At 48.2% G+C, this 142858-nt stretch overlaps 3 protein-coding genes and 1 non-coding gene across 30 annotated transcripts; 2 read left to right on the forward strand and 2 right to left on the reverse strand.

The window, feature by feature from the left end:
• Window positions 1–7335: 7335 nt before the first annotated feature.
• Window positions 7336–18315, reverse strand: LOC118704257 (nucleolar MIF4G domain-containing protein 1). The gene is made up of 4 exons (XM_036411750.2): window positions 17931–18315; window positions 15027–15138; window positions 11434–11516; window positions 7336–7460 (listed from the first exon to the last, which is right to left on the reverse strand). The coding sequence occupies exons 1-4, from the start codon at window positions 18044–18046 to the stop codon at window positions 7376–7378; spliced, it is 396 nt and encodes a 131-aa protein (XP_036267643.1). The 5' UTR covers window positions 18047–18315; the 3' UTR covers window positions 7336–7375.
• Window positions 18316–22979: 4664 nt separating this feature from the next.
• Window positions 22980–46237, forward strand: MOK (MOK protein kinase). 9 transcript variants are annotated; one of them, XM_045571978.1, is made up of 12 exons: window positions 22990–23432; window positions 27550–27664; window positions 32986–33075; window positions 34493–34563; window positions 39904–39982; window positions 40109–40157; window positions 41846–42024; window positions 42700–42882; window positions 43387–43560; window positions 44060–44153; window positions 45470–45667; window positions 45754–46237. In XM_045571978.1, exons 1-12 carry the CDS (start codon window positions 23426–23428, stop codon window positions 45832–45834), a joined length of 1320 nt encoding a protein of 439 aa, XP_045427934.1. In that variant the 5' UTR covers window positions 22990–23425; the 3' UTR covers window positions 45835–46237. The 9 variants fall into 9 exon arrangements, with proteins under 9 accessions (XP_045427937.1, XP_045427934.1, XP_036267634.1 ...); XM_036411738.2 differs by having other exon boundaries at window positions 22995–23432; window positions 42781–42882; XM_045571981.1 differs by lacking the exon at window positions 45754–46237 and having other exon boundaries at window positions 22980–23432; window positions 43424–43560; window positions 45470–45617.
• On the forward strand, window positions 44979–45107 carry LOC118704293. Its single transcript, XR_004983366.1, has one exon. It is a non-coding gene; the product is annotated as a small nucleolar RNA SNORA33 (small nucleolar RNA).
• Window positions 46238–55321: 9084 nt separating the features above from the next.
• Window positions 55322–106804, reverse strand: WDR20 (WD repeat domain 20). Of its 19 annotated transcripts, none has more exons than XM_036411698.2 (4): window positions 106458–106778; window positions 70927–71109; window positions 67423–67515; window positions 55322–57959 (listed from the first exon to the last, which is right to left on the reverse strand). In XM_036411698.2, the coding sequence occupies exons 1-4, from the start codon at window positions 106704–106706 to the stop codon at window positions 56682–56684; spliced, it is 1803 nt and encodes a 600-aa protein (XP_036267591.1). In that variant the 5' UTR covers window positions 106707–106778; the 3' UTR covers window positions 55322–56681. The 19 variants fall into 19 exon arrangements, 18 of the variants coding, with proteins under 18 accessions (XP_036267591.1, XP_036267592.1, XP_036267594.1 ...); XM_036411714.2 differs by having other exon boundaries at window positions 57428–57700; window positions 106458–106788; XM_036411712.2 differs by lacking the exon at window positions 67423–67515 and adding an exon at window positions 60384–60539 and having other exon boundaries at window positions 57825–57959; window positions 106458–106793.
• Window positions 106805–142858: the final 36054 nt, after the last annotated feature.

The following is a 142858-nucleotide window of genomic DNA, read 5'->3' on the forward strand; positions in this document are numbered from 1 at the left end:
CTCTAGGCGGCTAGCCCAGCTGCCCACCATGGGCTGGGGGTACAGGACAGGCAGGCTCGGACACCACTTCAACAGAGCACCCGAGAGAGTCCTTCCCAGGGAAGGCGTGGGCATACCTGTCGACTTGGAACTGAGGGTTCTTCCGCTGAAATTCTTTTGAAATACGTGGAACCAGAACAGTTTTGCTCTAAATCTATATAAAATATGCCCAGCTCTTCTCCCCAATTCCAAGTCCCTTTCTAATTTCAACTCCTGAGACAAGTAAAATATGAGATTCGGAGTGTTATGTAAATCCCCTGAAATCATCATCATCATCATCGTCATCGTCATAACTGCCCGACTGGATTCAAGGGAAAGGTTTATACCAGAAAGCTCACATGACCATAGGCTCATAGACTCAATTTGAACACAGATGTGTCCTGTTTGCCCCACATCACGGTCTTTTTCAATTGAAGTTAATTAGTTCATCAATATTTAAAAAATGTTAAGTTTCACATCAACATTCAAATATCTAGCTCCTCAGAGGGTGGGAGAAAGCATAAATAAAAGGTGTGGCTCAGCAGTTCCAGCATCAGCCCATGTACAGAAAGGTCATGGGTTCAAGTCTCAGTCAAGGGAACAGAGCTGGGTTGTGAGTTTGTTCCTCAGTGTAGTTGGGTTGTGTGCTGTAGACATCCAAGAGATGTGACACTCTCACATCGATGTTTCTCTCCCTCTCTCTCTCTCTCTCTCTCTCTCTCTCTCTCTCTCTCTCTCTCTCTCTCTCTCTCTCTCTCTCTCTCTTTTTCTCTCCCCCCCCCCCCCCACCTCCTCCCCATCTCCTTCTCTCCCTTTAACTCTCCCTAAAAGTCAATGGAAAAATTATCCTGGGCTAAGGACTAAAAAAATAAATAATTAACAAAAGGATGACCTGGCAGCCCGGGCCTGCCTCCCAGCTCACAGCCCTCAGAGGGTGTGGATTCTCCACGAGGGTCTGCTCTCACGCTGACACTCCTTCCCCACCTGCTGGACCTGCCTGGCCACCAGAGGCACCTGAGCCTGTAGCCCCGATACATATGAAAACCAGGCTGTGGGAAGGAAGGCTTCATATGGTCCTGCCTCTGGGTTGAGACAAGACCTGGATTTGAATCCTGATTAAGAGCATGAACTTGAACAAGTTATTTAATCTCTCTGAGCCTCTTTCCTCATCTGTTTTTTGTTTTGTTTTTCAAGAAAAGGAATAACAATAGTGCAGTCAATTCTCATGATTCATGGTATAATGTCTTATCAAGCCACCGAGAACACTCATTTAGCGGATACTGAAACTGTCCCCGCCGGTTCTGTGTGTCTCTGGCCACATTTTTGTCAATGGTTCAGGTCGTCAAGCCGCCTTGTGTAATATACTCACAGCCACGAGCACCACATCTGGGACCAAAATGAACCCCATGTGGCGCTGCTTTATTCCCCGTGAGGCCCAGTGTACCCTTGCATTTGGGGACACTTCGGCACTCCATTTGGGGCCATTTCAAACAGCGATGTCGCCATCAAAAAGCACAAAACAGAACTCCATGGCACTCAATGGACCACAGAGGGGACTCTGGTTTGCAGTGTGAGAGCTGAAACAAGGCAGGAGCCAAAGGTCTTGTTCAACCTCATCTGCAAACGTGCCCATCAGGCGACTCCAGTAGCTCACAGTCTGGACAGGCCCATGAAAGGCCACGGCTACCGATTTGGGGTTCAAGTGCATTTCGGCGAGGAGGTGAATGCACCAATAGGGAATGCATGAATGCCGAGGACCGAGTCTCTCTCCCTCACGGGATGGCTGGTGTGGAGGATGAAGGGGCCCATGCCCGATACAGTCATCACCATCATCAAGGTGGGAGGGGAGGGCACCCAAGCCTAGACAATGCGGCATCCCAGTGTTGCTATCCTTCCATCCAGCCACCAGCTGGCGGGCCTTTACCTTGTGACCGTCCAGCTGTGACATGACAGGGAGGGGAAAGATACTCCACTGCCAGGAGACTGGCTTGAGCTTAGCTCAGTGTGCGGAGTGAGCTGCTCTGAATGAAACCTGGCAGAGGCGCTGCAGGGGCGGAGGCGGTTACCTGTGGACCTCCTGCTGCAGCCTGTGCTTCTCCTGCGAGGCCAGGGCGTTGGCCTCCTGCTCCTGTTTCAGAGCCTCCCTCTCGCTGCTCAGGAGAGTTCTCAGCTCCTGCAGAGCTGTTTTGTGCTGGAGCTGGTCCTGCTCCCTGAGGAGGGAAACACACCTCTAGGCACCCACAGACAGGAAACTGCACAGCCTCCGTGAGCGGCTTCTCTCTGCAGAGCTGAGGGAGGCGGGGATGGACACGGGTCTCCTCCAGCCCGGGAGCCGAGTGTCCCTCCTCACACCCGACCCTTCTCCAGGGTCCCTCCCAGTCCCTGTCTAAGCAGCCTCTCTCTGTTAGCCCGCTGGGAGCACCAACACTGTTTTCTGAACTCACACGTCTCAAAGAAGCTAGCATAGGGGTGTCGAACTCAATCAGAGAAGGGGCCAAAATCTAAAATCCAGCCTAAATCGCAGGCCGAATGGTTTACTGAACAGTCATAAACTGTCATTGTGATGGAAACGCAGCGGAGTGCAGTGATGACAGCGCAGTGCGGGCCACATTGCAAGGCCTGGCGGGACGGATTTGGCCCGCGGGCCTTGTGTTTGACACTAGCACATATTCAGGGAATTCTATCCACATGACAGCTTTCCCACCCCCGCCACCGGAGCCAGATGAGCCTCCGCCCTCCTCAGGAACAGAGCCAGGCAGCATCCTGGTGGGACCCCAACAGCTGCCAGGGGCCAGTGGCACACAGGCACGTGCACACCCACACACCCTGCTCCTCCTGGCACCCCAGTCCAGCCGTTACCCTCCCCTTCAGATCGCCCTCAGCTCAGGGCTTTTAATTCCTTCCTGCTTATCGGGTCCTCTCTGGAGGGCTGCAGAGAACAAGGGGAGTCCCTGACCTGCCCCTGGCTGTCCCTCCCACCTGCTGGAACCTCTCCTGTTCAGGGTGACTCAGCAGCCCCTCAAGAGTCATCCCTTCACGACTTGTATACATGCATATAAGTACAACCAATGGACATAAAACTATGGGGAGGGAGGGGATATGGGGGAGGGAGGGAGGGGGCAAAAAAAATCATTAAAATATGTAAAAATAAATAAATAAATAAATTTAAAAAAAAAAAAAAGAGTCATCCCTTCACTCATCACACAAAGGCAAATCCACATCCAGACCCCCTTCCTGACTTTTCCACACCCAGAGACAGGCTGACAGAGACCACCAGGGTTCCAGGGTTTGCAGCCTGTCTGCAGCCCTCCGCCTCCACTCTACCACCCCATCAGCTGTACTTGTACCATGTGCCAGGAGCCAAGACTCGGGGAAACTCAGACTCGGAAACCTGCAGTGACAGCTGCTGAAAGACGAGCCTCCAGTGGCTTCAGCTGCGGGTGGAGACTGCCCTGACGTGGGGAGGGGCAAGTGCGGGTGGGGGATCTGCCTGGCTCTCAGGGCTGTGATCTTTCTCATCCAGGATAACGATTCTGGAAAAAGTCATCCAGGTTTGACAAATAGGGCCATGGACCATAGGGTTCCCAACTCCTGCTTCCCTGTTGTGCCTTGGAAAACACACGGACCAAGCACATTCCAACCGTTGGTAACCACCCTACTGCAGGGCAGAAACTGCAAGTCTCACTCCCCACTGAGTCTCCGGGACGAGGCTTGACACCCAGGAAATGTGTGCTGGGGACAAAGTAGTGAGGGTGCCAGTCAGGCGTCCAGTGAAATGAACACAGAGCCACCAGCATGGGCTCCAGGCACCTCACGTCCCAGCCTGCAGCCCTGCTGCAGACAGACCAAGGGCTCCAGCTATCTGAGCAACCAGCCAAACCACGAGTAACACAGGAGGTCTACCAAGCAAGGAGCTACCTGCAGAAAGACAATGAACCCCTCCTTCAGAGCCGGTCAGATGCCACTTGCACAAACCTTCCCATGTGAGCAGATGTTAAGAATATCACTAGAGGTCCGGTGCACGAAATTTGTGAAGGGGGAGGAGTCAGAGGGGTCTCTCTGCCCAGCCTGGAACCTCTCCAATCCCAGACCCCTCAGACATCCCTCTCACAGTCCAAGACTGCTGGCTCTTAACTGCTCTCCTGCCTTCCTGCCTGCCTAATTGCTCCTAAACACTCTGCCTGCCTGCCTGATTGCCCCTAACCACCTCTGCCTGCCTGCCTGATTGTGCTTAACCACCTCTGCCTGCTTGCCGTATCACACCTAACTGCTCCCCTGCTGCTCTGATTGCCCCTAACTCCTCCCCTGCCTGCCTGAATGCCCCTAAAAGTCTTTGCCTCAGCTCCAGCACGCAGGATCCAGGCTTCCCTCCTCCGGAGAGCCTAAGGAGCCCAGAACCCTTATTTCCATCCCTCTGGGCAGCCACAGGCACCCAGGATGCTGATGGCTTATCTCAGGCCCCAGCTTTGTCAGGATCCGTCCTGGAGGATGTCTGGTAGGACTAATTACCCTATTACCCTTCTAGGGCCTGAAGGATAAGGCCTGCAGAGCCCGCTCGTCACCCCGACAGTTGCTGGCACCCACCTGAGACAGAACGCCCTGCTCTCCCTCTCTAGAGAACCACGCAGCAGGGTCTTGTGGAGGGTATGCTCCTGCACGAGGGCCTGGTACTGCCCAGACAGGTGCTCATGGAGCGCCCCCAGGCTCCCGTGGTCCTGCAGGAGGGCCTCATGGGCTTCAATCAGCTGCTCCAGCAGATCGTACAGCTCGTACAGCTCCTCCAGCTCCCTGTCCTTGGCCTCCTGCTGGTTCTGGGAGGAAGGCTCCACCTGCGGGAGGGAAAAGGTGATGATGCCTCACCGGGTGCAGGTCCCAGGAATCACAGACTCTGCATCCCCGCACCCCACAAGCAGTGAGGGGCCAAAGCAGAGCACGTTGAAGGCACCAAAATAACAGGGACCCTCAGGGCATCAAATCAGTTCTACTAGCACTTAAGGAAGTGTGCTGAGAGGGCCCAAAGCATAGATGGACTGTAGCATATGGTGCTACACTGAGTCTTGTGCCCCCTTTTATACACGGGACCTTTTTTGGGAAACTTGTGCCCTTTCTCTGCATAAACTCATTGGGTGCCCTCTCTGACTACTTTGAAAAGCCTACTGAAAAAGACAGTCATAGAAAATTAGTAAGGACACAGAATATCTGAACAACATTACCAACCAATTTACCCGGAGATTTACAGAACCACCATCCACCCAACACAGCCAGGAGACCTCCCTTCCCCTTTCCCAAGTCCTGCCAATCAAATCCAAGATGGCCAGTGTTCCTGGGGGGCAACACCTGTCCCTGTCCCCTTGCCACGGCTGAGAAATGCTGGTCTGAGCTGCAGCTGAACGAGGAACCTAGTCACCCAGGAATCACTGATCAGTGACCAGGACACAGCCGTGATCCCGACGCTCCCCCTCACAGGCAGGGGCATCAGGGGAGCATGTGCTCTGGAGGGCCTACCTGTGGGGCCTCCGCCTTCAGGTGACCAAGAGCATCGAGCACCTGCTTTAGATCTTTCAGCAGCTCCTTGTTGATGTCTGCCAAGTTCTGGCCATTATCCTTTTCGACCTGGAGTTGCATCTCCAACTCTGCCACCTGCAGAGCCAAAGACCCAGCCCGTGTGAGAGTCCATTTCATGGAGGGAACTTTAAAGCACAGCCCAAACGTGTCACCCCACAGAACACTTTCCCAGGCCTTTTCTCAAGGAAAAACCTTCCTACCCACTTGGGGGGGTACAACAGCCACTCCAAAGAGTGGCAGAGCAGGAAGAGGGAAGCCTAGCCCCTGGGAGGCGTCACTGAGCCACTGCCCCAGCGCTGGGCTGCCTTCCATGGCACTTGTGGTAGCTCCAGGCAGATCCGTCCTGGAGGTGTGCCAGGTTCTCTGGGCGACCCTGGACATATGGAGCGGGATCATTCTTTGTGCCAGGGCTGCTGGACATTCAGCAGCATCCCTGGCCTCACTGCAGCACAGCCAGGAGCACCTCCCCTCTCTTCCCCCAAGTCCTGTCAATCAAAAACGAGATGGCCAGTGTCCCTGGGAGGTGATACCTGTCCCCAACCCCCTGCTGCAGCTGAGGATTGCCGCTCTGAGCTGCAGGTGAGTGAGGAACTGGTCACCCCGGAATCACTGACCAATGACCAGGACAGGGCTGTGATCCCGGACGCTCCCCCTAGCAGGCAGGGGCGCCAGGGGAGGCCTACCTGCAGGGCTCTGTCCGCCTTCAGGGTGCCAACTTCCTTGAGCACCTGCTCTACTTCGTTCACGAGCTCCTCAGTGAGTGTCTCCCACTCCTGGCTCTTGTCCTTCTCCAGCTGCACTTGCAACTGCAACTCATCCACCTGCAGGGCCAAGACCAGCCGTGAAGCGGCCCCTCCGTGGTCCTGCACACACGGGCGTGGCTTCCACGACTGCTTCCCTCCCAGGCCCGCCCTGTGCTGTCTAACAGGGCGCTCGCTGGTCTCCTTTCTGTGAGCACTTACTATGTGCTCGGACCCTTTACCCACACTAACGCATACGGTCCTCACACCACCTACAGGGGCACACCATGAACCCATGTCACAGATGAAGATGAAGGCCATGGGGCACACAGACACCCACAGTGTCCGCTCCCTCTGCTGCAGGGCCAGTCATGCTGCCTCGGGACTCTGCTCCATGAGGACTCGTGTCCCGCTGCTGTGGCTGCCCTGCATTCCGCGCTTCTCCCAGCTGCGCATCCTCTCCGACACTGGGTGCTCCCCTGGCCACCTGCTTGCCCGTATGTTCCAGACACCACCCACGGGCACCTGCTTCCGGAGAAGCTGGTTCTCCTCCTGGAGCTCCTGGATCTTGACGCTCCTCTCCCTGCAGGAGCCACCCCGCACCTCCTGGGCCGTGCCCTCCAGGGTCTGTTCTTCTATTTTCAACTGTATGGCACTGTCGGAGGCTAAAGAGCAAAGTCCAGTCAGAGCCCAGATTCCGGGGCCTGGCTTCCACTCTCTGCCTCCGGCCCCGAGACAACCATCACCCCGAGCTGTCCACATGGGAGCTGAGAAATCTGGCAACACTTACTTTGTAGTTCATGTCCTGACTTCAAGGCTGCCAGACCCTTCATGTTCCCCTTGGGGAGAATTGCAATGAAACAGTTCCAATGGCCCTTGAGTAAAACCCTATTCACTTGGGGTGAGGATGGGCTCACACATGCGGTTCAGAGCCAAGCGCTCAGCACCCTGGAGGAGGGAGAAACCGCAACCAGCCTGGCTCCCAGGCAGCAGGGGCTGCTGCCCACCTTCAGAGAGCTGCTCCAGCTCCCAGCTCCGGTGGGCGCGTTGGTTCATCCTGGGCAGCTGTTGAGCCTCAAGGGCCATGCTGTCCCCCAGCAGCGCCTCAAGGAACTGCTGGGGAACGTGTCCACGATCCTAGTGCAGAAAGAGGGAGTGGTGAGGATACCCCCATGCCACCCTCTGGACAGGCCCCACCCCTGTGCACCCACCCTCGTTCCCCAGGATGAAGGGCTCCATGCACCTGCTCACTTCCCAAAACACAGCTGCACAGAAGTGACTGCAACACAGGGCCCAGCTGGGAGACCTACAGCCACTAAAAAACACGCTGACCCGGTGGCCTAGGTGATGAAGACACCCAACGTCTCTGAGTGGTGTCTGAACAAAGTGGCGCACAGCACAGGGCTTTAAAGCAGGTAATATGATGACGGGCAGCTCTGCGGTCCCTTAGCAGGTTTAACATGCCTTGGAATGGCTGTAGGAACTCCCAAAGCACAGCTCAACCCACATCCTAAAAACCGGTAGAGACCCTTTTTGCAACAGTCACTCACAAACACCCGTCGTTACAGAAAAGCAACACAGCAGTCAGGCCCTATCTGTTGTTTTGTTTGTTCCTTTAAGTATAAATATACACTAGAGGCCCAGTGCATGAATTTGTACACCAGTGGGGTCATTCAGACTGAAAATGGCTCTCAGGGTTTGCTTACATTCCCTGGATTCACCTGGGCACCATCTCTCTGCCCATCCTTGGCCCTGCACTGGGTGCCCTCTGTCCTTGCACATTCACTCTTCACAGCAGCTCCGAGGGGGAGGCAGGGACAGACCCTTCTTACATATGAAGAGGCTCTGCACTCACCAACTCCGCGCTCACCGACTCTAAGTTCACCGACTCTAAATCCACCGACTCTTCACTCACTGACTCCACACCCAACCGACTCCTCTCCCTCTGACTCTGTACCACACATTCTGCTGTTTCCATGTCCCCCATTCCCAACGGCCCTCTGCCCTGCATTCTAAACGGCTCTGCCAGCAGCTCACACTCATGCTAACTGCTTTGGAATAGACAAAATTAGGACACTCTCCTATGAAACTTAACATCTTGGCCAGCTTCTCGTTCTCATGCTCCATGCATGCCCATTGTACATAATTTCTCCCTGGTACACCTGCATTTTAAATACTTCTCTTTCCCTTTAATGTTATTATACATATGTTTTTATTTCCACACTTGCCAGGAGGTTGAGTATGGGCTCAGGGGTGGCGTAACAGTGTGGATATACTTAATACTATACTCCTGAAAATGGCTGAGATGAGTCAGTTTTGTGTGGTTTGTTGTTTTTTAACACAATGAAAAAATTTTTAAAAATTTTAAAAGAGTATAGACTCTGGATGCAGCAACCTGAGTTCACATCTTAGGCCCACCACTTACTAGCTGTGTGACCTTAGGCAGGTGACTTAACTCCTCTGTTCTGTTCTGTAGAGACCCTTTTTATAATACTCACTCACAAACACCTATCCTTACAGAAAAGCAACACAGCAGTAAGGCCCTGTCTGTTGTTTTGTTTGTGTGTTTGTTTGTTCCTTTAAGTATAAATACACAGAGGCCCAGGGCATGAATTTGTGCACCAGTGGGGTCCGTTGGCCTGGCCTGCAGAATCGGGCTGAAATTGGCTCTCAGACATCCCCCTATGGGTCCTGGATTGTGAGAGGGCACAGGCCATGCTCACTGACCCCACAAGTGCATGACGAGGGGTTTGAGGGGGAGAGAGGAGATGCCAGAGGTTGACCACCTGGGCAGGGAGCATGGGTGGGCACCAGGGCGTTTCTGGCCTGTCTCGCTCAGTCTCAATTGGCTAGACCCCAGCAGCAAGCTCACCTACCTGTTGGAGCATCTTCCCCCTGCTGTCAGTGCACATCATAGTAACTGGTTGACCAGAGTAGTGTCTCCCCCATGGTGGTCAATGCACGTCATAGCAAGCAGTTGAGTGGCCTTAGCATATTATTAGTACATTACACTTTGATTGGTTGAAAGGCCGCTAGACAACTGGACACTTAGCATAATAGGCTTTTATTATATAGGATTATATAGGATTTAAATATATTTTTACTAGAGGCCTAGTGCACGAATTCATGCACCAGTGTGGTTCAGAGGACGGGCCTGCAGGAATCGGGCTGAAATAGCCTCTCTAGCATCCCCTGAGGGGTCTGAGATTGGGAGAGCGTGGTTCCCAGGTGACACACCCCAGAACTGGTCTCCCTCCTCTCTGGTTCTGGGTGCGTCAGCCGAGAACCCCACTACTAAGTGACAGCAGCTCGGCAGCTCCTGTGTTGAGCATCTGCCCTCTGGGGGTCAGTGTGTGTCATAGCTAATGACCAGGCATCTGGTCCCCTTGGTTTTTATATCTATAGATGGATCTCAGAGAGGAAGGAAGAGGGAGAGAAACAGCAATGATGAGAGAATGATTGATTTGCTTCCTCCCACAGGCCACTCCTGGGCATGGAGCCTGCAAATGGGGCACTGGCCCCTGCCAGGAAGGCCCTGTCGGTTGCCCACTCAAGCTGCTGAGCTAAGCAAGCAACTCTTCAGCATCACAGGTCACTGCGTGGACAGCAACCCAAACCCAGTAAGAGAAGGGCACAACATAACCCTGAAAGTGCCCCAATCCGTTGTACACGTGGCGCGAGAGTGTCTGACATGCACAGCCCTGTCTATTGGACGAGTGCACTAGGCATGGGACTTTGCTGAGCCGTTTCCTTTGCAAGGAATGGGTTGGACTAAGGGTTGATCCCGGGGTTTCAGGGCTGAGTCTAGGCCTCTCGATTCCATAGTCACTCCACTGGTTGGGTGCTGGAAATAAATGGCTATTCGGGTGAGCTTTTGTTCAACACACAGTTCCTATCTGAACGGTTCACACATGTCCTCTTGGAAAGCCAACAGCTCTTGGCTGCTCTCAGCAGTTTCCTGGACATGAGGGCTAAGACACAACAAACAATACTGTGGGCCTCTGGGTGTTGGGCACATGCTGGGTGTGGGATGACATGGCTGGTCCCTCACAGGACCCCTCAAGGGAGGACTCTGCTGGACTTACTCCTGTCCCAGTGCCCAGCACACATGGGGAGCTGCTCAGCTCTTTCTCCTCATCCCTGCTCCCACCCCAGGAGCCCTTCCAGAACCACTCGGTGTCTTAGGGGCCGAGTCTCCCCTGAATGCCTTCACAGCCTGGGAACACGCATACATGGGATGTGACCATTGCTCTCAGTGGGCAGTTCTCCAAGGCTGGTCCCACTCATGGGTTCTAATGACTGAGAGTGGGCAGTAGCTGCTGCTTTTCCATCTCATGTCCATTTTCCCCACAGGGGCCAGAACCCAAGCTTCTGGGTAGAAGAGAAGCCGGGGACCTGCCATTAGTGGACACAGTTCTGATCAAAGCCTGGCAGCAGGAACGGTTTGCTCACAAACCCTGGATTCACCTGGGCACCATCTCTCTGCCCATCCCTGGCCCTGCACTGGGTGCCCTCTGTCCTTGCACATTCACTCTTCACAACAGCCCCGAGGGGGAGGCAGGGACAGTTCCTTCTTACATATGCAGAGGCTCTGCACTTACCAACTCCGCGCTCACCGACTCTAAGTTCACCAACTCTAAGTTCACCGACTCTACATCCACCGACTCTTCACAAACCGACTCTGAACCCACCGAATCTGCACACAACCAACTCCTCTCCCACCGACTCCACACACAACTGACTCCTCTCCCACCGACTCTGCACCACACATTCTGCTGTTTCCATGCCCCCCATTCCTAACAGCCCACTGCCCTGCATTCTAAACGGCTCTGCCAGCGGCTCACGCTCATGCTAACTGCTTTGGAATAGACAAAATTAGGACACTCTCCCTATGAAACTTAACATCTAGGTCTAGGATATATAAAATATAAAGAAACATAAAGGTTATAAATATATATCCTACATCAATGAAAATAAAAATTAACTGCTTAATTCTAATTTTGTCTATCCACATTTCTAAAAATTATTGTTCTCCCATCAGCCAAATTACAGAAGTTAGATCCATTGCTTTGAGATAACAACACATTCATTTTATTTTGTGGAATCTTACCTAGAGAGCTCAGCTCCCAAATTCTCATCATCAACTGTGAAAAGTTCACACATTAGAACACCTGAACTCCACCAGTCAACTGCCTAAAAAACAATTTGACAGAACATTCATTAATGTGTAGTTTATTAGCAAAATGAACAAAGTAAAGCTGTATATTCGGAAAATATTTTATTTACTTCCTTTTAGAATCATTGATCGGCTGCCTCCTGCGTGCCCCATAATGGAGACTGAGCCATGGGCATGTGCCCTGACCAGGTATCCAACAGTGATTTTCTGCTTCAGAGTTTGATGCTCTATCACTGAGCCACACCTGCTGAACTGGAAAATATTTTATCAAAAATATATTGTACATATAGTTCTCTGTGCAAGGAGTATTAAATTAGCACATGCAAGAAATATATTTAGAGGACACATATGCAGGTATCCTCAGAACAGAATTTAAACATTTAGGCTGTCAACCGATGTGCTAAGAGTGTTTTAATTATTTCAAAACTAGTAATAGTTTTACTTGTGTAATTAAAAAATTCATTCTTAAAATAAATTTTATACATTTTAATTACATGCAATATTTGGACTTATGGGGGGGGGGGGAGTAATGACTGGCATTATTAATTATCCAGTTCCAATAACTGTTAGGAAATTACTTAAAGTGAAACCGGACAACCAATAGGCCCAGGCTGCTGGTTTCTACTGGAACGAATGTAGCAGACACTGGGTTGGCTCATATATGGCGCTTATTCCATCAATGTGGGCAGAATGGGAGAGCAGCAGGTCATCCACAAACATCTGCTCTACTCTCCCCATAAGCCAGCTGCTGATGTTGGGTAGAATGACACAGATTCCATGGGAAAGTTTGAATTACACACATGGGAAAGTAGGCAATGTACAGTGGTTACAGGTTACATGCAATGTGGGCTGGAGTTGGCAGAGGCGGGTGCCTCAGGGACCAGCTTAGAGGCAACAAAGGTTAATCTAGGCCATTCTCAGGAGCTGCATTCCCATGTTGGCTCCCCTGCCCCAAGGCCTATAACTCTCAAACAGAATAGAACGTGCTTTCTCTAATCAAACAGAACAATCATAGTTAACAGAGCATGATTAATAGTTATTATTATAGCTAGTCCCCAATATTCTATTCCTATCCCTAACAAAAGAAAAAAAATGAAAAGAAAAATCCCGCCTAAAGGTGTTATTATTGCCCTAATCAGTTTGGCTCAGTGGATAGAGCTTCGGACTGTGTACTGGAAGATGCCAGGTTCGATTCTTGTCAAGTACATGTACCTTGGTTGCGGGCACATCCCCAGTGGGAGGTGTGCAAGAGGCAGCTGATTGATGTTTCCCTCTCATCAATGTTTCTAATTCTCTACCCCTCCCCGTTCCTCTCTGTAAAAATCAATAAAATATATTTTTTAATAAAAAATTAACGATGTTATTATTTCATAACTACCTCAACCAATTGCTCCTCTAGAACCTGTCTCATAAATGTAATAGTCTTAATTTATGGGAAGCATAATGAGACTTAAAATGATGTCAAACAGCCGAAACCAGTTTGGCTCAGTGGTAGAGCGTCAGTCTGCGGACTGAAAGGTCCCAGGTTGGATTCCGGTCAAGGGCATGTACATTGGTTGCGGGCACATCCCTGGTAGGGGTGTGCAAGAGGCAGCTGGTCGATGTTTCTCTCTCATCGACGTTTCTAGCTCTCTAGCTCTCTCCCTTCCTCTCTGTAAAAAATCAATAAAATATTTTTTTAAATGATGTCAAACAAAATGTGATCTAAAATTATTAAAAACTAGAGGTCTGTTGCACGAATATTCATGCAATAAGCCTTCCTTCCCCTGGCTGCTGGCACCTTTTTTTTCCTCAGGCACCCGGGACCCAGGCCTACACTCTGGCTTCGGCCTTTGGTCTTTGCTCTGGCTGGAGAATTCGCTGCAGCCAGAGCCTTCAGTCTTTGCTCCAGCCAGAGCACCACTCCTGTAGCTTCCTCTGCCCCCTACACTCCCCTTCATAGCAGGCGCCCCGCCCTGCCCAGCCACTCTACACCTGCATGTGTGCTACCCAGAGGTCTAGAGCAGCTGGGGGTGGTGCAGCTGCCACATATTTTGGTTAATTTGCATACTCACTCCTGATTGGCTGGTGGGTGTCATGAAGCAATGGACAATTTGCATATTGCCTTTTTATTGGTGTAGATCACTTCTTTTATCATCAATATACAAGTGAAGATTTCAATAATGGTTAAATTTAGAGCTTATGCCAATGAAATGTTAAGTGGATGGTAAAATTTTAAACTCTCTGGTCCCAAATTTTTGGGCCAACGTTTCAGAGCAATGATGCAAAAATCTATGAACCTAAAGCTATTTTAGGGAAAATACATAACAATAATACAGAAAATAGGATGAAGCCAACTGAAACCACCAACGAGTGAGTGCCAGCCTGGCACAGCAATGAGCATGTTGTATACATTATGTCTCATTTAACCCACTCAAAGTCATCGTGTTGTTCCATGAATTCCCATTGACTTAGCTGTATTTTGGACCTTGGATATGCAGAAATATCAGGAGGAATATAAGGTTTTCTTTTCTAAAAATTGGGTCCATATACCAGGCTGTGATGGCTCAGTTGGGTGGGTCATCACTGTGTACATGGAAGGCTGGGGGTTCAATTCCCAGTCAGGGCTCATACCTAGGTTGGGCATTCAGCCCCCAGGGGGGTGCATATGAGAGGCAACCAACTGATGCTTTTCTCTAACATCAACGATTCTCTCTCTCCCTCAAATCAGGAAGCATATGCCTGGGATAGGATTTAAAGAAATATTGGGTTCCATTAGGTCTTAGAAAGTAACTTTCAAATTTTAACTTCTAAATTCTTACCACATTTCCCAATAGTTTCGAATAATGCCTTGAAAAGAACTAAACCAGAAATACAATTTTTTATTTATTTATACAAGCATTTTTACTGGCACCTGAACTTAGTTGGCCTGGCTCAGGGGTTGAGTGTCAACCTATGAGCCAGGTGATCATGGTTTGATTCCAGGTCAAGTCGCATTCTCCAGTTATGGGCTTAATCCCCAATGTGGAGTATGTAGGAGGCAGCCAATCAATGATTCTCCTATTGATGTTTCTCTCTCTCTCCCCCCTCTCCCTTCCTCTCTGAAATTAATAAAAATTATATAAAATAATAATTCTCTCAAAAAAGTAAAAATAAAAAAGGAAGTTACAGAGTACTTCCCCTGACGAGACAGAGCAGTGCTTCTCCGCTGTCGCCCCACGTAAAAAAACCAAGGGAGGTTAAACAGACAAGGCCCCACTGGTCCTGGAGGGGCCCTCTTCCAAAGTGATCAAAAGGTTCTGTGGTGACCCTGCTTCACAGCGAGTCCAGCACCACAGGCTAAGTGTGGGGGATGCTTATCACAGGGACTCCCCTGCACACGGGCCACGCACAGGGTCTCACTCAGAAACGCAGGTGCCATTCGACCCCTCAGAACTCCTGCTGACCAGGCCGGCCACCTGACCCACAGCTCCAACTACCTCCCAGACGTCCACGGTGGGATCACGTCCACAGGAAACTCAAAGCACTTAGGAGTAAAGGTGACTCACCAAAGCTCTTTGCAATTTCCTCAGTGTCTCCACAGGCTCAGGGACAAAGCCCAGAATCCTCTGCATGTTATTGTTCTTCAGTACCAACATCATTTCCAGCATAAAGGGAATCCTAAAATATAGACAAAAGAAAGAGAAAGCCATCATTTCAAATTGTCTATATAACTGACCTTCAACTTGGGAAGAAATCAACCAATTCTGCACATGGCCATCACCGCTGATACACCAGATGGTCTCAGGCTGACCATCCCACTCCAGCCTCCGCAGTAATTTAACAAATATTGGGCCTCCACGTCGGCCTTGACCACTACCCACAGTTCTCTAGTTCCCTCTCCCCCTCCTCCACCCCAACTCCTCCCACTGATCCCCCCATGTGCGCTCCCTGTGCTCTGAGTCACCCCTCCTCTCCACAATAGTTGTCATTCCTTCCTCCAATCCTGGCCTTTTCATTTCTTAAACTTTTAATCTGGAATAAAAGTTGCAAGACCAGTAGAGACTTCCCACATACTCCTTTCTGAGATTTCTCCAAATGTTGACTTTTTACTGATATAATTCACAAACGATCAAACACCCATTCAAAGTGAACACTGAGTATATTTAAGGTTGTGCATCATCTCCACAATTTTAGAACATTTTCACAGCTCACCAAAAAGAAGCTCCAAAGACATATTAAAGGCCATGCCCTGATTCCCCAAATCCTACCCTAGGCAACCTGGTGAGTACTTCCCGAATCTGCTGACTTCTATTATTTTAATTAATTTATTTTTAAAAAACATATTTTTATTGCCCTAGCTGATTTGGCTCAGTGGATAGAGTGTCGACCTATGAATCGAAAGATCCTGGGTTCAATTCCAGTCCAGGGCCGGGAATCAAACCAGGACCTCCTGGTTCATAGGCCCATGCTTAACCACTGAGCCCCGTTGACCAGGCCAAAATCTCTATTAGATCTAGTAATAATTAATGTCGTTTTCTAATACTTTTTTTAAATCGAATTTATTTAAACAATACAACAAAATTTAATCAACAATATAGTTGCCATTGTTTTCTACTACTTGTGCCCAACGCTCAGGAAGCATTTTAATCCCTCTGTTGTAAAATTCTTGTGATTTTGATGCAAAAAATTCGGTCAATGCATTTTTGAGGCATTCTTCATTATTAAATTTTTTTCCAAGAAGAAAGTTTTGCAAAGAACGAAACAAATGGTAATCAGAAGGGGCAATATCAGGAGAATATGCAGGTTGAGGGAGAACTTCCCATTCCAACTGGCGCAGTTTTTCAGCAGTGATTCTTGCAGTATGCGGTCGTGCATTATCGTGGTGAAGAATTACGCCCTTCCAATTAATCAGCGCGGGTTCTTTTTCTCTTAAAGCTTAGGCTAACCTTTCCAATTGGGCACTATACACTGCACTTGTAATGGTTTGGTTAGATGGTAAAAGTTCATAATGAAGAATTCCTTTAAAATTCCACCAAACACACATCACTTTTTTCGCATGCAAGTCAGGTTTTGGCGTGGGCTGCGGAGCCTCATTTTTGTCCAACCATTGAGGCCGCCTTTTCAAATTAACATACAGCACCCATTTTTCATCTCCGATAACAATTTGCTCTAAAAACGGCAAACTGTTTTGACGAGAGAGGAGCGAACTGCAAATTGTGACTCTTTGATTACGATTGTTGTCTGTCAACTCATGAGGAACCCATTTTCCAAACTTTTGGTCTTTGCCAAGTGCACGCAATTGATTGGAAATTGTTTTTTGTGAACAATTTAAAGTTGTCGCAAGCTCTTGTTGGGTAATTTGAGGATTTTGCACCAAAAGAGCTTGAAGAGCTTCTTGATCAAAATTGGACACACGGCCTCGACCACTCTTGTCATCTAATGAAAAATTTCCCTCGCGAAATTTCTCAGACCAACGCTGGCATTTTCTGGCGCTAACTGCATCTTGACCAAGAGCACTACAGATGTTTTTTGCAGCCTCACTTGCTTTTCTTCCTAATTGGAACTCGTAAAGCATGCAGTGCCGAATATGCTCTTCATCCGCCATCTTCTTAGCCCTAGTTTTGCAACAAAAACCAAACCAAACACAAACTTTTTCAAGCAAAACTTGTTAATTGCACTTCACACGTTCTGTAGATACCACGTGTTTGAAGGTTATGTCAATACAAGTCAACGCCAAGCAAGATTTTAAATGAATGTTAAAAACGACATTAATTATTACTAGACCCAATATTTTAAACCTGAGCTCTGGGCATCCAATAGAGGGGGAAGCTTCTTCTCTGGGACACTTTGGCCTGTCTCCAGGTGACCTTCCTCCTGCCTTTCCTCTCAAATGTCTGAGTGTAAGTGATTCTAACCCCGAGGCTTTCCACCTCAGGGCCTCAGGGCCTCCTCAGAGGGCTCAGACCACAGCTCCTCCCAGTGACTATTACGGGATTTCAGAAAAGAGCCCATCTTCCCTTTTGGACCTGGGTCTCCTGCATGTTCTCCTGCCCACTGAAGGCCCAAGCTGAGAACACGGGCTGACCCTGGCCTTCCCTCCCATCTATGCCCTATCAGTTCAGTCCTCACACCCACATCCACACCCACACCCACACCCACACCCACTCCAACTTAGCTAATCCTCCCACCGCCCTGGAGCCCTCCCATGGTCCCTTTCCGGCCCCGAGCATGCACCAATAGGGTCCGACGGCCTGGCCTTTGCCCCCTCCAAATCTGGCATCCTTGGGGGATGTCAGAGAGCCAAATCTATGCACTGGGCCTCTAATTTTTAAGATTAAAACATCAAATCACAGAAGCAAAAAGTAACAGATTACTAGGAAATGAAACACAGCATCTACCCCACTTATTTCCGTGTGCTGGTCAGCTTCTGAGAACTGAGGCACTTAGGAGGCAGGAGTGACCCATGGTACCTGGTCTTGTCCTGGAACTTGCCGCCTGCCCGGCGGGCTTTGGCCTGGGTCTCTGTGATCACTTCCAGGGACAGAACATCATCTTTTCTCAACGAAAAGCCCACACTTCTCAGCATTAATAGGAGCAGGTCCCTACCTTTCTCTGTGTGAGTTCCAGTAGGTTTCTCCAAATAGGGAGATACTGTTCCACATAGAAATCATACAAATGGGCAATGATGGTGAACAGGCTGCCACCCTCTCTGCCCTCGCTTCCCTTTTTATAGACGTCATCAAACTTCCTCACTGGGGCCTCCAGAAAGGGAGCTCTGACCTGCACGAATTAAACAGACCAAACATCATTGCAAACACCTGACAATGTGACAGCAAGTTCCTCTCAGGGATCCTTCTTTTCTTTTTTTCTTTTTTTCTTTTTTTAATATATTTTATTGATTTTGTACAGAGAGGAAGGGAGAGAGAGAGAGAGTTAGAAACATCGATGAGAGAGAGTCATCGATCAGTTGCCTCTTGCACACCCCCTACTGGGGATATGCCTGCAACCAAGGTACATGCCCTTGACCGGAATCGAACCCAGGACCTTTCAGTCCCTAAGCCGACGCTCTATCCATTGAGCCAAACCGGTTTCGGCAGGGATCCTTCTTTTCAACAAGCTGAAGTGTTTATGCTGAAAGAGTCAGTACTTTTAAAATCAACGCATCCATGTACATGGGAGGATACACACGCCCACAGGGTAACCGCTTTAAAAACCAGTCTGAGTGTACAGTATGGATACACGGCCACACGGACTGGTGGGTGCCGCACAGAGCAATCCGCCACAGCACTGGAGCCTCCCTGTAAGCACAGCCTCCCGTCTTCTAGGTCCAGGTGGACTGCCTCGGCCAGCAGCCACCTGGCTCACTGGAGAAGGACCACCGCCCAGCTCTGTCTGCAAGGCTGCCATCTAACAGCACTCATTCTGAAGGCGCGCTGAGCCTGGAGGAGGCATGGGTCTCTGTGATCACTTCCAGGGACCAGTTGGGAAGTGAGACCTGCACAAATGCAGACCTGGGGGACCTGGGAAGGAAGACCCCGAGACAGAACTAGCAGCTGTGGCCAGCCACTCGGCCACTGGACATAAAAGGTTCAACTCCGAGAATCAGGAGCTGGAAGAGGAAACCTGGAGGGGAAGAGCAGGCTATGGGGGGCTGCTTCAATTGTGGCTGCAGGTGAGCTCAACCCGACAGGTGAGAGTGTGATACACACGTGCCATTGCTGAAGGGCAAACACTAAAAGCTAGAAGACTCCAGAGAAAGGCACAGATGGGCAGGAGGGAGTGACTTCACAGAGGCCAGCGCCCGCAGACAGGGGACACTCTGTGGGTAACAAATAATAATGGAACCTGTAAACTCCCCACTGAGCCCCTTCACAAAAACCAACCTGCAGAGCATACTCTGACCACACATTATGCTCAAATGTAACTTATAAAAGGGAAATTAGCCCAGCCGGCACCACTCAGTGGTTGAGTCGACCGATGAACCAGGGGCTCGAGGTATGAATTCTGGTCAGGGCCCAGGCCCAGGTTGCAGGCTCAGTCTCCAATGTGGGGCCTGCAGGAGGCAGCCCATCAGATTCTCTCCCATCATTGATGTTTTTCTCTCTCTCCCTTTCCCTTCCTCTCTGAAATCAAGAGAAAGATAATTTAAAAAAGAGAAATTAGAATTCTGCTGAAAAATAATATATGAATACTCAGGTTGAATGTTTTCAACACCCAATTGGAATTACTTAACTACATCAGATATCTGAAATTCTGAATGTATTTGATGTCTACAATATAAACTAGAACTTAGGAGAGCATTTAAAAGGAGCAATGCCATTCATGTTGCTGCAGTTGCTAAGCACGTACATTAGTTCCAATGGGGCTTTCACACAGCTCTGCAGAGACCTCATGTTTGATCAGTGACTCAGGAGCAGCTCGGGGACGGACCCATGGGCTCAGGACACACTCTGGGTCCCATGAGGACGCTCCTGTCACCACAGAACTGGAGCTTCCTGGCCGCCCCCGGAGAGCTCGTGGCTCTGCACAGGGTCCAGGGCCGCCGTGGGCCGAGGCGCCATGAGGAGGCCCCGCACCGAGTCCTTCCCGGTGGCCTTCCGGCCAGGAGGGCAGCTGCCGTGGGGAGTGGCCAGGCCTCCTGTGCTCACGGCCATGGACCCTGAGCTGCAGCATGTGGTCAGGCAGATGGCTCCGTTCTGTCTGAGCCCAAAGCCTCTGGTGGAGGGTCCGGTCCCTCCAGGAGGACTTGGGCCGGGAAGCCCTGGAGCAGCGCCCTGAGGGGGCCACAGGCAGAGGAGGCGCCGCGCCATCGCCCTCTGCGGGGAGCGGCCCGGCCTGGGAGGAGGCGTCTCCTCAGGAACAACCCGCCTCAGAAGGCGCCCTGGGCGGCTGGTCCCGCAGAGCGGGGCGTCCACCCGGAGGACCGGCCTGAGCGGGGTCCTCAGCCCGCGCCCCGGGGCCCCGCTCCCCATCTTGTGCAGAAGCTGCCTGACTCCCCAGTGAGCACGGCTCCCCGCGGGCTGCCCGCCAGGGTCGCCCGCCGCCCCAGGCCCACGGCCCCCTCAAGGTTTCCCGGGTCCCGTGCTGCCAGCAGCCACCCTGGCCAGGCCCTCCTAGGCCCTGGACCTGCCATCTTCCCCAGGCCCCTGGCTGACTTCCTGCGGGGGCGGGACTTCCGGGCGCAGAGCGGGCTCTGGGAGAGGAGGGGAGGGGAGGGGCCCCCTGCTGGCTGGCGGCGGCAGTGCAGGGAGCCGCGCAGCCGCAGTGTGTCTCCTCTCCAGCCAAGCTGCACCAGGAGCAGATGGTGAGAGCAGAGATGAGTTCTCCCTTCTTCCTGGGAAGCCCTGCCCGTCCTGGCACAGAGGCCTCTTCTCGCCCTGCCACGGAAGGGGCCGTGCTTGTCGCAGGGCATGAATCTTGTCATACATGGGAGCACTGACGGGGAGAGAACATGCCCATAGGGAAAGGTGTCCTTGTGCCTGGGCGTGTATTTACCAGTATTTACAGGAAATTCCTGCTCTGCTGTTCTGAGACTGGTGTTTCCACTCCCCCTTGGGCTGCGTGCTTCCTCTTGTGAGGTGCGTTCTACAGTGTCCCCATATCCATTAGGTGGGACATAGGGACCGTGGCCTTCTTTGGGAACAGGGCCTTTGCAGGTGTAATCACGTTCAGAGGAGGCCTTGGGTCTTGGATGGGTGGGCCCTCACTGCAGTGGCAGGTGTCCTTGTAAGAGGGAAGTTAGACTCACTCACAGAGAGGAGGTCATGTGACGTGGATGCAGAGATGGGTGCGGAGGATGGGTCTCCAAGTCAAAGAATCAAGGACAGCTGGCAGCACCAGAAGCTGGGAGAGACTTTTCCTTGCAGCCCCAGAAGAACCAGCCTTGCCCTGATCTCCAGGGGGAGCGTCTCCCAGGCAGAGTGGGGAGCTCTGGCCCCTGCCCAGCTGCCTGGTCACTGTGTCCTTCACTCCTGGAGAGAAGCCACAGGAGAGGAAGGGACTCCCAGCTGCAGCCTCCAGGCTGGGGTTGAGGAGTAGCAGGCGGGGTGCCTGGTCACCTCCCATCCTGGGCCCTGACAGGTGGACCAGGGCTGGTATCTGCCAGAGGGCTGAGGACCCGTGTGCAGGGCTATGCCAGGGAGACTCAAGAGCAGGCCTGACAAAGTTCGTCTTCCGTTTGTCCCACCTCCTCCAGTGCGGCATGCAGATACTCAGCACCCTCACTGCCCCCACCCAAGTCTCTACAGCGTCTCCCTTCTATCCTCCACCCTGGAGCCCATGCCTGCCTCTCACCCAGTGATTTCCCTGGTGCCCGTTGGGAAGAGGGAGTCAGAATCCCTTTCTGTCAGCACATGTAACAAATGAAGTAAATCCATTTATTCCCACGGGGTGCTGGGAAGGGCTCTGGCCCACAGTAGCTGCTCAGTGAATGGATGTCAGCGCCCTCCCCAGTTGGTGGACAGGAACGTGTTCTTCTCTGGACCTGGTGAAAGGGCTGGTTGCAAACATACAATATGAATGACACAAGGGATGACAGGTGTGCAACAGGGCAAGTGGTAGGGCCAGGGTGCTGGTGTGCAGGCGTGTGTGTGTGTGTGTGTGTGTGTGCATGCAAGAAATGGGTGGAGATGTGGGCATGGCCAGATGTGAACAGCCTGCCAACTCATGCTAGGTTTTGTGTTTATCTGGAGCACTGGGAACTGGTGAAGTGTTTTAAGTGGACAAGTGGGTAAGATAAAAAAAAAAAAAATCAATACTATAGTTACCTATGTAATGTAGAAAGGGGAAGTCCTCTGTAAGCTCTTCCTTCCAGAAACCCAAAGGCCTTGGAGTAGGTAATGCAGACATTCACCTCTCTCCGTTACTTTTTACCAAAATTGGGTGCTCTGCGTGCAGTTTCCCTTTTGCTCTGGGTGGTAGGGCTTAGGCCTTTGTCAGACCTGGTGATCTGGTCCTAGGGCAGCTAGAGCAGAAATACTAGTAGCTTAGGGACCATGTATAAATCTATTTTTTAATTAACAGGTCATTCCCCGCTTCTGTGCCAGCTCACACTCACATTGAGAGTGCCTGCTCCTCATCCCCCTCCTTCACTGACTCCTTTCTGGGTTTTCATTTTTGCCCAGCTGGTAGGTGACAGGTCAGCATGGAGATGCCCTGTGAGAGGGGATGGGGGTGGGGGCCCTAGGCTGCAAGGTCACCCAAACCCCCTTCTCCAGCTCCCTTCACCAGCCGGCCATGGGGCCACAACCCAGCCGTCTTCCCTGGCCTCCACCCCATTGGCCCGGGTGGAGACGCTTCGGGCAGACCCCGGGTGCTGCCCTCTTTTCCGTCCCGCTGACCGCAGGCCCCTGCAGCCCCTGCCGTGGGGCCTTCCCAATGCACGCGCGGCCAAGGGGCTCGCTCTAACCCAGGTCTCTGCCCGCCACTCCCCTGCAGAAGAGGCTTCGCGGCTGCCTGCACCCTGCAGACCCAGTTCGCAGCCTTGTCTGGGACGCAAGACCCCATCGCCTTCATCTCGGCTGTCCCCTCCGCAGGAGCCTGGGTTGGCGGGAGGGATGGGTCTCACGCTCCCTGACTTGTCACTCGCCCGCCCGCCCTCTGGCTGGAACACTCCGCCCTGTTCCGCTGGACCAGCCCCCGCGTGGCTCAGACAGCTCCCCTGCGGCCCCCCGGCCCCCGCCCCAAGTGTCTGATCACCCCCGCCTCCCACCCCGACTTCGTGTCTGCAGAGCCGGCCGGGCCCCGAGTCCGTCGCTCCGGAGCCCCGCAGCCGTTTCGCGCACGCGCGGCAGGCCTCCCGGGGCGTCCCGGGCTGGGCGGTTGCCAGGGTGACGGGGACACAACATGGCGGCCGGGTCCTAACCCTCCGACCGGGACCACCGCGGAGGTCCTAGTTCGAGACCCCGCCTCGGAGCCTTTCCTCTCCGCCCGGGGCCGGCCGGGCTGGCCGCCGGCTCCGTCCGGGATGAAGAGTGAGTGCGGCCGGGCGGGGCCGCGGGTGCGGAGCCGCGGGGCGCTGGGAGCGAGGGCGGCGGAGGGCCCGGGGACCCCGACCTTAAGGGCCCGACTCATCGCCTTGAGGGGTGAGGGGGGTCCAGGCCCCCTGGGCTGGAAGAGCCGATGAGTCGAAGGTGCAAAAAAATTCCGACTCCTTTCCTGGGAAAAGATCAATGACGTTAGTGTAGTTGTAATGTGTCAAATTTGCATCATCGCCTAATTGTCAGCGAGCAGTGGTGAATGGCCTAAATTGTGTATATGGCCTAAATTGTGTATATGGCATAGACTGTGTATTTGGCATAAATTGTGTATATGGCATAAATTGTGTATATGGCAAGAATTGTGTATATGGCATAAATTGTGTATATGACATAAGTTGTGGGACAAAGATGTTAAAAATAACCCACTTGCCTCACTCACCCTGTACAAGCATTCTTACGCTCTCTTGTTGGATATTGTTGGCCGTCTGGCTCTCTGACGAATGCGCCCAGAGCTGTGGTTAGAAGGCAGGGTCTACAATTATTTATTTTGCAAATTTTTGAAGCTGCAGAAAAGTTGCAGGAAGAGGTCCTTGCATGTTGATAAACCCTTCACCTAGATGCCCCACTATGTTCTGGATTTTCTCCCTAAGCGATGTATTCGTTTTTGCTGAACCTTTGAAAGTTCGTTGCAGACAGCGTGACATTTCATCGCTAACAATTCAGCAAGTGTCTGCTAAGAACAAGAACATAGTCCTGCACAGTCACAGTGTAGCTAACACGTTGACACAATACTGTCATCGAGTATGCAGTCTATAATTCAGATTTCCCCAGTTATTCCAATAATGTTCATTATAGGTGATTTTATTCTTCCCAGGATCCAGTCAAAAATCACAAATTGGAATGTTGATATCCTATTTCTTGGTCTCCTTTAATTTGGCACTGCCCAGCCTTTTGTGTCTTTTTTTTTTTTAATACATTTTATTAATTTTTTACAGAAAGAAAGGGAGAGAGATAAAGAGATAGAAACATCGATGAGAGAGAGACATCGATCAGCTGCCTCCTGCACACCCACTACTGGGGATGTGCCGGCAACCAATGTATATGCCCTTGACCGGAATCGAACCTGGGACCCTTCAGTCCGCAGGCAGACGCTCTATCCATTGAGCCAAACCGGCTTTGGCCTTTTTTTTTTTTTTTTTTTTTTTTAATATGTTTTTATTGCCCAGCTGGTGTTGCTCAGTGGTTGAGTGTAAACCTATGAACCAGGAGGTCAAGGTTGGGTTTCCGGTCAGGGCATATGCCTGGGTTGCAGGCTCGATCCTTGGTGTGGGGCATGCAGGAGGCTGCGATCAATGATTCTCTCTCATCATTGACGCTACTATCTCTCCCTCTCCCTTCCTCTCTGAAATCAATAATAAATGTGTGTGTGTGTGTGTGTGTTTATTGATTTGAGAGAGAGAAGAGGGAAAGGGAGAGAAAACACATTGATTGGCTGCCCCCTGCTGTCTGCTTTTGGTTGTTGTTTTTAAAGAAGTCTGCTTCACTTGATTTATCTGTGATAAAACACAAATTGGAATTTGTTGTATAAAATTTCCTCCTCCCATCTCAAATCTGAATTCCTCAGGCCACAGCCCGGCTTTCAGGAACTGGCCCCCGTCCCTCTGGTGAGCTGGGTGCCTCTCCCTCTAAACGGCTGTTGTAGTGTGAGGGCAGTTCATTGTAAGCTCCTTGTGCTGTTAGCAGTTAGCCAACGGCTTCACTGGTTTCTTAAAGTTCTTGGGAACTTTTTTTTATTTTTTTTAATTTAGTAAATCTTTATTGTTCAGATTATTACAGTTGTTCCTCTCCCCGCCCCATAGCTCCCTCCATCTGGTTCCCATCCCCCCCCCATTGTCCTCATCCATAGGTGTATGATTTTTGTCCAGTCTCTTCCCGCATCCCCACACCCCTTCTCCCCAGAGAGTTGTTAGTCCACTCCCTTTCTATGCCCCTGATTCTATTATATTCACCAGTTTATTCTGTTCATCAGATTTTTAATTCACTTGATATTTAGATTCACTTGTTGATAGATATGTATTTGTTGTTCATAATTTTTATCTTTATGTTTTTCTTAAAGTAATATAAATTCATTTAAAGTAATATAAATTCACACACATTTAAAGTAATATAAATTCTCACACATTTAAAGTAATATAAATTCATCTTGAATATTGAAAATTACAGAAAAGTATAATGAGCAAATTAAAATCACAATCAATCCCACCCAGACAATATATACTGTCTTTTAAATTCTTTTACACCTTTACAACCCATCTTCTATGCATGTGTATGTATTTGTAGGGTCATTGCATCCTTTTCTCCCTTCATATTAAATAATAGCTGAACATTTTCCTTTATCGTTAAATGGGATTTGAAAGCATGGTTTTCAGTGGCTGCATAATATTTAGCTGGTGGCTATTCCATAATGAATGTCATTTCCTTGATTTCAGCTACTTAAGCTTTAGCATCCTCGCTGTCGTGACACTGTGACAAATGTCTTTGACTATGAATCTTGCTCGGGTCTCTGTTGGTATTCTCGGGATCGAAACCTGGAAGTGTAACTGCTGAGCCAGGGATATGGATTCTTAACTTCCTAATTCTTTTTCCTACTTGAACACGCAGTTCAGCCCAACCAGCTTGGCTCAGTGGTTGAGTGTGGATCTATGAACCAAGAAGTCACGGTTCGATTCCCGGTCAGGGCACATGCCTGGGTTGCGGGCTCAATCCCCAGTAGGAGGTGTGCAGGAGGCAGCCGATCAAGGATTCTCTCTGATCATTGATGGTTCTATCTCCCTCTCCCTCCCTCTCTGAAATAAATAAATAATTTGTTTGTTTGTTTTAATGTGCCCTGTGGAAGGGGTGTGGGAGAGGCTGCCTCCTTGAGGCTGAACAGTTTCCCAGGCCTGCTCTGTGCTGATGCAGGTTTGGGATCTGAAAGTGACGGGCATTTTTGTTCAATAGGGCTTCTGCTCTATTATTTGCTTCTGGTGAGTTCTGCATGTAAGGTTCGATTCTAGACCTACTTCTCGAGCTGCTTTGTTTCTTTTTAGTCTTGCTCTTCCTCTCTGTATCTCCTTCCACCGGGGCCTCCAAGAGTCCCTGAAACCACATCCCAGCATTGCTCTTCCCGGGCCAAGGGAAAAGGCCCAGCAGCCCAGCAGCCCGGCAGACACTCGGTCTGGGGAAGGCAGCAGGATCACCATCCACCAGGCTCCCCCTGGTCCAGCCTGCTCTCTGCATTTTTCAGGTTTTTGTTAGCAGCCACAGCCCTCTCCAAGATACTCCTGTCTGAGTCTGTCGGGTTTGGTTTGTAAAGCAGAAACTAGGCATTTTAAGCAGAAAGGCATCTGCCATTGTAAAACCATTATCAGTGCAGGGGGCAATGGTGGCGGCGGCGGCACAAGGCCAGGGGCCGCTGCTGTCAGTTCCAGGAAATCAGGAATTGCAAGAATCGCAGGACGCTGGGCGGCTCAGCTGGGCCTCGGCGGGACCAGAGAGGGCGGCCTTCAGGAGAATGCTCCGAGGTGCTGGTGCAGCGTCCCCTCTGCCGAATGCCCAGGCCCAGGTGAGCGCTCCGCCAGAACCACCCCAGCCGGAGCCTGTGCCTCTGCTTCCCACACCTCCTGGGGCCTGAGCCTCTCATCACCCCAGGCTGCCAATCACGTGGTTCCCTGCTGGTGGGGGGGAGGGGGGGATGGGATTGCAGAGAGAAAACAAAATGGGGGAATGCGGAGCCTTGGAAAAAAGGAGAAATCCTCAGTACAGGATGCCAATTATCTTTTTTTTGAAATGTATTTTTATTGATCTCAGAGAGAAAGTGAGAGGGAGAGAGAGAAACATCAATGATGAGAGAGAATCCTTGATCGGCTGCCTCCTGCACGCCCCCTGCTGGAGATCAAGCCCGCAACCTGGGCATGTGTCCTGACCAGGAATCGAACCAAGACCTCCTGGTTCATAGGTTGATGCTCATAAACTGCCGATTACCTTACAGGTAAAAGGTTCACTGTCTGGAAAGAAGTACAAAACACATGTATAAATAAAACCTCATTTTTATAATTGTTTGTATTTATAGACTACAAAGCAATTGGCAAAATAGGCGAGGGAACGTTTTCTGAAGTTATGAAGATGCAGAGCTTGAGGGATGGAAACTACTATGCATGCAAACAAATGAAACAGCACTTTGAAAGGTAGGCGATGAGACGAGTTCACACAGAATGCAGCCTCGGGTTTAAATCATCAGGACAACTTAGTATTCGTGGGAATATTCTGTTCATGTAATATGTACAACAGTCAAATTTCTTTAGGCAGTGAGGATTAGGGCTAATTTTATGTTTGTTATACTGGATTTTATTTATGTCCCAGTTTACTGTGATATCAATGATTAATTGCTTACAAAAAAAATTCCAGTTGGGCCAAAACCGGTTTGGCTCCGTGGATAGAGCGTCGGCCTGAGGACTCAAGGGTCCCGGGTTCGATTCCGGTCAAGGGCATGTATCCTGGTTGCGGGCACATCCCCAGTAGTGGGTGTGCAGGAGGCAGCTGATCGATGTTTCTCTCATCGTTGATGTTTTTAACTCTCTCTCCCTCTCTCTTCCTCTCTGTAAAACAATCAATTAAAAAAATATATATATATATGGCCGAAACCGGTTTGGCTCAATGGATAGAGTGTCGGCTTGGGGACTGAAAGGACCTGGGTTCGATTCTGGTCAAGGGCATGTACCTTGGTTGCGGGCATATCCCCAGTAGGGGGTGTGCAAGAGGCAGCTGATCGATGACTCTCTCTCATCAATGTTTCTAACTCTCTATCTCTCTTCCTTCCTCTCTGTACAAAATCAACAAAATATATTTAAATATTATATATAAATTATATATATTAAATATATATAAATATATATTAAATATATATTAAGTATATATAAATAAATATATATTAAATATATATAAATAAATATATATTAAATATATATATAAATAAATATATATTAAATATTATATATTTATATATATATATATATATATATATATATATATATATATATATATAAATTCCAGTTGGAAAACTATGCCTCTCTTACACAGTCTGTATGTTCCTCAGAGTTCTGGGTATTGGACTTTTATAAATGAAACCTTTGAGGCCCTTGTGATTGTATTAATTTTGAGTCATTTAATGTTCTGAGAAATAATTTCCAAGGAGGGCTGGAGAAATCAATTCCCTGGGGTGACAGTGTGTGGAGAGGGGGCTCTCTGACTAGGGCCTAGTCCCTTGCAGGAGTTCTGGGGCTGTGTCCCTTGGAGTCTCTTAAAGTCCTTGTGGTTGCCCTTAGCCTAGATTAGTGGTCAGCAAACCGCGGCTCTCGAGCCACATGCAGCTCTTTGGCCCCTTGAGTTTTTAGCAAAGGCCAGCTTAGGAGGACTCTAATGAAGTTAATAACAATGTACCTACCTAGATAGTTTAAGTTTTAAAAATTTGGCTCTCAAAAGAAATTTCAATCATTGCACTGTTGACTAATGAGTTTGCCCACCACTGGCCTAGATCACACTAAACAGTCATTACATACTACTGGAATAATGGGTAAATGCCAGCTTTGTCACAACTGTTACGTTTTTCAATACAGACGCCTGAAGCTCATCTTTTAAAATTGTTATTTATTTTTTTGTTTTATTGATTTCAGTGAGAGGAAAGGAGAGGGAGAGGGGGAAAGAAATATCAGTGAAGAGAGAAAATCATTGTTTGGCTGCCTCCTGCACACCCGCTACTGGGATGGAGCCTGCAACCCAGGCATGTGTCCTGATTGGGAGTCAAATCATGACCACCTGTTTCAGAGGTCACCCTTAACCACTAAGGAACACTGGCCAGGCGAGGCGAGGCTTTTAATGTCAAAGAAATTGAAGTCTCTAAATATCTAAAGCACATTTTTAAAAAGCATAATCATCCCCCTCTCCCTCCCACGTTGGTGCAGAGCCTTCTGAAGTGTTTGGGGTTATAAACCTTGATTTCGGACTCTCAGTGTGAAAAAACCGTGTCTGAGAGCAGAAAGGAGTATAGGGCACTAGTGGTGCCCAAGAGTGTGGAGAACAGTAATTTAATCCTGGAGACAGCCCCACAGGGTCAGAGTCATCTTTCCTGTCCTGTGCAGGAGAGCAGGTGCCGAGGGGTGTGACGCAGCTGACGGCTGTCACTCCAGGTCCTAGGTGGGCAGAGCCAGATTTGAATCCAGATTCCTCGTCCTCACTGCCCACAGTGTGTGGCCGTTACCTGCTCTGCTGAGACAGCTGTGGCTGGTCTCCTGCCTTCCTCTGTCACTTCTTCCCCTGTGGGACAAATATTACTCTTCTTCTTTTAGTCTTCACCTGAGGATATTTTTTCCATTGATTTTTTTAGAGAGAGTCGAAAGAAAGGAAGAGGGAGAGAAAAAAAAAAAGAGAGAAACATTGATGTGAGGGAGGCACATTGATTGGTTGCTTCCTGCTCTTGCTTCGACGGGGGCCAGAGATCTAACCCGCAACCCAGGTGTGGTCCCTTGACTGGGAATCGAACCCGAGCCCCTTCAGTCCGAGGGTTGGTGTTCTAACCACTGAGCACCCTGCCAGGGCTGTCAGAGTACTCCTGATAGAGAATTGGATGCAGTGTCCTGACTGCCTGGCGTGTGGGAGCAGACTCAGACGGCCACATTGGAGAGACAGCCCCGATGGCAGCAGCAGGGGCGAGACAGTTGCCTCAGAAGAGAACCAGTGCCACTGTCGGGCTCAGGGGTAGGCCTGCTTGCCGACAACAGGACTTGCCAGCTGCTATTTCAGAGAAGAGACACAAACAAAAAGTGGGCTGACAAGTAGCCTCCCCACTCGGGCACTTTGGTGGCGGCTGCGGAGTCAGAGCCCTGCATGGCACGCTCGCCGTGGAGCCAGCGTCAGTGCGTCCTCTCGGCCCAGTCGTCCCCTCGGGAAGGGAGGGCTCTCTGGAACGCGGCTGAGAAGTCAGCCAGGGTCAGTCTGCCTTAAGGGGCATTCCCGTGAGGGGTGGCAGACACTCCTGTCACCCCTGCCCCTCGGGAGGAGGTAGCATTACCTAAGGAGGACACTCCTCCCGTTCCTCCATCCACCAGGTTCCCGACACACCAAAAGGGCTCCCTGGTGTTAGCCAGGCCAGGGTCTCCAGGTCTGGGCCGTTGTCACTGAATGCTGTTCTTGCTAGGGTTCAAATACAGCACAGTGTTTTGCAGACCAGCTGTAAACAGGATGAACTTGACAGGAACTGAACCAGGATCAGTGTAGCAGCTGCAGAGAAGAAATCAGTCACACTGAGCCCCTGAGCCCGGGCTTCCTTGTTGTGAGGGGCTTGAGGAGCAAGCGAGGGAAGGACTAGGTCAGTGGTCTGCAAACTCATTACTCCACAGAGCCAAATATCAAGAGTACAACGACTGAAATTTCTTTGGAGAGCCACATTTTTAAAACTTAAACTTCTTCTAACGCCGCTTCTTCAAAACAGACGTGCCCAGGCCGTGGTGTTTTGAAGAAGAGCCACACTCACGGGGCCAAAGAGCCGCAGGTGGCTCACGAGCCTCAGTTTGCCGACCACGGGACTGGGAAGTAGCTAGCAAGGTGGGCGTGCACTTAATGTTCAACAGACGGCAGCCTCGTTGCTGGATGTGTCATCGTTTGATGTAGTTGAGAACAATTCTTGCTCTTTGCCTTCACTTTAAAAGTGGTTGATTGGAACACATTTTTCTTTAAAAAACCCATAGTAAGTAAAGATTTTAAATAAAAGTACCAGAGGACTTGTGTTCCTTTTTAATAAAGTGCCACAGGATTTGTGTTCCTTTGCTTTGCTGTCGAGTCTGGGAGCGTGGGAGGCGTCTGCAGTGTGACCACACTGTGGATGTTGCTTTCCTGGGAAGGGAGCGTGGGCCTGGGCCGCTGGTGGCTGGTGGCTGATGTGTAGATGAGAGGTCACCTCAGGCTCATGTGGACAGGTGTCCGCAGCCGTGCAGACCAGACCCGAGGGGACTGGACTCCGGGTTTATTCTGTGAGCTCTTACACACATGTTCAACCCAATGCTGCCGTTACTTATTTAATAAACGGGCCAGCTCCGGCCACGGGAGCTCTTCCAGGCTGGCTCTGATTCTTCTTCCTTTGGGACTACAAGATTCTGTGGCTCCTCTTGTATTTCCCTGCCCCTGGGACCTCCCGTGTCTCTAAGGAGCCTTGTCGCCTTTTATTGGAGAAAGATACTTGGGAACAAGACTTTGGCACCAGATGTGCTCCTGGCTCCTGGGATGTCACTACCTCTAGGCTTCCTCAGGAGACGAAGCCAGTGTGCGTGCGCACGGATCCATTTACCCGCCCCTCTGCCCCTCCCTCCCCACACATCTACCCAGCCGTCAGTCTATTCAAATAACCATGAGCACGTACTGACATCAGTAAGTGGCTTGCTTCTAAAGAATCCTCTATAATAAAAGGCTAATATGCAAATGGTTGTCACGCCCTCACACATAACGACTGATCAGCCACGTTGATTTACAGTAACAGAATACTGTTGGCTACATCACCAAACTGGATGCCGAGCTTCATTCTCTGTTAACAGAATCTCACCAGTTCAAAGGAAGAAGATTCGCACAATCACTTCCTTTCAGAACCTCTGGGATGAAAGTGTCTGATGGCTGAGGCCTCATTGGATGTGAGCGCTTGGGTCCAGGCTCCAGAGGGAGAGCCGGCAGCCTCAGGCCTGGGCCGCTGTTGCACTTGCATTGACGGATTTGGGGTGAGAACAGGGTGTCAGTGTAGCTGTCTTCTTAAAGAAAAACCTGCAGACATACCTGCTAGAGGGCGCCTGTCACCAGGTGAAGGAAGTTGACAAAAACGACAGCCTTAAGTAAGGAAGGATGGGTCTGTTTGTAGAAATTTAAAATGCTTATTTTTGCCAAAACCAGTGTGACTCGGTGGATAGAGCGTCGGCCAGCAGACTGAAAGGTCCTGGTTTCGATTCCGGTCGAGGGCATGTATCTTGGTTGTGGGCACATCCCCAGTAGGGGGTGTGCAAGCGGCAGCTAGTTGATGATTCTCTCTCATCGATGTTTCTAACTCCCTATCCCTCTCTCTTTCTCTCTGTAAAAAAATCAATAAAATATATATTTTTTTAAATTTCTTTTAAAAAATAAAATAAAATGCTTATTTTTACATTGCGGGTTGGTTAATTCCCATAAACTGATTCATAGGAAATTTTAATATCTCTATTTATATTTATTAATAGTAAAAGAAACTACCAAGGAGCTTGATGGGAAAAAATTGAATTTATATCCAATGCTCTAAGAACCTTGATTTTTATAAGATAATGCACAAACATATGTTTAATTTCTACTGCTAAGAGGAGAAGTAAAACCTGATTGTCTTGCTTGAAGTATTTGTGAGTTTGTCAGTTTTGATCAGGGATGATAGGTAATGATTTAATAGCCCAGATTTTAAACTTGGCCTGAATGATCAATCAGCTGTTTGTTTTTGCCTACATGATAGTATTGAGCAAGTGAACAACCTCCGAGAGATACAAGCACTGAGGCGCCTGAATCCACACCCAAACATTCTTACGTTGCATGAAGTGGTTTTGTAAGTATATTCGGGCCTTTAAAATTTATCTAAATCTGATGATAATGGTCAAGTCTCTTTTTAAGAAAGAAAATCATGGTTGGCATTATAGATGTTTTGTAACCCAGAGTGTCAGCTGACTCATAAAGTGACTCTGGGCCCCTGAGGCCTCGGTGTGAACTCTAACCTGACCCAGTGGGTGTGAACTCCGACCTGACCCACTGGCTCTGGGTCGTGTCTGGGACGTAGTGGGGGGATTGGCTTCCCTCCCCTACCACAGTCATCTGCTCATCGCTGCCGTCTCATGGAGCCTTTCATGGAGCTTCTCTTGATATGTCTTTAGGGAATTTTTTATTTCCGGTCTAACCATAGGACAGTTTCCCTAAGGCTCACCTGCCCATTTGGAAGTCAGGGCACAGCTGGTCCCAGGCACCGTGCCCAGAGCGGGCTCAGCCGGGGTTCCAGGCCGTCTCCCTGGGCCAGCGGCACCGATCCCTGAGAAGGTGGCGTGGCCTTTAAAACTGCCCAGAAGCGGTGGTCTCTGACAGCTAAGTGCGGCAGTGCCCGTCAGAGGCCCGGACCGTGTCAAACTCAGTGTCCACTGTCCTGTCGCAGCGTGCGGCCACCTGGCCTGCGGCGTGCTGAGCCATCGGCTTGGCTGCGTTTAGACACGGCCGTTCGCATGTGACAGTCACCACTGCCTGAGGGGAGGCGCTTTCCATGCGCTTTAGAAAGCGCTCTGTCCAGAATGGCCTGGGCCTCCTGGCAGCCCTGAGAGACGTGGGGGGGGGGGCCCAGGAGGCACCCTGAGCAGCCTGAGGTGTCACAGGCTACCCTACCGGGGGCAGAGGTCCCTTTTGGGGCTTCTTGAACCCAGAGGAAGCTGGCGGCGCAGCCAGAGGCCTCTGTCCCCACCCTGGGCAAGATGTCACTCAGGGCAAAGCCACTCCTCCTTCTCCCGTTTCCCCTGGCTTGTCCGGGACTCTGTTCTCCACGCCCCACCCACCCACCCCACCCCCATGGTAATGTGTCACATGGAGGTGATGGAGGTAAATTAAAACGAAGACTGCATTGCAGGCAGGAATTAAATCCTTCTCTCTCTGGTTATTCTGGTTGGCCTGCCCCCAGCCTCATTTCTTCTCTCTCTTGAGAGTTAATTTTATATTGTCAAGACATATATGTCTTTTTTGAAATGGGGAGGGGGCTCTTGAAGTGGGGAGGGGGCTTTTAGAGTTTGTGCCTTCAGCAGGACTTTGCTATTATTTTAAGTTAATTTTACCTGAAATGTAACTTCTGCTCCAGTCATTGCCCTCCAGGCTCTGCCTGATGTGGGGGTGCTTTATCTTTGCACAAAATGTTTACAGATGAATTAAATATTTGATTATATTTTCTGGTTGAAACACGAGAAAACATTTTAAAAACCTGCTTTCTTCCTCAGTGACAGAAAATCTGGTTCTCTTGCGCTAATATGTGAACTTATGGACATGAATGTTTATGAACTGATACGAGGTACGTGGAACCATCTGGAAGCTAACGTAAGAACTGACGGTAAAGCTTGTAGTTCATCCTGGCTGGCGCTCAGGTCGATGCACCGGGGGCAGCCATGTATAAACACAGGGAATCTCACCTGCCCCACATCCGCCCGGGGAGCAGGGGGTGGTCCCTGGTAAATGAAATGGGAAGGAAGGCCGCCAGCCGAGAGCCTGGCCGTGCATTGGAGAAGAGGATGGCGCTCAGCGAGCTGGGGCCTCACCTGTGGTCCCCACCTCGAGGGTCCCTCTTCCCTCAGGCTCTGCTGCTGATCCACCTTCTGTTCTCGCCTCGGAGTAAGGCGGGGCTCGGCCCCCAAAGAACCCCTCATATGCAAGGGAACCTCCTTATCTTTGGATCCTTCCAACGTCTCCCGAATGACAGACAGGGTGCTCATTCACTGGCTTTGTTTGGAACAGTGAAGCCCTGTTTAGGAGAGCAAGCGGGAGGAGGGAGGAAAGAGGGGGGACTGGCCAGGCGGCTGGCTTTGGAGGCTCACAGAGGTCACCTGAGGGGAATGGAGAGGAGGAGGCAGCCGTTTGGCCCACATTTAACAATTGTCCCGGGCGTGTGACCTCACGGTTGGTTAGATGTCAGGACAAGTGAGCCTTGTAAATGTCACTGAGAAAGCCCGGAGGAAGTGCTGCGTTTCACAGGTCACACTGAGCAAGAAAAGAACCTGCTCGTGTCACGCGAGGGGCTGCTTATGGCTTGGGGTGGAAGTCCGCGGCAGCCCCACAGACGCTTTAAAGCGGCCGGCCACGCTGCGCCTGCCGTGAGGAGCCCGCGCTGAGCACGCCCGAGGGGAGTGCGCACTTGGTGTTTTGTGAAGCGGGAGCGTGGGACGAGCCTCATGGCTCATTGACGGAGTTCACATGTGATTTGAAACACGTGGACACGTTTTCCTACATGCATAAAAGTTTATGTAAACTGTTTGGACGCAAAAGCTTTTGGAACTTTTTGGGGAAGATAGAAGATGTCTATCTGGGACCCTAAGGTGTTTCTTAATCATTACAAAAGGTGTGTATTTTACCCATAGGTTTAATCTTGTTTTAAATGCAATTCTAACAGATCTGGCTTCTTGGTCTAAAACCTATTTAAAATAGAGCTCTTAGAAGGAGCTTCTAGAACTTGGCACACCAGCAACAGCAGGAAGTGACAGGGCAGTCCATCCTTGGGGGGGAGTGGAGGGGCCTGGGGTATAGAACTTACACGTGAGTGAAAACAACACCAGAGGGTGAGAGCCGTCTGGGCGAACAGCTGCACGTCTCCGGGTCCCACAGGACACGCTAGGAAAGGCATGCCCCACGGGGGCGGGGCAGCACCACTCCAGCGCACTCAGGAGAGGCAGGAAGGTGAGTCCGGTGTGTCTGAGAATCCCATTTAAAGCGATCGCAGTGGAGAAGGGTTGGCATTCAACAAGGAAACTCATTTACCTGGGAATCTCACCTGCCCCGCGTCGGCCGGGAAAATGAGGTGCTGCCACATGGTTACACCTGCTGCCTGTGCCGGGCCCTTCCCGCCATCCTCCGTGTGTGTAGCTAAGAGAGTGCAGGCGGCAGCCCACGCAGCCGGGAGCATCACCACGGCCTCGCCAGTCCCTAATAGCAGTGCCGGTGCCAGTGAGCCCGAGTCTTTCCCCCGGGGCAAACCTGCCCTCCCGCTTCCCTGTCTCAGGGCAGGGCTCGGTGTGAGGCCAGTGCCTCACGTTAGAATTCTCAGCGTTGCTTCCTACAGTGGGTAGCTCAGAACTCAAGGCCATGGGGTCATTTCCGGCAAGCTTCTGTGCATCTAGACATTGGAGAAAGCTTTGTTCAGAAGTAAGAGTCTAATTTCCGGCAGTAGGGGAATTGTATCGTTGGGGAAATTGCATCCATTTCTTCCAGCATCTGCCTCCAGGGGGAGACTTGGAATAGGCCGTGCGATGTGGGTGCGGGGCCACTGGCCCACCACACAAACCCGGTGCCGCCCACAGGCCGGTGCCCTGGTGGTGAGGGCGGCCTGGAGTCAGAGACGTCAGGACCTGGGAGAGCGGCAGCAGCGATGGTCAGGCCAGCACTCGGTGCTGGAATAGCTGCCTGGCTTCAGAACTGTGAACCTGAATTTAGGGCAGCATGGTTAATTGCCTAATCTGAGCTACGATTCAGATTATTCCGTGGGGTTTAAAGCGGGAGATAGGATGGCTGGTGGTTGCGCCTGAATCTAGGAACCAGGAGGTCATAGTTTGATTCCCGGTCAGCGCACAAGCCCAGGATTGGGGCTCCATCCCCACTAGGGGGCGTGCAGGAGGCAGCCAAAGGATGGTTCTCTTTCATCATTGATGTATCGATCTGTTTCTCCCTCTCCCTCCCTCTCTCTGATATCAGTTTTTTTAAGAAAAGAAAAAAAAAAGTTTAAACCAGGGGGAGGGTATGTATTGATTGGTATTTAGACCAGTGTTTCTAAAACTATAGCAGAAAACCGGATTTGGTTTTTACTATGTTGCGACCAGACCACGTGTAAGTGCGGTAATTGCCGGGAAAAGGGCTGTGGGCTGGACGTCACAGCAATGCTGAACTGCTGCCAAAGCTGCCGCGCAGTGGCTGTTCCTTCCCGCCATCCCGCTCGGACTGGGGGTCCCGAGGCCGGCGTCAGTGTGCGGCTGTGCCGAGGAGCACCTGCAGCGGCTTGTCGGGCTGCAGCGTAAAGAAAGGGACCCGACACAGCGGTAGGGTCAGCCCTCTTCTGTAGGAGTGCATTCCCTATTAGCTTAACTCAGCGGTCGGCAAACTCATCAGTCAGCAGAGCCAAACAGCAACAGGACAACGACTGACATTTCTTCTGAGAGCCAAATTTTTTAAACTTAAACTTCTTCAACATAGACGCGCCCAGGCCGTGGTACCTTGTGGAAGAGCCACACTCAAGGGGCCAAAGAGCCGCATGTGGCTCTCGAGCCGCAGTTTGCTGACCATGGGTTTAACGGGAGGGTTTTAGCTCCAGTTCATTTCCATGGACAGCTCAGGCCGTGTGCTGGGTTACCACGCAGCTGCTGACAGTTCTGCCTGGCCTGACTGTGTCAGAACAGTTCAGCTGTGTGTTTCTATTTCATCAGATCTGACCACTGGTTATACAATGCGCATTCCACTGTTTTTAATGTACCGAGGGGAAAGAAAGAAAACATTGCCAATCCAGCTCTGACACGTACGCAGGAGTGTTATCGATGTTAGAAGAGGGCCCTTTGGGATCTCCTTAGCCGGCTCCCGTGTCCCTTTGTGCACGTGTGCAAAGGAAAGTCGGGTGAAGGGAGTCAGTCGCGGGCTCCTCACACCTCCTGGGACGCAGAGTGATGGCTGGCTTTGCTCTCCTTACGTGTCAGCCTGCCGTTCAGGGTGTAGGTGGCGTCACCTTTTATCCCTGTGCCAGTGGCACCGTCCTGGCGGTTCTGGTGCTTCTGGGGAGCCGTCGGGCACCGTTGCGGCAGCACGGACCTCCCACATGGCGGAGCACACACCAGTCAGAGCAGCGCGTGCCCGGGGTGCGGAGAGGGCGGGCAGGCGCTGTGATGGGGCGATCAGTCCTAACCCTGAGGGCCGCTGTGAGAGTCCAATAACACACGCGCTGAGAGCTAAGGCTGTGCCTGACTCGCTGCCTTCAGCAAACAGCGGCAGCTGTTATTATTTGACAGTTCATAGAGGAGCCAGCTCCTCTTTAGAGCGAGGAAATAGAATTTCAAAGAAGTGAGGTAGCACTCGCCTCAGATGAGCCGCTTCAAAGAGCCGAGCTGGGAGGACCGGTGCTTGAGTGCGGCCGTGGTTGCTGAGGGGGTGCTGGTCACAGCTCAGGCTCCTCGCTGAGTCTAACGCCTCACCTGCTTCCCTCTGCCGGTCCCGATCGCTAACCGCGCTCAGAACAGTGGGCCACGGCCGAAACCGGTTTGGCTCAATGGATAGAGCGTCGGCTTGGGGACTGGAGGGTCCCGGGTTCGATTCCGGTCAAGGGCATGTGCCTTGGTTGCGGGCATATCCCCAGTGGGGGGTGTGCAAGAGGCAGCTGATCGGTGACTCTCATCGATGTTTCTAACTATATCTCTCTCCCTTCCTCTCTGTACAAAATCAATAAAATATATTAAAAGAAAAAAAAAAAAGAACAGTGGGCCACGGTGCCAGGCCCTCCTTCGCCAAGCACCGCGTGGTGCGGGGCCACGGCCTCTGGGCCTTCGGGCTGTGCCATGGTGGACCCAGTGTGCACCTCCAGCCTGACCCACAAAGCCAGGCCCAGGCCTGGGGACCGGGCCCCATGTGGAAAAGGGGGGAAGGGGAGGTGATTGGCTTGTCACAGTGCAGGCTACACATCTCCTCTGAGGCCTGACAGCAAAGCCGGAGTTTAGCGTTGTGTTCACATTACTGGTACTGAACTCGACATTCTTTAGAATCTCCCTAATGAGAAAATTAACTTGGAAAAACTTCCCTGGTCAGGACAGCTAAGAGAGACGAGGCGCCTGTCTCCATCAGTAGCTCCGCTCCATCAGGCAGGGAGCCTCCAGGGCGGGGGAGGGGAGGTGCCAGGGTGCGAGTGGATGGGGGTCCCCAGGAGAAAGGATGGTGGCCCTGAAGAGGCTCCTCCACTGGGGGCTGCAGGCGGGGAGACACGCAGGGCCAAGGTCTTCCGGGACTAAAACAAAGGTCTTCCTGCACTTCTGTTAGCCTGAGCTCTCCCCCTTTGAAACGGAAAGCTGCACCAGACAGGACCCCCGGCAAACTCTGGGTTCCCCAGTGACTGCTGGTGGCCCCAGGCAGCAGGGGGAGGAGGGTCCGGGAGGAAGGCTTACAGACTAGGCCACCTGTGAGTCTTTTTTTTTTTTTTTTTTTTTAATATATTTTATTGATTTTTTCACAGAGAGGAAGAGAGAGGGATAGAGAGTTAGAAACATTGATGAGAGAGAAACATCGACCAGCTGCCTCTTGCACACCTCCTACTGGGGATGTGCCCGCAACCAATGTACATGCCCCTGACCGGAATCGAACCTGGGAACTTTCAGTCCGCAGACCGACGCTCTATCCACTGAGCCACGCCGGTTTCGGACACCTGTGAGTCTTACCCGACGCAGCCCTCACCGCCCTCAGAGTGCGAGCACCGGACCCCTGCGACTTGGTCCCGTGAGATTCCGAGGGGCTCCTTTTGTGGTGCCCCCCGTGTTCCCTGCAAAACGGCTCAGGCCATTTCTCACAGAGGAAGTTAGGCTTTCACACAGAATTAAATAAAAGCAGATTCCGCCTTTTATTTCAAAAGAGGGTCCGAGGACCCCTAGTAATCGTATCTGGCTGTTTCCTGACTGCCCAGGGAGAAGACATCCGTTATCAGAAAAGAAAGTTGTGCACTACATGTACCAGCTGTGCCGGGCCCTCGATCACATGCACAGGTACGCCCCGGAGACACAGCGGCCCGCGGTGATGGGAGGCAGTAACAGTCATTAGGAATGCAATGTGAAGGCGTGTGAATGAACGGGGTACAATTAATTCTATCCTTCCTTTTATATTGAACGCAGAAATGGAATATTTCACAGAGATGTAAAACCAGAAAATATATTAATAAAGGTAAGGGCTTTTATACAAAAAGTTGATATCAGAATAAAGGTAGAATGTAAAACTTTTTTTAAAAAATATATTTTTATTAATTTCAGAGAGGACTGGAGAGGGAAAGAGAGAGAGAGAGAAACATCAGTGATGAGAGAGAATCATTGATTGAGCCAGCAACCCGGGCATGTGCCCTTGACCAGAATTGAAACTTGGGACCTTTCAGTCCGCAGGCCGATGCTCTATCCACTGAGCCAAACTGGTTTCGGCTAGTATGTGCTCTTTTTTTGGTCTGGCTTATTTCACTTTGAAATTGTCCCGCAGTTGTTAGGTGTTCTGTTTTCCCGTTCTTTCTTCTCTGCCTTTCGGTTCGGGTTGTTGCTGTTAGCCTGTCTCCCAGCCCCCTAAGTCTCTCCCTGGCTGTGTTTGGTTTATCAAGAACCCAGCAAAGTCATTTTTTACTTCTGCTGATTTTATTAAATTTCTAGTGTTTCCTTATGATTCTTTAAAAAAAAAAAAAATATATATATATACATATATATACATATATATATATATATATATATATATATACCATTGATTTTTTTACTGAGAGAAAGAGAGAGGGATAGAGAGAAACATCAATGAGAGAGAAACATCAATCAGCTGCCTCCTGCACACCTCCTGCTGGGGATGTGCCCGCAACCAAGGTACATGTCCTTGACCGGAATCGAACCTGAAACCTTTCAGTCCGCAGGCCGACGCTCTATCCACTGAGCCACACCAGTTAGGGCATCCTTATGATTCTTAGGGTTTCCATCTCTCTGTTGACGTTTCCCACCTGAACTTGCATGTTGTCTACTTCTCCCATTTAGAACCCTTCATAGGTGAATCAGATTATTTTATTTTATTTTTTTAAATATATTTTTATTGATTTCAGAGAAGAAGGGAGAGGAAGAAAGATAGAAACATCAATGATGAGAATCATTGATCGGCTGCCTCCTGCACACCCTCCACTGGGGATCGAGCCCGCAACCTGGGCATGTGCCCTGACCAGGAATCAAACCCAGGACCCTTTAGTCTGCAGGCCAATGCTCTGTCCACTGAGCCAAACCGGTCAGGGCAGTCATGGTCACTTTAAATTCCGTCTGATAATTCTGAAACCCATGCCATGTCTAAGCCCAGGCCTGACGCCCGCTTTGTCTCTCCAGCCTGAATTTTCCCTGCCCTTTACCAGCCTTCCGCTTTCTGGCTGAGAGCCTGACGTGACCGGTTGGGGAATGGCGACCTCGCAGAGCGGGCCTCTGGCCTTCTGGCTCAGAGATAGGCTGTGTTTAGTGTTCGCGGGAGCGTACGTGCGCGAGGCGGCGGTCCTTGGCCGCGTGTATTCTGTTACCTGAACGTGAGGGGTGAAGGAAATGGAGGCAATATCCCGAGACCCGCCTCCCCCGTCTGACTTGCCCGAGTGGCGCCGGGGCGTCAGCCTGTGGTGTGTGACTCACCCTTAGACTGCAGACGTTGGGAAATGGCTGTGAAACAAGTTCCCCTGAATAGAAGCACCACTTCCTCACCTTCAGGGTCAGGGTCAGGGTCAGGGTCAGGGTAACTGGCATTTTACAAGCCAGGTTAGACGCTAGTGTTTTCCCGTTTGCACATAAACATTTGAGATGGCTTATGTTACAAGAACGACCCCATGAGCCGTCCTTTGTCCCCGCCTCCTCCCCCTGCAGCAGGAAATCCTGAAATTAGGCGACTTCGGGTCCTGTCGGAGCGTCTATTCTAAGCAGCCGTACACGGAATACATCTCCACCCGCTGGTACCGGGCCCCCGAGTGCCTCCTCACCGACGGCTTCTACAGCCACAAGATGGACCTGTGGAGCGCGGGCTGCGTCTTCTACGAGATCACCAGGTAGAGCCCGGGCCAGCGCCCCCGTGCCCGCGCGCCCGCGTGCCCACGGCAGGCCCGCGCCAGGCCTCCTCACAGCGCCATCTCCCAGCCACCCCGAGGCCGTGACTGCCCTAACTCCCAGAATGGGCCTGTGCTTTCTGTGTCCTCAGTGACGTGATGCATTACCAAGCTAGGAACCCAGCAGAAATGTGCTTACTGCCACCTGGGGGGCCCGCCGGCAGGGGGCAGGGGGCCTCTGGGTGAGGCGGGGGTGATTATCCAGCACATCCCAGTCCTCACCATCCTGCCAGCCCTATGCCCCGCCTTCAGGCCTCACCACCGGAGGCAGCATGGCCTGGGAAGAAGGGAGGAGGCGAGGAGGGTGTGGAGGGGAAGCAGCCCTCGCAGAGGGCGAGGGTGGGGCAGCTCCCCAGGCTCACGGTGCCTTAAGGACCGGGGTGCATTAATGTCTGGGCGATGCATTAGACAGCCCAGCAGAGGCAGGGACCCAGGTCTGTTCCCGCCCGCTCAGCTGACTGCTTCAGGAATGCAGGACATGGGTTCACACCCTTCTAGATCATTCCTATGAATAATTGTTAGCTTTTGAGAGCTGAATTGTGACGTCACTGACGCTAAGAGTGCCAACAGACCTCCCTTTCTCTCGTGCTAATGAAATGCCATGCGTTAATTTGGAAGGACGTTTCAGGACGTCGGTGCCGCGGACGGCCAGGAGGAAGGGGACTGTCCTAACCTCAGCCCCTTGTCACGTTCTTCCAGTCTGCAGCCCCTCTTCCCGGGAGCCAACGAGCTGGACCAGATCTCCAAAATCCACGACGTCATGGGCACCCCCGCTGCCAAGACCCTCACCAAGTTCAAGCAGTAAGTGCCCGTGCTCCCAGGAGCCCCGAGGGGACCTGGCCCTGCCAGGGCTGGCAGCACCCTCTGTCGGCCGTGCAGCCCCTCAGTCCTTGGGGCCCCCGGGGGGTCCGAGAGGGATGCTGTCCCTCAAGCAGCACACACAGTTCCTCCCGCCTTGCCGAGACCCGGCAGTGAGTTGCTGGCGCTGAACAGTCGCACCCTTTCCCAGCACTGGGAGGCCTCTAGGTGGACTGCCCCGCACTGACACCGACCGTCAGGTTGTGTGTTGGTCAAAGATGAAGCTCGGTCAGAGGGGCGTCTGTTAGAATGCTGAGCCACATTGGCCCGACCCGACACTGTCCCCCGAGGTCCACAGCTCCCATGGGGGCCACTCTTGGGTGACATCACCTGCGGGTTTGGACCCTGTGTATTCTGCCCCTTTAGGTCCCAGACTGTCCCCCCAGGGCAGGTCCCTGTAGAGTGACAATGGCATGATTGTTTATTATCATTGGGCTTTTAATACAGGTCGAGAGCTATGAGTTTTGATTTTCCTTTTAAAAAGGGATCAGGAATACCTCTACAGACAGCCAATCTGTCCCCGCAATGCCTCTCCCTCCTGCACGCCATGGTGGCCTATGATCCCGACGAGAGAATCACTGCCCACCAGGCCCTGCAGCACCCCTATTTCCAAGACCAGAGGTGGGTGGTCTGGGTGACAGGGGGCGGGTGCTGGCTGCTGAGCCACGGGTGGGGGTGTGGTGGGCCGCCCAGTGGGGTCCCTGGACAGCTCTCCCTGTCCTTTTCTGGAATCTCTCCCAGGAGAGGCTGTTAGTGGCGCCAAGGGAGGGCTCTGCTAAGACTGTGGAGCCGCCCACACCACTGTGAGGCTGAACTCGCTCTCAGGTCTCAGCACATGGGCACACTGATTTGAGTCCATGCTCTGAGCTGTCCGACTCCACACCCCTGTCCATTCCTGCGTGTGACCGTGGAGATGACATCTGACCCAAACCTTGAGGCGGGGCAGGGGTGGGGGCCTGGGGCAGGGCCACTCCAGCCCAGAGACAGTGGCTGAGACAGAAAAGGGAAAAGGCCCTCAGATAGTCCGAGTGGGAAGCAGAGCGGTGCCCGCGCTGTGACAGCACGCCTGGAGGCAGCACCCCTGTGTGCGGTGCTCAGCGGCCCCGTCTTCCCCCTGCAGGGCCGCGGAGAAGCAGGCTCGGGGCGGCCACCGCAAAGTGGCACCGGAGCTGCTCAGTAACAAGTGGCAGATTTCCAAGGAGGGCAGCAAGCAGGTACGGAGGGAGCGGGGAGCTGGGAGGGGTTTGGGGGGAGGACTGCACCCCTCAGGTGGCTGGTGTCTCCCTGCGAGGGCTCCATTGTCCCCCTCTTCCTGCCCCACTAGCTAAGGGTCAAGGACAACACCTGTGAGCAGGCCAGAAGTGGGCGGGGGGGGGGTCCTCCAGCCCAGGGGTCACTCCTTGTGCCCTCAGACCCTCCCAGAGGGGGCACAGAGAGCTGCACACCGGCCCAGTGGCCCTGCTCGCCAGTGACCGCCCAGAGCATGCCGTCTGCTCGGCTGGAGCGGGGAGCCCCTCGGGCTCCAGGCGAGCGCTCCTCCCCGTCACAGCGGCTTAGAAAGGACAGCCTCCCTTGGCAGCACCTTCCTTTCTGTCCACGGGCCACGTGCTCGGCCCCCAGTGTTGTAGTCACTCAGTGCCACGTCCACTTGTCCCTGCTTTTCCTGCTGTCACTGCGAGCGGGGCTGGGGCCGCACGTGCACCTGCAGCCAGGCTGCTTTCCGGAACTCTGGGCGCCCGGCCCACGCCCACACGTGTCTGCGAGGCCAGAGAGCAAGCCCTGTAGGCTTTGCGGCCATACGGCCTCGTCTCAGCTGCCCGCAGGGACGATGCATAAAGGAATGGTGGGGGGAGGTGGACGGGAGGCGGTGGCCACAGGAGAGCTCAGAGAGGGGTGTCAGATCTGTCTTCAGAGAGGGGACAGGAAGATGAAAAATGAGCTCACGTATTCCCATAAAACTATGGATGTTGACATTAGAATTTCATAGACTTTTCATGCCATGAAAGTATTTTCAACTACAAAAAAAGTAAAAGCCACTCAAGCCAGCCAATGAGTCTGCTTACCTGAATGTGTTGTGCAGAAATTTAGAGAAAGCTGGCAATAGTAAAGCCATGTTACGAGCCTTAAAGACATTGAAGTCATTAAGGTCCCTGAAAATGGCAATAAGAAGTTTAAAAAAAAAAAAGTAAAAGCCACTCAGTTCATCATCCGCACAAAAGCAGGAGGCTGCAGGCTGGCTGACCTGGGAGCTGGCAGTAGGACCCCCACGGCCTCGGCTTGGCCCCAGCGCAGGCTGGCCAGCCCCGTGGCTGCACCGGGGCCCAGACCCACATGCACCCACCTGAGGGGCGGACGCCTCCTGCCCGCTGTGGGGCCACCTCACTTGGGGTGGCCAGGACGCCTGCTGTCTAGTCACACCTCATGGTCAAGAAGTTCCTTAGGCAGAAGTGGCACCAAAGAACCTCTCTTTTCCCCCGGTTGCCGTGGAGACACCACCGGTGTGCTCAGCTGGCCTGTGTTTTGTTTCCAGAAACAGTCCCTGAAGCAGGAGGAGAGCCGGCCCCGCAGACAGGGCCCGGCCTACCTGATGGAGCTGCCGCAGCTGAAGCTCCCCGGGGCCACCAAGCTCTCGTACTCCAGCCCGGCGCTGCAGACGGTGTTCAGGCCCGGCGGGAGCGGGAAGGTCCCGATGCTGAGACCCCTGAAGTGTGGGGCCGCAAACCAGAAGGTAGCGCCTCGTTAGCTCCCCCCAGCGCTGCTCCCGCCGCCGCCGCCGTCCCGGCCTCCACTGACCGCCTGTCGTCTCCTTTGCAGGCAGATGCACAGAAGGACATCAAGCCTAACCTGAAGCAGTACCACCTGCCCACGATCGAACGGAAAGGCGGGGGGTACTGAGCAGCGCGTCCAGCTCACCCTGGAGCATCAGCGCGGGCTCGGTCCTCCGGGCCCGGGTCCCGGGCCCTGGCGATCACAGTGCACACGCCAGCGGCGTGACGGCCCCAGGCCTGGGGCCGCCGCCCGCGCTCCAGCCGAAGGCAGCCGGACTGTATGTTCGCTCTAATACACGTGTAAAACCACCTCCCTCGAGGGTGCCATTTCACTTTTGTAACCGAAGACTTTGAGACGGGAAATCTTTTGTATTTTTATATGAATGCACACAGAAGTTAGAGTTTATATTTGTTGTTTAGGCTTGGCTGCCCCGCGGGCTCTGCGTGGGCTTCAGCACATCGCCAAGAGCACTGAAGCACGTGGCTGCGTGAGGATAGGCCGACTTTCATTAAAGAATAGCCCTCGTCACGGCAGTTCCTTGTGGTACCGTTTGCGCTGACCATGTCACCACCCCGTCCTTTGTTTTGGCTTTTGAGAACAGATGGAGGATTGATCTTGGGTGCGGCTTGGTTTTGTTTCGCTGGAGAAGCCCTGAGAGGAAGCCCAGGGAGCTGTGGCCGGTGCCACCCAGGGAGCCGCAGCTGGCACAGTGGTGCTGGGCACGCGGGCAGAGCTCCTGAGGTCCAGCTGGCTCCCGTGAGAAGAGAACGCCGCTTCCTGCTGGGCTGGGGGCGCTGCTGACAACTAGTGGGCACAGCAGAGCTGGTGCTGCAGAGACGCGTGGGGCCGAGAGCAGGGTGTGGGCCCGGCCGCCGGCAGAGCAAAGACCCTGTGGAGCCCCCTTTTGGTCATTGTAACCTAGTCACTGAGTGTTCCTTCTTCTCTTCTCCAACTCACGTTTAAAGCACATTTCTTGAACTGGTTTTCCATCTTCCTGTTCTCCTGTAAGACAGATCTGACACCGCTCTGAGCTCTCCTGTGGCCACCGCCTCCCGTCCACCTCACAGCTGGGGCAGCAGAACCAGTGACCGCACACCTGGGCTGTGGAGGGTGGACGGGGCAGGTGGAATCAGCATTTCACAGGCTCAGGCAGAGGACGGGCATGAGCGTGGACACAGGTGGGGCCGCGTGGGGCAGAGATGCCCAGGAGGGCCGGTTCAAGGCTTCACAGGGACATTCAGAGCTGGGTGACATTCACTCAGGAAGGTTTGGAAAGAGCTGCTTTTTAGACCCACTGGAGTCCGCAGCGGGCTTCAAGGTGGAGTTCTGGGTCATGTGGAAGCAGAGACAGGGTCACGGACAGGCAGGAGGCCAGAAACGAGGTGCTGGGCCCAAGGAGGCGAGGCCAGGGAGATGCCTCTGGCGTGAGCAGGTGCTAGGGCCCGAAGAGGGAGGGGCCTGCAAGGTGGGCGGGCCCACACTGAGTCCGTGGGGTGGGGCCACCAGACAGCCCCAAAGAGTCTCTGGGCGCACATTTAAGGACTAACAGGTGTTTGGGTTCAGGAACACTGTTACCCCCTGTAAGTACATCCAATCTGAAAGGTTTTCTGCGCACCTGAGAGAGCAAACTCTGGATGCTGCTTCTCAGGAAACCCTCAGCCCCGCCTCTGCAATAGTGGCTGCCCTCGGCTGGGGGCTCTCCGAGCAGGCCAGGCCCTAGTCACAGGGGTCCTCAAACTTTTTAAAGTGGGGGCCAGATCACAGTCCCTCAGAGAGCTGGAGGGCCGGACTATATGAACTACTAATTCCTACTGTAACACCTCGGCTGCGCTCACTGCCCAAAAAAACTGGCGGGCCGGATCAGACTCCTCTGCGGGCCGCATGTGGCCCGCGGGCCGTAGTTTGAAGACGCCTGCTAGAAGGACGAGAGCTGCCCACCAAATAAGGCCCTTTTGTTGCGTTTGGCCTCTGGAACAAACAAGCTCTGAAGCCCCCCCCCCCCCCCCGGCTCCCAGGGGCACGTCCCCACAAGCCCGCCTCCACGGAGGGCAGTGTGGTTCCCTGGCCCACGGCAGGGCTCGAACATCCGTGCACAAAGCAAGTCCAGGCTCCCGCAGACCGGAGAGCAGGTTTCCTGCGTGTCCAGGAGCTCACATCCTCCTGCTCTTGGCTGGGCAGCCAGTCTCCGGGCAGCTGAAGTGGCCCTGGCGCTGTGCCTGTCTGCGGGCCCGCATGGGCAGGTGCCAGCCAGGGCTTAGGGCACAGGAGGCCTCCTCGGCTGCCGCCAGACCCTGGCAAGGTCTGCCCTCCAAACTCGAAAGCTTGTGGCCATTGACGCCTTTCTGGGCAATGCTGTTCAATGGCTCCCAGCGCAGAACTCTAGAAGGGAGAGATCTCACACGTCTGCGGCCACCATCCTGTCCAACTCGCTCACTCCACAGTCTGCTGAGTGCCTGCCGAGTGCCGGGGCCTCCTGAGCTCCGTTGGAGGGGCAGCTGGGGCTGAAGCAGACAGCCCGACTGCTACTGACTGCAAAAGGAGACAAGTACCAGTTGTAACAGTTTGGTTATTTATACTGAGTGTATATATTTCACATATATATGAGATTTTAATTACATTGAATCTCAAAGTAAAAAGCAGGAAAATTTCATTCACTATTGTTTGGGTTAATCTTCACCTGAGGAACATTTTACCCATTGATCTTTAGAGAGTGGAAGGGATTGGGGTGTTGGCGGGGTTCAGGGGGGACATATACTGTGGGAGGTGGAGAGAGAAACATCCACGTGAGAGATATCGCTTTGTGCCCCGACCTGGGCTGGGGATCAAACCTGTGACCCAGGTATGTGCTCTTGACCGGGAATCAAACCTGTGACCCTTGGGTGCTGGGGCCAACGCTCTAACCACTGGGATACACTGGCCAGGGCTCATTTCTCATTTCTCACTGCAGCCCCCAAAGAACGATTTAAAATAGAAACAACCTCCTCAGATGAGCAGCGAGCACCCTGCCTGCCGGGAGCCCTGCTCTGAGTGACCCCTCCCCTCATGATTCGGGCGACACGCGCCTCCCACGTGTGGCTGAAGTGCAGCTCGCAGTGCCTGCATCGTCACACTCCCTCGAGACCTGGTCCGGGTGAGAGTTTCTGAGCAGTAGTGGGTCGCTACATGACAGTGTCACCTGGGGACGTGGCCTGGTTTGGGGATGGCGACAAACGCTGCAAACAAAGCAGGGTACGTTAACCCAGCGCACAGGGCCTCGGAGGGTCCCAGCCACTCACCTCGCAGTCGGACGCCATCGGAACAGACTCCTGCCAGTTAGGAGCCCGTGGTGACAGGTCCTCCACGTTCACCTACTGAATTCTGTCCAGATCCTTCCTGGCATTGCTGCCTGGTTGGAACCAGAACCCATGGAACCCGGCTCTGCCTGGATTTGGGGCCAGTGGCTGAGGGACAACGTGGACTCTCAGGGCCTGATTCCTTGGGCATCATTGGCCTTAAGGTGAGGGCACCTGCCAGGGGGACCTCCCCACCTTCCTCAGGGGCCCCAGCTCAGAGACCCAGAGTACTGCACGCCCAGCCCCTCAGAGGCCCCTCCATTGAGAGAGTTTAGTAGCACTTATTTTTATGTATGTATGAATTTTTAAATGTTTTTTTTTAAACATATTTTATTGATTTTGTACAGAGAGGAAGGGAGAGAGATAGAGTTAGAAACATCGATGAGAGTCATCGATCAGCTGCCTCTTGCACATCCCCTACTGGGGATGTGCCCGCAACCAAGGTACATGACCTTGACCGGAATCGAACCCGGGACCTTTCAGTCCCCGACGCTCTATCCATTGAGCCAAACTGGTTTCGGCTGAATTTTTAAATGTTTTTGTTGATTTTTAGAGAGAGAGAGGAGAGGAGAGGTGAGGATCAGTGATTGGATGCTTCCTGCAAGCCCCCTGCTGGGGATTGAGCCCACAGCCTGGGTATGTGCCTGAACTGGGAATCAAACCATGACCTCTTGATTCATGGGACTATGCTCAACCACTGAACCACACCGGCCAGGCTCATTCAAAATCTTTGTAACTTCTGAGAATTAGCTGTGTGGCCACCTACGGCTTTGAAACCTCTCTGCTCAGCGGGCAGGAAGGATGAACCCCTCCTGACTCTCCAAGTCTTTCTAGCTCGAGGCCCTTCCAGAGTCCCAGGCTGGCCTCCACCCGAAACCACTGAGAGGCCAGTTTCGAGAGACGCACGGGACCAGAGCCAGCTGTTTCTTTCCGCAGGCAGCCACACCTGGAAGAATGGACTTAATATTTCTTCTAGTTATAAAAATAGTACAAACTATTTTTAAGGATAGAAAGTGTGTGTCCTTCTGGATTTGCTGCAGACCTAGCCGTGTGAAGGGCTCAGAACCGACTCCGTGCCGAGGAACAGTACCTGCTCCTGTGGTAGGGGGTCCGAGCAGGGCACTCCGAGGGTGCGATGTCTGGCTGCGCCTGGCAGCTCGGAGTTGAAGGCGGGAGCAGAAGGCTCGGAGGACGGTGGCAGGAAGCCTCTGGAGTCGCTGAGCGGTGGCTGCCCACCTGGAGGGAGGCAGACAGCAGGCAGCTCCCTGCCAGCAGCCTTGCCAGCTGTGCCCCAGGCCCGGGCATCTCCAGACACAGCAGGGACCTGACAGGACGAGGCGGGCACCAGGCCCTGCCCAGGAGCCATCTCACCTTTACCTCCCCTGCCCTCTGGGGACCAGCAGCCCAGGCCTGGGCCTCCTGCCTTGAAGCGCTCAGGGAGAGGGGTGCCAGGGTGCTGCTCAGATCACCTGACTGGAGGGACATTTCACAGCAGGACACCACAAACGGCCCCCCTTCCTCCTACAGGGATGTCTCTCCCCCGCCCCACCCCACCCCATCCTGTCTATGAAGCTCTTCCTATGCTGCAGCCTCAGGCAGGACGACCCCAGCGTTTGGTTCCCAAGCCTTGAGTGAACTGCACTCTCCCAGGAAGAGCGCCCCTGCCCCCAGCACCCAGACTCCCCCTCTCCCTGCTGACAGAGGGGAGAGGGGGTGCTGAATAGAGCTAGGGGCTGACCTCTGTGACCTCTGTGCTCAGCACAGCGATGGCGCCCAGGACAACCTGCCTCCTGAAGCAGGCCTCTCCACAGCTGGCTGAGGCCAGTCCTTCCCCACGACGGACACCCACAACCTCTGATACTCGGAACAAAGGTTCCCTTCTATTTGGTCTAGTAATAATTAATGTCGTTTTCAAACATTCGTTTAAAATCTTGCTTGGCGTTGACTTGTATTGACATAACCTTCAAACACGTGGTATCTACAGAACGTGTGAAGTGCAATTAACAAGTTTTGCTTGAAAAAGTTTGTGTTTGGTTTGGTTTTTGTTGCAAAACTAGGGTTAAGAAGATGGCGGATGAAGGGCATATTCGGCACTGCATGCTTTACGAGTTCCAATTAGGAAGAAAAGCAAGTGAGGCTGCAAAAAACATCTGTAGTGCTCTTGGTCAAGATGCAGTTAGCGCCAGAAAATGCCAGCGTTGGTTTGAGAAATTTCGCGAGGGAAATTTTTCGTTAGATGACAAGAGTGGTCGAGGCCGTGTGTCCAATTTTGATCAAGAAGCTCTTCAAGCTCTTTTGGTGCAAAATCCTCAAATTACCCAACAAGAGCTTGCGACAACTTTAAATTGTTCACAAAAAACAATTTCCAATCAATTGTGTGCACTTGGCAAAGTCCAAAAGTTTGGAAAATGGGTTCCTCATGAGTTGACAGACAACAACCGTAATCAAAGAGTCACAATTTGCAGTTCGCTCCTCTCTCGTCAAAACAGTTTGCCGTTTTTAGAACAAATTGTTACCGGAGATGAACAAGGGGTGCTGTATGTTAATTTGAAAAGGTGGCCTCAATGGTTGGACAAAAATGAGGCCCCGCAGCCCACGCCAAAACCTGACTTGCATGCGAAAAAAGTGATGTTGTGTGTTTGGTGGAATTTTAAAGGAATTCTTCATTATGAACTTTTACCATCTAACCAAACCATTACAAGTGCAGTGTATAGTGCCCAATTGGAAAGGTTAGCCCAAGCTTTAAGAGAAAAAGAACCCACGCTGATTAATCAGAAGGGCGTAATTCTTCACCAAGATAACGCACGACCGCATACTGCAAGAATCACTGCTGAAAAACTGTGCCAGTTGGAATGGGAAGTTCTCCCTCAACCTGCATATTCTCCTGATATTGCCCCTTCCGATTACCATTTGTTTCGTTCTTTGCAAAACTTTCTTCTTGGAAAAAAATTTAATAATGAAGAATGCCTCAAAAATGCACTGACCGAATTTTTTGCATCAAAATCACAAGAATTTTACAACAGAGGGATTAAAATATTTCCTGAGCATTGGGCACAAGTAGTAGAAAACAATGGCAACTATATTGTTGATTAAATTTTGTTGTATTGTTTAAATAAATTCGATTTAAAAAAAGTATTAGAAAACGACATTAATTATTACTAGACCTAATACGTTTCTCATCACAAGAAACAGCAGTGACAAGAGGTAGCCAACCCCGTGTCCGCTCGGTCCACCTTACCGAGGCCCTTACTCTTACAGCATGGGCACGCTCTGCCTTTTGGGGTCATTGGGGTTTTATAAAGCTTAGCTGTCAAAGTGACAGTGAAAATTATCTACATTTATCATTCACACTTTTATTTAACGTCAGTCCCAGAGGCAACCCGCAGTCTCTCGCTGTCACAGTGAGATGGGGACAGCGAACACCAAGGCAGGGACGCGAATGTGGTTTTCTTAAAACTTTAAGTAACAACAATGACACTAAAGCGCCATTCATTACTGCCACAGTGAAGAACTGCATTTACCAGCATTTCATGTTAGGAAGGCTCTTTGTGAAATTTATTCAAGTTGTCAAGAAATTAGATGAAAATATAAAAAAAGGAAATACATACAAATTTTTACTTTTGATTTTCACTAAAAATAAATATTCATACAATTTTATACAGTGTCACCTAACATAATCTTTAATAAACTTAGGTATACAGAAATAAAATATGCAAAACCTTTTACACTTTTCCATTGAGAGACAGCAACTTAGGACACACACATCATGTAACAGATGCCGCGACGGGTGAAGCCAGCGCCTGTGGGCGGCTTCCCACCACCAGGGGTGTGTCCCACGTGTGAGCTGGGCTCTGGGTTCGGAGGGGAACAGCTGAATACAAGTGCTTTTCTCTGCGGCCCTGGCCTCCGCTCCCAGACTGCCGAGCCCATGATGGCAAGTGTGCCACCGGGCCCCGGGTCACGACGGGCACACAGAGGCTCCCGGCTGAGGAAGGAAGCCCCCACTGTGGACACGGGGAGATGGTCACAACGAAGGCCCACTGCTTCCGCCCGTCCACCCCACCCCGGTCCCCAGGGCCAAGCCCTCCCGCATCTTTCCTGCAAACCTGAAGTCCAACTCCACTTTTAGTGCTTCCTCGGGCAGTCAGAAACACAACATGGGGCACCCGGTTCCCACGCCCTCTCTGACCCCTCACCCCTTGAGCTTCCTGAACAAACAGATCACATCTCCCTCCCAGGCAAGAGGTGATGTGACCCTTGTACACCGGCACAGCCACCTGATGGCACAGCCACCTGATACAGCGGCCTCATGGACTGCGGTGTGAACCTGAAACTTGACAATTTCTTACAAATTCAAGATGCAACCCTGGAAGTGGAGGAATGAAGGAGAAGTGGCTTCCCGGCTACCAGCCAGCTGGGACTTGGCCGGAGCCGAGCCCGGGTAACCTGGGAGGGATACCCCCACGTGCCTGCAAATCCTAGGAAGTGCCGTGGGGCTCCTCGTGGCGTGCTGACAGAGGTCTCTGAAGGTCTGACACAATCATCTCTGCTGTGACTGACTTGTCTTTGCACTCGTCCATCCCTCTAACCTAAGGCATTTACTCTTCTTAGTCCCAAGCAAGTGGCTCACAGGAGAACACTCCAAAATGTCAGAAGGTTCAATTGGCACAAAAGACAAAATTAAGATTCTTAACCACTATTTGTTTAGAATGTAAAGTTACTGAAAGTTATTGGTTATTCAAAAGTGGCTGCCTATTCCCTTTTACATACTTGCTTTAAATCAAGGCTGTGTCTCTAGCCCTCAGGGGATTCTGAATCATCCTGCCCTGCCCCATCAGTGGGGCCAGAGCTGCCTCGGCGACGCCCGCCTGGCTGCCTGGCTGTGGCCAGAGAGTGGCCGGCATACTGCCAGGAAGGAGCCAGCAGCGGCCTCTGGGCCTCACTCCTGCCCCTGCCTCCACCCTTGCTTCCCTTCCGTGCAGACAGGGGAGCTTGCTGACTGAGTGGTAACGCCTCCTCTTGCCCATGCCTTTCATTGCAGAGGGCAAGTTGAGAAAGGACAGTGTTTAAGCTGGAAATTGAAAATTTTCACTGAGGAAGCTCGCATTTGGAAGAAAACTATGAAAACACTCCCCAGGTTTCTCTTAGTGCCTCATCCACCAGTCAGGACCCACCACTCCAGTCCCCTCCCCTCCTGCCCCTCTTGTCACACCAGGTCCGCAGGAGCCAGTGCTGGAGCGGGTCTGAGGGGAATGGGAGGAACTGCCTGCCCTGGGCAGCACCCTCTTCTCCTCAAGCTGGTCCTCCCGCCTCCCGCCTGCAGGAGAGGGGCTCTGCGGGCTGTCAAAGGGGGGCAGGTATCAGAAGAGCGGAAGCCTGTGCCTCCCCAGCACCTGACACCCAGCAGGGGCCCCGGGCAGCCTCCCGGACAGGCCGATAGGATCCCACACCAGCAGGAACTGGAAGAACGAGAAAAGGTCAGGAGCCTGGCAGGGTGAGTGGTGGGAGAGACAGGCACCACTGGCTCCTGTGAGCACACTTTAGAGTTTTTAAAAGGAACAATACCCTCCTCTTAACCTCACCCAAGTGTCTCTTAGGCAGGTGGCCTGCCAGGGCACCAGCAGCCCCTCCCTCACTGCAGTCGGCGCAGCTGAGGATGCTGAAGGGCAGGAAGAACCAGAAAGCGCCCAGTGCCGAGTGTGAGTCATGCCGTGAGTGGTGCGAGGGAAGTGCAAGGGCATCGTAACCTTCCCCTGGGAGCAGCCACTCTCCACTTAGACCAAACACAAAGGCCTGATTTTCAAACTGCTCAATGCCTCAGAAGCCTTTGGGATGGGATTCCTAAAGCTAGGTGGGAACATGAAACTGCGCATGGAGTGCTGGTTCCTCATCTCCCCATCTGACAGCCTCCTAAGTTGCCAGTCCATGGGCACTGCCTTTGCTACCTTAGAACATGAACGTTTAGGGACGAAGGGCCACGTCTAACAGTTGGTAGAGGGGATGTCACCATCCCCACGGGCTATAATGCCTCAACGGAGAGGTGCCCCTTGAAGGCCACCCGGGCCCTCCTGTGGCAGAACGCGGCCACTGCGACCTCAGTGACAGACACCACCTGCGTTCGGGAGCGTGACGGGTGAGGTGTGGGTGGCCTTCCCTGGAGGGCGCACTGAGAGCGCACAGAGCCTCACGCATCAGAGCTGAACATCCAGGTCTTCACTTCGCTGAATGGCATTCACTACTCAAACCAGCACAAGTTATCAGCATCGCCATATTTAATTACAAAAGTGTGCAAAACAGGACAAACCTAAATGACCAAAATAAGTTAATAAACCAGATAATCGTCATCTTGACATAAAACACAGCGCTCAAAGAACCATCGCATCCGTGTGAAAGCTGGGATTTGTCTCCTCCTCAGCTGAGAAGGGTCATAGGGACTCAGGACCAAACACCGCAGTTTCCCCGGGCGCAGCGGGTCCATCCAGTGGGCACCTGGGCCCAGGGTGAGGTGCTGGGATGGGAGCCTGAGGGCCAGGCCAGTGTCAGCATCCCAAGAATGACCCTGGAAGGACCACCATCCGACAATAAGGACACCCTGCAGCTGGACTTCCCCTCTAGTGTGAAAACCAAACCTGGACTGCCGAGGCGGGGGGGGGGTTTGAAAGACAAGGAGGGGATCAGGAGGGTCTGTCAGTCTGTACAAAACAAAGCTAAAGAAGCTGCCCAGGGCCTACAGTCATGAGCCTTCGTGACCAAAAAACCTCCCAAGAAGTAAAAACAAAACAAAACCTGCCCCAAAAGAAAATGAAACCTTTTTCTTGTTGGAAAAAAAAAAAAAAAAAACACAAGCAAAAGCGCACTAGACAGGAAAGGTCTTGGCTTCCGTGGCAAGAGGCACTTCTGACACGTGCGGTGGGCAACCTCGGCCCGCAGTTCACGGGAACCGCCCAGGCTTGAGGAACGTGGGTATTTTATTTAGTGCACAGAATCTCAATCAAAGTGGTACAAACTGCTTCTTTGAAAAAAGATGTTTATTAAACAATTTTAATTGTCATAAAATGACTAAAATGGGTTTTAAAAATTAAGGCTCTTCTCTTTCTGTGGATTGCCAGAACAATGTAAAAATAATATCAATCAACCCTGCTGAACGCTTTGTTCCTAAAGTTAAATTTCATAGATTCCTAAACATTTTATGATTAAGATAAAAAACTGGACTATAAATGACAGTCAGTGGCCGTCCGTGCGAACACGCTCTGATCAGGTGTACAATTGTCTAATTGAGTAGTTAAGCAAAAATATTCCAGTTAAAGCAGAAATTTTAATTTTAGCTTTTTAATTCATTGTTTCCCCACACTGTCATGATTTCCCTAAAATCGAAATAGTCTAAGACAGGAGCGCTCACCTTGGGACTCTATATACTCCCAGGAGGGTGTCGGACTTGGCTGGCAATTAGTTTGATTATATTTTTTAAACATTCTAAGGTGAATTATCAAATGATTCAGAATTACATGGCATGCAGTATCCAAAAGTATGGCTCTGATGCATTTAGATTTACATTAAGAAGTGTCATTCATTCATTGTACACCCACCCCTCCCACAAGGAAAAAAATCACTACCTACTCAAGTCCTCGGTCTGGGGCAGCGTTAAGGATTCAAACTTACCACTTTGCCAGGCCTTCCCCATGTGCAAACAAACCCCTCCTGACAAGCAGTGACTACACAGTCTTCAAGGAAAATCAACACAGTCAGCCTCTCGTGTGCTATCTTTTTACAGATGAGTGGCTCTAACAAGGGAACGTCTTCCATTCGAGGGCACAAGGGCGTGCCCAGCGTTTTAGCGGGGTCCGTTTTGGTTTTGGTAACGAGGTTCAGTTTGTCACTGCTCTTGCTAGAAATGTGTCCCATGCTGTGGTTGCGCTTGTGATCTTTCTCGTGGTGCCTGTCCTTCCGGTCGTGTAGGGAAAGTGTTGCGAATTTGCTGACCCCAGACGCGATGGCCCCGTCGGCGACGTTGCTCTTGCTGCCGGCGTTGGAGACAGTGGAATGTGGGAGGCTGTTGGACCGCGGGAGAGGGGGGGGCGCGGAGCTGCCGGGCGTCGAGACGCTGTTCCCAGTGCTCCCGGCCGGAGGGCTCGTGGCGTTCATGACATTTGTGTGTGTCCGTGCCCTGGAGAGGGGCTGGTGGGGGAAAAGGATATCTTCCGTGAGGTCCCACAAGCAGAGCTGCGTGTCCTGGCCCACAGAGCCAAACCGATACGTGACACTGACGGGGCGGCTCTCCGTGGAGTTCCGCTTGGACAGCCTGGACTGGGTACTATTCGCTCGGTCTCTGCCAAAGTGGAGCAGGTCCTGGAAGTCCTCGTCACTGCCACTGAACTCCATAGGGTCGCTTTCTTCTACACTCGTGGTGTAGGGGTCGAACGCCACCACGCTGACCCAGGACTTGTGCCCGTGGCCTCGAGCTATCACTCGGCCGTCTACAAAAGACCAGACTGTCACCAGGTCATCCTCGCCCCCCGTGACGATGTACTTGCCATCCGGGCTCCAGCACACACACAGCAAGCCTCCAAAGTAGCTTTTCATGGTGCCGTGCAGCTCCACAGAGTCAAAGCTGAACACCCGCAGAAACCCGTCCTGGCTCACGCACGCCAAGAACTTGCCATCTGGGGAGAAAGCAGACTCGTTGAGGGCCCCCTCGCCCACCGTCCACTTGAGGAGAGGGTTCCTCGTGGATTTGCTCTTGCAAGTGTGCACGGCGAAGCTCTCGCCCTGCTTCAGGAGCTGGTAGTGGGGGGCTGTGGTGCCACAAGAGTGCTCCACATTATACAGGTACATGTTCCCACTCGAATGGGCTACTAGGAAAAGGCTTTCCGAACCGGGAACCCATTTGACACAGGTTACTCGTGACTTGTCTATTAGTCTCTGTGAAGACAAAGGAGAACACGTTATCACAATGGGCAGCTTAAATGTCTATGTTCCAGCAAAAAAGCTGTCTGCTGCTCGGTGACAAGGGACAAGTCGCCCGGGCATGCCACTCTCTCCCGTGGCCAAACGCGCCAGCGAAGAGCGTTCTGGCCGCTTGAACAAAGACTTTCTACAACTGCACTTGGGTGTGAGGCTCTGGCCTTCACAGAGGGAGCTGATGATTCAACAGCCACTGTGCCAGGTGCTGGCCACGCTGGAGGGGCATTTCTTCTACTAGGAGGCTCTGGTCACAAGGCACTGCACCTGCACAGCGTCCTCTGTGAGGACCCAGGGACCTGCAGTGCTGGTCTCCCCTCAGTCATGAGCAGACTGCGCCTGCCCTGCTTGAGCTGTTCCCAGGTGGGGAGGCCCTGCCAGCAGCACACAGGACTCAACACACACACCCCGGCTCCACCGCAGCCCTGGAGCAGGCTTCCTCCTTGGGGCCGCTGTCCTGGGAGTCCCTTTACAGACAATCCCTACACATCTCCTCCGGAAGAAGGTGGTGTTTAAGAAACAGACAATAAAGAATTTCAAGAGGAAAAAAAAAGGGGGGGAGGGGGGACAGATAGGTGACTAATTCAAGAGTATGGGCCCGATCATAGCCCCGCTATTCCATGCTCACTACTGGTCCACTGACCAACCATTTCTTAACAGGCACAGGTTAGGAGAGTCTTGCCTCTCAAACCAAAAGAAGAAAAGGCCAAAAGTAAAACGCACCCACAGGCACAGCACCACCTGCCTGCAGACCTGGAGGCCAGAGGCCCAGCAGCCCCCACAGGGCGGCCCCGCCCCAAATCACATGCGCAAGTCCCCAGGTTCTCAGAGACTCCTATGGCCAAACATCCTCCGAAGCCACCCCTCTAGCAACTGACGCCTTCACCTCGCTGGCTGGGAGCCCTGAACCCCGCCAAGAGCTGGGCACTTTCTCATCACTCTGATGTGTGTGCTGCACTTTTACAGAAAATAAAAACCTGGGTTTTTCAAGGAGATTAATGAACTGTACGGCCTAAGAGCCAGTGCTGCCCCAGCGGGACTCCCCAAGCCTGTCACCATTTCATCCACACAAGGTCACAGGGAACTTGCAAGGCCAGGCCAGACCTTGCTGTTCCCATCAGGCCCAGGCTGCTCCAGCATTCCTGCCCCATGAAGGTGACTGGCCTGCTAGCCCAGTGTCTAAGGGTGGCCACTTCCCACCCCCCATGGGTGGCTTGGTCAGGCGGCCCAGCACCTCCCATGTCCCCACAACCAAGTCAAACCTGTTTTCCCACAATCGCGCCACTGTCCTTCTATCACATGTGGAACATTCTTTTCGATCCTCACCCAAGCATTTTTTTGTCCATTGATTTCGTGGAGGGGAGGGAGGAGAGAGAGAGAGGAGGAAAAGGAAGGAAGGGAGGGAGGGAGGGAGAAGGAGAGAGGAGGAAAAGGAAGGGAGGGAGGGAGGGAGAGAGAGAGAGAAGTAGAGAGAGAGAAACATCGACTGATAGCCTCATGCACATGTGCCTACTGGGGCTGAGGAAACTGCATACAGCCCAGATACGTGCCTTTAACCTCGAATGGAACCCTCCACCTTTCAATCTGGGGCCCATAATCTAACCAATGAGCCAAACTAGCCCGGGCTAAGGACAGACATAAAAACTTCTAGCACTATGGTTAGGAGAAGATTTTACTCTTGGCTTAAACAAACACAACACAATTCCATTAGAACTCGAAATTACAATACTATCAAGTAAGAACTGTGCTGCTCTGCAACTCTGAGGTATGACGGGTAGCTACAGCCCATCATAAACTAGGTGCTACTGGGATGACAAGCACAGTGAAAAGCTTCGTTCCATATTAAGCAGCTCACTGCGACTACTGTACGTGGACACGTCACTGCACCTCACGGACAAAAACCTGAGCCCACATTCCGTGTCCTGTGGCCACCTGTGCACACTCCAGCACCTGTGCACCGGGCATGCCAGTTTAAGCAACTGTAAAACAATCATGGGTCCAACTCTGTCTGTGTGCTCAAATACAGGGGCAAGCATGGAGAATCTACTGTGCATGCCCGGCCCATGCCCAAGCTCTGTACATGCTCTTTAGTTCTTACAATAACATGCAAGGCTAGCTTTCATTTATTTATTAGATAATATATATTCATCATTCATATAAAGCAGGCGTCTTCAAACTACGGTCCGCGGGCCACATGCGGCCCGCAGAGGAGTCTGATCCGGCCCGCCAGGTTTTTTGGGCAGTGAGCGCAGCTGAGGTGTTACAGTAGGAATTAGTAGTTCATATAGTCCGGCCCTCCAGCTCTCTGAGGGACCGTGATCTGGCCCCCACTTTAAAAAGTTTGAGGACGCCTGATATAAAGCATACAGTAGGATCCTCAATGACATCGGCCTGTCATTGCTAGCAGCTTCTCTCTTCTCTGTCCAGTGTCCTTGTGCATGGACAAGAATATGAACCTGTGTACTCTTGTTTTTCATGCCAGAGCACACCATGCAAGGTCTGCACCCCTGCCTTCTCATCCAGAGACTTCCACACATCTGTCTGCATGGGCACAAAAACAGCTTTCTTTATGCTGCAGAGTATGCAATTATATGAGTATACTATAGTTTAAGAGTCCCTGGCTGACAGGTATTTATCCTATATAACAAAAACCTAATATGCTAAGTGTCCAGTCATCCGTTCAACCAATCAAAACATAATATGCTGCCGAAACCGGTTTGGCTCAATGGATAGAGTGTCGGCCTGCGGACTGAAAGGTCCCAGGTTCGATTCCGGTCAAGGGCATGTGGTTGCGGGCACATCCCCAGTAGGGAGTAAGAGGCAGCTGATCGATGATTCTCTCTCATCGATGTTTCTAACCCTCTATCCCTCTCTTTTCCTCTCTGTAAAAAATCAATATATTTAAAAAACAAAACATAATATGCTAATGATAAGCTAAGGCCACTCAACTGCTCACTATGATGTGCACTGACCACCAGGGGACAGACCTCCAACTGGTAGGTTAGCTTGCTGCTGGAGTCCAGCCGATCAGGACTGAGTGAGTCTGGCCTGACACACTCTGGAGCCCTTTCACAATCCCTCCCTGGCTGACCAACCTCCTACAGCCCTCCCTGGCCCCAATCGTGCACAGGTAAGATCCCTGGGCCTACCCTCTCACAATACAGGACCCTGCAGAGGGATGTCAAAGAGCCGGTTTCAGCCCAATCCCCCAGGCCAGGCTGAGGGATCCCACTGGTGCACGAATTCATGCACCGGGCCTCTAGTGTAGCAATAATACCCTTGTACACAGGGCATTTTTCACATATAGTAGGTGTACCGGTTAAACATGTGGATTTTTTTCAACAGATGTAGTTACACATATGTTGATATATATGCGATTTGATATGTATGCTATTTTGTTGTATTGACAACAAGCTTCAAAACTTCATATGTCAAATTTGCTGAAGGTGTTAACATCGTAGATGTTTTTACACTTAAAAATGTCAAATTTCATACCAAAAAAAGAGCATTTGTGGGTTCATTACTTTATTTTGAAGTACTGCTAAAAGTTACCGTATACTTCGGAAAGCTTATGGTAAACATGCTCCAACTCAAGATACTAGTGAACGCTGGTTTAAACCCTTTAAAAGTGATGACTTCTATGTGAAAGACAAAGAACATCCAGGTCAACCGAAAAAGTTTGAAGACGAACAATTATAAGCATTATTGGATGAAGATGTGAGTAAAACTCAAAAACAACTTGCAGAAAGAGTAAACGTTCCTTAGCAAACAATTTCTGATCGTTTACAAGCAATGGGAAATATTTTAAAGGAAAATAGGTGCTACATCAACTGATGGAAAACTGAAAAGTCATCAGTAAAATGTTGCTTCAACAGCACGAATGAAAGTCTTTTTTGCATCAAATTGTGACTGACGATGAAAAGTGTATTTTGAAAATCCCAAATGCACAAAATCATGGGTTGATCCAGGTCAACCATCAACATGGACTGCAAGGCCAACTCACTTCAAGAAGACAATGCTCTGCGTTTGGTGGGATCAGGAAGGTGTGGCGTTATTATGAGCTTCTAAAATCAGGTGACACCATTAATACTGGTTGCTACCGACAACAAATAATCAATTTGAACCACACTTTGATCGTAAAATGACTAGAATGGGCCAGAAGACACAGCAAGGTAATTTTGCTTCATGGTGACACACTTTCACACACTTCAAAACAAGTAAATACATGTTCAAAGATCTTGCCTGAGAAGTATTAACCCACCTTCAGATTACCACTTCTTCTGATCGATGGCACATGTACTTTCTGAGCAGCACTTCAACATATACGAAGAAGTGGACAAATGGGTCTCTGAATGGTCTGCCTCAAAACAAGAAAAGTTCTATTGGGACGGTATCCACAAATTACCTGAAAGATGGGGGAAATGTGTGGCTAGCGATGGACATTACTTTGAATAAAGCACTTTTGATGTTTCTCTTGAAATTATCGTGTTTTCGTTGATAACAAAATCCACACTGTTAACCAGTACACCTGGTATGTGGGGTAAAATCTCAGTGAAATAGCTTGGTCAAAAGGTATATGCATTTATAATTTTTATAGATATCACCAAATTATCTCCTACAGAAGACAACAACTACACTCCCATCAGCAGTGTAAGTAGCAGCATCCATTTCCCCATAGGAAGGTAGGTATCACTGCTATATTACCTGCACTGATTAAACAGACAGACACCACCGAGACTGGTTTGGCTCAATGGATAGAGCGTCGGCTTGGGGACTGAAAGGTCCTGGGTTCGATTCCGGTCAAGGGCATGTACCTTGGTTGTGGGCATATCCCCAGTGGGGGGGGTGTGCAAGAGGCAGCTGATCGATGACACTCTCTTGTCGATGTTTCTAACTCTCTATCTCTCTCCCTTCCTCTCTGTAAAAAATCAATAAAATACATTTTAAACAGACAGACACCCCTTCCAGCATGGAATTTATCTTCAGTGGGATAAGAAGACAGTGAAATATACAAGACCTGATGGTAATGATTGCTGTGCAGAATAAGCCAGGAGCGAGGGACAGCAATAAAGTGAGGGCAGGAGGGACTGTAGTGATCTACAGTAGAAATCCGGCAGTTGCACAGAATAGAAGATGGGCTGGGTTGGGGAGGAACCAGTAAGGAGGCCACGACAACTGTCAGAAGACATTAAATTTGACCAGTGGCTAGGTGGCAGGCATGGGTTAGGCTGGGTAGAGTAGAAGGTGGGGAATGAAGTGGGCATGTGACAAGTGATTGGTTCTGAGCCTGAGTGACAGGGAAGGCAGTGAGTGAAAAGGATGAAGAGGAGGGGAGACTAAGCTGTGAAAAATCCAGGCAGCTAATGAAAATGAGTAGAAGGCAAAGAACAGTGAAAGCCAGATCTGTGACATCCTAAGAGCTCCAAGGAAGAAAAGGAGTGTGAAACTATAAAACCCTACTTACATGGAAAAGTATTAGGGAAGCAGAGAAAGGACCCAGAAGGTCCATGAGGAGAGGGTGTGGCTTAGAGGCAGGAGCTCTGCTCTGGGCATGAAAATCCTCCTAGGTCAGGGGACAGAACTTGAGACTCAGAGAGGAAGTGGCTCTGGGCAGGGCAGGGGAGGGGAGTGGAGGGGAGGGCAGCAAGTCTGGAGATCAGGAAGAGACCAGGGAGGGATCAGAGAGAGAAACAGGGAGGACACTGGTGGGGAGGAGCAGAGAGAGCAGGAGGAGGAATGCAGGCCAGGGAGGAGCTGGAGGAACAGTAGGGGAGGCTGAGCAGTTAAGGTCACTGTGAGGAAACGGGCATAGCCACTGGACTTTCTAATAGAGAGTCAAATTCCAAAATGCTGCAAGGCCTATTTTTGTAATCACTTTCATAAAATAAAATAAAAAAATCAAAATCTGGATTTTTCAGAATCCCTTCCCTGGGTTCCCACACCTTTACCTCTCCCAAGTCTTCACTAAAGGCCCCCACACGCCCTATCTGGATGGCGACGAAACTGCCCCACTTCCTATATCAATCCAGTGAAAACCAAACACCCAAACTACCATTATGAATGGCGTTAACAGATAAGATTTTCGAACTGTACTGAACTAGTAAAAAGGAAGCAAGAATAAACATCATTCTGTTGCCAGATTCAAGCATCGCTGCTAAATGAAGCTTCCTAAGCTCTTAATCTTTTATTGCACTACCATCAACATGACAAGCAGGAAAAAGTTATTTTGAGGGAGAGGGTGTGCACTTTAAAATGCAGATATTAATTTATAACAAAAATACTAAAACAAGCAATTCAAAAACCACAGCAGCTGCTGGAAAAGCCATAATGCAGCCACAGTAAGGGCTGCTGCAGGCGCGGCTCCCTCAGGAGGCCCTAGGAAAGGCTACTTCAAAGCCAAGGAGAAGAGGGTCAGATGTCATTTTTATCAATGTTAAAACTCTGAGATCGTTATGTGTTCATTTCCTTCCTTTGATTAAAAAAAGCAACAACAAAACAAAACCAAAGAATGCACAGAACCGCTCTCTTGTGACAGTACTGGACAGAAGGTTGCAAGGCAAAGGCCAGGCCTGGCCCCCTTCCCCCTCCACAGGCACGGGCACGGGCACAGGCACGGGCACAGGCACAGGCACAGAGGAGCCTGCAGCTGGTGCAGTGAGCAAATTCACAGCCTTGGGCTGCTAACAGGGCCCAGGAGTCAGGGTCTCCTCCATGCCCTTCAACCGGACTTGATCTAAAGAGCCTGCTCAACGTGCCAGCCCTATGCCAAGGAGAAAATCAAGAACAGGGGGGCTTATTACATGTCAGTTGAGAAAGAAGCCAAGATGACAAGATTTTTTTTTTTTTAGATTTTACATATTATCCAACAATGAAAACACACTTGAAAACCCTTTGAAGTACTATTCTATGGCTACAATCCTGAAATACTTAGCATTTTTATAAAGATGAACAGGGCTAAGTTTATCATCATATAGAAACTGTCCCTATAATTCCTCCTCCCCAATACATCATAACCTCGAGTAATAAAAAGTAAGCCCCTTATCCCTCAGGGTGCTCCCCACAAGGCTGAGGGCTTACTTTTTATTATGAAGGGAGTCTCCAGGTTCTGGGAGTTTATCAGGTATGTCAAGATACTCTCAAAAGGGGCTCATCAGCCGAAACCGGTTTGGCTCAGTGGTAGATCGTTGGTCTGCGGACTGAAAGGTCCCGGGTTCAATTCCGGTCAGGGGCATGTACCTTGGTTGCGGGCACATCCCCGGTAGGGGGTGTGCAAGAGGCAGCTGGTTGATGTTTCTCTCTCATCGACATTTCTATTCCTCTAGCTCTCTCCCTTCCTCTCTGTAAATAATCAATAAAATATATTTAAAAAAAAAAAAAAAAAAAAAAGAGGCTCATCAGACACTTTTAAGAGCACGACATATACAAGTGCTACAAACGGAAACCTAAAACCTACTCAGGGACCCAATGATCTGAGGCCAGCACTCCTGAAAGGACCAGGTACTTCCTTCCTCCAGAGGGCCCTGGTCCACAGCCAGGTCTCCAGTGTGACCGGGACGGCCTGGGCGCAGCCAGCACTGGCCTCTGTGAATTGAACTGAACTGAACAGGTCAGAGGCCAGACTGGGAGGTGACGGCACTGGCATCTGGATACTGTGACTGTGAGTCTTACAAAGAAATGAAGTTAACAATGAGCACTGGGAGTGACAGGTGATGGTCTCCCTCTTCTTGGTACTTCTCTGGGCCCCAATGTTTCTAGAGGCATTTAAAAAAAATTTTTAATTCATAGGGGGAAAAAACACATTTTAAGATCTACTTGACTGCCATATAAAGCTTTCCATCTACCTTAAATCTTAGGTGGATTTCTGAAATTTACAATCCCATACCATCTACCCCACCCAAGTGCGTAATGTATTTGCATGTTCCAGGCACTTCCAAAAAGGAGGCAACATCAGAATAACCAGAATCACCACCACTGGGACGTGTGTGTACCACGCGTGTGGAATGGTGGCTGAGAAGTGCTCTGGAGAATGAGAGACAGACACCATAGTTGTGATAAGCAGCTCCATCCTCAGTCTCCCACATGTGGATTCTCTGCCTGGCTGCTCTGCTCCGACCTTCTCATTCTGGAAATTGCTGTTTCTCCTTCAAAAATGCCAGTGTCTCACCTTCCAAGAAGCTGTTCTTTCCAGCCCCTGGGAATGGATCGCTCTGAGTTTCCCCTCTACCTGAAATTTGAATAGCCACCAGGGCTCGCTCTCCAGACCCTCTGCTAGATCTCACTTGCACGCCTCAGGCGGGCCCTGTCCTTACCCTTTTCCAGATGAGAGGAGCAGCAGTAACAGAGCCATAGCAGCAAGCAGTCAGTGAAGGGCTGGTGTCTGAGCCCAAGGCCTCGGCCTCAGGCTCCAGGTTCTGAGCCATCGGGCCGAGTCTGCAAATTCGCAGTAATAACCTGATTGTGTTAAAAGCTCCTTTGGAGACAGGATAATATGATGGCCAGAGTCTCGGAGTACAATCAGGACTTGGTCCAGGCACTGTTGCTGCTCTTACTAAACTTTCTTCACAGACCTTTCTTCTAATCTCAAAAATGTGATTATTATGTATATGCTACAACTCCCAAATCTTTACCTCTGGATTTGAGCTTCAGGTGAATGTATGCAACCACCTACTGGCCTCTCGGTTTAGTAAGTACGGAATGGAACTGGACCTCTCCTTCCATTCCCCAGCACCCACTCCTTCCCTTTTATCCAGGTGGTAAAGTGATCTCTAGGAACCCACAATTTGGTCATCTCTCCTTCCGATTTGGTTTCCAAGCAGCAGCCAGGGTCATATTCAAAACCGCCACCAGACTGCCTCGTGCTCCTGCTCCCTTCTCTGGGACCCCACGGCTCAGGTGAAGATGCAGACCTGAGCCAGACCCCAAAGGGCAAAGCCCTCAGGTGGCACCACCCTCCCCAGGTATACCATCCTCTCAGCTGTCTGGGTCCCAAGTTCTTCCCCACTCCTGGGCCTCCACCTGCCCTTCTTTCTGCAGGAGCACTCTACCTCCAGTCCCTTACTGACTGGCCGCCTCCTCATGTGAGCCCAGATGAAAGCACACCACTACCTCTGAGACATGTTCTCTGCCCCCATTTACAGTGGCCTCCATTTTCTCTTTCTCAGGCCCACTGTCTCCTTTTACATCACAAGTCACCATTTGCTGTGTGTGTGTGTGTGTGTGTGTGTGTGTGTGTGTGAGAGAGAGAGAGAGAGAGAGAGAGAGAGAGAGAGAGAGAGAGAGAGAGAGAGAGAGAGAGAGAGAGAGAGAGAGAGAGAGAGAGATATCTTCCAATGTAGGCCCAGTGCCAGGCACACAGTAGGTAATCAAGGTCTGTCGAATGAATGAAAAAATGGCCACAACTCTAGTTCAAGCCCTCAGCTCTCACCTGGACAGTTACTAGAGCCTCCTCACTGGTCTTGCTACCTTCATTCTCTCTTTCTTCATTCCAATCCACCTTCCACAAGTGCTGACAAGAGCTCTAAAAAAACACATTTGATCCTGTCACTCCCTTGAGTAAAAGCCCAAAGCTTCCCCCACAGCCTCCAGTGTCGTATCCAGATTGGTTAGCATGTCACAAAAGGGCGTTTTCAGTCTGCCCGCAGTTTATCTGCCCGGCTCGGACTCCTGCCGCCCTGAGGCCCACACGCTGGGACTGGCCACACTGGGCTCGGCACTGTTCCTCCACACGCCAAGTTGTTTGCTCCAGCTCTGAAGGCCTTTCTCACTCCGCTGCAGATATCAAATGTCACGTCTGGAAGCCTTCCTGGCCCTCTTGCACCGAGCTAACTTTTGTTTTTATTTTATGATATTTGATACACATTGAAGAACAGGGTTTACACATATCACTGGTCCTGTGTTCCTAACACTGGGATAACACATGGCGAAGTACACTGTCTGGCCATCTTACTAAACTGAGCGCTCCTGGGAGGACAAGGGCCCACCATCCTGCAACCATATATGGTGGGCCCTACTGTCCATGACCAGTACGAGCTTGTGAAATTAAGTTCTAGTTCTAGCTCTATCACCAGGATAGACCTGATCCGGACAATTCACTTACCTTCCCTTTGACAAGTTCCTTATCTGAAACATTGGGACAACTGCCCATGCCTCTGGACAGAAGGACCATCTAAAACGCTCCAAACCATCTAACTCTCATCCCCTGCAAAGCGTGACAACTGCGCCAGCCCACACCTGGCTCCTCTGAGACACACACCTCTGATGACCCTTGCTCTTAGACAGCTCGACCAAAACCTGATGAAAATGTCATCCGCACGGCCAGAGAACTTCCTCACTGTGAAGGACAATCAAGGTTAGCCTTGAGCTGAAGTGCCAAGTTGGCATTAACCACACATAGTCCATGCCTTTGAATGGCCATTTTTTAAACAAAATGTAAAAAAGAGTATGAGGAGAAATGATGCAGGCCAGAAGAAAGTGGCAAGAAATATTCAAAGTGATGAATAGCAAGGACCTACAACCAAGATTACTCTACCCAGCAAAGCTATCATTTAGAACTGAAGGTCAGATAAAAAATTTCACAGACAAGAAAAAGCTAAAGGAGTTCATCACCACCAAACCACTATTATATGAAGAGGCCCAGTGCACAAAATTCATGCATGAGGGGGGTGGTCTCCTCAACCCAGCCTGCACCCTCTCCAATCTGAGACCCCTTGGGGAATGTCCCGACTGCCGGGCCTAAACTGGCAGTCGGACATCCCTCTCACAATCTTGAACTGCTGGCTCCTAATCACTCACCTACCTGCCTGCCTGGTCACCTCTAATTGCCATTCCCGTCAGCCTGATCGTCCCTCACTGCCTCTGCGTGCCAGCCTGATTGCCCGTAACTGCCCCTCCTGCCGGCCTGGTTGCCCATAATTGCCCCCCACCCCTCCGCTGCCAGCCAGGTGTGTGTGTGTGTGTGCAAGAGGCAGCTAATCAATGATTTTCTTTCATCACTGATGTTTCTCTCTCTTCCTCTGGTTTCCTCTCTGAAATAAAAAAAGAAAAATTTTAAAGGAACAAAGGGAACATCTATAATACTTTCAACAATAAAGATAAACTTAGAAGAAGAAAAAAAAGAATATGAGGTAACTCATGCTTAGATCACTAAGAGCAAGAAGGTGCTTGTTAACCTGCAACTTCCAGGTGTCCCGAGTGAGGGGCAAGCCTGGCTGATGTCTGCATGCTCTCAGGGTGCTGGCACTCCGGGAATCCGTGGTCTCTGGCTCCACCCGCCCAGTGATGACACACAAACCCTTGTCCTCTAAGTGGCATTCCGTGCCATCCTCGGCCAGAGCAGCCTCCTGACCTTGTTTACCACAGTGCTTTACATGGTCCCAATCTCCTTCCGCTCAGTAACACGCTCCTATCTCCACGCAAACAAATCCTCACGATTTCTACTGACAGAGCAGAGAAGGGTGGTTTTGTGTCCACTCTCCCTCACCAAAAAAGTTAAGTATCAACTAACTTAGAAATCACTTCCTCAGATGATATTAGTAAAATATCTAGGTAAATAGAATAATTTTCTGCTTAAGTTTTGTTCATAGAAAATGGACTTAAAATACTTTTCTCTACAGATGGCAAGTTTTGTTTCCAGTCAACCCAGATGAAACTAGAAGATGAGATGGCATGGTTCAAAAGAGTTCACCAAGACCACTGGCAAAGCCACCCAGGAGCAACTTGTACCGTAATGACTGCAAAAGAATCAGAATTTTAACTGCAATGTGTTAAGTTGAAAATTCCCCCCAAACAAAATTATTTCTTCTGTTCCAAATTAAAGGCGTTAAAATCATGCATTAGTGCCTGGCCAGTGTGGCTCAGTGGTTGAGCATTGACCCATGTACCAAAATGTCACTGGTTCAATTCCCAGTCAGTTCAGGGCACATGCCCGGGTTGTGGGCAGCCAATCAATATTTCTCTCTCATCGATGCTTCTGTATCTCTACCCCTCTCCTTTCCCCTCTCTCTCTCAAATCAATAAAAATATATATTTTTAAAAATCATGTGTCAGTGGGAGACCACATGTCCTTCCTGAGGGTTCCCTCTCGACCTGACCCTGTCAGATCAGCACTGAGGTCACACACAGAGAAGAACCCAGAACTGGTAAGTTGGCCAACCTACGCTATCTTTCCCACAGGCTAGGAGAGTCATAGGAAATACAGGAGAGAAGAACATCTCAATTCTTGGGGCCAAAAAGCCACTCCAACAGTTTTCACAGACATAACCTATTTGGCAACTTCTAACTGCCACATTTCACAGTCTTGATGTGTTCCTGAACAGACAGCTCAGATATCTCGGCTTCTTCCAGAATGAAACTGAAGAAACTAGAAACCCCAGTACATACTACAACACTGGCAAAAGCTCTGTCGTGTGATCCAATTTTAAGTGCCAGGATTTCTAACTGTGTCAAAGGTGACTTAACAGCAAATATTTTCAAGAGCAAAAGAATTGCTCCTTAGCCAAAGGCCTGTCACACATACATACAAAAGCTTTCAGTACCATGTAAGCTGCCTAGCAAAATGTCATCAAGTTCCTTGGTCTGCACGAAAATTCCTGGTGATGCAAACAAGGTCTAGAATTCTACATTTTCTTATTTAAATTATAAAAATTAAGTCACAGTCTTACCCCATCTCCATTTTAACAGAGTTTTAAAACACCTGCTATAGACACCTGAGCATGCTCCACAAAAACACACACAAAACCGTTACCCCAGGGAAGCACAGGCAAAAATCAACAAGTTCATTCACCACATTTAAACTTGGATGAGACTAGGTAGGACTGAGAGAAAGAGAAATGGGCTTAGCTCAAAAGTGTAAAATAAGGCCCACTCCCCTTGGTAAGGACATATACATTCTTAAAGGGATTCTTAACAGCTAAGACAGGGTACTACTTACTTCCTCATTAAATAGTTTGCTAGTTTCTTTTTTGATTGGGTCTATAAGCTGGACTTGGCCTGCAGAAAAGCCCACTAGGAGAGAGACACTTTCTGCTGTGGCTGTTAGGTGGTTGAAGTCATGACAAGTAGGCTGTGTTCCTTTGTATATCCTTTTATCTATTGGTTTACTCAAGTCAGCAGCCTGGAGGAGAAAGAGAAAAATACATACGGTAAACAGCACATTGAGATGAGAAATCTAAGTTATACTACTTTATACTGCACTATGATGTTCAATCTTAAAAACAAAGGTATTTAAAATACTTTTTCAGATTTTAGCATTTTATCAAAGCACTTTCGCGTACCTTAGCCAATTTGACATTGTTAGACTACCAATAAAATGCTTATAACTGTTACTTTCACAACTTATTCTTCTTCAAATATATTTAACTAAGACTCCTGGACTTCAGGAAAATCCTTGAGATATTAAATTCAGTATCTGCAAAATGCATTCAAGCATTTTCTAACAGCGCCTCTAACCACATGAAAGCTCAGCTTTGAGATGTATCTATAGCCCCGCCATGCACATGGGTGAGTCACCATGTTCTCACAGTGTGGTCCCCGGACCAGCAGGGCAGTGGCAGCACCTGAACACTCACAATGCCAGTTCTCAGTCCACCCAGATCAAATGACCAGACACGAGGTGGGCCCAGAACTGCATTTAAAGGCACTGAGTGATCCCGACGAGGCTCCACTCTGGTTTGAGAACCACTGCTGTAAGCAGGCAGTCCTTACTAGGTCCCATCCTTCCCCCACCTTCACTGTCAGGTACCTTTCCCCCATGGAGCCCATACTCACTCAAGTGCAGTACATGCATCATCCTTCTTTCTAATAATGATCCTTCTAAGTAGACAAGATTCCCTCGCTTTACAAATGAGAAAACAAGTTTTTGGAAGTTAAATAACTCAGTCAAGGTCACCATACCTACCTAGTACGTGGCAGGACTGGATTTGGAACTCAGGTCTGTTGACCATAAAGGAGACAGGGAGAAAACACAGTCACACACCCTAAAGATAAAGGCAAATGACTCTGACTTGGGCTAAACGTGACTTTTCAATGTGCCTCCCTCCTTTAAGGCAGGTTCTCTTCTACATGAGCAATGTCCTGTGCAACCCAATGCGCTGGCCGTTCTGGCTGACACAGAGGAAACACACTCCTCCCACTCTTGTTCGAAAACCACAGGTGGAGACAACTACGCTGCTGACTGCGACCTTAAATAACACTGGGGCCTGTGCATTGCTCTGGGGCAGTGGTCGGCAAACTGCGGCTTGCGAGCCACATGTGGCTCTTTGGCCCCTTGAGTGTGGCTCTTCCACAAAATACCACGTGTGGGTGTGCAAGTACAGTGCGATTGGAAATTTCATGGCCCATGTGCAGAAGTTGGTTTTCAGCCTGGGTGAGTCTATTTTGAAGAAGTGGCATTAGAAGAAGTTTAAGTTTAAAAAATACAGTTCTCAAAAGAAATTTCAATCTTTGTACTGTTGATATTTGGCTCTGCTGACTAAGGAGTTTGCCGACCACTGCTCTGGGGCACACATCTCTCTACCAATCACCCCTGCCCTGTGTAGTTTCTGAAGATATCCTCCTTCCAAAGAGGCCTGTGCACTCTACCGAACATTCTCGAGTTTGACTTTTCAGATACCAAATTAAATAATGAGAATGAGAGAGAACCTCAAAATCACAGCCATCTTTGAGCAAACTCAGAACCTGAGCATTTGGAAGCCTAGCCCTGAGTGGTAAGAGTACTCTGGGTGCTCAGGTAGCTAGAGACAAAACTCAAATTCAAAATGTAAACTAATTAAATTATTACAGGATCTCTACGTCAGTATACATAACTCTGAAAATTTGTCAATAAATGTTTGCTTAGGGAGCCTCTCCCCTAAAAGGATATATCTAATATCATACACTAAAATATAAAAATAAATTCAAAGGCAAGCCAAAAATTAATAAACATACTAACTAATGAAATGAGCAAAAGAATGTACAATGGCTCTCAGAAACAACAGAGAAAGTAAAAGAACCCATTTTTACAAGTATTGCAACTAATTTAAACCTATGGATCCCTTATAATAACCACACTAGCTTCAGTTCTTTGGCTCACAGGGGTTGGCAAAAGTAGGTTTACAATTGTGAGTACACAAAAGTTTAGCTTATCATTTATTAACTAGAGGCCCAGTGCATAAAATTAATGCATGGGGGGAAATGGGGGTGTCCTTCAGCCCAGCCTGCACCCTCTCCAATCTGAGACCCCTCAAGGGACGTCCCACTGCCCATTTAGGGCAGTCAGATCTCCCTCTCACAATCCAAGACTGCTGGCTCCCAACTGCTGGCCTGCCTGCCTTCCTGATTGCCCCTAACTGCTTCTGCCTGCTAGCCTGATCACCCCCTAACCAATGCCCCGCCAGCCTGACTGATGTCTAACTGCCCCCCTGCCAGCCTGTTTGGCCCCAACTTCCCTCCTCTGCCAGCCTGATCACCCCTAACTGCACTCCCCTGCAGGCTTGATTGTCCCCAACTGCCCTCCTCTACTGGCCATCTTGTGGTGGTCATCTTGTGTCCACATGGGGGCAGGATCTTTGACCATATGAGGGCAACTATCTTGACCTTGTGTGTTTGGAGTGATGGTCAATCTGCATATTACTCTTTTATTAGATAGGATAGAAGCCTGGTGAAAGGGTGGGGGCCACCTGGTTTGCCCTGAAGGGCTTCCCAGATCAGGGTGGGGGTTCCTTTGGGGCATGGGGAAGCCTGGGCAAGGGGCCTGTGTTGGTTTACATGCCGGCCATGCCCCCTGGCGACCCTGGTGGAGGCCTGGTATCTGGGATTTATTTATCTTCTATAATTGAAACTTTGTAGCCTTGAGCAGAGGCCAGGGCTGGCCAGGAAGCTTGACTTCCTCCATCACCTTGGGCAACCCAAGCCTCCTGCTCTCTCCAGCTCTGTAGCCACTGTCATTTTTGTTGGGGTTTATTTATCTCCTATAATTGAAATTTTGTAGCCTTGAGCAGAGTCCAGGGCCCACCAAGAAGCTTGGCTTCCTCCATCTCGGGGGGGGCAAGCCTCCTGCTTGCTCCGTGGCCACAGACATCTTGGTTGGGTTAATTTGCAAAGTCCCTCCTGGTTGGCTCGTGGGCATGGCTGGTAGGCATAGCGGAGATACGGTCAATTTGCATGTTTCTCTTTTATTAGTGTAGGCTAGAGGCCCGGTGGACAAAATTCGTGCACTCACGGCAGGGTCGGGGGGAGGGCGGAATCCCTCAGCCTGGTCTCACTACTGCAGCTTTGCTTACCAGCCATGAGCCTAGCTTCTGGCTGAACAGCACTCCCTCTGTGGGAGTGCACTGACCACCAGGGGGCAGCTCCTGTGTAAAGCGTCTGCCCCCTGTGGTCAGTGTGCATCATAGCAACTGGTCGTTCCACCGTTTGGTCAATTTGCATATTAGGGTTTTATTATACAGGATTATGTAATATTTTCCATACAATGTAAATCTACTTTTGCCCACTCCATATTTATTCTACAACCCTATCCTTAATGTAACTCATTGAAAAGATGTCACTGTAATTAGATCATCTGTGAACAAACACCTCAAGTATTTTAAATGTCAACTGAAAGGCTTTTTTTACTCTTAAGTCATGTGAATATTCCAAAAACACTGTTTACTAATTTGCTTAACAAACTCTTCCTAGATCACTGCTTTCAAAATGAATCAGTCTATGCATAGTTTAGCAGTTTGCAAACAAAATTAAATTCAGAAATTGCGAATAAGCTTTAGAAACTTTTACAGCAGTTTGACAGAGTAATTTTGTATCTGTTGAATCTAATAATAAAAAATTAGAGTGTGCGTTCTATGTGTCTTTTTCAGTTAGTTTCTTTTCTTAGTAATCCCTTTTTTATCTTATTTTTTATATTTTTATTTATTTCAGAGAAGGGAGAGAGGAGAAAGATAGAAACATCTATGATGACAGAGAATCATTGATCAGTTGCCTCCTGCATGCCACAAACTGGGGATCGAGCCCACAACACGGGCATATGCCCTGGCCAGGAATCAAACCTTGACCTCCTGGTTTATAGGCTGATGCTCAACCACTGAGAAACAATGGCTGGGCAATCCCTTTTTTATGTTACAAAATTTTTTAATCTGTCCAAATAGACTGAAATTTTTAAAAATTGGTCCTTCAACACTGGTGGGAGAAGCAGTGTCCTAGAACAGTGGTCACCAACCACTGTCTGCGGACCACCAGTAGTCAGTGAAATCGGAAAGGTTGGTGATTGCTGGTTTAGGGAAACCTTTGGAGCAGTGGTCACCAACTGGTGGTCCATGGACCACTGGTGGTCTATGAGGTCCGAAAAGTTGGTGACTGCTGTTCTAGAAGACACAAAAGTAGACTTAGCCCTGACCAGTTTGGCTCAGTGGTTGGAGTGTCGGCCACAAATTGAAGGGCCGCAGGTTCAATTCGAGTCAAGAGCACGTACCTCGGTTGCAGGCTCAATCTCTGACCCAGGTGGGGCATGTGTGGGAAGCAGCTGGTCATGTCTCTCACATTTATGTTTCTCTCTGTCTCTTCCCCACCCTTCCACTCTCTCAAAAAGTAATGGGGAAAAATATAGTATATATTCTTGGGTGATATAATTCAACAAACAAACAAAAAAGTAGACCCAAAGCAAAGGAGCCCTTAGGATACCTCTTCTGTGAGGTGGCTCCTCCCAGCCCAAGCCCAATGGCACTCACAGACTATTGCACAGCAGGAGTCTGGCTAGGCAGAATGCACCTGCAGCAGGAATTCCTGTGAAGCCCGAGTAACGGCTGGGTGTGTGCCTAAAGAAATTATACTTCTAAGACTCCCAACAGGCTCTGCCACTGGTGCCTGAGTTTCTGGAGCCAACCCCAGCACAATGGTCTCTGACACCTCTGGTCCCAGGCTCTGTCTCTCTTTCCACTGATGTTTTGCTGTCCTGTTTTCTCTTCCTCCTCCATTTTTGGGGCTGGAGATGTGCCCATATGTACTTTGAACTCACACACCTTTTTAGTAACAGTAATAACTACCTGAGCCAGCCGCTGCTCTTTCACACGGGGCCAGCAGCCCACGGTGGCTTCCCCCGTGGAGGCGGTCTGGAAGGACAGAGCTCAGACTCTGGAACCAGGCAGGCCTGGCCTAAAGCCTTGTCTTCCCTCTTGGCAGCAAGGTGACCTAGTGCAAGGTGCCCTTTCCTCCCCCTGAGCCTCAGAGCACAACCTGCCCCCGCCCCCTTTGGCATCCCTTTATAGAATGGATAGAAGGCACAGAGTACACAGAATCTCTCAAATGATAACTACCATTAACTCATCCTGGTCACATCCTACTTAGAGTCAAATGGCTTCCTAATTCCCATCACTTCAGAGTAAGACGCCATTCCTAGCAGTCCTGCCCTCCATGGTCCGGCCCCTCCTTCCTCTCCAACAGCAACACTATCTTCCATCTAGGGGCCACTTTCTAGGCACCAGGAACTCTGCACTCACCATCGCATTTAATCTCACAGCATCCTTCCAACCAGCAGTGATACCACCCATATTTTATAGCTGAAGAACCTGTGGAGCAGGGCAGGGGTCTTGCCCACCCTCCACCTGCTCCCCACACCACATGGCCTGAGCTTGGTTGGAATAGTCTCCTTCACCCCTGTTTCCACAAATTTTACCTATCCGGTTCAGTCCCACCACCTTCAGCAAGCACTTTGCCAACCACCATTCTTTGTGCTGGCTCCTTATCTCAATTCCCAAGTACTTAATTTGTTCCACAAAATTTAGTATTTGATCACTTATGTGGTTACAGTATTGTTATGTGTATGTTATCAATTACACTATAATTATGATAAAAATTACAATACAAACTCCTATAAGGAGCAGAACTCCTTTATTAAACAGTTATCATTGTATCATTCCACAAACTTAGCTTTTGTTTTTTCAGCTTTCTGGTGGATTCTGCATAAATGGGTTTCACACACTTTGGAATTTTTGTAATGCTTCTGCATCCTAATTATTGCCAACTATCAGAATTTGTAAGTATGGATTTTACCAAAACCAATTTATTAAAATGTTTTAACAATTTTAAGAATTAGATCACATTTGCTTATTCAGTCCCATTAGAGTATCCATACCCAGTATGTTATAACAATATCTGTTAATGAATGAAACTGCAATCTGCAATTGTTTTTAATTTTTTTAACAGTAAGATTAAATTTTATCATTATACTCATTAGTTTTTGCATAAGGAGTTAATAATTACAAATAATTTGTTAGTATCTTATTCACAACTCACAGAAAATTTTTAAATGATGGTTTAAAACTCTTACTACAGAGCTAAGTATCAAAATCCTTCATCAATAAGTACAAAGTTTAAAATGTCAGGTTTCTCGCCCTAGCCAGTTTGGCTCAGTGAGTAGAATGTTGGCCTGCAGACTAAAGGGTACCAGGTTAGATTCCAGACAAGGGCACATACTTCAGTTGCAGGCTCCATCCCTGGCCCTAGTCAGGGCCCATTCAGGAGGCAATGTAGTGTGTCTCTCGCACACACTGATGTTTCTATCTGTCCCCTCCATTCTGCTCTCTCTAAAAATCAATGGAAAAATATCCTCCAGTAAGGATTAATTACAACAACAAAAAGTCTTGCTTTTCTTTTCCTTAGAGGTTGTTTTTTAATATGCTTTTATTGATTTCAGAGAGGAAGGGAGAGGGAAAAAGAGATAGCAACATCAATGGTGAGAAAGAATCATTGATTAGCTGTCTCCTGCATACCCCTCCCAACAACCTGGGCATGTGCCCTGACTGGGTATCGAACTGCAACCTCCTGGTTCATAGGTTGACACTCAATCACTAAACCACATGGCCCAGCTTCTTGGACTTTTTATTCCTTAAAATCCCTGGAATTCATTTTATAACATACTGTTGCAATACCAACCGAGTCATCTTGATTGGTTTAGCACCATACTACCGGGCATCTATCTTCCCAACACCATAAAGGTCTGCAAAAGACACCCTCCTGTTCCAGCTGACACCTTCACCCCATACCCCACCTAGGCTGTCGGCCAGCCACGGCGCCAACAGGAACACACAGAGGGCCTGTGCTGAGCCCTCTGCGTGGGAACCGACCTGAGGACCCAGAAGCATGGGATGTGATATGGAAAGCATCTCAGAAAGACCTTTTTTGGAAAGTACACGTCAAATAACCTAGGTAGTAAAGATGGGCTTTATTTTCCCAAAATTTCACCTTCTCCTTCCTCATCCGAGAATCACCTCAGAGAGAACCAGTCCCACAAAACTTGCCAGAAACAAGTCCTTTTACTGGCATATCTAACAGCTGCCAAATACTCAGCCCAGACCAGAAGCTCACCTGGTCTACATGGGACAAAGCCCCTCTCCCAAGCATAAAACGCCTGTTGCCTCCGTGGGCCCTCTGTACAGCACCCCTACCACATGATGGCTGCGGAGCCTCACCAGGCAGTCTTCCCCAGGCCCCTAGGTCTGCCTTCTTGGCTGAGCCCCAGGCTCCTCCCACCCATTTCTGCTCACAACCAATTCAGTCAAACGCCTCACTGCCCACACATTTTGCCAGGTTCGTCTTCATGAAGCCTTAGGTCACTCTCCCCCCGCAAACCCTCCCGGGCCCTGCCAGGCATGACAACCTCGGCCAGCCCCCTCGCTTGGTGCCTACAAGCCTTCCTGAAGCGGCCCCTCCACACACTTCCCCCCGGGGCTGCCTGTGCTCTGACACCCTGGGCCTTCCCTCACATCCTCCTCTCACCAGAGCACCTCCCCACCCTGACATCCACACGCTTCTGCTTAAGCAGCACCAGTGTCACTTCCTCTGGTCTCACCTCGGAGGCATTCTTCACCTTCGGCAGTGCTGATCACTATGTGGCACACTCATTAGCCGCAGCATGCTAGCTGTGTCCCACGGACTGTGAAAGTCCAGCTCCTTTAAAAACAATGACAAAGTCAGGAGCCTGCTGAGTCACTGGCAGCCCGAATGGATAAGTCAAAAATAGCTGGGGCGACCCCACTGCATCGAAGCTCCAGCGTGCCATCTGAAAGCCAGCAGGTCGTGCTTTCCGCTGTCACTGCCCTCATCCCAGGCGACCAGGACTGGGGCCTGGAGTAAACAAGTCACTCCCCAGGGCCATGAGGGCTCCCCTCCTCAGAAAGGAGACCTGCGGGGAACTCAGGATCCAAAAGCAGCCACATCACCAGGCTGCTCCACAGCCTTTCTTAGGGAGACCGGGCTTCCTAGTGCCTGAGAGGGATGAGTCCACAGCCTGGGCTGGACCATACGCATTTAACTTGTCATGTGGGAGGGGGGCTGGGAAAACACCAGCACCTTCCAAATCATGAGGCTTTGACTGCTCAGAGCTGAGATGTTCGCTCTGTGAACAAGGCTCAATGCACTATTTAAGAGAAGTTTTCTTCAACTTAGTGGAAAATAACCTGGCTCTCATAACAAAAATACCAACGGCGGTTCTCAAATACAGCACTGCCCACACTTCACACTCAGGTCAACAACTTAACACTCAGGTAACAATCAGCTGTAAGGCCTGGTACAGGCTCTGGTGTCCAATCCACCTGCCCTTTACGTAGAAACAAAACCAGTCTAGCCCTGGCTGGTGTTTCTCAGTGGTTAGAGCATTAGACTGTGCACTGAAGGGTCTCAGGGTCAATTCCTGGTCAAGGGCACATACCTGGGTGGCAGGTAAGATCCCCAGCTCTAGTGAGAATGCGTATGGGAGGCAGCCAAGTGATGTGTCTCTCTCTCAGATGGTGCCCCTCCCTCTCTCTCTCTCTCTCATTTTCCCCCTCCCTCCTTTCCTATCTAAAACCAATGGAAAAATATCCTCAAGTGAGGTTAACAACAACAACAAAACAGTCTAATCTGTGAGACACCCATATGCACAATCCATCTTTTTGCATCTTCAGTTCAACAGTTACATTGCAAAACTCTGCAAAACTGGCACAAATGATATTTAAAGAATCCAACCTTTATTTTAATATCTACTGTAGAAATTAAGCAATTCTGAAAATGGAGGGAAATAAAAGTCAAGTGTTATAATCCAGAAGAGACAAGCAGCCAGACAGATATAAAAGCAAATATATGATCCTCCTGCTGACCAAAATCCTACCTAATAACACATACCTTTGTGGGTGCCCTTAGCAGACAGAGAAGTCACTGCCTGGTGACAGAGCACCTCTGCATCCGCCCCTCTGGTGCTGTCACAAACCTGAGTCGAAACCGGTTTGGCTCAGTGGATAGAGCATCGGCCTGCGGTCTGAAAGGTCCCAGGTTCGATTCCGGTCAAGGGCATGTACCTTGGTTGCGGGCACATCCCCAGTAGGGGGTGTGCAAGAGGCAGCTGCTGGATGATTCTCTCTCATCTATGTTTCTAACTCTCTAACCCTCTCTCTTTCTCTCTGTAAAAAAAAATCAATAAAGTATATTTTTTTAAAAAAACCCTGGGCCCTACGGTCCCTGCCAGGCCTGTCTTACAGATGGGGACAGGGACAGGTCAGCTGTGAGGAAGCTCTGCTGAGTCCCTGCACCTGCTCTCTGCCCTGGCTCCTCCAGCTGCACCACGCCGCTGCCGCCTCCTCCGATTCCATCACCGCATGACTCCATGGCCCCATGCCCGATGAGGTGGGAACCAAATATTCCCGCCCTGCTCCATGCGGCCCAGAGTCCAGCCCTACCTTCACAGTGCAATTACCTCAAAGGGCTGTTTTTGTTAAAATGGAGTAAAATGCAAAAGTCCCAAGTATGATGCCTGCCACTTGAGAAAAGTTAGCCCCCCTTTTGAACTAATATGTCTCCTGAAAGCATAAAGATTTTTTGCTTATCATAGAGGCTTTGAAAATTCTCCTCATTCATTAATACCTACAAAGAAATAGAAATAGGAGAAACAAATATTTCTTTCAGCCCTAAATTTCCTGTAGACAACAGCAGACCCCGGTGTAAGGCAAGTTTCCTTCCAACATAATTTTCCCAAACAGGACAGCAGCTTCCCTCTCCACTTCCCTCCTCAGAAACACATCGCCCACCCTGACAACAGCCGTCCCACACCCCTTACCAGCATGCTCTGAAGGCTCGGGCCTTGGGACACCTGCCACTCATGTTCCAGGCCATGAGGAGAGGGACAGGGGACTCCGTGAGGAAGAGAGAAGGGCAAAGTGAGACCACCTCAGAACCCAGGCAGACGATGAGATGTGACGTGCTGGGGCCACCTTCCTGCCGCCATCCCACAAGGGGAAGAGGTGCATGGGTACAAAATAGGCAGAATGCGTTCGGTGAGGTCTTCAGAGCAACCATCTGTGCAGCTGCCTGCTGTTCACTACGGAAAGCTCCCCTGCAGACCTGCAGGGGGCAGGTGGTGCCAGAGGAAGCACCTTTCCCTCTCCCCCACCCCCCCAGCACTGTCACTCAAATGTCAGCTAAAATAACAGGCTTCATGATTTTTTCCCAAGGCAGCCTGTCACTTAAAAGTGTTAGCTATGCAAAATCTACCCCTCTTCCCTCAGTCGGTTTTTAAAAAATGAACTGAAACAGCTGCTAAGCTGCAGCACCTTCACCCTCTTCATTTTCATATATTGCACTCCACTCCCAGGGAGAATCTATCAAGGCAAAAGGCCACCAGGCTGGCGTGATGCTTCATTCGTCCAGGCGGGTGAAATACTGATTTCTTCATTAAAGCAAAACTATGAATAAACGCCAGATAAATTCAATTTGCACATGTCCTAAAACCAGATCTCATCTCATTAAAATGCTGATATATTCAAATAACCTACTTTTTATTAAACCCTATTAAAGATGCATAAAAATATTCATTCCTATTCTTAAGGGAACATCACCTTTCAAATGGAAGAAAAGGCAAGATACTTTCACTTCTGCAAAAGACACTCATGTGATATTCTTAGAGAGTAATTTTTTAAAGTTCCCATGAAAGGGGTGGGGTGGGGAATTCTACAACTTTCTAACGGTGGTGTGACAGCACTGGGCAACTAAGGCCACTCAAGGCAGTGAGCAGTGCCCAAATGCTGCTTAAGGACCATACTCTGTGTTCCTACATTTAGACGGTTCACAAGCTTACAGTGTTGGACACAGCACAGAGCTGATTTTAAATTTTTCTGACTCAAGTTGCTCAGTAATATAAGCTCCTCAGCAGAGGAGCTCCCATTTGAAGTGAGAATGGCCCTGACTGTGTAGAGGCACTGCCATTTCCTGGCCCTGTTCCCTCATCCTACAGAGCAGCTGAGGCCCAGGGAGCCTAGGACTGTGCTTTTAACCAGAGTAAGCTATGTCTACCTTTTTTACAAACTCTCAATTTCAGTTGGGACAATGAACTACTTAAATCTGTAACGTTACAAAGTTTCAAAAAATGACACCAGCCCAAAACCGGTTTGGATCAGTAGATAGAGCGTCAGCCTGCGGACTGAAAGGTCCTGGGTTCGATTCTGGTCAAGGGTATGTACCTTGGTTGCGGGCACATCCCCAATAGGGAGTGTGCAAGAGGCAGCTGATCAATGATTCTCTCTCATCGATGTTTCTAACTCTCTAACCCTCTCTCTACCTCTCTGTAAAAAAAAAAAAATCAATTTTTTTTTTTAAATTTTAAATCTGGAAGAAAAAAAAATGACACCAATGTGTACCAGTAATTTTACATCAAAGACAGTATTTTGGAACCTGTGCATTGCTGTATTTTCAACAGGAAGCAAGAGAGGCAGCGAGAACATAAAACCTGTCTTATACAATGAAGAGAGATCAGCCACTAAAACAGTGACCTAAACATTGACTTTGGCTTCTGTAATTCAAATAGTCCGGTCCAGCCAGGCCTCAGCTGAAGAAAGTAGCCTCAAAGCAATGAGAGTCACAGAGAGCTGACCCATCCCAAGTACTTCTAGGATGAAAGCTTTGATTTCTCCTTCATCTTAAATCTTATAGCTCCACTGGAACTTCTCAGCATTTTTTAGGGCATAACTGCTTTATAGGCCGCCACAGGAAGAGCCACTTAAATATCTGTTTTTCCCCCCAGGAGATTTAAAAAGCTCTTTTAGGCACCTGAAATGCATCAGGCACTGGTATAGCCCTAGTAACGCAATAGCAGTTTCAAAACGTGGACCAGTAAGACGGGCACAGACAAGAATGTGGAGGAGCAGGCCTCACCTAACTCCCATGGGAGTGTAAACTGGCACAGCCTTTATGCAGGACAATCTGGCAACATTCAGCAAAAGCCTCCTTTCCTCAGACATAAATCCAACTCCTAGCTTTAGAAGACATTTCTCACATGTGTGAACTACTTGTAATAGCTAAAAACTGGCCCAACACAAACGTCCATCTACAGCAGCTATACAGGGACTATTACTCATGGGGTAAGGCACTGAGAACAGAACACAGAAGGGTCTCAAACACAATCTTGAGAAGCATTTACTAAATAATGTTATTTATATAGAATTCGGAAATCAGTCAAACCAGTCGGCGATGCTGGAAGTGGAGGACAGTGGTCACCCCTGAGGAGTGTGAGGAAACAGCCACGGGGGAGGCTCTGGGCGGCAGGAATGCTGTTTCTTACTCTGATTCTACTTTGTGAAAAATTAATGGAGCTTTAAACTTAGAAACATCCCTGTTTGTTTCCTATCTTAAACGTTAAATGCTTTTTTTTTATGTTTTTTTTTTAAATATATTTTATTGATTTTTTACAGAGAGGAAGGGAGAGGGATAGAGAGCTAGAAACGTCGATGAGAGAGAAACATCGACCAGCTGCCTCTTGCACACCCCCTACCAGGGATGTGCCCGCAACCAACGCACATGCCCTTGCCGGAAATCGAACCTAGGACCCTTCAGTCTGCAGACCGACGCTCTACCACTGAGCCAAACCAGCTTCGGCTTAAATGTTAAATGCTTTTTAAAAAATATATATTTTTTTATTGATTTCAGAGAGGGAGAGGGAGAAATAGAAACATCAATGGTGAGAGAGAATCACTGATTGGCTGCCTCCTGCACACCCCCTATTGGGGATCAAGCCCACAACCCAGGCACGTGCCCTGACCCGGAATCAAACCATGACCTTCTGACTCATGGGTCGACACTCAACCACTGAGCCATGCCAGTCAGGCAATGTTAAACATTTTTAATGAGTAAACACACATACAATGACAATCAACTCAGCTCTGTTTATAACAAAACATTATTAACATCCTATGTGTTTCAAGAAGGAAATGGGTGAATATATCATGTAACCATTTAAGTGAAGATTATTTATTTATTTTACTATATTATTTACTATATTATTAAATGAAAAATGCAACAAAAATGGGATTCTATAAAAAGAATCTCAAAGAAAAATTATTCAACTGTAATAATATTATTTTTTAAATATATATTTTTATTTCAGAGAGGAAGGGGGAGAAAGAAGCAGAAACATCAAGGATGAGAGGGAATCATTGATTGGCTGCCTCCTACACATTGGACCAAGCCCACAACCCAGGCATGTGCCCTTGACCAAAATCGAACCTGGGACCCTTCAGTCCACAGGCTGACACGTATCCATCGAGCCAAACTAGCCAGGGTTGAATCATATTATTAAAAATAACAGTATATGGTTATTTTCAATGTCTTGTAGAATAAAGCAAAACAAGTTAATAAAAAGACCCTTTTAAATCAAGAGACCAACTATAAAGAATATTTATGAATCTGTCAAAAAAAACAGACTGTTCAAACGTAAAATTTTTACATATGTAGTGCTTTTTCCCAAAACTAGTTCATGCATATAGAAAAAATACAGAGATATATGATGTTTGGGATTTGCTCCACTGTAAGGGTGAGGTAATAGTGGGCTTGAGGCAAATGGCAACGTCAGGAGACAGGTATATGGAAGTTTGTTATGCCATTTTCAATGTGTGCTTATCTTAATTTCTAACTGAATTTCAATAATTAGTTATTACTTGTGTAATATTTTTAAATAGAAAAGGAGAAAAGAACAGTCCAAAAACACTACTGAAACTAATTCAAAATTATTCTAATAGTTTTAAAGCATGCCATGGCCTAGCACAGGATCACAGGAAAACATGTGGCTAGTGAACAGCAAAATTCACCATAAAAGGAGCTTACTGTTTCATCAAGTAAATGGGTGAGTGGGATGGTGATGCTTTATTCCATCTTAAGTTTCACATGATTAGGACCACTGGAGTTGGTTATGAAAGTTTCTGTGCACCAGTGATGTCACTCAATGAGACTAGAAAGGACAGACAGATAAGACCATGGCTGGTTCTATTGTTTCACTCTTCAAATAGTACTCCAGTGTGAGAAGCTTTCACCGTGTGCTCCTAATATGCTACAGTGGCAAGAAGAGATAACTTTTTCTATGAGAAATCCAATCCGTTTCAAGTTTGCCTCCCAATCTGCCTCTAATGCAGGTTTACTAGTAAAATTGAATCCACATCTTTCTCACAAGAATTGAACTGAGAATTTATCATCAATCCCATGCTTTTCTAGAAATCATAGGAAAACTTAATCTTACATTATCCTCGGTCCAGAAAAAAATAGCTAAAAGGGTTGCACGGTGGAATTTGTTTTTCTGCATTCAGTAATATTTTAGCATATAACGTTAAAATCTTGAGGCCTGAAATAAAAATATTGAGCTCAATGGGGATGGAATTATATTTAGAGCCTCAGCTGGGACAAACTGTATTTTAAATGTAGGTTAGCAGGCCACCAGCTTGGCACTGAATGAGAAGCTCCACAGTGAAGGCTGAAATCAACCATAACGTGAAAGTTAACTCTTGGCAACAAGTGCTTCACTCTAAGCACTTATCACTCATTATCTCATGTAATAAAATATACACAATTAAACACTTGCACCCAACTTAAAAAGTTAAATATAAAGCTATTCACAAAGAAGTGGACAGAAGAAGCAACTATTTCCCAGTGTAAGCAACTATGTGATATATCTCTATATACTAGGGGTGTCGAACTCAATCAGAGAAGGGGCCAAAATCTAAAATCCAGCCTAACTCGTGGGCCGAATGGTTTACTGAGCAGTCATAAACTGTCATTGTGATGGAAACGCAGCAGAGTGCAGTGATGACAGCGCCGTGTGGGCCACATTGCAAGGCCTGGCGGGACGGATTTGGCCCGCGGGCCTTGTGTTTGACACATGTGCTATATACAATAGTCTACATTCATGGAATCAGAGGACAAACAGAGCTGGAGAGAAATAAAAAAAAAAAAAAAAAAAAAAAACACAGGCACATTTGCTCTCAAGATGCTGCAATTTAAGACCAAATAAGTAAATTGCCCCAAATCAGCCAATCAATTCACGTTGCAACTAAACTTGGAGCTCTTGTCTTACTCCCTATTAAGTGCACCACACCCAGTAAACTCAGGAAAAGCACTCTTGTAGCTGAACTCAAAGCCCTCTATCTCCTCCTTTCCTTTCTATATCAACAACAACAACCAGTTCTCAAAACTTGAAATTACATTAAAAGTACAGAAAACCTTGCAAAGCTCATTAAGCTTAGCATAAACCAAAGGACACTCATCTAGTTGGCACAAAGTTCACAGGTGTGTTCTAGCTGCCGGCAGCTACTCTAGGCTGAGGCTGCAGGCAGAACAGCAGGGAGAAGGCAGGTGCTTGCTGCCTGATAACTCAAAGTTCCTGAGCAACTAAGGCTAAAGCCCACTCTCACAGCTCTTTCAGCCCGAGGCCCTGGCAAGCATTTCTGAAGGCCCTGAATTATTTGTGTGAATTCACATTCAATCCCATCCTCCCCGCAGACCCTAATCCAGGAGAACAAAAACACTGACTAGTGTACCATTTCAAAAGTAAACTTCAGAGAAAACTTCCGTTGAAAACCTACATTACACTTTAAGGTGTGGTTAGGAGCACCAATCATTCAGTTTTTGCCATTCCCAGCCCTGTGAGCCTGATGAGTTTCTTGCCTTTCCACACTACCGTTTCCACAAAATGGAAAAATAAGAATATAGTAGCCACCCCCCCCCCTTATTGGTAGTTTTAGTTTTGCAGCTTCAGTTATCCACATTCAACCATAGTCCAAAAATATCACATGGAACTTCCAGAAATAAATAATTCACAGGTTTTAAAATGCGTGCCGTTCTGAGTGTGATGGAATCTCATGCCATCCCGCACGGTCCCGTGATTCATCCCTTTGTCCAGCATAACGACACCACTTTTACATAAGTTTTACTGCAGCCTATTGGTTACAGTTGTTCTGTTTTATTATTAGTTATTGTGGTTAACCTCTTACTGGGCCTAATTGATAAATGAATGTACCATGTGTATGCACAGGAACAAGCACAGCAAATGTAGGGTTTGGTACTATGTGCAGTTTCAGGCATCCACTGAGGACGTTGGAGCATAACCCCACAGAAAAGGGGCACTACATTAATAAACAGTTCTAACAAACAATGATTAAAGATTAAGGAGTTAAATGTGTAAGGTGATTTGAACACAAAGTGCTATGTATTAAACATTATAATTGTGAAGTCAATAAGATTAATTTACATTTGTTAAATGCATTCAAACCAAGAAGTACAGTAGGTGAGCATGAAAACAAACATTTGATTCCTTGCAGGCACTTTTTAAAAAGTGTATTTTTCTATCTAGTTGCCTGTCCAAAAACCTGTGAATATAAATGTATGGGGGACATCTGAGTGAGAAGGGGGGAAGGTCAAAGAGAGGAAGCAGCTGGAGCCTAAACGCCAGCCCGCTCTCCTCGTCAGAAATGACCCTGTCCCCAGGGCCAAAGCAGGCTGCAATCGGCTGCTGTGTCACTGCACTCTCACCACTCAGCTGGACTCAGGCAGGCAGAGCCAGCAAAGTAACTTTTTCCAACCACTTAAGACTTTACTAAACTCAATGTAGTATAATTTCTTAAGTTGTAAAAGTTCAGAGGCCAGATCTGTCTAGTATACCAATGTACATCTCGATGGAAATACAAGTTAATTTCTGAGACAAATACACTGAACAGCACATAGAACATGATGGCTACGTGAGAATGTGGAGGCTGGTCTATGATATCAAAGCCTCCTTTACCCCCACTTCTCAGACATACTGTAAATAAATGAATATTAAGAAAAAAACAGCCTGTGTTTTTATTTCTAAAAAAAGCTGAAAGGTTGCTACTCAGTGGATGGGGTTAAGACTATGATGAGAGAAATCTGGAAATGTGGGTATTACAATCACTTGTTCTGCGACCACATGACAGTCACATATTCACACGTACTCTTAGGAACAAAGGTCCACCGAAAGGCAGAGTGGGATGCCAGAGAGGACGCTGCCAGCTGTGCAGCCCCGGCAGCCCTTCATCCCTCAGAGCCTGCCCTCGCTCAGCTGTATAAAGTGGGAACCGCCACCGCCCGCTCTGCACAGGGTTTGTGAGGGTGAGATGGCCTATGTGATAGCACCTAGTTTAGTGCCCCCCACAGAGTAGGTGTTGAATAAATGGTAACTGTGAAGATATACAAATTAGTCAATAGCTATAATATAACCTACGAATTAAATAGCTAATACGCCTTAACTGCGAGTGTCCTATGAGAAGAGCCTTGACTGGACCTGCTGAGCCAGTGGTTCTCAAAGGTTAGCACATCAGAATCACCTGGACAGCAAGGGGAACACACTGCTGTGCCCCACCCCAGTTTCTGATGCAGCAGGTCAGGAGTGGGCCCCAGAATCTGCATTCCCACAAATGCTGAGCAGATGCTGCTGCTGGTGCAGGGCTGCACGTAAAACAACCACTGCTGTGAAGGAAGAGAGGAGAGGCGCTCGATGGTTTCTGTAAATGTAGGAAGTCAAATATTTAGGCAATAGTAGAGGCGAGGCTGTGGGGTGGCACTTGAGAGCCCAAATCAAGCGGACACACAAAACAGGTGTGCAGGGGCAACTAGGTCTCAGCTTGGCCATCTTGATCACCACAGAAATAGGGGCAGAGAGCTTTTGAAGAGGCCACTGGTTGGCTAGCATGCTTATCACACTCAGCTTGGGTTTGATGGTTTTAGAAGAGTGAGACTTACAAATCCTGGGAGAGTTAGTCACGTGGTAAAAATGGCATTGCAGCAGAAATGGGACCATAGGTAAGGCCAGACTGAGAGGTATGGAAATGGGGGGGAAAGAGCAAAAGCAGTGAAAGACCATCGTTATTCTGATGCAGGTGATCCCAAAACTCCCTCTATCACTATAGCCAAAAGCTTTCTTTCTGCAATATGATGGCCCACACAGGGAGTCCACTGGACAGGAGAAACACAACCACCTGAGATTCAAGCCATCACTAAACTCTTCTCCTTATGAACTGGCTTTAGTAGGCATTAGTCAAGGGAGTGGAGGCCTCAAACATGAGTCATTCAATAAGTGAGAGAAATCATTTCTTTAGTTTTATATAATGTATTAAACATGTTTCTTAAGTTAACGAGCTAACATTGCCTCGTTATTATTAATCTTATCAATATTTACCAAATAAAAATTCTACAAAATCTGTTTCAAAACAATGTATAATTTACCAGTAGATTGCATTTCACCCACTTTTTAAGTCAACATTGATAAAACATAACCACAACTTACACTGAAAAATACACTGGATGTAGCCCCACTGTTCTCCACCACTCGGAGTCCAGCAGAAAACTGCAGACAAATTATCCCTCCTATAAGACATAGAGATCAAGAAATAGCAAGAAATCCTAATTGTTTGATCCAAAAAAAAGGAGGAGACTGATGTTTCTCAATGGTTAGAGTGTCAGCCCATGCACCAAAAGAGTCTTGGGTTCAATTCCCAGTATCTAGGCTGCATCTGTGGCCCTAGTTGGGGTGCAGTCCTGGTTGGGGTGTGGCCCTGGTAGGAGTGCATGCAGGAGGCAGCCAATCAATATGTTTCTCTCACATCAATGTTTCCATTACTTTCTCCCTCCTCCCTCCCTTCCTCCTTCTCTCTCTTCCATTCTCTCTAAAAATCAATAGAAAAAATATCCTCAGGAGAGGATTAACAAAACAAATATAGCTTGTGCGTGTGTGGTGTGTGTGTAAGTGGTTTGAAACCTCATCTCACATCTTATACCAGAATAATCTCAGCAGTATCAAAGAGATACCAAATGTAAATAATGAAACTCAAAAATACCAAGAAACCATGAGAATGTTTAAAAATATAGTTAGGAGATGGGTACAGACCGCTGTACCAATTTTTCGGTAATTTCCAAATCTGCTGCTGTACCTAAATTTCAGTACTTTGCCTAGACCTATTTTCTACAATGTCTCCAAGTTCCATCTTATTCTAACCACTTGTTTGCATGTAACTAACATTTTTCTATATCATGTTGATTTTTTCTCTTTAATGCTCAGGAGCCCAGGTATAGGGGACAGTTAGGTTCAGGGACTCAGGTCTGGTAGGATTAAGTATGACCCAAAATCCATAGCCATGCGAAAAAATTAATACATTTTTCTATTAAAAAAATAAAACGAAATTTCTACCTAGAAATAAATGCCACAAGCAAAACCATAAGTCAACTGACAAATGGAACCAAATGTCTGCATGTCTGCAACTCAGACTAAGATTAAGGGCTAATCCACATAAAAAAGAACTCCTACAGGTCAACAGAAAATAAATAAATAACCAAAATCCTAGCAGAAAATGGGTACAAGGACATGGACAACTCACAGGAAAGAGAATACAAATGGCTCTTAAGTATATGAAATGATGCTTATCTCATAGAATGAGAAACACAAGTGATGGTGTTATATCATATCTCATCTGTCAGTCTGGCAAAGATTAAATAACATCACACTATGCCAGAAGTATAGATTGGTACAAGCTGTGGAAGGCAATCTGTGTCTATCAAAACCACAAATACACATGTTCTTTAACCCAGCAATTCCTACTCACAGGAATTTAGTCCTCAGATATACTAGCAACATGGCAAAATGATACTTGACCAAGGCTATGTATTGCAGCATAGTTTGTAGAGCCACACAGTGGACTAGAGACAACTTCAATGTCCATCAAAGAGAGACTGTGGTACATTTGTACAATGGGACATTGTGCTGCCATCAACCAAATAAAGAAGCTCTTTACACATTGACAAAGAATAATCTCCAAAATACATTTTACAAAACAACAACAATAAAAAAGTTATGAAAAAAATGCAGATGCTAAAATCTGCATTTAACGGAGAAGATTATATCTGTGATTTTGTAAAACTACAGGCCATGTCTGGAAATATATACAAGACTTAACTCTAGTTACTTCTGAGGGAGACAGTGGATCTAGGGGACAGGATGAGACATTACTGAATGACCTTTGAATTTTGAACCAGGTGGATTTATCACCTATTTAAGAAATCAAATATACCTCTGAGAAGTCATAATACCTATGTCCTAAATGAAGATTTCTCACTAAGTTAGTCAGATAAATTCCTATCACTATTCACTTAACAGTATTTACTGAGTTCCACTACATGTGCGAAGCACTGTGTAGGCACTAGGGTATTAGCAATGCAGACAGAGCCCCCTCCTGCCATGGACTGTAGGAGGGTACAGCCAGTCATCGATAATCAGTGTGTATTAGAGAGTGATGAGGACTACGAAGAAATGCCAGTCAGGAAGGGAGCTGAGGGGCTGAGGTATGGGTGATGGTAATGCTTTCCTGGGTCGGGCAAAAGAAAGCTTCTTTGGCAGGCTCACACTTGGGCAGAGAAGTGAAGAAGTGAGGGAGCCAGCCTGTGGCCAGGATTCCATTTAGAGGTAAGAGCACACACAATGGCTCAGAGGGCTGAATGTGTTCACAGTGTGCTAGCAAATCACTCCCGGTGTTTGGGGAGAAAGAAGGTGCCGTTCATAATAAGGAAATTAGATCTTATTCTCAGGATGTGAAGAAACATCAGAAAGTTTTAAGCAGTGGACAAACACGATTTGACCTGTACTGTTTAAAACACATGTGTCAAACACAAGGCCCTCGGGCCAAATCCGTCCCGCCAGGCCTTGCAATGTGGCCCGCATCGTGCTGTCATCACTGCACTCCGCTGCATTTCCATCACAATGACAGTTTATGACTGTTCAGTAAACCATTCGGCCCGCGATTTAGGCTGGATTTTAGATTTTGGCCCCTTCTCTGATTGAGTTCGACACCCCTAGTTTAAAAGATCACTGCTGCCATCAGAAAACTGTTAGAGGCAAGGGGAGAAGCGGGAGCCCATCTGGAGACCACTGGGATGATCCAAGTGAGAGATAATGCTTCCTTAAACTGAGGAGGCGAAGGTGAAGGTAGAGGTGATCAGGTTCTGTGTGTGTGTATATTTTTTTAAGGAGTGTATATATTTATTATTATTTCAGAGAGGAAGGAAGAGGAATAGAGAGACAGAAACATTGATGAGAGAGAATCATTGATCGGCTGCCTCCTGCACACCCCCTACTAGGGACTGAACTTACAACCTGGACATATGCCCTTGACCAGAATCAAACCTGGGACCCTTGAGTCTGCAGGCCGATGCTCTATCCACTGAGCCAAACCAGCTATGGCATGGTTCTGGTTCTATTTTAAGGCAGACCCAACAGGCTTTACTGAAGAACTGGAAGTAGACTAAGAAAAGAAGGGAAAAAAAACCTTACAGGTGACTCCAAAATATTTAGTCCAAGGAATTTTCTACAATGATCTAATAGGTTCATTAAAACAAACAAAAAATCACACCTTCATATAAAGCTCAACTACTCTAAAATAGGTTATGAACACCATCAGCAAAAGCAATGCTTATTTAGATACTAAATTAGGAAGCTGCAGAGGATTTTAAAGTTGAAAAAGAACACATACGTGGCTTTATTCTCTAAATACTTATGAGCATCTACATGGTACCAGGCATAGTATTAGAGACTGGAAACCTAAATTATTTTACAATATATAACAAGCACCAAAAAAGCTTTGGCAGGCAAAACACAAACAGCTGTGGGAGACGAGAATTTTTTTCCTTAGTTGAAGTTTAACATACCCTAAAATTTTAACTTTAAGGGAGGGGGAGGGGGTCATTCCCTTTCACTTTCTACACCAAACTTATTAGTGATTTGAATAATTACAAGACTTTCCTTCTAAGACAACCTATTTCTTAGCTTTCTTTCATGCACCTCCCTGTTGCCGGTGCTACAGTAAGATGTAGGTGTGGTAGATATATATGGGACATGGGGTAAGAGAGGAGTAAGGTACAGATGAATGGGGCTCACATAACAAACAGCTTTTGTTTTTTAAGTACGTTATCTTAAGACAGAGATGAGAAAGATCAGAGACTGATTCCTTGAAATATTTAATCCAATATCAAGTATATTCAAGACAATATACTTATCATAGTAATCTAGCCACATCAATAAACAAGTGACAGTCACTTATACATTTATCCATTCATTCAAATATTTATAGAATGCTATAATAATTAAAGGCACTAAGCAAGACATAAGGAATTCAGCAAAGATCAGATAAAACCAGCTCTCCTTTGTTTGCAATCTAGTTTAGGGGGTGGGGAGAAAAGGAACTTGGAATTTCAAATTCAAATTATTTTATTATTGTCATGACATGTGCTAGAGAGATGACCTGGTAGAATCTAACAGGAGACATGACCTAGCGTAGGGGTCAGGATAAAAGGCTTGGACAAAAATGACATGAACTAAGATTTAAAGAAGTAGGAATTAAACAGGTGAAGGGATAGGGAATGGAAGTACATTCCAGGCAAAGGAAACAGCACATCAGAAGAATCTATGGCAAGAAGGGTAAGGCTTGTTAGAAGAATTAAAAGAAAGACAGTGAGAAAGATACAGTCAAGGGGAGAGAGGATAATAAGGTAAGAAGTGCCAGCTCATGCAGGGCCTAGCTGTCCATGTTAATATTTTTGGTTTTAATACTAAAAGCAACAAGAACCATTGAAAGATGTTAAGCCTGGGAGTGACAACTAGATTCCCATTTTTAAAGATCACTCTGGCCACTATATAGAGAGTAAATCAGAGGGCAGCAAAAGCAAAGCGGACCAGTCAGAAGGCTGTGTAGTGTCCAGGCAACATGAGTGAAAACGGTGAATACAAAAGTAGATCTACTTTGGAGGAATTTCTGATGGAGTGAAAGTAGGTAGAGGAGGGAGGGAAAAAGTGCGTGTCATGAATAACAATGAAATAGAAAACATTTAAGAGGACCAGAAAGACAGATCAAAAACAAAACTGCATAAATATGTTGAAAATGAAGGATAGAAAGACATTCTATGCAAATGATAACAAAAATAAGCTGATTTTCCAATCTTCAAAGTAAAATTTTGGGCAAAAGCAGAGATAATGAAAAAAAATACAGTATAGCAACATGAAGAACAATCTACAAAGAGTAATGATTCTGAATTTAAATATAAAGCAAAAAGTGACAAAGAGAAATGGACAAGTCCAGAATCAGTGAGGCACTGAACAGACCTATCCAGAACTGATAAAGCAGCCACAAAAACTATAAGGCTATGGACAATGTGAAGAGCATTCAAAACTTGATCAAACACACATACATAGATGTTACCCTGAGCCTGACAAACAGAGCATACATTCTTTTAAAAATACATGAACATTTTGCCCAGCCAGTATGGTGCATTGGTTGAGGGTCAATCTCTGAACCAGGAGGTCACAGTTTCTGCCTTGGTTGCCAGTGGGGATAATGCAGGAGGCAGCCACTCAACGATTCTCTCTCATCATTGATGTCTTTATCTCTATCTCTCTCTTCCTTCCTCTCTGAAATCAATTTATATATATATAAAATTTTTAATATACATATATATATATATATATATGTATATTAAAAATTTTAAGAAGATGGTGACAGAGCTTGGCTGGAGCACATGTAGTGACACTTTTAATTGCCCTAGTAATGGATTCCTGTTTTCAAGGAAATATCCACTGGATTAATTTATTGCAATACCTTTCTCTTTTCTGGGGGTAGAAGGGAAGTCATAAACAGTTTTAGGAACAAAAGATACAGATACAGCCCTGACTGGTTTGGTTCAGTGGATAGAGAGAGCTTTGGCCTGCCGACTCAAGGGTCCCAGATTCAATTCTGGTCAAGGGCATGTACCTTGGTTGTAGGCACATCCCCAGTAGGTGTGCAGGAGGTAGCTGATCGATGTTTCTAACTATCCCTCTCCCTTCCTCTCTGTAAAAAAAATCAATAAAATAAAAAAATTAAGAAAAGATACAGATACAGTAGAGACTTATAATGGGAGTGACAAAGCGAAACAGGACTGTTTTAAGAAAATCCAGAAAAAACTAGGGAAAGAAAAAGAACTGGCAGAGTAGTAAATGGCCAGAAAGATGTGGACCAGATACCCAACCAGTGTGGCTTAGTGATTGAGCATTGACCTATAAACCAGAAGGTCGAAGTTCGATTCCTGGTCAGGGCACTTGCCCAGGTTGTAGGCTTGATCCCCAGTGTAGGGTGTGCAGGAGACAGTTGATCAGTGATTCTCTCACATCATTGAAGTTTCTACCTCTACCTTCCTCTTCTTTCCTCTGTGAAATCAATAAAAATAAATTTAAAATATATTTTTTTTTAAAAATAAAGATGTGGACCAGAAAGGTAAAAGCTGAGATTAAGAGTCACGACAAGGAATGTTTCAGTAAAGAGGTGATGATCAGCGGTGTTAAGGAAGTGTGGGCTGCACAGTGGCCAAAGGATTTGGCAGCATGAAGCTGAGCAGCCAGGATCCTGGAGAAATAGAGCAGTGGGAGCCAAGGTCACACTGGAACAGAGGACAACTGTTTCTATCCAAATTAGCAATGCTGGAGCTGAAGCCACTGTAGCTGATGATGATACCCAGAGTGTCGCCACAGGAAAGAGCCAGAGGGGGACTAGGAGAGATCACAAACAAAAGCCAGGTGCTTGACAGGTTGTATGGTGGACATGACACCATGCAGGGAGACAGCAGAACTCCAGTGGAAAGGAAGGCTGTGAGGCAGACACCAGAGTCTTCAATGAGCAGAGGAGTATACAGAAGTCAGTATACAGTCACGAGGAAGGAAGAAAAGCAGCATGAGTCCATGGGCGGAGGCTCCAAAGGACACCAGGGGAGTGGCAATGGACCTGGGCCTGGTCCAGGCTACACTTGCACTCGAGCGGCGGGACTCTGTGAAGCTTTTCCAGCTCAAACCTGTACCCCACTCCCTAAGCTCAATGGGAAAGCAAAATGCCACATCAGGGAAAGCCCTGAGCATAACACCCCCATTTTTTAATTAGCTGAGCTAGTGATGCCCTTAATTTTGCTACTAAGCGTACACCTATTCCAAAATTCAGAGTGGGGGACGGGGAGCATGGTAAGGAAGTGTGCAATTCCTATAATTAAGTGGGAAGAAGGGACACTTTTTCCAGGACATCAGGATAAGGATGAATGTATTAATAGCTTCCAAAGTCAGTGGCAGGGGATCAAAACACTAGACACGGCCTCCTCCTGGGACAACCCACAACTCTAAATAGCACAAGACTTGAGGCTGTGAAGAATGTCTCAGAACAGGTTTGGCTCAATGGACAGAGCTCTGATCTGCAGACTGAAGGGTCCCATGTTCAATTCCAGTCAAGGACACATACCTGGTTTGCAGGCTCAATCCCCAGTCAGGAGGCAGCCAATCAATGATTCTCTCTCATCATTGCTGTTTCTCTCTCTCTCCCTCTCTGAAATCAATATAAAATATATTTTTTAAAAGATTCACAAGGTAATGGGGAAGACAGAGTCAAACAAAAAAATTCCAAAACTGAAAAGTTGGAAGGGCACTGATAATAGTCAAACAGCAAGAGCAAAGAGAAGAGGTTTACAAATGCTGCCTAGGCCAGGCTCAACATGCCAACTCGAATGCGCTCTATTTCCCCTCTTTAATGCTGCATCTCACCATAAGCTAGCTCCCCTTAACGAAATAACTGTCTATTATGTCTGAGTCCCCCGTACCCAAACCAGTATGAGATCCTCAGTGTAGTCTGCAACTCTTGGGTCCCTATCCAGTGCCTATCTATACATATATTCTTCTGTCTGGTATCTACTCACTGCTCCAGAGAGGGCTCCAGACCAATCAGGGGACTGGATAATCTAATCCCCCTTGCTAAAGGTCCATCAACCAGTGCACAACAGCACTTTCTTGGCTACAGGAATGGGCGGGTAATCCAATCTGGGCAATGCATCAAACGAGGTTTGCTGGGGACTTCTGTGCAACAATCTTCCTTATTCTGCTGAGAAAGTGACAAGAAACACTGTTCACTCTCATTCTGGATACTGGCTCTCGTTCTGCTGCATGCCTACCTCCATTCTGCCAACACACAGTGGGAAACAAAATCAAGCGAATCTCAGCAAACAGAGCTGGAACTCCAATCAAACCATGCCTAAAGCCCACATTACCTCTGGAACTTTCAATGATATAAACCAATGCATACCCCTTAAAGTGTAAACCAGTTTGAGTTGGCTTCCCTGTTATATACAAACCAAAACATCCCTAACATAATATATTTGAGGAATGCTAAACCATGAAGACCATTAGTTAATCAATGACCACCAACTTTTTCACAGCACATGCTAATGTTCATCTCTCGCTTCCAAAAAAGGTCCGTTAAACCTAATTCTCAAATATTAAAATGTAAATCTTTCCTGTAATTTAGACTCTGGAGAATGTCAAGTGGTTAAAACCTAAATATTTAAAACTATGGGTCAAAATTATCTATAAATCTATATATATAAAAGCCTAAGCAACTGTCCAACCGTTCAACCAGTAGCTATGACGCACACTGACCACCAGGGGGCAGATGTTCAACGCACAGGAATGGAAACATGGAACAGACTAATAAATCTCAAAGGGAAGGGGGGAGAGGGGAGGGCAGGAAGAGATTAACCAAATATATGATACACATACTAGGGGCCCCATGCACAGATTCATGCACCGGTGGGGTCCCTCGGCCTGGCCTGCAGGGATCGGGCCAAAACCGGCAGTCCAACATCTCCTGAAGGGTCTGGAATTGCGAGAGGGCGCAGGCCAGGCCGAGAGACCCCACCAGTGCACAAATCCATGCACTGGGCTTCTAGTTTTATAAAAGAAAACTTATAAATTTATAAATTTAACTAAAAAAAAAAAAAAGAAAATTCTTCATGGCAAAAATACACCATACATACACACACACACACACACACACACACACACACATACCCTAAGCAAAGTTTTAAGACAGAAAACAAAACTGGGAAGAAAAAAATCTGTAATTCATATCTCAAAGAGCTAATCTCCCTAATACATAAAGAGCTCCTTTTTAAAATTAGGGTATTATGCAATCCAATAGGAAAATGGGCAAGTGATATAAAACAGAGAGTTCACAGAAGAAGAAATACATTTCACTCTTAATGTATAGAAAGATGCTCAATCTCTTTTGTTACAAGGGAAAAACAAACAAAAACAACACTAATTTCTCACCGATCAGATCAAATGCAAAAGTCTGACAACACACTGTTGGTGAGGCTGTGGTGACACAGATGCTCTGTCCAAATATACACTAGCACAACCTCTCTCTATGGAGAGTAATGTGATGATGTCTATCAAAAATACTTATGACCTAGCAGTACCCTGTATCCAGCAGCACCTCAACCTCTTCTAGAAATGTATCCTATAGGAAAAAAAAAATACATCCTATAGATCAGTGTTTTTCAACCTTTTTTGGGCAAAGGCACACTTGTTTCATGAAAAAAATCACGAGGCACACCACCATTAGAAAATGTTAAAAAATTTAACTCTGTGCCTATATTGACTATATATTGTATAAAGTAATTCTCTTGAATAGGAATCAAATAAACACAAAGAAAGTATTTTATAATTACTTTATTATGAAATATTAAGTAAACAAAATAGTGAAAAATTATAAAATTCTTGTCTTGTCTGCACCTACGGCACACCAGGCAACATCTCGCGGCACACTAGTGTGCCGCGGAACAGCGGTTGAAAAACGCTGCTATAGATATACCTGCATCTGTGCACACGACTATACATGCCAAGTTATTTACTACTATAGGCCCGATGCACAAAGATTTGTGTAAGAATGGGCCTTCCTTCCCCTGGCTGCTGGCACTGCCTTTGCACTGGTGGGACCTGCCTTTCCGCCTTCCTATACTGCCCAGAGTCCCCCGACGCAGCTGGAGTGGTGCAGAATGCCTGTGTCCCGCCCCACCCCTGGCCACTTGGTGCCTATGTATGCAAATTAACCTGCTATATTTGTTGGGTTAATTTGCATATTCATTCCTGATTGGTTGGTGGGTGTCACAAAGGTATGGTCAATTAGTGTGTTACTCTTTTATTAGTGTAGATAGCACCATGTGTATTTAAGAGTCATCTGGTTAAATAACATGACACATTCACAGTATGGATTATAAAGCAAGTGTGTAGAAGCTCTCCACTAACTAATATGGAAATATCTCCAATCTATATCAGTAAGCAGAAAAAAATAAGGTGCAAAATACCTTTCATAGTATGCTCCTTCAGTGCCTTCTACCTTGTAACAATTATCAGTACAAAAACACAAGCTCCTTACAGACTTTAAATCACCTTCAAGTTAACAGCAGACAGCAGTACCTTGTACATAACTTGATGAATGTACATAACTCCAATGTACAAAACTTGATGAATGAGATGTATAAAAAAAAAAAAAAAAAAAAAAAAAAAGACATACCTTATACTCTAGTATCGAAAACAGATGCCAAATGTTTACAGGATAAGGTAACTTGTCACTGATAGTCTCAGACCACTTAAAATGTTCTCAAAGTTAAAACTGAAAATGTCTACTAATTAAAGTTATTTCTATTTTTGATGTCCACTCCTAAATAACCAAATAAGTCCACATTTCATATTTCTGCACGAACTAATCTCATTAAATATAAATAAAACCAGTGTGGCTTAGTTGGTTGTGCATCGTCCTATATACCAAAAGATTTCAAGTTCAATTCCAGGTTGAGGTTCATAAGGGAGGCACCTGATAAATGTTTCTCTCTCACATCAATGTCTCTCTGTCTCTCTCACTTTCTCTCTCTCAAGGCAATAAAAACATATTATCCCAGCTGGCGGGCTTAGTGGTTGAGCACTGACCTATGAACCAGGAGGTCACGGTTCAATTCCCATACAGGGCACATGCCCAGGTAGCAGGCTCAATCCCAGTGAGGGGCATGCAAGAGGCAGCGGATCAATGATTCTCTCTCATCACCGATGTTTCCATCTCTCTCTCTCCCTTTTTCTCTGAAATCAATAAAAATATGTTTTAAAAATGTTAAATATAAATATGTAAATTAAGTTGTTCTCTAAGACATCAAATACCAGATTACAAAAATCTCCACTTTTATTTTTTATTTTTTTAATATATATTTTATTGATTTTTTTACAGAGAGGAAGAGAGAAGGATAGAGAGTTAGAAACATCGATGAGAGAGAATCATCGATCAGCTGCCTCTTGCACACCCCCTACTGGGGATGTGCTGCAACCAAGGTACATGCCCTTGACCAGAATCGAACCCAGGACCTTTCAGTCCGCAGGCTGACACTCTATCCACTGAGCCAAACCGGTTTCAGCTCCACTTTTATTTTTAAAACAAGATTCTTTAGGCATTTGGCCAAACTAGTCAGTGGCAAAATCCACTATGTTTTGATTCTTGCTCAAGTTTTCTACCAGAGCACAATAAACATTAGATTAACTCAATGATAACAACATAGGTGACAAGTTTTTTGAGGGTGGAGAGTGTCTGCACCTAGCATCTAGAACAGTAATTCTATCTGGTAAGCATGCCCCATAAATATTTGCTTAAGGAATGACATTTATGACTATGTCATGGATTTCACTGACATATTTGGGAGGTCCTTGCTAATGCTGATATCCACTCATCATTTTAAAATCTCATCATCATTTTCGGTTTCAAGGTAAAGAAAACCAAGGGATCACATGAGTTTCTCAAACCTGCTGTAAGTGATCAATTAAGATGCTTTCCCCTCAAATAACTAAACCTTTACTACTTCAGAAGTCATTAAGTAGCCCTTAATGGAAAAAAATTCTACATTTCCACTCAATTCTGCATATGCCCTAAGTACAAAATTTCTCCAAGTAAATTTGCTATAAAAAGTTCTAGACTTCTAAGCCTCTTTCAAACTATATAATGGTGAGCACCGAGAAATGAAAATTACAAATGGGGAGAAAAGTATGAAGAACATGACCTTTTCTGGAGCAATCCAGTGTCTAAAACTAGTCAAGGGAGAGGAAAGGGGCTTTAAAAGGCATCCAGTTCACCCTCCCCCACAAAGCATTAATTCCTCAGTCACCAACAGGTGGTCCTGCAGTCTTTGCCAAAGAGAATATTTTCCATACCAAATGATCATTCTCTCCCAACTCAACCCATCACCATCCTGGATAAACTCTGGCTCTAAAAATATTTTAGCTGTTATTAATGGACTCTTCAGACCCCCCAACTCCATCTCAGCATGGTGAGTACAAAGCTTTTTCCAGCATAAAGATGTAGAATCACAATGTGTTCAACTTGCCTTCACTATACTCCACACTTCCCAATTCCCATCTATCAAGTAGGCAATGAATCCATGAAGATATCTTCCCAATAGAAAGATGAATTTATTTTCATTTAAAAAATGACTGCCCTAGCCGAAACTGGTTTGGCTCAGTGGATAGAGCGTCAGCCTGCGTACTGAAAGGTCCCAGGTTTGATTCTGGTTAAGGGCATGCATGTACTTTGGTTGCGGGCACAACCCCAGTAGGGGGTGTGCAGGAGGCAGCTGATTGATGTTTCTCTCTCATCGATATTTCTAGCTCTCTATCCCTCTCCCTTCCTCTCTGTAAAAAATCAATAAAATATATGTATTAAAAAAAAAAATGACTAGCCAGGTAACTCAGTTGGTTAGAGCTAGCCCAAGGTTCCAGGTTTGATCCCAGGTCAGGGCACATACAAGAAGCTACCCAATGTATGCATAAATAAATAGAACAATTAATTAATCCCCCTCTCTCTCAAATCAATAAATATTTTAAAGTGTAAAGAAAATTATTGAGCATAGAATCATACAACTTTAAGAATTGAAAAGGCCTTGCAAGGCATGTAATTCTGTGCCCTATCTATTGTAGAAATTGTTTCAATAACATCTCTGGCAGCACATTTGTGGCCTGGAATCTCAAGGTGGAGGGTAGGGAGCAAAGGGTCTTTGACATGAATGCCAAGTAATTCTGAATATGTATAGCTTTAAAGGGGTGTTTGTTAGTACATAGATATGGTAGGTAACATTGTTTGACAGAAGTAGATCAAAAGTAATCTGTGCCATTACTTCACCATCACTTGCAACACAATTCCCAGTTGTAAGAAAGCTAATTTGTAACCTATTAACAATAATTTCCAATGCCTTTAAAAAGATGTGCACTACTAAAAATAACTATTACTTTTGGGCTCAAAATTGAATAGGTTTTTCAGCTTTTACAGATCTTTTTAAAGTATGACATAGATGGACATGGATGCTTTATTGTCATTTACTCAACAAGTACTCTATGCTGGTCACTCTGCTGGGCCCTAGGGGAACAGAGAAGGCAGAAAAGACATGGTCTCTATTCTAAGGGAGCTTTTGTTTATGGAAAAGATGGTTATCACCCAAAGAATTACAAATTTTAAAAAGTGCTATAAAGGCAAAGTACAGGATGCTCTGAGAACATGTAATAGGGAAAACAGCTGATCTAGCCTGGGACTAGGAAGATTTGCAGAGGGAGTGATGCTTCAGCTGGGAACTGAATGATGGCCATTCACATTTATGTAAAAGCAGGTCTCCATAAAATTAAAGGGCTGGTCCAATAAGCCCAACTACCTTTGGCATCTGTATCCTAAAACAACCTTTTTAAAAAAAAGAAAAGCAAAGTATGCCAGAAAGAGGCTTGAACGCTAGCAGTTCAAAGTTCTTTGGGAGAGGGACACAGTCTTACTCATCCTTGAATCCCCCACATCACCTAGTACCGTGGTCGGCAAACTGCAGCTCGAGAGCCACATGTGGCTCTTTGGCCCCTTGAGTGTGGCTCTTCCACAAAATACTACGGCCTGGGCGAGTCTAGTTTGAAGAAGTGGCATTAGAAGAAGTTTAAGTTTAAAAAATTTGTCTCTCAAAAGAAATTTCAATCGTTGTACTGTTGATATTTGGCTCTGTTGACTAATGAGTTTGCGACCACTGACCTAGTATAATTGTTATCATGGTAGTCTCTCAATCTTTGTTGAAATTATTAGTATCAGTATTAAACCAATGTTTAAATTACCTTGAGTTAAGCAACATAAATTCATAACACTACATCTCTTCACACAAGGAAGCCCATTCCAAACACTTCGATTGTGAAAAGATGCTTTCATCTACCTCAAGGATTGTTTTTAAGAATCAATGAGATAACATACGCCAAAATGCTGGGGTAAATTCTGAAATGCTCAGAGTATAAGGCATCCTTGTCCAAAAGGCTTGATCCGTCTTTTCTCATTAAGGCAGTTCTTTAGATTCAGCTGTTTCCTTTTCCTTACCATGAGAAAACCCTAATTCAGGTCTGCACGTGCTCTCTAGCCTTGGTTTTCTCCGAGGTGAGGCTGCACAAACTCTGAGGTCCCTTTTAACTCTAGAACCTGACCTGCCAATGTTTTAAAAGGGCCAAAATTACAGCTCTCAGCTTACATGTTGTTAGACTGCATCCTCACCCTCTCCATTCCTCATGAGTCCATACTTCCTTTCAGGAAGTTTTTTAAAGAGTCCTATTTTTACTTAGCTTATAAGCAGATTTAAGTTGAATGTCTTCATCCAAATCAGAGCTTCTGAATGATCTGAAAATTTGTTGTGAAACTTTATACGCCCCAAAGGCAAAAAAAAAATAAAAAAAAAAAAAGTCAACATGACCAACTGTCAAAAACTCACAACTCCTAACCCCAAAAAGTAAATTTTGGCCCTGCCAGTGTGGCTCAGTGACTGATTGTCGACTTATGAATTAGGAGGTGTGCAGGAGGCAGCCAATCAATGATTCTCTCATCACTGATGTTTCTATCTCTCCTTCTTCCTTCCTCTATCAAATCAATAAAATAAAATAAAACATTTTTTAAAAAGTAAATTTTGGCCGAAACCGGTTTGGCTCAGTGGATAGAGCGTCGGTCTGTGGACTGAAGGGTCCCAGGTTCGATTCCAGTCGGGGGCATGTACGTTGGTTGCGGGCAAATCCCCAGTAGGTGGTGTGCAGGAGACAGCTGGTCGATGTTTCTCTCTCTTCAACATTTCTAGCTCTCTATCCCTCTCCCTTCCTCTCTGTAAAAAATCAATAAAATATATATTTTTTTTAAAGTAAATTTTGGTTTCTGATTAAGGAACACTATCTGCCCTATTTTAAAATCAGAAAACAGTCACAGAAACTATCACTTATATTCAGAAATAATAAATGCAAACTCATTCATGAAAAAAAAAAATTTAATTATAATGGCTAGACAAAGTTGAAATGTCTACCAAATAATGTAAATGTATTACAAGATATTACCAAATGAAAATGAAATTTTACAAAAAAATTAAAGTGCCCAAATAGGTTATGCAGCTAAAGGCAAATTTACATGTTCAAGATTTTGTCTTATTTAAAATAATGTTTTGGTGTAGTTTTGAAAAGTTCTCCTAGTTTCACCCTTCACTGAATAGTATCCCACTAAGAGAGAACGCTGTTTCCACACTTCTAGGCAAGGAAGCTGCTTTTATGATGAAACAGGGGCTACCTGATCCAGATAAGGTTTCCCACTAGAATGCTTCAGAAATAATATATGTTCAAAGAAAACTTAAAAAAAAAAAAAGGGTAAATCTTTTTTACATTAGTAATTGCTAGAAAACTTAGTTTTTAAGCACTTGCTTATTTTTATATAAATAGGTGTTAACTTAAAATTCTAAACTTATTTCCAGAGAAAAGGCTAATTTGTTCAGTCCTATCCATGTCAAGATAGCAGTGTTCTGTTTGACAGTTACTCTTAATGCTTATTTTAACTCTTTTTCACATCTACTGAGTGTTTCAGGACTTTAAAGTTCATTCCAGCCATGATATTATAAATTAAATGTGTGTATTACACCATTCTCTTTTAAAAGCGGTGCAGATAGGAAAGTTAAATAACTCGTCCAAGGTCACCCAACAAGTAAGTGACAAAGTTGGGGTTAGGACTAAAACTTCTGTTCCTCGACTACTAATGACTTCACACACTCCCGATTCCAAAAGAGAAAAAATACAGTCAAGCGATTTATTGTCAGTCACTTGTAACAACATATCTCAAACACAGCGGTAACTTATAAACTCTTAAAAAAGATTCACCTTGAACAGGTAAGACAACTTGCTACATTTAGACACTGTCATTCCCTACTATCCTAGATATATTAAATCTCAGAGTATATTCACTCTTCGAGATGCACAATTTATTTGCACACTAACCACACATTTATAAGTTAACCGGTCCCCGCCTTTCCCCATGCCTAGGTGCTGTGGGTGTGCTACATTCCTCCGCCTTCCCAGCGTCCAAAGACCACATATCCCTAAAGCAGTTCTCAATGAGGACAAAGTTACGTGGCTAATGAAAGAAAAGCTCTACTAAGTTGCTTCTTTTAAAAGAGATATTTTTAAAGGATGATTGCATGCTTCACGGAATTACTGTTAAGCCGCCCGCCAAGAATGGTTCTTGTAAAGTCGCTTTTAAGGCAGAGGAGCCCTCCCTGTTTGGGACACAGTCTGACTTGTTGGGCGAGGCTGATCCGGGCACGCTCTCACGGAACCCCTGCGGACCAGCTCGGTTCGCCGCAAACGTCAGTTCGACCTCACCCTGGGCTCATGAGCCACCCCAAACTACCAGGGCCCAGCTGACCCTCTTTTAGCAAACCCCCCCCCCCCCCGGAGGAAGGCTCCGCCGGCCGAGACAGTGACAGCGGCCCTCCCCCGGGCGCTTCAGTCAAGAGCGAGCGCTGACACCAGGAGGAGAGACGCCCAGGAAGTGTCAGTGCGGCGGCAGGTGGAGCAGCCCGTCGCGCCGGGACCGAGCGGGTCCCTCCGGACCCAGGCTCCGGTCCTCCGCTCCCTGCCCCGGCCGCCCGTTCTCTAACCCGGAGCGAGACTCCAGCGCTGCCGGGAGGTGAGGCCGAATCAGCCAGCAGCCGGCCACCCCACCTCTTCCGGGGACTCGCAGGCCCGCTCCCGGGCCGTGTCAGAGCCCGGCGGCGCCTGCCGGACCCTGCCCGAGGCGCGGCGGCGGCCCGGGGGCCTCCCGGAAGGGACCCTGCACCCCCGGCCCTCCCGCCGCCCCCGCCCCGCTCTCCGGAGCCCCCCGTCCGCAGGAGCACCCCGGCGGAGTTGCCGGCCCACTCAAAAGTAAGCGCGGCGGTCACCCTGGCCCCCGCGGTCACCGCCCTGCTCCCGGCATCTGCCCACGCCGCCGGCGGCCCCGGTGACGCCCGGGTCGGTACCTTGCGGACCCCCTTGTAGATATAGAAGTAGAGCTCCCGGCCCACATTGAAGCAGAGGCGGTCACCGTTGCCAGACTGATCGTTGAGGTTTACGAAGGAGACGCGGACAGGGTTGGATCCCTGCGAGTTGAAGGGCACCCGGTTGGGCCGGCTGTACTCCGAGTTCGGCAGCAGCTTGTACAGACCTTCCCGGGTGGTGAATTGGGTCTTAATCTCGTTCATCTCCTTCCCTCCTCCCTCCGTCGCCATCTTGGAAAGCAGCGTTCATCCTGCCCTAAGTGCCCGGATCACGCCCACCGCGCAGGCGCCGTCCCGGGCTCGCGCGCTCCCCCCGCCCCTTCCTCCGGGCCCCGCCCACCCCGCGAGCCGGCCCGGCGGAGGCGGGCCCAGGGGCAGGGGCGGGCTTGTTTACGGCGCGACTGCGCAGGCGTGCTCACCTGGCGCGCCGCGCGCCGCGGGGAGCCGCCGGCCCCGCCCCTGGGCGCGGCCTGAGTCGGCCCTTCGGCGGCGCAGGTGAGGCCGGCCCCGCCCGCACCCTCGGCCCTGCGGGTCCCGAGACTCCTGGGGGGACCCGGCTGCTGTAGGCGAGCTCAGGGCGGGCTGGGACCCGAGGCACCCCGGGACCCAGAGGCGCTGAGGAAGAGAGCTGTCTGGCTGCCCCCCCTTTCTGCTGGGAGGGGAGCCGGAGCCCCAATGTTATTATAACTCAGGAGGGGCGGGGGGGGGGCGGTCCCGCCCTCCGGCCACCCCCACTCTGCGACTGTGGGGATCCCCTCTGCACCTCCCGGCACCCGAGGACCTGAGTTTTGCGCTTCGCCACCCTTTAAGGCGGGGTGGAGGGAGAGTGGCGGATACACACACACACACACACACACACACACACACACACACACGTGAGCTTGCACATCATACACCTGCATACCTGTTATAGGTGAGCGGTGGCTGATTTTAGAAAAGCCGGTTGTGTCTGCACTTCTGTTAAGTTTGTCTTCACCGGGTTTTTAGAGAAAAGCGGGGAGGGGACGGGAATCAGAGACTAAGGAGGATTCACTTGTCTTCCTCCGTTATTCATAGCCCTTTGATTATAGACGGTTGATTTTTTTTTTTTAAGAGTCTCAAGTGGAAGCTGCGAAATTGCTTCGCAGCCATAGTTTTGTGCATGTACTGTATGTACTGTGTCTAGGTATGTAAGGACAGGCACACGTGTTGAAGGCGGAAACAGTTGGCATTTTATACCTGGTCTCAGCATGTTGCACTAGAACCAGAACGTTTCTGACGTTTCTGAAGTGACAGAAACATTCTGGCAGGATTCCGGGGAGGGGCGGTCACATTGGGTACGGAAAGAGAGAACTATTTCTTTAAGTTGTAGAGGAGGGTAACAAAAGGAGTGGAGGGAGGTTAAGTTCTAAAGTAAGACGAGTCTAAATCATAAGCATCTTGTGTATCACAAAGCCAGTACATGCCAGTGGAAACTGTGCCAGTGATGTAATAATGCATTTGACACCAACATCTTGTACCTTTTGTTTGGAAGGGAAAAAAAGCACTAACATTCTTCTTAATTAATAGGTCCTTAAAATACTTTAAACTTTTCTTGTTATATTGTTTTGATGTTATCTGCGTTTGCCTAAAAGTCTAATAAATATCAGAAGTCTTATAAAAATACCAGGATGTCTTCTGTGGTCCCAATGGATGTATCCCAATTTTCTATAACTGTTATTTTATGTTAAAAATATCCTATATAGCCAAAACGGGTTTGGCTCAGTGAATAGAGCGTCAGCCTGCGGACTGAAAGGTCCCAGGTTCCATTCTGGTCGGGGGCATGTGCAGGAGGCAGCTGATGGATGTTTCTCTCTCATTGATCTTTCTAACGCTCTCTCTCCCTTCCTCTCTGTAAAAAATCAATAAAATATATTTTTAAATATCCTATATAATAAAGGCTAATATGGAAATTGTCCCCTCCACAGGGAGTTGGACCAGGGGGCAAGGCTGGCCAGCCAACTGCCCATTGCCTTCCCCCCAACCAACTGGCTAACCTCCCATGATCCCTCCCTCTGGCCGGCCAGCCCTGATCAGGGCTGGGCAAGACAGCTCGGATCAACAGCTAGGCCAAGTGACCTCACCTGTGTATGAGTTCATGCACTGGGCCTCTAGTATATTTATTATGATCAACTTGAGGGACAGTGACATCCTGAATCATCTATAATAATAAAAGCATAATATGCTAATGGTAGAGAGGCCCTAGGGAATGCATATGGATGACCTTTAAATTAATGTCAGCTGAGTCCGAGGTGACAGGCATGGCCATCCAAGGGAAACAGCCTCCCAAAATGTGGGAGACTGTTATCAGTATTGATTTCTTATCTTCATCCTTGTCCTTGGAATGAGGAACGAATGGGACCTTGACTTACCCAGGTCTTGATATGCTAAATCCCAGGAATGAGGGAATGGGTAGGACCTGGGCACACCCAAGACTTCTTTGACCTTAAACCGCCCTCTGGAAATCAATAACTGTGCTGTGTGGTCTGTGGTGGGGTTGACTGTCCCTCCATCAGAGTGACAGCATCCACCCGGCACCCAGTTTTTGGATCTATTTCTGCCTCTTGTCTCTTTATTTCTTAATCCCCAGCTCTTCTGCTCAGGAACCTGTCCTCCTCCCTTTCCGTGCAGGATGAGGAAAAAGGAAAAGCACCCACCGCAGTTAATTAGACCAGATGTCCTTCCAGATGAAGTCAGGGCTTCGGGGGAAGCCTGGATGCCTGCTGGTGGCCAGAGGGAAGCCCAGGTCGTGGGTGCCAGAGGAAAGCTGGTGTCAGGAGCCTACTGGAAAGCTGGTCCGGGGGAAGGGAGGATTACTCTTTCACAAATTTTGTGCACTGGGCCTCTAGTCTAAAAATAATTCAGTTGTGTTTCCGTTATCAAGGGGGATAAAAGCATAATAATACTTTTTGGAGAAAAAATAACTCAGCAAGCAAAAATTAAAACAAAAATAATTTGTTAGCCCTCAACCACAGTTTTCAATTACCCATAATACCTGTATGCCTCAAGCATTCTATTGGAGTTTTATTCTATATGAACTGAATATGTTTTATGTGATCACAATTATAATAGGCTGTTCACTTTGTCCCATCCAATGCCTTTGCATAATTTCTATGCTTAGTTTTTCTCGCCCCGACACTTAAGGATGCAGTAAATAATACCTGAACATATATAACTGGGCCTGACCTGAAATTAATTTCTGATTTGCAGTTTCATACTGGAATTTCTTATTGGATTTGTGCCTCTAATTCATCAGTGTCTAAACCTTAGCAGTTCTCTTTCTTTTTCTTCAAACTTGAATTATTATGTAATTAGAGGCCTGGTGCACAAATTTGTACACATGTGGGGTCAGGCAGGGGTGGAGGGGGGTGGGCGGTTGGCCAGCCAGCCACACTCCTGATCAGGGTGTTGGGGCCAATCGGGGCCCAGATCAGGCTGGTTGGCTGCCACAGTGCACGTTATAGCTACTGGCTGTTCCAGTTGTTCTGGTCGTTCTGTCATTCTGTCATTCGCTGGGCTTTTACATATACAGATAGCTTTATGAATGATTTCCTTAATTTCACTTTTTCTCTCAACTTTGCTCCTATAAACAACTTCCAAATTAATTTTCTTAAAACATTTCTTTTGATATTGCATTCTTGCCCAGAAACTTTCAATGACTTACAACAGCCATATTATTTAAGTCATGCACCTGCTAATTCTCAGCCTGTTGTTACATATTACAAAAAGTCAGACAGAAAGTTCTGCCTCACCCTTAGCTCTTCCTCTTGCTGGAAAAGAACCTTCTTTCTTCTGCTTCCCCTTGATAGCCTGTTCTCAGGCCTAGCTAAGTCCCATCCTCACCAAGCCTTTCCCAAGCCCCTGGTGATAAAACAATATTTTAAACCAAGCATTCCCTATTCAGGATACATGGCTGGCTTCATGAAGTGTTTGAACTCTTTGTAATTGTATTAAAAATGTTGTGTACATGTTTATTATGTTATTGGAGTCTGTAGCCTTCATCAGATTTTCAAAGAGATGTGACCACCACCACCCCCAAATTTAAAAATTACCTCTCTAAACTTCTCTGGCACTTGGCCAAGCTTTCATTTTTCTTTTCTTTTTTTTTTTAAATATATTTTATTGACTTCAGAGAGAAAGAGAAAGGGAGAGAGAGAGAGAAACATCAATGATGAGAGAGTATCATTGATTGGCTGCCTCCTACAGCCCCCCCTGGGGATTGAGCCCGCAACCCAAGCGTGTGCCCTTGACTGGAATTGAACCCAGGACCTTTCAGTCCGCAGTCCAACGCTCTATCCACTGAGCCAAACCAGCTAGGGCTAAGCTTTCATTTTTCATGTATAATAATCCTAAACCATTATCTTCTTTTGGTATTAGGATATGCTAGTTGTCTTGTATTGGTACTTATCTTTTAGTATGTACATGCTGCCTTTCAACCAGGTTGTATGCACACTCAAGAGTATGAGGGGCCTCATTCAAATTATTTTTTTATACTTTTATTGATTTCAGAGAGAGAGAGAGAGAGGGACACATCAATGAGAGAGAATCATAGGCTGCCTTCTGCATATCCCCTACTGGGGATTGAGCCTACAACCTGGGCATGTGCCCTAACCAGGAATCCAACTGTGACTTCCTGGTTCATAGGTCAATACTCAACCATTGAGGCACATTGGCCAAACACATTCAAATTCTTTGTATCCTCAAATATTTGAGTGCTCAGGTGTGCCACTCTGTCCTAGCCTTTGGGAGGCATCAGTAAACTAAAATCTCTTACTCATAGAGTTTATATTCTTGCAAGGAGAAGACAGAGGATAAACAATAAACACAAATAAGTAAACCAAATAGTGATTGTGCTAGGAAAAGAAGTAGAGCAGGATAAGAGAGTTGGGAATGTGTTGGGTAGGTTGCAGTTTAAAATATGGTGATCAAGCCCTGACTGGTTTGGCTGGGTGGATAGAGCATCAGCCTGTGGACTTAAGGGTCCCAGGTTCGATTCCAGTCAAGGGCATGTACCTTAGTTACTGGCACATCCCCAGTGGGGGATGTGTAGGAGGTGGCTGATAGATGTTTCTTCTCATTGATGTTTCTAGCTCTCTCTCCCTCTCCCTTCCTCTCTGTAAAAAATCAATAAAATATCTTTAGAAAATAAAAATAAAATATGATGATCAAGATAAGCCACAATGAGAAGTGACATTTCAGCAAAGACTTGAAAGAGGTGAGGGAGTGGGCCATGGCCTATCAAGGGAAAGTGCAAAGGAAAAAGCCACAGCAGAGCTGGCAGGGCACAAGTGTGTTTATGTAACCGGATAATCAATGGGTCTGTGATACCTGTCACTACGTGAGCCAATTAAGCAGAGACAGGGTGGAGTCACAAATAAGCGTTTATTCCAGTACTGCTGTCAGCATGGGAGAGCAGCAGGTCATCCACAAACATTGCTCTGCAGTCCCCCATAAACCAGCTGCTTATATAAGGACCAGGATTACACAGGGAGGCTGGGTTGGTACTCCTTTGTTTGGGCAACTAAGTTGTCAGTCTTTCCATAATAATAGGCAGTTCTTGAATGAGAATGGACTGCATGCCAAGGTTGACTCCCAGGTTCAGGGGTGGGGCATACAACTCCCAGCCAGGTTAGAATTTCCTTTCTTTAACCAGAACAAGGCATTCACAGTTAACAGAGCATGATTATGTTTCCCATAAACATAGCTAGTTCCTAATATTCTATTTGTGCCCCTAACACAGTGTGTTCAAGGACACAAGTCAGTCAGCCAGAGTGGCTAGAGCAGAGAGGGCAGGGAAGCCACTGCAGGCTTTAAAATCCATTTGCTGATTTGAAAGTAGACTGTGGGAAGCAAGCGTGGGAGGTCCCATTGGGAGGCCAGTGTAGGAATCCAGGCCAAAGCAAGTGGAGGCTTGGTCTAGGGGTGGTTGCAGTACAGACAGAGAGAGGTTAGAGTATCCTAGATGTATTCTGGAGGTAAAGCCAACAGGATTTCCCAGCAGATTAGATCTGATTTATGGCAGAAATGGAGGAGTTAAGAATAAACCCAGAGTGGGCACAACAGCCAAGAGTGGAAGTGTCATTAACTGAGATGAGAAGCTTGGGAAGGAGCAGGTTTTGAAAGGAAGATCGGGAGTTGAGAGGAAGCAAGTTGATTGGTTGAGAGGAAGCAACCAGTCAATGGATCTCATCATACTTGGCAGTCATGAGCTGAGAAATGGATTTAATTGGGTACCTGGGTACCATCACCAAGGAAGTGAGTATGAACAGCGGGACAATCCAGGAGGTTGGGGAATAAAGCATACTTTTTTTTTTTTTTTCAGTGTAATACATGTAGAGTATTCACTTTAGGTCAAACTTATAGTTTTCAGATTCAGAGAATATTCCATTACAAAAGCATGTTTGCCCATTTGTTTTTAAATTTGAGGAGAACATGTGTTTGCCACAGTGACCTTCTAAAGAGAAATAGACATAGATGGGTGTTTAGGAACCGCAATTGAAATCTTTACTGTCTCACTATGTAAAGTAACCAACCTCAGATTTATCTTGTTGGATGAGCTTATTCTATTATTACATTACTAGAGGCCCAGTACACGAAAATTTTAAAGTTATACATTACCAAAAGTGAGGACTAGCAACTTCAGTGAAGCAAATATTTTTTAATGCAAAGGATGTTTTTTAAAACTCAAAATTAGAAGAGAAAACCCACAGAATGGAATAAAGTATTTGCAAATCATATCTCTGTAAGGTACTTGTATGTAGAATATGTAAAGAACTCCTACACAAAACACAAATAACCTATTTTAAAGTGGGCAAAAGATCTAAGTAGACTTTTCTCCAAAGAAGATACACAAATGACCAGTAAGCACATGAAAAGATACTCAGCATCATTGATATCAGGGAAATGCAAAGCAAAGCCACATTGAGATCCACTTCATACCCATTAGGATGGCTATCATCAAAAAGACAGGTAATAACAAGGGGTGAATATGTGGAGAAATTCAAACCCTCATACACATGCTATTAGGAATGTAAAACAGCACAGCCACTTTGGGTAATAGTCTGGCATTCCTCAAAGGTTTGAACAGCTGCCCTGGCCCTGACCAGTACGAATCAGTGGTTAGAGCATCAGCCCGTACACTGAAGGGTCCTGAGTTCAATTCCCAGTTGAGGGCCCGTACCTGGTCGTCAGCTGGATCCCTGGTCAGGGTATGTGCAAGAGGCACCCAATCAATGTCTCTCTCTTACATTGCTGTTTCTCTCTCTCCGCCCATTCCACCCCTTCTGCTCCTCCTCCCCCCTCCTTCCCTTCCACTCTCTAAAAATCAATGGAGCAGAAAATATCCTCAGGAGAGGATTAACAACAATAACAGCAGCAAAATACACCTGCCCTGACCAGTTGGTTGAAGTGTCATCCTGTACACCAAAAGGTTTCAGGTTTGATCCCTGGTCAGGGCACATAGCTAGGTTTCAGGTTCAATGCCCAGTCAGGGTGCATCCAGGAAGCAATTGATCAATGTTTGTTTGTTTGTTTGTTTGTTTTGCTTTCTCTCCCCTCCCTCTTCCTCTCTCTCCCTTCATTCCTTCCTAAAAAATCAAGAGATATCTCCGGTGAGGATTTTAAAAAATTATTTTTACCTGTTTAAACAGCTACCATATGGCCCAGCAATTCCACTCTTAGTATATACCCAAGAGAAATGAAAACAGGTCCACACAAAACTTGTACGTGGATGTTCATAGCAGCATTAGTCATGATAGCCACTGCTGGGGGCCAAGATCAACAGTAATTAATATAAATTCGAGAAGTCCAGTCAGAATGCTGAATGGGGCTTTTGATATTCAGAAGGCTGAATGTCTGCATTGTTGTTCCCTGCTGCTGATTCAATAGCCAAAGGGAACCCCCCAAACCTGGTGCTCTCTTTACTGATTAGTGAACATCACCTTTGATATGTCTGTTTGCATTCCTAAAAGGCAATTGTGTATTCTAGTAAATAAAAGGCAGATGGGAACGGAAACTCAGTGGAACTTGGTCCCTTGTACCAAGCTCACAACTGGCTTCCCCCACAATTTCTAAATTTATATTTCTTGTCTTGAGCATTAATTTGCGCGTCAGCCCTCTCTCCAGGTCTTTGAACCCAGGCCATGTTGGCAATGGCGCCTCAAGCCACAAAGTAGAAATAACCCAAATGCTCATTGACTGATGAATGGATACCCAAAATGTGGTCTATTCAGACAATCGAGTATTATTCAGCCAGAAAAAGGAATGAAATACCGATACATACAACACGGGTAACCTTTGAGAACTTTATGTAAATGAAAGGAGGCACACACAAAGGCCATATACTGTATGATTCCATTTCTATGAAATGTCTAGAACAGGCAAATTTGTTGAGACAGAAAATAGGTGAGTGGGTGCCTAGAGGTGGTAGGGGAAAGAGGAGGAGGGGTGACTGCTTGGGTACAAGGTCTCTTTTGGGGTGATGAAAATGTTCTGATAGTGATTGTGTGAATAGTTGCACAATTCTGAATGCATTGAACACCACTGAATTATAACCCTGCAAATGGGTGATGATATGTGTTGTTAAAACTAGAGCACACCCAGTATAGTGCCCAGTTTATGTCTCAGACAGCTAGATTATGGGCAATGAATACTTGTTAGGTTTGTTGGCCTTACCTACAGTAGTAAATGGACCTGCTAGTATTCTTTTTGTCTAGGGGTGACATGAAGAAGTTACCGAGACCCTGAGGGCTCTGAAACAGAACTGTCGGAATCTCTGCCATAAAGCGTGAATCTCTCATGCTGTGCCTGCATTTTTATCTCTACATGAACCCATTCTCACACTTTTCTTCTAGGACCAAAGGAAGAGATCTCTCTTGGTTTGGAAGCGATTTCTCCACCATGCTCTCTAATAAGTCCCTCTTGCCCCTCTGGGACACCAGGCTCCGGTAGTGGCTTATCCACCATGTCTCCTGGGCAAACTGCCACCCTGCACTGCTCCCACCTCCTCCCGTGCCCTGTAAACATGCCGAGCAAGGACAGCAGCCACAGAGAGGAAACAGTGGGCAGTATGCCCGAGATCTGGCCATGGTGTGTGGCAGTTGCCCACAGAATTGCGCTTTCTTCACCGAAAAACAAAACCTCTACCTATGATGCCATCTCTTAGGTCCCGGCCTTAAAAACTCACAGCTGACTCCCACCCTCCTATAAATATAGCTCCACATGTGCTGGTTCAGTTTTCTTAGGCTCCAGGAAGAAGACAGAAATGTGGGTTCCAGTCCACATAATGAAGGAAAAGCATGGGAAGAAAATGAGAGAATCGGTTGTCACAGGCTGTGACATCCTGTCACTCACAGACACGGAACCGGTTGAATTATTAGAGTATTCTTAGCACTGCATCCGCTTGAGGGCACCACTTTTTGTGGATGGAACCAGCTTTATTTTTCCCTATAAACCTCCCCCAGTTATCAATTCAATGACAGCCGTCCACGAAGCCCAGTAAATACTGTAGTTTTATCTCTTCAGAGATTAGAGAAGGGCGTTCAAGCTTGATAGCCTCCATAACAGTTTCTAACTCACTCCCTCTGAGGAATTTAAACAGGAAAGAGAGAAGGAGCGGGAAGGGAGGAGTCGGGACTCCGCGGTAAGGGGAAAAGTAGTGTGCTGCTCAGACGCGACAAGAAGTCCAGTCCTTGTCAGTCACCTGAGCTGGCCACACCGCTGGCTGCCCAGTGACCTACGGCCATATGAGTCTGTGGAGTCATACCTGGGGGCCTCTGACCCAAAGTAAGATGCATTTGTTAACTTAAAAATCCATTCTAGGCTTGGCCAGTGTGGCTAAGTGGTTGAGTGTTGACCTGTGAACCAAGAGGGCACATGTATGGGTTGTTGGATCTATCCCCAGTAGGACACATGCAAGAGGCAGCCATTCGATGTCTCTCTCTCTCTCTCTCTCTCTCTCTCTCTCTCTCTCTCTCTTTCTCTCTCTCATTGATGTTTCTGTCTTTCTATTCCCTCTCCCTAACTCTCTCTCCTCTAAAAAATAAAAAAAATAAAAAAAATCAATGAAAGCATTTTTTTATTTTTTAAACATATTTTTATTATTGATTTCAGAAAGGAAAGGAGAGGGAGGGAGAGATAGAAACATCAATGATGAGAGAGAATAGTTAATGGGCTGCCTCCTGCACACCCCATTCTGGGGATCGAGCCCATACCTGAGACATGTGCCCTGACCTGGAATTGAACTGTGACCTTCCAGTTCACAGGTGGATGCTCAACCACTGAGCCATGCCAGCCAGGCCATTATTATTTTTTTAAATCCATTTTAGAAGTTCCTATTTGGACAAGTAAAAATGCAGTCTGTCTAATTAACAAGATGTGGCCTAGGACGGGCAGGGGGTCCTCTCTGGAAGGGTACCGCAAAGGGAGGCTGTTTCTGGTGTTACCTGGTGGGGCCCCGAGGTCACTGAGGCACGGACCACTCACTTACTGTTTACCTCCTGGATGTGAAGCCTGAGGTAAACGCACACCCATACTGCATTTATATCTAGTTTACTCCTTTTCCGCCTTCCTCGGATTTTTATTTATTTTTTTCCTTTCCCTTCCTGGTGTTTCCATTTCTGCGTGCTCCATCGCTGAGCCGTGATACCTGTGGTTCCTCATACCTGTCACACTTGGGCCTTCGTGACTTGGCACAAGCTAGATTCCCTTCTGCTCTGGTCACTGGAGGGTTAGAATTTGCCGCATCCTCTAACCTTAAACACCCTCCCCCCCCAAAAAAAAAAATCCCTCTGTTCATCCCTCTGGCTTCAGCTTCAGGGCTGTGTCCTCCTCACTTTTCCCTGGTGCCTAAAATCTAAATTGTCACTTTCTTACTTTCTCAGCTTTGTTATTGCCTTTATAGCACTTACACAATTTCTAATGATGTACTCATTACATATCCACGCGTTTTCACACGTTTACCTAAGTAACACCGGCCTCCCCCAGTGGACTGTAGGCTCTTTGAGAACGGGGACCCTGTCTTTTTTGTTCGGTGTTTTGTATCCAGATGCGGTCTGACCTTTGGCAGGTACTCAATATATACCTGACCAATGCATGACTTGCCTCCTGAGAAACATGCTCTGGCTTTGAGCCCTTTGTGTTAATGCTTAACTGTGCTGTGGATCTCATCTCCCTCGGTGGGCAGCTCCGCGTGATTGCAGCTCACCTCCCGAACACCTGCCTGCTTCCTTCTCTCATGCCTCACCCCAGCTCCGCTCTGCCTGAGGCTCACTCCCTATGCTTCCACTTGGGGGGAGAGGGGGGTCTTCCCCTATTTATGTTATGTGTTTGGCTTTGGAGTAAATATTTATCATGCCCATTGTTCAGTCACTTCCTTAGCCCCTTCTCATTCCAATTTCCTCTCCCCCAAAATAAAACTGTCCTAATTCTTTTTTTTAATTATATTTTATTGATTTTTTTATTTTTTTTTTTACAGAGAGGAAGGGAGAGGGATAGAGAGTTAGAAACATCGTTCAGCTGCTTCCTGCACACCTCCCACTGGGGATGTGCCCGAAACCAAGGTACATGCCCTTGACTGGAATCAAACCTGGGACCCTGCAGTCTTCAGGCCAAACTGGTCAGGGTTGTCCTAATTCTTTAGGGCCACATTTCAACTTAATGGGGAAGGATATTGAATTTGCTGGAGAGGTTTTAACAGCTAAGGATTATCAGCTGGCTCTAGATCTGTTTACTGGGAAAGAAAAGATTATTAATTTGGACATAGAACAATTCATTTTTCTTTTTACCATGCCTTTCTGATATAGAACATGCTTTATAGGTAGTTGATGCTCAGGAACTGTTTAATGGGTTGAACACATACCCAAAAAGAGCACTGGACCTAAGGTTAAAAGACATGACACAAGTTCTACTCATGATCCCATTATTTGATGTTGTGTTGGAAGCACTAGCCAGTGTAGTAAGTAAAAGCTCAAAAAGAAACTATTGCTATTTATGACTCTACTAGAGGCCCAATACACAAAATTCATGCAAGAGTAGGCCTTCCTTCCAGCACCGGCTTCCCTCTGGCACCCAGGACCCAGGCTTCCCTCATTATGGGCAATTTTCAAAAAGAAGAAGAATGTTGGGGGAGGAAGTGCTTTTCTCCCAAATATTATGAAACCTGTAATTAAAACATCACTGGAATACAAGAGTACAGAATTAGACCCCAGTAAAAATGGACACATGATAAAGATGGCATGGTTAATTTAATGAAAGGTATTGAAACAACTAGCCATTTATAACAAAATAAATATAGACTCCTACTTCTCTCCTTATTCCAAAATAAACTCCAGATGGAGCAGAGATTTAAATATAAAAATTAACCATAAGAGTCCAAAAAGAAACTATTTAAATAAGTATATTTATAGTCTTGAAATGGGGAAGGCTTTCCTAAAAATAGCCCAACTCAGAAGCCATAGGATATTTTTATTCTATGTCTTGCATGGCTCAAAACACATTTAAAAAGATGACAAACTTGGAAAAAATATGTATAACACATATGGCAAGAGGATAACATCCCTAAAAATAAAAATGTTTCTTAAAATCAATTATAAGCCGAAACTGGTTTGGCTCAGTGGTAGAGCATCGGTCTGCGGACTGAAAGGTCCCAGGTTCAATTCCAGTCAGGGGCATGTACCTTGGTTGTGGGCACATCCCCAGTAGAGGGTGTGCAAGAGGCAGCTGATCGATGATTCTCTCTCATCGATGTTTCTAACTCTCTATTCCTCTCCCTTCCTCTCTGTAAAAAAATCAATAAAATATATATATATTTAAAAATAAATAAATAAATAAATAAATAAAATCAATTATAAAGACAAATAACCCAGTAGAAAAAAACAGGCAAAGGACATAAACGAGCAATTCACTCAGGAAGCTCCCTGCTCCACTGCTCTCTCCCACCGTTATATCAATTCTCTGAATCACCTTTGCATAGATAATAAAAGTGTTTGAGCCGGGACCGATTTGGCTCAATGGATAGAGCGTCGGCTTGGGGACTGAAAGGTCCCGGGTTCGATTCCGGTCAAGGGCATGTACCTTGGTTGCGGGCATATCCCCAGTAGGGGGTGTGCAAGAGACAGCTGATCGATGACTCTCTCGTCGGTGTTTCTAACTCTCTATCTCTCTCCCTTCCTCTCTGTACAAAATCAATAAAATATATTAAAAAATAAATAAATAAAAGTGTTTGAGCCCAATGGTCAGTGAATAGAGCGTCAGCCTGTGGACTGAAAGGTCCCAGGTTCAATTCTGGTCAAGGGCACATACCTTGGTTGCAGGCTCATCCTTGCCCTGGGCCCTGGTCAGGGTGTGTGCAGGAGACAACCAATTGATGTGTTTCTCTCTAATCGATAGTTCTCTCTGTCTTTCCCTCTCTCTTTCACTCTCCTTAAAAATCAATGGAAAAATATCCTTGGGTGAGGATTAACAAAATAAATAAACAAATAAAAGTGTTTGCTTTGTTTAAAAAAATATTTTGTTTCTGATCAACCACTATAAGCAAAAGCAGCACACAAGAAACTGGAAAAAGTAAAGAGTTTCTAGAAATCAATGAAATAAAGATTCAGTCCGGTCAGCACGGGATGCCAACAAATGCTTACAAGGAAATGAAAGGAAACGTGTCTCTCTACCAGTAAAAGATGCTCACTCACACTTAAAAAAATGTAAATTAAATAATTTTAAAATAAAATAAATGTAAATTAAAATGGCAGATATAAAATGACCTTTTTCTCCATTAAGAAGACCATCTTGAATTCATAGGTTATATACTATCAAAAGAAAAATAAAGACACAAGGAGCTTGATTGACTTATTAATTAAACTCAATACCTTTTCCTAAGCTGGTAATTCCAACAAAACCATTCCTTTATGTTATCAGGCCATAGATAAAAAAATAAAAATAAACTTTTTTTAAAAAGACCTTTTTTCAAAGTCAGAAAGCTTGATAACTGTTTACAAGGAATGAGGACACAGATACCTTCATATACTGCTGGTGATGGTGTCAATTGATACAGGCTCCCTAGACAATAATTTGGCAATGACTCATACAAGTCTAAAAGTATGTTTTGACTCAGCGATCCCACTTCTTAGAGTTTATTCAATATATATCCTTGCAAATCTAGATTCCCCATCTGAGCAGAAGACTGAAAGTTTATTTTTTGGAAGAAGCAGAACGAAGAGTTTCTGTATACAGGGGATGCTAAACCCAATGAAGGTCACAGTGGTGTCTTGGGCATAGGAATGGGCCCTGGCCGGGTAGCTGTTAGAGCAGCATCCAGCTGCACCAAGGTTTTGGGTTTGATCTCCAATCAGGGCACATATAAGAAGCGAATGATGAACTCATAAATAAATGGAATAACAAATCTCAATATCTCTCTCTCCTTCCCCACCTAACCCCCACCTTCCTCTAAAAAAAAATCAGTTTAAAAAAAGCAGTGACCTCCTGGTGCCCATGCGGAGGTCACTGGTTGTATTCCCAGTCAGGGCACCTGCCTGGGTTGTGGGCTCACAATCGCCAGGTGGTCACATACATGCAGGATGAAGCCAGTTAAGGTTGATGTTTCTCTCTCAGTGTTTCTTTTTCTTTTTTAGAGGACGTTTATTACAGCTGGGACCGTGGAATAAGGAACGGCCTGCGATAGAAGCAACAGGAGAGGCTAGGCAGGGAAGTGGCCTCGGCTGGGCTGACTCACTAAGGAGTCAGGGGAAAGGGGCCTTGGTGCCGGGGCCAGGGGTTAGCCTGGGACCAGCTGCTGCTGCCCATGTTGCATATTTGTAAGCCTCGTGGGGTCTGTTAGAGTTTAGGAGAGAGAAATTGCTGTGGGGGGGCGGGGTCTCCTGGGGTGGAGAGTAGTCTCATCGATGTTTCTATCTCTCCCTCCTAGATTTGCAAGGATATATGTATTTAATAATATTTATTATTAAAATCAATAAATATATGTTTAAAAAGCAAACCAAACGGAAAATGAGATTAAATGAGCATGTGATTGCTGATTTAATCTTTTTGTCCTCTCTAGGCTCCCAGGAGGCTACCGAGTTCTTACTTTCTGTGCAGAAATCTCAGAAGATTCTTTTCTGGAGATTCGGACACTTCTGAAAGCCCTAAAAACCAGGTACTCAGATAGTCAAACAGATTTTTAGCCCTAGACTTTTTTTTTTTTTAATCCTCACCCAATGATTTCCCCCCCCATTGCTTTGTGGGTTTTGGTGTGTGTGTGTGTGTGTGTGTGTGTGTGTGTGTGTGGTTTTTTACTTTGAAAGGGAGAGTGGAAGGGAGGGAGGAGGGAGAAAGAGAGAAACATTGATGTAGCAAAGACACATCCATTGGTTGACTCCCACACATACCCTGACCCTGACTAGGGATCAAGACTACTCCCGAGGTACATGACCTTGACCAGGAATTGAACCTGAGACCCTTCAGTCTGTGGACTGATGTTCTAACCACTGGGCAAAACCGGCTAGGTCTAGCCCCCCACTCTTAAATCGTAAGCAGACAACCAAGGATTATCCAGACAGCTGAGAAAAGCCTCTAAGTGTGAGCTTTAGAGATCAAAACCAATGAACAGGAGAAAAGCAGTGCTGGAGAAAAAGACTATGCAAGGAGATGAAAAATTTAAAACAAATGCTGACATTCTCAGATAAGTAGATACTGTATCCATGAAGCAAAAACAGTATGACATTTATGTAAGAAACTTCAGAAAATAAAAAAGAATTCTTGGATACTAAAAACATGATAGTGGGAATAAAGGTACTAGAAACATAGGAAAAGGACATTGAGAAAATCTCCCAGAAGGAGCAATGAGAGAAGGAGGAATCATAGGAGAAGAAGGTCAGACCCCAGAAGGTCCGACCTCCAAGCAGGGAGGAGACGATCATCCACAGATAGTCCAGAGAAACATCCAGAACTGAAGGATGTGAGCTCACAGAGTAAATGAGCCCACCCAGTGACCGGCAAAATGGATAAAAATAAACCCACACCAGACGCAACATTGTGAAATGTTAGAGCACTCAGGAACCAGACAAGATCCTACAAGCTTGCAGAGCGGAAAGGTCATGTGAAGGATCAGAAACCAGGATGGCTTCAAGCTTGGCGGCAGCCACACCAAAGCCAGAACGCAGGCTGGAATACAAGCTCTTTGACCTTTGTCCCTATGACCTTGGCCTTCGTTATCCACAGATGAATCCAGGTACTTAGAGGCAGTGCCAGACATGTACTGGGTTCTCAATAAAAATTTGTTGACTGGCCCAGCTGGTGTGGCTCAGTGGTTGAGCATTGACCTATGAACCAGGAGGTCACAGTGAGATTCCGGGCCAGGGCACATGGGGGCCAGTGGGGGGCATGGAGGAAGAACCAATCAATGATTCTCTCATCATTGATGTGTCTATCTCCCTCTCTTTTCCTCTCTGAATTTAATAAAAATATGTTTAAAAAATCATTGAATGAAAGAGAAGAATACTTTCAAAATGCTGAGGGGAAGTTCCTTCCCACCTGTAACTAATGCCATGGGGAATACTAGTCTGGGGTAGAGGAAAGACATGGTTGGCTATAGAAGGACTCAAACACTCTACCCTCCATGTACCTTTTCTCAGGAAGCGATGATAGGATATGTTCCATCAAAAACGAGAGACCATCAAAGAGAGGCCAGCAGCACAGGAAGTGGGAGATCTAACGCTAGGGGGACACAAGGGGTCCTTGGGAAGATGGTGAGGAGACCCCAGGCACTGGTTCTGCATGAGAGGTAAAGCCGCCACACCCACCGCCACGCAGGACTGCTGTGCCTGAGAACAGACGGCCTGGTGTCCTGGCCCCGCTTCTTGCCTGGACTCAGTTTACCCAGACTGTGTGCTCGTCTAGTGACATTCCGCCTCCCTCCCACCCCTGCCACCTGAACTCACAGACACCATCCATCTCACTCCAGAAGATACTCTGCTCTGATCTCTTCCTGAGAGCAGGGGCAGACGGACTAGGAAGGAGAGCACAGCAAACCCCAGTCATCTTGACCCCATTCCTGAAAGAAAGCTGCACTGACTGCAACCAAGGGCTCCGCCCGCAGTGACCCATTTCCCACACCCCGTCACAGCCACGCTGCCGGGGTCCACGGGGCCGCCCCAGGCTTGCCAGGCAGGCTCACAGGACTCAGCCGAGAGCTATGCCAAGGCTCGGCTGTGCTACCAACTACAGGCTGCCCAGAAAGTCAGCAGAGGGAGTGAGGGTTGTGCAACGCTTAGAGGAGCCAGCGTGAGCCAGGAGTGGAGTCACACGGGACATACTTGGTTCCTCCACAGGCGTCTTCAAACTACAGCCCGCGGGCCATATGCGGCCCGCAGAGGAGTCTGATCCGGCCCGCCAGGTTTTTTGGGCAGTGAGCGCAGCCGAGGTGTTACAGTAGGAATTAGTAGTTCATATAGTCCGGCCCTCCAGCTCTCTGAGGGACCGTGATCTGGCCCCCAGCATCAAACCCGTGACAGCGCATGTGGAGTGTCAACCAGACAGCTACTTAGGCACTCAGCCCCCGGGTTCTGATTGGAGGCTGGTCACATGGGCCCCTCTGCCTGGCACACACCGAACTGCCAGACTCCCCAAAGGAAGCAGGCGTTGGGCATAAAGCACGCTGTTTGCACCGTTCACACACAAAGGGCCACTCAGCATTCAGGGGGTGGCAGAGCTCCCAGGTGCCAGCCAACGGCCAGCCTGGCTAGCAGGCCCCTCGAAGGTCCGCTGCTGGGCCTGCTCTGCGAACTGTCGCCAAGCCACCGCTGACCCCACAGGGGCCCCTGTGAACAACGGGAACGCGAAGGCAGACGGTGACTGAGCTCCACTCCACCTGTGTTTTCCGGGAAACTTCCATCGGAGGGTGGTGCATTGCCCTGTCCTCTCACAGCGAGGTCTGTGCCTGCCATTTAACGTCTGCATCTGACTCCGTCACGGAGAGGGATTGTTGAAAGCTGCACACCAAGGTGGTAAAACCGCAAGCGAAAGCAAGGGGATGTGCATGGGCTTTGCCCGCCAAACCCCATTCTCCTGGCCCCGTGGTCACAGCTGCCATAGGCACAGGGCTGCCCACCGGCTGGGCATTCCTCGCCCTCCCCTGCGGGTGAGCATGGCCATGTGACTGCCGTCCTGCTTATGGACCCGCAGCAGAAGCCATGGCGCTCTGGGTCTGGGCCTGAGACCCAGGGCCCCCCCCCCCCCCCCCCCGTTCCTGCCGCTGGCACCAGCCGTGCCGTGACGCAGCTTGAACCACACAGCCGTGCGATGCCCAGGGACAGCCGAAAGCGAAGTAGGAATCGGGTTCCCAAGGGACCAGGTGGAGCAAGAGCCTCCCCACCGCCCGCACTGATCCCGAGAAAACGCCGTTTCGTCCTTCTCGGGGTTGGGTGCCTGTGCCCCTCCCGCCCTGATAATACAACATGGTCACCGAGGACAGGGGGGGAGCCACCCGCAGAGGCCACAGGCGCTTCTAAGATCTGCAAATGTTCTGTTTCTTAACCTGATGGGTGCGCTGGTATTGGTTTTATTCTTTTTCTTTTTTTTTTTTATCCTCACCTGAGGATATTTTTTTCATTTTTAATGTATTTTTCAGAGAGGAAGGGAAAGGGATGGAGAGATAGAAAGATCAATGAGAGAGAATCGTGGATCAGCTGCCTCCTGGGGATCAAGCAGGCAACCAATGTACATTCACTTGACCGGAATCGAACCCGGGACCCTTTGGTCCGCAGGTCAATGCTCTGTGCACTGAGCCAAGTCAGCTAGGACTATTCCCATTCTTTAAATTATATATGTATATATTTTACATAGTCTTTTGCATATGTATATATGTGCATATGAATCCTTCCACAGTTTTAATTTTCTTAAATTGGTTTTAGAGGGAGAGAAAGGGAGAGAAGAGAAAGAGAGATCAATTTGTTTTCCGCTTATTCATGCATTCATTGGTTAATTCTTTTATTTTATTTTATTTTTTTATTTTATTGATTTTGTACAGAGAGGAAGGGAGAGAGATAGAGAGCTAGAAACATCGATGAGAGAGAGTCATCGATCAGCTGCCTCTTGCACACCCCCTACTGAGGATGTGCCCGCAACCAAGGTACATGCCCTTGACTGGAATCGAACCCGGGTTCCTTCAGTCCCCAAGCCGACGCTCTATCCACTGAGCCAAACCGGTTTCGGCTCATTGGTTAATTCTTGTATGTGCCTGAGCAGGGATCAAACCCACAATCGTGACGTATCAGGACAACGCTCTAACCAACTGAGCTACCCAGCCAGGGCCTGAGTCCTTACACAATTTTAAAAAGAAACTTAAAAAATACAGTAATAAGCTCAGCCAGAGTGGCTCAGTGGTTGAGCGTTGACCAGGAGGTCACGGTTTGATTCCTAGTCAGGGCACATGCCCTGGTTGCAGGCAGGAGGCAGCTGATCAGTGGTTCACTCTCATCATTGATGTTTCTATCTCTCTCTCCCTTTCCCCTCCTCTCCCTAAAATCAATATATATTGGAAAACATTAAAAAGTTTGGAACCTATCTGGTTTTTCTCAGTGAGATCCAGGTTCGATTGCCGGTCAAGGGCACATACCTGGGTTGCAGGTCCAATTCCAGCCTGGGTCGGGGCTGTGCAGGAGGCAACCCATTGATTTTTGTTTTAATTTTATAATATCCAACATTGGAGAGTATGTGGCACAGTTAGCATCTTCGTAAACTTTATAGGAATGTAAGTTGATGTAAGCTGTTTGGAATACAATTTTACATTATCCATAAAAAATGCATAGCGCAAATAAAAAGAAAAAACACAATACAATTTTTCAAATGGGCAAAACTTAACACTTCACAAAAGACAATGTTCTACTGGCCAGTGATTGTGTGGAAAGGTGTTCCCTGTCAGCAGTCACCGGAAATACCAATAAAAGCCCAGCGGTGCCCTTACACTCCTTCCCACTAGAGTGGCTACAGGAAGAGGCTGGGAAACCAAGTGCTGATGAGGAGATGGAGCAACAGGACGTGTAAATTGGTAGGACCACTGCGGAACATGGTTTGCAGTATCTAAAACTCAGCAAACATAGGAGCTAAAGCACATGCACATGCACACTATGACCTACCAATTCTGCTCCTGGGTGTATAACTGAAATGTATGCTATGATTAAAAAAAAAAAAAAAAAAAAAAAAGCAAGCCGAAACTGGTTTGGCTCAGTGGATAGAGCATCGGCCTGCGGACTGAAACGTCCCGGGTTCAATTCCGGTCAAGGGCATGTACCTTGTTTGCGGGCACATCCCCAATAGGGGGTGTGCAATAGGCAGCTGATGTATGATTCTCTCTCATCGATGTTTCTAACTCTCTATCCCTCTCTTTTCCTCTCTGTACAAAATCAATAAAATAAAAGAAAGAAAGAAAGAAATAATAAATAAATAAATAAATAAATAAATAAATAAATAAAATTTTAGAAAAAGCATACAAAAGTGTTCTTTATAATGGTCCAACATTGGAAATAGCCCAAATGTCTGTCAGCAGCTATAACATGGTTGCATAGGTTGTAGTATGTTCATACATTTTCGTGGGATACTACATAGCAATGAAAAATGACCACAGCAACAAAATAAAAATAAGACCAAAAAAAAAAAAAATGACCACTGCTACACATATCAACGTAAGTGAATCCCACAGACAATGAGTATAAGTAGCCAGACACAGAGAAAACAGACAATACTGCCGACCAGCGCAGTGCTCAGTGGTTGAACATTGACCTATGAACCCAGAGGTCACAATTTGATTCCTGGTCAGGTCACATGCCTGGACTGCAGGCTCAATCCACTGAGGTGATGTACAGGAAGGCAGCTGACCAATAATTCTCTCTCGTCACTGATGTTTCTATCTCTCTCTCTCTCCCTCTCCCTTCCTCTCTGAAGTCAATAAAAATGTATTTTTTAAAAACAGACAATACTAACTAATGGTGTCACAGTAGCGGTTATCTTTGAGGGAGATGATGATTGAGAGGGGTCATGGGGAGCCTTCAGGAAGGCTGGAAATGCTATATTAATTTGGGCGTGTCCATAGGAAAACTTTACCAAGCACTACACTACACTTAGGATTTTCGTATGTAACTTACACCTCAATAAAAGGTAAAAGAAATCCAATTTGTCTAAGAAAAATTAAAATAAATGAAATGCCGTCCCTAGCCCTCCTATAGCCAGGACAAGACTGTCCACTGTTTCTATTACCGTTTGACATGGTGCTAAAGGTATTAACCAAAGCAACCAGACCAGAGGAAGAAACCAGATACATAAACCATCAGCATGGAGGAAGTAAACCTTTCCTATTTGTCGGTGTTATGACCAAATACTTAGAAAACCCAGGAGAATCGACTGGAACCCGGCTAGTAAGACAATGGGGTGTGATGGGGATAAACGTGTAGCAAAGGCTTTGTGCACCCACGTGCACAGGCGGTGTCCCCGGGACCATCCTCACACATGTCCTCTTAGGGGCCCGTGACAGCCTTTCCCTGGATGTGTGCTCAGGAGCAGATCCTGGGTCCGAGTGTTCTGCAGTTGACCGAAACTGCCAGGTGGCACTCCCGAACAGCTGCACCGGCAACACCCCCCCACACACACACACACACACACCGCCCCAGCATACCAGCCAGCATTTGCCATGTGCCCTCGAGAATGTGCTTCTGCAAAACTAGAGGCTAAACCAAGAAAGGGAGCCTGGGAGCTGGGAGACAAGCATTCCCGCAGAGGAGAGTGGTGGGAGGAAGCCCGGGCGTGCGGCAGGCCTGGACCGGAGCAAGATGCCGGCGGCAGGAGGGAACATTCCAGGAGGTTAGTGGGTGATCACTGCACTTCAGTGTTGTTTTGTGTGTGTGTCTGTGTGTTTAAATATATTTAATTGATTTTTTTACAGAGAGGAAGGGAGAGAGAGAGTTAGAAACATCGATGAGAATCATCGATCAGCTGCCTCTTGCACACCCCCTACTGGGGATGTGCCTTCAACCAAGGTACATGCCCTTGACCGGAATCGAACCTGGGACCTTTCAGTTGGCAGGTCAATGCCCCATCCATTGAGCCAAACCGGTTTCAGCTCAGTGCTTTTTTGTTGTTGTTAATCCTCACCTGAGGATTTTTTTTCCATTGCCTTTTTTAGAGAGAGTGGAAGAGAGAGAAGTGGGAGATGGAGAGAGAGAGAAGCCTGGAAACATTGATGTGTCTCACATTGCTGGCTGCCTCCCAAACATGCCCAGAGCAGAACTGGATGGAACCTGAAACCCAGGCACATGCCCTTGACCAGGAATCGAACCCAAGACACTTCTGTGCCCAGGCGCACACTCTAACCTCTGAGCAACACAATCCAAGGTGTATTTCGGTGCTTTTGACAATATTATGTTGTTGGTATTGGAAGGATCTGATGGAGATTGTAGAAAAAAAATTTACAGAGCATAAACAATGCACGTAAATGAGTACAGGGCAATTAGTAACAGGGTAATTAAAGCTTATCAAAGCAGGCCAAGTAATGGGACAGTTCTTGGCTCAGCACCAAGCAAGTCTTACATATCCTTAATAATGTAAACACTATTGATTTAACCAAAACTTACTGTAAACTACAGCGGGAGGATGGGAGCTCAAGCAGGGGTTGGTGTAGTAAAGCACGCCATCTCCACATGTAACAGGAAATCAGTCGTATGTACTAGAACTTTTTCAATAGCTGCACAGGCCTATTTGTAAACTGCTAACGGGGTTGAAAGTGGCTGCCTGCATGTCCCAGGCAGTGGGGACGATGGCAGCAAACTGCCAGTTTTCATTATAAGCCTTTTAGAAAAACTTTATTTTTAAACTATATATTACTTTGGGGGGGGGGGAATGGCTTTAAAAATCAATTTAGATTGTGATAATGTTACCGGGAAACCCCCGGTTGGGGTGTCCAGTAACGAAGGCAGGGTTGAATCATAGGCGTTTACTGAGAAGGCCAGCCAGCCAGCCGAGAAGACAGGGTGCTTACCGGTATAAGCATCAATTCTGTCTCCCCAGCAAGGGACGGGGCTCGGGATTGTAAAGGAGAAGGGGCGAGGGTGAGGCAGCCCTGGAGGGTGCAGTTGCCAGCTATGGTCCTTAGTCCTCAGGCGATGAGATGATGTGGAGGAGATGACGTTGCTGAGATGATGTTTTGACTCTTGGTGGGTCTGCTTGACCCAGCTAATCAATTCTGTTGGCCGGGTTCACAGCTGAGCCACCTCCTCAATCACTTCGCACAGGCCTTGAAAAGGAAACTTATGGAAAAACTTGACCCTCTATTGACACGTAGGAAACTTAACCCCTGTTCACATAAGTATATGTGAATATATTGTATGTAGTTCAGAGCATTGGCCTGTGGACTGAAAAGTCCCAGGTTCGATTCTGGTCGGGGGCACATGCCTGTGTTGTGGGCTTGACCCCCCCCCCCCACAGTAGGGGCAGTGCAAGAGGCAGTCAATGGTTCTTTCTCATATTTCTATCTCTCCCCCTCCCTTCCTCTCTGAAATCAAATATATGTATATATACACACACATATATATATATGTATATATATACACACATATATATATATGTATATATGACATTTAATTATTTTTTAAAATGTGTAATGTGTTTAGAAGTGCATTCGCTGCATTCCTGAGTGTATCTCTAACAGAAGAGACCTCCCCTTTTGACCAGCCTCGATGAGAACTGTCTTCCATCCACATCTCACACCTCTGTTCATTGGCCGGATTTCCCACCAGCTACCTCCTGGTGCCATGTACTTCCCACCTGGCATCTCCCGGCGTGGCACAGTCTCCTGCTGCCCGGCACAATAGGACACGTTCGCAAGCAGTGGCTGTGCCCCTCAGCACAGCCCGCTGAACATGGACCAAGCGTCTCTGGCCGCCGGAGGAGAGTGCCGGGCAAGCACAGCAGAAGCAGACAGTGGTCTTAACCGTGTGGGGGGAAATGGCTTATTGTGTCAAAGTTTACAAAAACGTGAACACATTGTAGGACTGTCCAAGGACTGGCCTGCAAGTGAGGGGCCCTTCATGGTAGAGCCACCCCGTGAGGGGCAGCTGACTCCCAAACTAAGGTGACCAGACGTCCCGCTTCTGGCGGGACAGTCCCAATTTTTGACAATTTGTCCCGATTTCGGGAAAGAGGCGGCACCGGAAGCTCGGAACACTCACCCACTTATAGCTTTCCAGCGCACAGAGAGCCTCTGTCTTTCAGGAGGTGACTTGGGGGTCTTGGAAGGGTTTTTAATATTCTCTTGCTTCCCTGCCTGAGTTCAGAACTACTTGAGACTAACAAGTAGGGCAGGTGGAGATTAAGCTATGAGCTTGATTACTGACAAGCTGATTAGAAAGAAGGGTTATACATCTGTGGCCAAAGAGACTTACTTAGAATTCCTTCCACCCTCCCCGTCACAGCGGGTGGGACAATGGCAGAGAGCAGGCCAAGGGGCAAGCCTGATCAGAGAGGATTGCTTTGACGGTGCTCAGTCCTCCTCCCAAACGTCAATCATCTCCACGAGAGAGGGAGAAGGTGCCAGGGGGGGGGTGAGAGACCAGTGTTAGAGCCACAGGCCCTCAACTGCAGTCCTGGCTTCTGAGGATCTGTGAGTCCCTGAACACGTGTGTGTGTGTGTGTGTGTGTGTGTGTGTGTGTGTGTGAGAGAGAGAGAGAGAGAGAGAGAGAGAGAGAGAGAGAGAGAGAGACAGAGAGAGAGAGAGGAAGAGAGATTTTCCAGGAAGAGTCTGTAGAAAATGTAGGTATCTTAGCTAGACCCCTTTAATTCACCCCAGGGCTGCTGAGATTATTGGAAGATAACCCACAGCTGCCCCTTTAGTGATGTTTTTTTCTTGGCCAAAAGGGCATCTCTACCCAGCAAGGCTGTGCCCCCCCCCCCCCCCCAGGAGAAATTGACTTTGGGGGTGCAAAGGCTCATGAGGTGGGAACAGCTTTCTCCGTGCTCCAGGCGCCTCAGGAGGCCAGGCTGAGACCGACGGTCTTGCTTTTCTCCCAGCCCTAGCCTGCGCCCCTCATCTTCCTCCTCGGGGCACCCCTCCACGGACAGATCTCAGAGGGGAGGGGGGTGGGCGGATAGGAAGAGATTAGCCAAAGAACCTGCACGGAAGCCCTCTCCCAGGCTCTGCTTCCAATCCCGGGCCCACGGGCCTCACAGACTCTGAAATGGCTTGTGATCCTGTGCTGGGTTGAATGCTGGTCCCCCAAAAGGATAATTCACAGCCTGATCCCCAAAACCTACACATGCCTCCTTATTTGATAAAGAGCCTCTGAGGATGTAAATAAGTTACGGGTCTGGAGTTGCAACCGTCCTGGTCTATCCAGGTGGAGCCTGCATCCAATGACAAGTGTCTTTAAAGACACACAGAGGAGAGACACAGACAGACACAGGACGACCCAGGTGACTATGGAGGCAGAGTTTGGAGGGATGCAGCCACAAGCCAAGGAATGCCTGGGCCACCGGGAGCTGGGTGAGACCAGGAAGGCCCCTCCCCGGAGACTTTGGAGGGAGCCACACCTTGCTGTTGGACTCCTGGCCTCCAGACTTCGAGATAACAAATCCCTCTTGCCGTAAGCCGCCCAGCTTGGCATCCTTGGTCACGTGGCCACAGGAAACAAATACCTTCAAAAGGTTAAGAATTCCTGCAGCTCCTGAAGTCCTCCCACATGGAAAAAAGAGAGAGCCATGACCGGCTGTTCCCCGGGCTCCCTCTGCGTCACTGCCATTTCCAGAGTTGCCATCCCCAGCCGTCTGAGAGGGCGGAGCTCATCAGGAAGGACGGCCTGTGCTTTGCTGGCATCGCTGGCGAGGCTGTGGCACATTCGCACCATGGAATAGGTGCAGCTGGAAAAAGGGAGGCTCGCCCACCCTTGGCGACAAAGTGAATGGGCCTGGAGACTGTTGTGCATGTAAAATATTAATAAGCCAGTCGGAGAAAGACAAGTGTCACATGATCTCAGGCAAATGTGGAATCTATTGAACAAAATAAACTGACAAACAAAATAGGATCAGAGGCATGGGTGCATGAAATAGACGGACAGATCTCAGAGGGGAGGGGGGTGGGCAGATGGGAAGAGATTAGCCAAAGAACATATATGTTATATGTGTATATGCATAGACCATGGACATAGGTAATGGAGTGGTGAAGGCTTGGGCTGGGTGGAGAGGGCAAAGGGCAGGGGAGGGATGGGGGACAGCTGTAATATTGTCAACAACTCTTTTTTTTTAAATATATATTTTATTGATTTTTTTACAGAGAGGGAGGAAGAGAGATAGAGAGATAGAAACGTCGATGAGAGAGAAACATCGACCAGCTGCCTCTTGCACACCCCCCACCGGGGATGTGCCCACAACCAAGGTACATGCCCCTGACCGGAATCGAACCTGGGACCTTTCAGTCCGCAGACCGACGCTCTGTCACTGAGCCAAACCGGTTTCGGCAATTGTCAACAACTCTTAAAGGTGCATCTCCCCCCCCCCTTTTTTTTTTTTAAATAGACGAGCTAGTTTTGCTTTTTATTTTTTAATATATTTTTATTGACCTTAGAGAGGAAGGGAGAGAAAGAGAGAGATAGAAACATCCATAATGAGAGAGAATCACTGATCGGCTGCCTCTGAGACCCCCCCATGCTGGGGATTGAGCCCGCAACCCGGGCATGTGCCCTGCCTGGAATCAAACTGTGACCTGGTTCACAGGTCCACGCTCAACCACGGAGCCACGCCGGCTGGGCAAACAGGTGTGTTTCTGCCTGCTCTCAGCATCGCCCCACTTCCCCTCCCCTGAGCAGCACATCTATCCCTCTGTGTTCTCTGTCTCTGAGACGAGCTCCAGAGGCCTCTCCGTTCTCCTTGGGTTTTCTGCAAACCTCAGCAGTCTCCCTGACAGTGCGCATCGGGGCTGTCCTGGTGCAGGTATGTCTCCGACCGTGCTTTCCTTCATCTCTGTGCTGCCCATCCCCTCCCAGTTAGCTGCCCGCGGAGCTGGGGCTGGCCGCTGGCCCCCTCGGCTCCCGGCTCCTTCAGCTGGGTCCTGACAGACGTGATTGGATACGTAAGTAGGGTTTCCTGTGAAAGGAGCCCCCTCCTCAGGGCGGGAGGGGGGGGGGATGTAGAACAAAAGGTGCTTGATCAGAGGGTGCTCGCTCCTGCTTCCTCAAAGTCCAAAGCTAAGGAAACGCTCTGAGCGACGTGCATGTGGATGTGCATTGTTGCGAAGCCAGCAGGGAAGCTCCAGGAGCAACTGCGCAGCTGTGTGGGCAGGTGCTGGTAGAGGTCAGAGGTCACCGGCGGGGAGGGCCACTTCTGCCCCAGGAACTGGAGAAGCCGCTGCGCTCCCTCCCTGCAGGGAGGTGATGCGCATGCAGGAGGCTCCTTGTCCCAGAGGCCTGGCTCCGAGGCCTGGACCCGAGCCTCTCTGACTGCCTCCTTGTGCCCAGGCTGGGGGCCCTCAAATCCCAACTCCACCGAGCCAGCGGCCCCACCTAGAACACAGCTTCTGAATGACTGTCCCGGCTGCCCACCGCCCCCTGCAGGACGGAGACCACGCTCCCTCCCCGTCCGGGCAGCCAGCCTGGCCCACTGCCTCTCACCTCACCCCTGGGACAGGCCCCTCCGCCGGCACGCCCCTCCTCCGCCCCGGCCAGCTCCATCCTTACCACGCACTCAGCTGGCAGCTGCCCTCTGAAGCTGCTCTGGCCCCACTGTGCTCCTCACACCCTGAGCCCATTTCCGTCATCGCATTCTGTCGGGGTGTGGAACTGCCTGTTCCTATGTCTGTCTCCCCAGGCGTGAACCCCCCCTAGAGCAGGGATGGAGGCCCCAAGAGCAGGGATGGCTCTTGTGGGTCTGAGTCCCCGGCCTCCGTCACTGGGTGCTGAGTGAAGGTTGAAAGAAATATCTTGCCTCTTAGAAGGAGCATTGGCAATGCCCGTTCTCTGTTTTTTCATCTGCCTCATAAATTATTTTTGAAAGGTTGAAATACTTTCTTTTCTTTTTTAAAAAATATATTTTATTGATTTTGTACAGAGAGGAAGGGAGAGAGATAGAGAGTTAGAAACATCGAAGAGAGAGAGTCATTGATCAGCTGCCTCCTGCACCCCCCCCCCCAGTGGGGATATGCCCGCAACCAAGATACATGCCCTTGACCAGAATGGAACCCGGGACCCTTCAGTCCCCAAGCCGACGCTCTATCCACTGAGCCAAACCGGTTTCGGCTGAAATACTTTCTTATACTTATTTTTATCCAGAATGAAACTAGCAATTTCTGAGATTAAAAAATCCATTATTTAACTTTTTAATTATTTTATACCTCTACCAATTTCTAAATATTATACAAGGCAACTGATAATAAAAAGAAAACGATCAAACCACTAAACCACACCCCTCCACGCACCACCCCAGCCATCACCCTTAACAGCCTCTGCTTTTTTTTTTTTTAATACATTTTATTGATTTTTTTACAGAGAGGAAGGGAGAGAGATAGATAGTTAGAAACATCGATGAGAGAGAAACGTCAACCAGCTGCCTCCTGCACACCCCCTACTGGGGATGTGCCTGCAACCAAGGTACATGCCCTTGACCGGAATCGAACCTGGGACCTTTTCATCCGCAGGCCGACGCTTTATCCTCTGAGCCAAACCGGTTATCGGCAGCCTGTGCTTTTGTCTCCTTGGCCAGGGCAGGGTCCTCGGCCCCCCCTGCCGAGAAGTGGGGGAGCAGGACAGTGCTGTCCAGGGAGAGGCTGTGGGGATGACTGAAGAGATAACCAAGTGTCTGCCGAGGAGCACGAGGAGCATGAACGGTCACTCATTCGTTCCTTATCTGACCCAGGAGTGCTGCCTCAGTAGCACAGGTTCCGTCTCTTCCATCTGGGAGATGCATTACTCCTCTGAGCCCCCACCCACCCAGGCAGAACTCCCTGGGGATGCTGACGGATGCTCCCCAGCGGGCCATTCAGCTCTCCTCTGGCTGCAGGACACGGGAAGCCAACTCTCAGTGGCCTAACGACGAGGGAAGGTTGGCCCCCAAGCCAATGGGGAGGTGCAGGGAGAGGAGCGTGGCTTCCATGCTCGCTCCTGAAAGCGCCTCCCTGCCCACCTCTCACCTCTGCTCCCGAGGCCTCCACACACCGGATCCACACCCTATGTAGGGGTGTCGAACTCAATCAGAGAAGGGGCCAAAATCTAAAATCCAGCCTAAATCGCGGGCCGAATGGTTTACTGAACAGTCATAAACTGTCATTGTGATGGAAACGCAGCGGAGTGCAGTGATGACAGCGCGGTGCGGGCCACATTGCAAGGCCTGGCGGGGCGGATTTGGCACAAGGGCCTTGTGTTTGACACATGTGCCCTATAGCCTTGACTCTGGAAGGGAGCGTCCGCTCTTCCCCTCCAATTCTAGTTAGAACGCGCCAGGGAAGGGATGATGGTGTCTGTCCTGAACCAGGCTCCATGTCCCGTGAGGCAGTACGGCAAATGACCCCTGAGGCAGGTGCCCAACAGTGGGGGGCGGGGTGCTACTGGTCACCCCACCAAGAAATAAGGGTAAGAAGATAAGAAGAGAAGGAGCCGGTGCTGGGCCCACAGAAGCCTCACCATGCTGGGGGTGACCGCCCTCCAAGATTTAGACTCACAGGCCTCATTCCCCTGCTGCCTCCCCACTGCTCCCGAAACCCCAACAGCCCGTGGAATGGGGGGCCGGAGGGCCCATGGGCATAGCGGACCAGCGGACTGCAGACTCGGAGCGGTGAGTCCTCAGGATGTGGCTAAGGCATCCCTCCAGCGGACCTGCTCCATGGGGGCCATTCACATCCCACCCTGTCTCCCCAGTCCCAGGGAGCTGCTCTGTTGGCCTATGCACAAGCCAGCCTTTCCCCAAGACAGGTCCCACGGCCCAGGATTCCCTCCTTGGACCCCTGACACAAACACTCATTTTTTTTTATATATAAAAAATTGCTTCTCGTTCTGTTCTCTTACAAGGACAGTTTTGCTCCTACTCGGTGAAAGGCGGGAAGCTTTGCCATGGACATTTCAGGGTGAGACATTAATGATGGTGATCTGGACCCGAGTTCCCATAATTATCTCTCCCCATCCCCCTGTTCACCTTGTCCCCCAAAGCCTTTTCCAGTTGGAGGCTCAACTACAACTAACCAACTGGCCACTAGATGGCGCCAAAGGTCCATCACTGCCTTTGGGCTGAAGCGTTCCAACCTGTGCCTTCTCACACAGCAGGTCCTTGATGGGCCTTTTCCCTGGAGGCGGCTTCATTTTAACATGATGGGGTAAAACACACGTTTCCTATGTTGTCCGCTGTCCAGGAAGAGTGCGCCGGTGTCCCCGTGGACTTCCTCCCACATCACAGAGCCGTGCACAGAAGGTGAACGGCCTGCTTACACCGTCCCAGCGTGTTACTGGGTATGGGGTCACCCGGATGGGAGGGCATCCAGGGTGGTCTCATCCTGTGCCTCAAGCAGCCAGGAGAGGCTCCAGGCCCCTGGGACTCTGAACTGGAATCAGCAGGTTGGAAAACCATTACCTAGCTTGTTTTTATTCATCATTCTTAGATGTCGGTATAGCTCAATTTATTTCAATATTTAATGTTAGAAATGTTTTGGGTCTTCGTTATACATTTGGTGATGTTTCTGTGGCCAGAAATCTGTGTAGGAACTTAACTCTTGTTTATACCCATTAGCGTAGGGTACAACTGGTTTTGTTATGCTATGTCGTTTTGCTTGAAGTCGGTTTCCTAGAATCTATCATCAATGTTAACTGAGGGCTGATGTACGCCTTCATTCCCCATGTTAGGTGGCCACCTGCCATGGGCCCGGTCCTGAACTGGTCTTGGGCCAAAGACGTGAGAAAAAACAAGTCTAATTTCAGTTGGACCCCCTGGGCTGAGAGTTTGGCCAGGAGCCCCTCCCCTCCCCCACACAGCTGGAGGAATCTCAGCTGGCAGCTGAGCTGAGCTTGGTAGGCAAGTGTCAACCTGCAGAAGCCGTGAAGGGTGTTGGAGGTGGAGGAATTGCTCTGAGGTTCCAGGCACGTATGGGGAGCAACTGAGAACGAACAGGGCCAGACCGTCAAGTCCTTGCAATAATCAGGTAGGGTGGGGGCTGAGAGGATGGAGGAGGAAACAATGCAGCAGCATATTCCTGGTGCCTCCCCACCTACACCCCCCCCACACACACACACACACACACTTTCATGTTCTAGTCTTCCTCCCTTCCTATGAACTTCTCTGCTGTATTCTTAAATTCCAGGCCACTTGGTCAGAGCCAACGGTGGTTCCTCCTCCTTGGGAGGCGTTGTGAGCAGGGCCTGTGGGGCCTGGGTGACGTGGGTGTCTGCAGCCGGCATTCCAGATCTGAGAGCACCGAGGTCAGAGGTCAAGCATGCAGATGAGGAGGATGAGGATGGAGGGGCCCAGGGGAAGGATGGGCTGGGCTTTGCCGCCTCCCCAGGGACTGCTAGTTGGGTGTCTGGGAAGGGGGCAGGTGACACCAGGAACATAGGACAGACAAACCCAGAAAGAGCCAGGTGAAGGTGGCCATTACTTGGGACCCTGAGCAGGAAGAGACAGGACACTTTAAAGGAAAAACCCGCCACACTTGGCAGCTGGCAGATTGTGGAGGCTGAAGGATGAGTCAGATGACTCAGGAGATTTGGAGGTGAGTTCAAGGGGAAACGATGGTGCTTTCAGGAAGTTCATGTTCATGGCCAGGACTGCTGGTTCCTTCAGGATTGAAGAACTACCTGAACTGGGCCCACTCCTTGTTTGCATGTTTATAGTTTGCACCTACCCTTCCCCTATCCCCCCTCCCACTGGAATGCAAGCTCCTGATGGTGCTGCCTGAGATTCCTCCAGCCGTGTGTGTGTGTGTGTGTGTGTGTGTGTGTGTGTGTGTGTGTAGGGGAAGGGGGAGGGGAAAGGGTCTCAGTGCACACCTGTCCACTGCCAGGCTCAGAGCAGGCCCCACCGGTGTAGCTTCCACCAGAGACTGCAGAGGTGGGAAAGGGACGGGTAAGGAGAGTCCTGCCACCCAGGCGCCCCCACCCTACATCCCCCTCGAAGGCCAGCCTCCTGTTCCCAGTTCCCTCTCCCTCCCAGTTCCCAGCCCTTGGGCTTTACAGAGACCACCTTCCTGCACCTGTCCAGGCACACACAGGTCCCTTCCTTCCCATCCATCCCTCCCGCCAGTTCTTGCTCACATCCCCAGCACCCTGTTTCCTGGGCACCTATCCACTCAGGTGCCCCACAGACGGTTAGGCCCAACATGGAAGACACTGAACAGTCACCTGCCACACCATGTAGGATCCCGCGGGCTCTGTGGCCTCACCCCGCCTGCTATCTCGTTGGTCTCTCCCAAGCCCACCCCCCTCCACACACCAGCTCTGCAGGGGCAGGCCTTCCCAGGTCTCACTGCTCCCAACACCACACACACACACACACACACACACACACACACACACACACGGCTGCCGGTCTGCCTGGGGCTCCTGGCAAGGCCTCCAACGTCTCCTATGACCCTCAGGCCACAAGGCAAGACCCTGGCCAGCATACTGTGCTTTCACTGCCACCACCTCCTCTGAGTCGACTGTGCCTCTTTCCAAAGTATTGTGAAGGAAAAGAGCCACTTGTTAACCTGACAAGCTCAGGGGAGGCCTGCGTGGCAGTTTTGCAAACTCAGAGACCTAAAATAACCCCAAAAGATGGTTTGAAAATGAAATATCTAACTACAAACAGGTTATAGTGGGTAGTCATGTTCTAGGCCGATATTTCACCTGACAAAGATCAACTTAGATCTTCTTTACTGAGTCCATTTGCCTTCTGGCCTCTAAGATAACATATCTGTGAGATGTCTGGGTAACTTGTAACTTCCCTTTTTCCGGAGTCCCTGGGGCACAACCAGATGTATTGGGAGCCAGGACATTTGCCTCAAATTCCTTCATTATCATGTTAATTGTTCCTGCACTCACCTAGTCTGTCATTTTACTTTTTATCCAATCTCAGGGGTTTCCCACTGCTTTGCTTTCTCCCGCCTCCTTATTCCATCACCAATGAATTTCATGTAACCCACCTATGTCCCTCCTTTGATTTCAGTGTATAAATAGAAATGTAACCCGCAGCATTATCTCAATCCGTTGAGGTTCTGCTTCCCGGCATATGTCAACAGTTTGGCTCAAATAAAAAAATTTTTTTAAAATATATTTTATTGATTTTGTACAGAAAGGAAGGGAGAGATAGACAGTTAGAAACATCGATGATAGATAGACATTGATCAGCTGCCTCTTGCACACCCCCTACTGGGGATATGCCCGCAACCAAGGTACATGCCCTTGACCGGAATCAAACCCGGGACCTTTCAGTCCCCAAGCCGACGCTCTATCCATTGAGCTAAACCAGTCTTGGCTAAACTCACAAATTTTTTTTATAGCTTCCAATTATTTTTTCGTTAACAGTATGCACTACTACTGACTTGTCCTGGATGACTTGACTGAACACACCTCCTAGGTCTTTGCTAAACAACATCCATTTTTTATTTTTTAAAATATATTTTTATTGATTTCAGAGAAAGGGAGAGGGAGATAGAAATGTCAATGATGAGAGAGAATCATCGATGGGCTGCCTCCTGCATGCCCCCCACAGGGGATCGAGCCTGCAACCCAGGCATGTACCCTGACTGGGAATTGAACCGTGACCTCCTGGTTTATAGGTTGGTGCTCAACCACTGTGCCACGTGGGCCGGGACAGGGACTAGGGCTGGGCAATTCTTTGCTGTAGGAGCCACCCTGGGCAATGCAGGGTGTTGGGAAGCACCCATCAGATGCCAGTAACACTGCTGACTGTTATGACACCCGAGTGTCTCCAGATAAACAACATCCGTTTTTAAAGAACAGCATTATGAGCAATAATTGGCATATGCTACACACGTTTGAAGTGCAGTTCAGTACGTGCCAGCACAGGCAGGCACCTGCCCATAGTGTCCTCTGCCCTGTTGCTGTGGGTGATAGATCCTCCCTTCCTCCAGTTGATGGACAGACATAAACCCCACCCATAGCCAGACATTTCTGAGCTCTGAACCACCAATCAGCACCTGCCAAATACCGTAAACCCCCCGATTCCTAAATCCTTAATCCCTAATTACCAATCAGCATGTGCTGAGTGCCCTAAGCCCCGCCCCCACCCTTAAAGGTGCTTGTACCCCCAGTGCTCCAGCTCTTCCACCTCTCTCTGTGGAAGCAGCCGGCAGGGGTACTCTTCTCTCCAATAAAGCCTGTGTGTGTCCTTCCATCCCGATCTCTCGCTACCTTCTTTATTTAATCTATCAGTGGGAACCCCTTTCATGTCCCATGTGATTCAGGGTCCCGGTTCAGGGTTTGGGTTCTGGAGAAAGCCGCACACAAATGAAAAGAGACTAGGAAAGTACAATATTAATTTAGGATTATTGGGGGCCAGAAGGGAGCCCACCTCTAGTGGGAGGACTACATACTTCTCTGGCCTTGCTATCCCTTTCTTTCTTTTTCTTTTATATATTTTTATTGAGTTTTTACAGAGAGGGATAGAAAGCTAGAAACATTGATCAGCTGCCTCTTGCACACCCCCTACTGGGGATATGCCTGCAACCAAGGTACATGCCCTTGACTGGAATCGAACCTGGGACCTTTCAGTCGGCAGGCCAACGTTCTATGCACTGAGCCAAACCGGTTTTGGCTTGCTATCCCTTTCATTGAGACTATGGGATACACCCATAGCCCTTAGGCAGGAAACTCCAATAACAAAAATTTACATAAGACAGACGGAGGCGGGAGGCGGAGGCTGCTTCAACTAAATTGTGAGTGGTTAGAGCAATTAAGATTGTTGACCAGCCTTCCGGGTTTCCTGTCCACATCTTTCTATTAGTGAAACAATGATGGGGCCGAAACCGGTTTGGCTCAATGGGTAGTGCAGTGGTCTGCGGACTGAAAGGTCCCAGGTTTGATTCCCGTCAAGGGCATGTACTGTGGTTGCGGGCACAGCCCCAGTAGGGTGTGTGCAAGAGGCAGCTGATCCATGATTCTCTCTCATCGATGTTTCTAACTCTCTATCCCTCTCACTTCATCTCTGTAAAAAATCAATAAAATATATTAAAAAAAGAAAAAAGAAAAGAAACAATGATTGGTTTCCAGGATGTCGCCCTCCCTCCTGGCCCCATCAGCCCTGCCCCTGGCGTGTGTACAGCACACCCAGCCACTGATCTGCCTTCTGACACTAGAGATTTGTTTGCATTTTCTAAAATGTTATATAAATGACTGGCATCTTTCCCTCCGCATAATTAACTTGTGCACAGAACATTTACCAACATAACTCTCAATAAATTTGAAAGAATTTAAATCATGCAAAGTGATCTCTAATCAAAATGGGATCAAATATTAGAAACCAGTAACAGATATCTTGAAAACCTCCAAATATATGGAAACTAACACATTAGTAAATTGCCTGTGGGTCAGAGACTAAGTCGAAAGGGAAATCAGAAAGTTATTTACTTTAATAGATATGTACAGAGCAGTTACTGTATGCCAGACCCTGTCCTGGCCATTTTCAAAACCGGAAGTAGCTCAGTTAAGCCTCATAACAACCCTAAGAGGAAGACAATCTCATGCCCATTTCACAGATGCTGAGCCTGAGGCACTGCGAGGGGAAGTGACTTGCCTGGGTCACACAGAACGGAAGTGGCCGAGCTGGGATTCAGGGCACACGGATCTAGAGCCTGTGCCTCATGTCTCAGGTTAGTGAGGGACACTGGAGGTTTCAAATGGAGGAGGTTTCAAATGTCAGCTTCCCCGACAGTAAGATCACTTGGGGACAAGTTCAACAAAACGTAGGAGCTGTGTCTGCAGGACTCGGAGGCGTTAGAAATACAGAGTTGAGGAGGCAGGAAGAGGCTGGGCAGCAAAGGAAGTGTGTGTGTGTGGGGGGGAGTGGACAAGTGGGGGTTGGAAGGTTCAATGAAGTGGGTGAGCCATGTGGTGCATGCTGGGAAGGAGGCGCCCAAGTTCTGAGAAGCTTTTCCTCTCAGGGGAGTGGGAAGGGGTCCCTGAGGAAATACTGAGCTGAAGGTCCATTCGGACATAATTAGAAGACAAAGGGGGGATGGTGTTCCCGGCTGGAGGGACAGCGCACGGCCAGTCCTGTCCTGTGGGGTGATCCTGGAGTGGGGGGACAGGGAGCACTGTGGGAACTGAGGACACATGGGCAAGCAGGTGCCCTGTGGGGCTCAGGGGCCTGGTGAAGGAGCTGTCTTTCTCCCAGGAGTGATGGGTGTCAGGGAGTGTTTGGGGAGTGTGTG

This window comes from Pipistrellus kuhlii, unplaced genomic scaffold (genome assembly GCF_014108245.1).
Source record: "Pipistrellus kuhlii isolate mPipKuh1 unplaced genomic scaffold, mPipKuh1.p scaffold_m20_p_41, whole genome shotgun sequence".
Lineage (NCBI taxonomy): Eukaryota > Metazoa > Chordata > Mammalia > Chiroptera > Vespertilionidae > Pipistrellus > Pipistrellus kuhlii.

Coding starts and splice junctions, on each gene's coding strand:
- LOC118704257 (XM_036411750.2), bottom strand. CDS start 18,046: ATGCTGAGAAGTGTGGGCTTTTCGTTGAGAAAAGATGATGTTCTGTCC. Junction 11,517..15,026: donor GGAAATTGCAAAGAGCTTTG/GTGAGTCACCTT, acceptor ATTGTTTTTTAG/GCAGTTGACTGGTGGAGTTC. Junction 7,461..11,433: donor TTGGGAGCTGAGCTCTCTAG/GTAAGATTCCAC, acceptor TTTCTGCACTAG/GATCGTGGACACGTTCCCCA.
- MOK (XM_045571978.1), top strand. Junction 40,158..41,845: donor CAGAAAATATATTAATAAAG/GTAAGGGCTTTT, acceptor CTCCCCCTGCAG/CAGGAAATCCTGAAATTAGG. Junction 42,883..43,386: donor ACCCTCACCAAGTTCAAGCA/GTAAGTGCCCGT, acceptor CTTTTAATACAG/GTCGAGAGCTATGAGTTTTG.
- WDR20 (XM_036411698.2), bottom strand. CDS start 106,706: ATGGCGACGGAGGGAGGAGGGAAGGAGATGAACGAGATTAAGACCCAA. Junction 71,110..106,457: donor TCTACAAGGGGGTCCGCAAG/GTACCGACCCGG, acceptor TTTCTCCTCCAG/GCTGCTGACTTGAGTAAACC. Junction 57,960..67,422: donor AGGCTCTAGTAACTGTCCAG/GTGAGAGCTGAG, acceptor TTGTCTTCACAG/AGACTAATAGACAAGTCACG.